Here is a 144,179-nt window from a genome sequence, read left to right as displayed (position 1 = left end):
GGGGGGGGGGGGGGGGGAAGAGGTTAAAGTTACGTTGAACTGGTTGGTTGATTTGGAAGAGGCGGCCAAACAGCGAGATCATCGGTCGCATCGGATTAGGGAAGGATGGGGAAGGAAGTCGGCCGTGCCCTTTCAAAGGAATCATCCTGGCATTTGGCTGAAGCTATTTAGGAAAATCAGGATGGCCGACCCAGGTTTGAACCGTCGCCCTCCCGAATGCGAGTTCAGTGTACTAACCACTGCGCCACCTCACTCGGTCACGTTGGGATAATGTACGGATTGGGTTTAGTTATAGAGACGGTAAGGTGTTTTGTCTGTTTGCCAGGATTGTTGACCAGAGAGGAAACAATGCGGTTGTTGGAATGTAATTCGCGGGCAGTGCAGGATTCTAAACCAATGCAACGTGTTGTTTGAAATGTGTCCCTAGCCACTGTAACCGTGAGTGCAAACGTCATGGTTGTAATAAAAGCTTGTGCGACTAACACCATTAGTACGATAGCACGTCACAAATTCAGACTTACATGTATTACCAGATAGCATCACCCTGAGCTTAAACGCTATGTCCGCCCATTAGTTAATGTGGGCTGTGGAAGCTCTTCAGATACGCCATACTAAAGAGACTTCGATGAAGTCCACATAGCTTTTTATGTGAGAGATATTAGCCTTGGCAGTGTATGTTAAAGAGAGAAAAAAAGAGTATGTGACAGCCTTCTTCATGCGCTAAGAATTAGTTGTCTGAATTTAAGAGATTCTTTTCAAGGTGAGTACAAGTGGAACCATTCCATAGATAGTCGCATCCTCTCGGATTGATTGTGTGATATCCAAATTACGACAACCGAACACAAAACAATAGTGAATCATCTTCTTCCTCCACGGCATTATGTTTGCACTTTTGGTTTTGAAATTTCCATGGGCATTCTGTACTCGTTTGTTAACATAACAGGGCTGCGCGACTTATATATCACAATAGGAAAAGCAGTATTGCCACCATCCGTTAAAACTTACTTTTCTTACTTTTTACGTAAATGCAAACTCCCATGCGTCCACACAGATGGCTTCCGTAGTACGCGCTCACGAATCAAGATGACCACTGCTGCCCTCTGTGCTTAGATATCTCGCAGCAGACTGCTTAGCTATAATGAATTGCTCAACTGATTTATTATACATGTCACGTACAAACATAAGCACAAGCATGACTCATGTCCATGTATGTAAGCTCCTCCAAGGGGCAATAATATTTCACAGATGATAGCCTTGGTCCTGTAGTGGTAAACATACGGATAATATTTACAGCGAACGATTTCAAATGTTTCCCAGTTGGCAGTGGAAGTTCACTAGTGACCGAGTTTTTCGGTTCACAGTAAACAATCCTGTCTTATGAAGATAGCACAAGGTACCGCAATAATATGTTTTGCTGTCTCCAACACTGTTTGATAGTTTTGGTGTCTAGACCTGCCGCGTCCTAAGAGAATTAATGGCACTGAACATGTGACGTCACAAAGGATCTGCCTATTAAGGCAGGAGGGGGTGAAGACTAGCCATTAGAGTTTAGAGCCTCCCCGAGATTGGGATGAGTTGGATAAGAAGTTGAATGTAGTTACTGCATTCACTACCGTTGTAATGCTCTAGCGCAGTATACTCAAATTTGTTAGTGTGGGTGTCATATAGATTTCCACAAAACATCGTGTCAAATGGCCTTGCTGCAGTTCGAGAGTCATACCCCTCTTATGGATGATGGACCGTCGAGGCTGATGAGTGTTAAGGAATGTGCTTACAAGCAGACCCCAGTCCAGGTGGGCTCCACCAATTGAAGAATGAAATTTTCGGAATTTTCTCACAGCTGAGGAAAAAAAAGCATACCTATCATATACATGAGGGAATAATCCGAACGGGACGAAAATCTGTAGATGCTATGAAAATATACGTAAGAACAAATGATTACAGTTTCAGTAAAATTATATGTTTGATTCAAGAGAAAGAGCTTTACAAATCGAGCAAGTCAATAACGCGTTGCTCCACCTCTCGTCCTTATTTGGCTTAGCATTGATTGATAGAGTTGTTGCCTGCCCTCCGGAGGGATATCGTGGCAAATTCTATCCAATTGGAGCGTTAGATCGTCAAGATCCCGAGCTAGGTAGAGGGCCCTGCCCATAATGCTCCAAACACAGCCTTCCGAAATTCCTACACCAAAGAAGACGACGTAAATCCTCTAGAATTCGAATCAAGAACAGTTGCCAACATGACTAACGCAAAAATAGATATCCTCGGAGTAGTGAAGTAACTTAAATCACTTAACAGAAACAAGTCTTCCGGTTCAGACTGCACACCACTTAGGTTCCTTTCAAAGTATGCTTATACAATAGCTTTATAATTAACAATCATATACAGCTCTCCGCTCGACGAAAGATCCGTACCTGAAGATTGAAGAGTTGCACAGGTCACACTACTAACATTCAAAAAAGGTGGTAGGAGCAGTTCAGTATATTACAGGCCCATATCACTAACGTCGATATGCAGCAGGATTTTGGAACATACGGTATATTGTATTCAAACATTGTGAATTACCTCGAAGAGAACGGTCTACTGACACACAGTCAATACGGATTTAAAAGCATCGTTCTTGTGAAACACAATTAGGTCTTTACTCACCTGAAGTGAGGAGTGCTATTGACGAGGGATTTTAAATTGATTCCGTTTTTCTAGATTTCCAGAAGGCTTTTGACACAGCGGCTTGTAGTGAAATTGCGTGCTTCTGGAATACCGTCTCAGTTATGTGACTGGATTCGTGATTTCCTATCAGAAAGATAGTAGTTAACGGAAAGTCATCGAGTAAAACAGATGTGATTTCTGGCGTTCCTCAAAATAGTCTTATAGGCTCTTTGATGATATAGGAGATAATATGAGCAACCGTCTTAGGTTGTTTGCAGATGACACTGTCGTTTATCGACTAATAAAGTCATCAGAAGATCAAAATCAAATTTCAAAACGATTTAGAAAAGATATCTCTATGGTGCACAAATTGTCAATTGACCTTCAATAACGAAAAGTGTGAGGTCATCCATATGAGTGCTAAAAGGAATCCGTTAAATTTCGGTTACACGATAAATCAGTCAGATCTAAAGGCCGTAAATTCAACTAAATACCTAGGTATTACAATTAAGAACAACTTAAATTGGAAGGAACACACAGAATATGTTGTGGGGACGGCTAATCAAAGGCTGCGTTTTATTGACAGGACTCTTAGAAAATGTAACAGATCTACTAAAGAGACTGCCTACACTTCGGTTGCCCTTCCTCTGTTAGAATATTGCTGCGCGGCATGGGATCCTTATCAGGTAGGATTGACGGAGAACATCGAGAAAGTTCAAAGAAGGGCAGCACGTTTTCTGTTATCGCTAAATGGGGGAGAGAGTGTCAGTGAAATGATACAGGATTTGGGGTGGACATTAATAAAACAAAGGTGTTTTCCGTTGCAGGAGAATCTTCTCACGAAATTTCAATCACCAGTTTTTTCCTCCGAATCCGAAAATATTTTACCGACGCCGACCTATAAAGAACAAACTATCAACATAATAAAACAAGGTAAATAAGAGCTCGCACGGATTCTGCGCGCTTTAAGAGATTGGAATAATAGAGAATTATTGTGAAAATTCTCTGCCAGGCACTTGAATGTGATTTGCAGAGTATCCATGCAAAATTGGGGAGAGATACGGCGACCTTGCTGGCCAAGATAGGATTTGGCAAGCACGAAGACAAGCAATAGAAACTCCCGCCGTATGCGGGTGGAATTATGTCCCAGGATTGCTTGCCATGGGGGGTAACAAAACAGTGCGTTGAATAGCGTCGACATCCCGCTGTGTTGTAAGGATGCCGTGGATGGAAACCAGAGGTGTCCTGCTGTAAAGTGAAATTGCACCCCAGACCATCACTCCTGGGTGTCGTGTTGTATGGTGGGCGGATGTCAAATTGGTATCCCATCGCTGTTCGGAGCGTTTCCGAGCCGAATAACTTCTTGTATAAGGGCCAGAGGTGGACCAACGCGTTAATGATTTGTTCAGTTTGTGCAGCTCCTTCACTTGAAAAAAGCGTTTTATCTGAAATTGTAATCTACACATGCACGACACATGTAACACTTCCCTTTCCATTATATAATTCCTTCGTGGAGAGTCCTTTCGTTTTATAGTTATTCAGGTGTATGATTACTCTAACTTTCTTTCCTGTGAACTCGTACTTCTGGGGGAACACTGCAAAACACGTGATGCTTTGCAGAGTCAGTCTCCTGCTCGACGGTGGTATGTGGCTGCAGTGTTCCCCACATTCTTAAGCTATCGCGGTTTACTTTTCCACTTTAATGAACCGTATCCTCATCACTGCACACTAAATGTGAAAGGAGATTGTTATCTACCACCAGCTACACTCGCTGCTATCACTAGACCGGAGGGCTTATTGAGTACCATATGATTTGAAACAAAAACGAAGCCGTGCAATACTGCAGACAGGTACCTGAGGACTGGCTAACTCCTAGCTTGCACGTCAAGTGGACTTAAGTGGACAGAATTTGGAAATTGGTGGTAAGGACTATGGGACCAAGAACGCCCGGTTGGCCGTGCTGCCTAACCCACGGCTTTCCGGGCGGGAAGGAGCGCCTGGTCCCCGGCGCGAATCCGCCCGGCGGACTTGTGTCGAGGTCCGGTGAGCCGGCCAGTCTGTGGATGGTTTTTAGGCGGTTGTCCATCTGCCACAGCGAATGCGCGCTCGTTCCGCTTATTGCGCCTCAGCTACATTATGTCGGCGATTGCTGCGCAAACAAGTTCTCCACGTACGCGTACACCACCATTACACCGCGCAAACATAGGTGCTACACTCGTCTGGTGTGAGACGTTCCCTGGGGAGTCCACCGGAGGCAGAACCGCACAATAACCCTGAGTTCGGTGTGGGGCGGCGGAGGGGTGAAGTGGAGTGCGGTAGTCGTCGTGGGGCTGTGGACCACTGCGGCTGCGGCGGAGACGGAGCCTCTCCGTCGTTTCTATGCCACCGGTTAACATCCAACTGCTGAGGTCATCGGTCCCTAGGCTTATGCACTACTTAATCTAACTTAAACTAACTTACACTAAGGACAACACGCACATCCATGCCCGAGGGAAGACTCGAACCATGACAGCCGCGCGAACCGTGTAGATAGTGTCGGACGTTCCATGCGGCTTTTCGCGGATGATGCTGTAGTATACAGAGAAGTTGCAGCATTAGAAAATTGTAGCGAAATGCAGGAAGATCTGCAGCGGATAGGCACTTGGTGCAGGGAGTGGCAACTGACCCTTAACATAGACAAATGTAATGTATTGCGAATACATAGAAAGAAGGATCCTTTATTGTATGATTATATGATGGCGGAACAAACACTGGTAGCAGTTACTTCTGTAAAATATCTGGGAGTATGCGTGCGGAACGATTTGAAGTGGAATGATCATATAAAATTAATTGTTGGTAAGTCGGGTACCAGGTTGAGATTCATTGGGAGAGTGCTTAGAAAATGTAGTCCATCAACAAAGGAGGTGGCTTACAAAACACTCGTTCGACCTATACTTGAGTATTTCTCATCAGTGTGGGATCCGTACCAGATCGGTCTGACGGAGGAGATAGAGAAGATCCAAAGAAGAGCGGCGCGTTTCGTCACAGGGTTATTTGGTAACCGTGATAGCGTTACGGAGATGTTTAATAAACTCAAGTGGCAGACTCTGCAAGAGAGGCGCTCTGCATCGCGGTGTAGATTGCTCGCCAGGTTTCGAGAGGGTGCGTTTCTGGATGAGGTATCGAATATGTTGCTTCTCCCTACTTATACCTCCCGAGGAGATCACGAATGTAAAATTAGAGAGATTAGAGCGCGCACGGAGGCTTTCAGACAGTCGTTCTTCCCGCGAACCATACGCGACTGGAACAGGAAAGGGAGGTAATGACAGTGGCACGTAAAGTGCCCTCCGACACACACCGTTGGGTGGCTTGCGGAGTATAAATGTAGATGTAGATGTAGAAGACGCCCGAGACCGCACGGCTACCTCGCGGGGCTTAAGTGGATACGAGCAAACTCTGTCGAATGCACTCCACGTCTAACAAGCACACGGGAGAAACCTTTGCATTTCCCTTACGTAAACAACCAATAGCTTAAAACTGCTGCTGCCATTCTCGAATGCTTGTACAGTAGCTTTATTAAGTGCACTACTGTACTCTCGATGAAAATCATGCAGCACAGCCATAATCAGTTGAAGAAGAGAACTCACAATACATTATGTTTATGTGTTATCTCTACCTCGACTCGATGTACATTGGCTAATGAACAAGAAAGACAGTTATCTGCAACAGGGGACAGTACTGGCTACTGCACGAACTGCCGCCAAAGTAAATATTTTGTTACTATACTACGATGTTAAATTTTACTGCAAGCTTCTATATTCATTCGTGAGGAACATATTGTCTTGTGAAATCGTATGAATCATTTTGAAACTTTTGTAAACCCTCGTCACCACTTTTGAAAAGGTCTCGTCGCTACTGCTGTGGAAGCCGAGTTGCCACTGATGTTACGGTAGGCCAAGTTTGTGAGTTCATGAAACGGCAGTGCAGTACATCGCTAAGACAATTTCTTCCTGCCACTGTTACACAGCTATGCCCCAGGGTCAGGTAACAGAACAGAAGAATGAAGGTTGTGCAACACTCCAACAAATAAGTAAGAAAGTCACACAAATGAGTTAAAAAAAGGCTTACTTGTCCGTGTGACTTGTTGAATAATGAAGTCTGCAACACCGCTTGTAATATAACACAAAAAAGGCCCTCAACGGCTATGTGCAAATAATCGTAGGTCAACTTTTCAGTACACATCAAACACAATTACCAACAACTGTCTGTTCACTTTGAAACGTCCCCTTAGAAAAATTATACATGACTGTGCTTAAACTGACACACAATATTTTTTAGCGCAACGCAATCTGACTTTCAATAATCCCTACAAAAGAATGGCCCTGACTAACATTAACCTATACCTTTCACAAATCACTTACATCACAAAAATCTTCGTTACTCGAACTACTGCAATACAGTGAGCGCCACTACTGCCAGCTAAATAAAAGATTCAAACCACGGAAGACTTTTAAGAGTTCACTAAACGACGTTCCCTGTCTAAGATAGCCCTGGACGATGATCTACTACCAAGTGGACGAGAGCTGCTCCTCTATCTTTCAGGTAGGCTTCTGTCCGTTGTAGTCCGGTCATTGGCGGATTGTACTCTGCGGCAATCGGCCGAAGCGAAGTCGATATCAGCGCCACCCATGGCGTAGGTGGAACTCGCACAAGTGGCGAGCCCCTATGGCACTGCCATCAGCTTGCGTCTTTGCGGCTATGGTGCTTCATCTCTGGCTGCGTCTTGTTCAGACGACACAACAGAAACTCCTTACATTCTTTAATCCTACGGTTATACAAATAATATTTTTCGTCTTTAGTTAGCCTGAAATCGATGTTACTGTGCATAAACAGTTCTTCACTTTTCTACAGAACCATCTTTAGATCTTCTTATAAATGTCTGAAACACATAAATTGTAAGCACTTAAACTCTAATTTTTGTCCTCCTACGTAATAACTCTGTATTATGAGAGTGTTGAATCATGTAGGTAATATCTGAATGAAAAATATTGTGAACAGCATATACACTCCTGGAAATGGAAAAAAGAACACATTGACACCGGTGTGTCAGACCCACCATACTTGCTCCGGACACTGCGAGAGGGCTGTACAAGCAATGATCACACGCACGGCACAGCGGACACACCAGGAACCGCGGTGTTGGCCGTCGAATGGCGCTAGCTGCGCAGCATTTGTGCGCCGCCGCCGTCAGTGTCAGCCAGTTTGCCGTGGCATACGGAGCTCCATCGCAGTCTTTAACACTGGTAGCATGCCGCGACAGCGTGGACGTGAACCGTATGTGCAGTTGACGGACTTTGAGCGAGGGCGTATAGTGGGCATGCGGGAGGCCGGGTGGACGTACCGCCGAATTGCTCAACACGTGGGGCGTGAGGTCTCCACAGTACATCGATGTTGTCGCCAGTGGTCGGCGGAAGGTGCACGTGCCCGTCGACCTGGGACCGGACCGCAACGACGCACGGATGCACGCCAAGACCGTAGGATCCTACGCAGTGCCGTAGGGGACCGCACCGCCACTTCCCAGCAAATTAGGGACACTGTTGCTCCTGGGGTATCGGCGAGGACCATTCGCAACCATCTCCATGAAGCTGGGCTACGGTCCCGCACACCGTTAGGCCGTCTTCCGCTCACGCCCCAACATCGTGCAGCCCGCCTCCAGTGGTGTCGCGACAGGCGTGAATGGAGGGACGAATGGAGACGTGTCGTCTTCAGCGATGAGAGTCGCTTCTGCCTTGGTGCCAATGATGGTCGTATGCGTGTTTGGCGCCGTGCAGGTGAGCGCCACAATCAGGACTGCATACGACCGAGGCACACAGGGCCAACACCCGGCATCATGGTGTGGGGAGCGATCTCCTACACTGGCCGTACACCACTGGTGATCGTCGAGGGGACACTGAATAGTGCACGGTACATCCAAACCGTCATCGAACCCATCGTTCTACCATTCCTAGACCGGCAAGGGAACTTGCTGTTCCAACAGGACAATGCACGTCCGCATGTATCCCGTGCCACCCAACGTGCTCTAGAAGGTGTAAGTCAACTACCCTGGCCAGCAAGATCTCCGGATCTGTCCCCCATTGAGCATGTTTGGGACTGGATGAAGCGTCGTCTCACGCGGTCTGCACGTCCAGCACGAACGCTGGTCCAACTGAGGCGCCAGGTGGAAATGGCATGGCAAGCCGTTCCACAGGACTACATCCAGCATCTCTACGATCGTCTCCATGGGAGAATAGCAGCCTGCATTGCTGCGAAAGGTGGATATACACTGTACTAGTGCCGACATTGTGCATGCTCTGTTGCCTGTGTCTATGTGCCTGTGGTTCTGTCAGTGTGATCATGTGATGTATCTGACCCCAGGAATGTGTCAATAAAGTTTCCCCTTCCTGGGACAATGAATTCACGGTGTTCTTATTTCAATTTCCAGGAGTGTATATTGGTGTAAGGTGTGCAGCCACTGTTGTAGTTTGAAATTGCTAATTCTTTCCGATGGTGTCAACGATTCGTAGTCCACGGTGATAATAGTGTGACTAATCGAATATTGAAACGTCATAGCAAATATTGGTCGTAACGAATAATTGGCATAACCAACAGTGAAAGATGCCAATAGCAGCATTACGAAACATACGAGATATCTGAGCGCGCACGTATTCGCTCTTATAGGGAACTGAAAGGCGACGGCACCAGCCACAGCATGTCTGCTACGGTACAGTATTGCCACAGTACTGCAGCCTCGATTAGGGTATAGTCAAATTGTACTGTAACCACTTCGAACACTTTTACTGTTAGAATATTAGTGATTTGAATCAAACTTGTCTTTGTAGCTCAGCGCAGAATTAATTTGTGTAAAACGAGTGTGCATTAACCGTTATCGTTTCTGTTGAAAGGTGGCTACACTGAGCCACAGCGCCAGAGATTGCGCCAAAGAGTTTTACTCCGCCGCCTCCACTGGCAGTGCTTGTCGAGATGTGGCAGTAGTCAGTGCTTGTTGAGAAGTAGTAGGAGTCAAGTCGTTGTTGAGATGTCGTCGTAGTGAGTGCTTGTGCAGATCTTGCTGAGAGGATATTGATAGCTGTGCTATTTGTGGCCATGTTGTATGCAGTTGTTTGATGGGCTAGACAGCAGATGTTGTTCGAATGGAGATATTGTAATGAACAGAGTGCTTTTGTCAATATATATGAAGGTAAAAAAAATTCCTTTTTTTTCATTATGTCTTAAACAATTCCTCGTCACAGGTTCAGTCAACAAAGCATCTGGCTCGTGTTCTTGTATTAGAGTGTAATTCTGGTTTTCTTGCGCAATTATAGTATAGTATTTCTATTTTTTTAATTACTTCAGTATAAATGGTATTTAAAATTTCTTGTCTTATTGAAGAAGAACCGTGCCAGACGTGTACGTTGAATCACACTTCCACACACAGAACAGTTACACTTGTGCTTTGGTTTCGTACGTTTTATAGTTGCTGGGGACTTAATTAATTAATTGTGTTAACGGAAATTTTCTTTCATTCTTCGTTGTTATTCTATGCAGTCAGATTGCGTACTAAAACTAGTCAGGGCCAACCGTTTACGAGACTTCGTAATCGGACAGACAACTACTAAAAATTAAAAGTATTTGCATTTCATATTTATACAGGGTGTTACAAAAAGTTACGGCCAAACTTTCAGGAAACATTCCTCACACACAAAGAAAGAAAATATGTTATGTAGACATGTGTCCGGAAACGCTTACTTTCCATGTTAGAGTTCATTTTATTACTTCTCTTCAAATCACATTAATCACGGAATGGAAACACACAGCAACAGAACGTACCAGCGTGACTTCAAATACTTTGTTACAGGAAATGTTCAAAATGTTCTCCGTCGCATGGAATCCCTGATGCGCTGATGCAACCCTGGAGAATGGCGTATTGTATCACAGCCGTCCACAATACGAGCACGAAGAGTCTCTACATTTGGTACCGGGGTTGCGTAGACAAGAGCTTTCAAATGCCCCCATAAGTGAAAGTCAAGAGGGTTGAGGTCAGGAGAGCGTGGAGGCCATGGAATTGGTCCGCCTCTACCAATCCATCGGTCACCGAATCTGTTGTTGAGAAGCGTACGAACACTTCGACTGAAATGTGCAGGAGCTCCATCGTGCATGAACCACATGTTGTGTCGTATTTGTAAAGGCACATGTTCTAGGAGCACAGGTAGAGTATCGCGTATGAAATCATGATAACGTGCTCCACTGAGCATAGGTGACTGACGAAACTAAAATGAGCTCTAACATGGAAATTAAGCGTTTCCGGACACATGTCCACATAACATATTTTCTTTATTTGTGTGTGAGGAATGTTTCCTGAAAGTTTGGCCGTACCTTTTTGTAACACCCTGTATAATTAAGCCCCCACGCACTGTATTTGAAATGTTCTCTTAGAGAAACAGTTACTGAGGACTTGCACCCATTTTTCTTGTTACAGAATTAAAAAAACTATGTCAATCAAAATGACTTTGCATTTTGCCTACCAGCTTACATTTGAAATTACGGTATATAGTTCTCATTGATTGCTCCAGTTACTGCACCATGTACTTCGGTTTTTTTTAATTGTGAAATGACATTGACGTTGTCTGTGCTTGTACAAATGTGTACATTAAGCGTTTCTTCCATCATGTCATGTGGTGAAATGTTACAGCATTGTCTGGCAAAAGACTTTACGCACAGGCGTCAAAGTGCAAATACTCAGTGGAGAATATGTTTTCGTATGTTCACTACAAAAGCATGCCTCCACCACAAAAAATTTAGGAGGACTAGGGAAAGACTGGCTCATCATCTCCAGGCTAGAGGCTAGAGAAAGCCTCCTTCTCCCCCCCCCCCCCCCCCCTCCCTCTAGATACCGGCAGCCAGCTACGACACACACAATAGCCACAGGAAGAGGACACAAGCGCGACAAGGAAGTGATACGAAGGAACCCTTAACTTTATTTTGCATGTTAACAAATTTCTCTTTTTTCAGAAATTCTTGTCTCCCTATTACTGCTCTGCACTTTATACCCTTACTACGTATACCATCGTCAGATATTTGGTTGCCAGCCATCGGAACTCACCTACTACTTGTCGCATGTCATTTTATAATCTCATTCCCTCAGCAGTGTCTGATTTTATTCAACTACTCAGTTGCCTTGCCTTACTTTCATTGATGCCCATCTTACAACGTATTCTCAGGACGCTATCCATTCTCTTCAAATGATCTTCTAAGTTCTTTCCCATTTCTGACAGAATTACATTGTTATCGGCAAACCTAAGAGGTTTTATTTCATTTCTCTACACTTAAATTCTCTTTGCGAATTTCTCCTTGGTTTCCCTTAGTACTTGCTCTATGTAGAATATGAAATAACCTTGTATCGGCTACAAACCTGTCTCAGTCCCTTCTCAACTACTGCTTTCCTTTGATGTCCTTCGACTCTTTATAACTGCAGTCTATTTTCTCTATAAGACGCAGATAACTTTTCGCTCCCTATATTTTACTCCTTCTGCCTTTAAAATTTTAAAGTGTCTATTCCGGTCAACTTTGTCAAAACCTTTCGCTAAACCTAGTTTTTTCAGTGCTGATTATCCCAAGGGTATCAATAACTGTGTGGGAATCTCGTCTACTCCTGCTGCTTCATTTCGACGTAGGTCTTTCACTGGCAGGTCAAATTGTTTTCGCATTATCGTATCTTCTACCTGCTTTTCATCTGATTCCTGTTCCCTTCATGTTCTTTCGACCTTCTGTGTGTAGTACTGGCTTGTCGTACGCACTCTCAGTATTCATAGAGGTGCTTCTCTTTTCTTAAAACATTTCCCCAGTCTTTCCACAGACCTCTACCGCTCCTAAAGTCTAGCTTGGTTCTGTACCTATGCATTTCTCATCTAGCCATTCTTGCTTTGCCATTTTGCGCTATGTGTCAAACTCAAGTTTTAGTCGTCTGTTTTCCAGTTTGCCTGCACCATTTGCTGTATTTTTACAAGTTTTCAGTTAATTTCAGTATTTCATGTGTTAGCCAAGGCTTTACACTGTCTTGAATTAAATGAGACCTCTCACCCTATGGTCCAGAAAAGTGAACAACATGTAACGCTTCAAAAACCTGAACTCCATTGCCAACAGACACAAGACCACGCTGTAGATTGTTGGATTCCGAAGGACTCATTACTCTGTGGTTGTGCAGCTAAGTATCCTAGTGATCAGTTAGTGCAAGGTGTTGAATCTCCAACTATTGGACTTTAGTTGTGTAAATGCTGATTTCATCTGATCTTCCAAAAAATTGCTTTAAGCACTATGGGACTTAACATCAGAGGTCATCAGTCCCCTAGACTTAAAACTACTTAAACCTAACTCATCTAAGGGCATCACACACATTCATCCCCTTGGCAAGATTCGAACCTGCGACCGTAGCAGCCGCGTGGGTCCGGACTGAAGGGCCTAGAACCGCTCGACCACAGCGGTCGGCATTTAATCTTTCTGTAACTGTAACTGATTACTTTTTCTCTGCTTTCCTAACGAAAGTAAATGTTTGGATCAGCGCCAGTCATGGCGTGACAAACTGCACGCGTGCGCGACGTGCGTGCCGCGTGTGAGCCAAGTCTCGGTCCGTCTCGGCTTGGTTCGGTCCAAATGTGTGTGAGCTCCTAAGGGTCCAAACTGCTGAGGTCATCGGCCCCTGGACTTACACACTACTTAAACTAACCTATGCTAAGAACAACACACACATCCATGCCCGAGGGAGGACTCAAACCTCCGGCGGGAGGGGCCGCGCAATCCGTGACATGGCGCCTCAAACCACGCGACCACTCCGCGCTGCTGGTTCGGTCCTTCACGGAAGTACCCAGTACGGCGCGACATCTCATGTAGTACAGCGATGCGGTGCGATTTCTTCTGGCATATGGTGCGGTATTTTTCGAAGTGCCATCGCTGTGTGTTCCTCGTGTTTTAAAGATAATCTAAGAGAAGAGTGGTTGTTGCAATGGCACGCATACTCAAAAGGAGGCAGTCTAGCGATGTATTGTCATGACTATGTAAATGTGAGTGAGAGCTATAGCACATTTTTCGATGTGTCTATAATGCAGTCGCATAATCGTCAGGCACCGCAAATATTCTATAGAGCAGCATTACACCACAATACAGAAGGAATTTAAAGATTTTGTTGACAATGAAAGAGAAAACAAGTTAGCTGACCTAAAGAGGTGCAGTGCTGCACAGTGAGCCAATCGCAATGTGAAAATCAACATGTTTGTGCTGTTTCAATTTTCCAAGTATTTACTTGCAGAAATCTAATGTGTTTACAGTTCGTTGTACTGTTCCTTTATGTTTAGTCGGCAAGAAACTGTAGCGGCCTCGTATCAAAAGCAAGATACGAAATAAAGCTGAAAATTGACAGATGTACTAAACCTTTCAGGGATATCGAGTTCATTTAAGAGCACACTCTTGGGGCAGGGAACTCGTTACCCTATTGGAGCTACAGAAATTTTCCGAAATTAGTCCTCCGAACCAATAATAACTCGCCGCATAGCTGTCAAGGTAGCGGGTGTCTACAGGTGACAATCCCAGCAAGTTCACAGCATTATTGATTTCTTTAGATGTGTCGATCGACATTTCGGACACGGCACAACTTGGGATTTACGTTCGTGGAGTCGACAGCAGCTTGCATGTGACAGAAGAACCGTCGGACGTGGTGTCAAGAACTACACAACGCGAGGGATCGACTTGCTGAAGAGGCAACTGCAGCCGTTGGCCGAATTAGTAGAACGTGTTGGTCTCAGTTACGGCCGATGGAGCGTTAGCGATATGAAGAACACAAAATGGGCTCGTAGCATTGTTGCGCAAAAAACAACTATCAACAGACGATTTGTACGGATGTCAGTGTTTCGCACATTAAGAAGCACTTTGTACAAAATTTTCAAGTATGGAGCATGTCATGAAACTGATGGTTCGAATAGTAAATTATCTAAGCCACGTGGGTTATTACATCGTCAGTTTAAACTGATTTTGATGGAACTGCAGGAACAGAACAGTGACGTGATTTATTTCCCCGACGTACATTGGAAAGATTTTTCAAGTCAGATCTGCTATTGTTCGATTTATAACGAAAAAAGGAAATCACGAATGGACTGCAGATTTCGCCTTTTCGTTGACTTGACTGCACACTTGAGTACCCTCAATAAGACCTTACGAGATGAGAAGCAATTAGTACCTCATTCATTGGGAAGGGTGGATGCATTTAAAATGAAGGTCACGCTGTGGAAGGGGCAACTTCTGAGAAAGAACTTCGTCCATTTCCATTAGATCTCTGGTGTTAAAGGAAATGCGAATTTTGAACAATTCAATTTGATGCTGGAAGAAATGCAGGAACAGTTTTCAAATCCTTTTCAGGTCACGTCAACCTCGCAACCGTTTTTAAAAAGTTTTCAAGACCATTTGCCGTATCAATTGAAAGGGCCCCTATTCATTTTCAGATTGAACTAATCGATCTGTGATGTAATTTCCAATAAAAAGACAAAATCTATTACATTAAAACTGTCTAGGAGTTCTACGAAGATTTTTCTCAGGAAGAGTTTTCACATTTCCATAATGAGACTGCAAAAGTGATATCTATGTTTGGATCAACTTATGTGTGGGTGAACGATATTTTTCAATAATTAAAATAATCTAGTCACATGACGACAATCTGAAAAACTGCCTGCACCTGCCAGTATGCCGACGGTTTATATCAGATATCAATTTTATTACGTCTTCAGTGAACAAAAAAAAAATTAATGATAAAAATTTTTTTCTCATATATTTTGTTGAGAATTGTAGCTATAGCACTGTCACTAGAGAAGTGCTAGATAATATATTTTTTTCTTTCACATGCGGTTATGGTCATTTATTCCATCCCTAAGGACATGCTATAAAGACTATTTGTTTTTGCATCTTTATATGTATCTAAGCTGAAATGTTGTAAGAATTTTACGTGGAACTAATTTATTCACACAATGTTAGTGATGTAATACTGTTGCAAACTCAACTTCATTTTAATTTTTTCATTTTTGTAGTTGTACGCGCTTGTACCAACAGTTAATGATTGTGTAATACCGCTCTAGCCGGCCGGAGTGGCCGTGCGGTTCTATGCGCTACAGTCTGGAACCGAGCGACCGCTACGGTCGCAGGTTCGAATCCTGCCTCGGGCATGGATGTGTGTGATGTCCTTAGGTTAGTCAATTTTAAGTAGTTCTGAGTTCTATGGGACTGATGACCACAGATGTTAAGTCCCATAGTGCTCAGAGCCATTTGATCCAAGCCAATACCGCTCTTCACGATTCATAGCTTAATTTCTTCGAATTTCCTAATACGCCAAAATATGAAACCGAGACGCATGCAAGCCGGTCTGTGCTCAGTATGCGACTGTTAAGCCATCTAAGCGGTGCGTCTGCAGTTCCACCGCCGTTCCCGCTGATAGCATAGCGTGGTGGTAGGGGAAACGCGCACTGAGACGAGAGAGGATGGCCCACGCGCCAAAGGGCCACCTGCGTGCCGAGTTTCTCGCCACCGCTGGTTTGGATGACAGCAGCAAAGCTTTGACAGATCCTCGGAAAGGACTGTCTGCTACATGCCCACTATAGGTATGTTGTCACTTACGCTGCAGAAGGGAAACTTGGGTGATCCATTCACCCTGTTAAGGGGCTCCGGAACGCCCTATACTTGCAATGTTAAAATAACGCTTATAAATTACATCTTTCCTCACAAAGTATTTGAGGTAGGAAGTTGAACTTTTTACAGATTATTTATTGGAATATGGGCTACAACTTAACACAGGGAGTTTACAAAATATTAGTTCAGTTATTAAAGATGATTTTTTTTCAATTGTAATGAAAATTCACAACATTTTTTTGCAATTTTTTATTTATGTATTCAAAAATATACAGTTTTTTGGAAAAAGGCTGTGTTAAATTATGCAGAAGGTACTGTGTAACATTTACTGAAAGTTTGAAACAAATATGTTTGGAAGATCCTTAGAAAACATGTAATTAGTGTGAGAAAATAAAAGTTTTGGGAATCGAGCGACAAAGATTGGATTAACTTTTTAGTGCATTCCAGGTCCATAGGATGGATTATCTTCATCCTCTGCAAACTCCTCCTCCAGCTTTCTCTTGTTCCTCCTCCTGTTTACTCTTGCTTGCATTTCTAGACTCTTTACAGCCCTGTCTGCAGCCCGAAGGCGTTCCTTGTCTAAAGCAAGCATCACTCGTTGTTGTGTTCGTAGATTTTGCTACCATTTTCTTCAGTTGCAGTTACTGCAACACTGTTCCAAAAGGTGGTCATATATGAACACTTATCACATTTCAGTTGTATTTCACTAGCAAGTCTTACGTGCTTTATTATGGAGAGTTCCAGACCAACTTCACTACAATGAATACATCTTACACAGTTTGAAAAAATTCCTTTGAGAACCGACATATCAAATATTTCATTCACATCCGATTCGCCCATAAAACATTCATAGTTTTCACTCATTGAACCAAGCTTCTTCTGTGAAGTATTTTCTTTCCCACTTTGACTGCTATGGGCAGGTGTACTTGAGAGGTTAGGTTCACTCACTTGGTTATCGTCTTTATTGTTTACAGTAATAACACATACCTTTGACTTTCCAACATTTCTCCTTTTCTTAAAAGCCTTCAGAGGATTTCTAATAACTTTACTTTTACTTATTATTATACTTCAACGAAACAGAGACTTAAGAAACAGAATTAATTACGAATATTTTCGAGGTAACGACAGTAAATAAACATGAAACAATCGACAATCACACCAGCGATATATATTGAACCATCACAGGTTAGCCACAACACATACTTTATCTCACATCACTAAAATGTACCTGATGAACACGGACGTTAATAATAACACCATTTGACAGCAGTTTAACAGCGCCACAGTGGGTCACGCCCATGTAGAACACATTTCAAAAAAAATTTAAAAATAGTTGTAGTCTTCGGAATTGAATAAATTATATATCTATTAAAAGGTAATAGTCTGTAGATTCAGAAAACGCAAAAAAGTAAAAATTGAACTTTTCATGATTTTGAGCCTTTCCGGAGCCCCTTAAGGGTGGGCCAACACCATATTGAATTCTAGCGTTACCGATGGAGAGCGCCACGAACTAGTAAGTCATTTTCAGCTAGGTGTCCGGGTACTTTTGATCACATAGTGTATTTACGTACTTTATTTTAATGAATGCTCTTTTTTATCTTGAATTTTTTATATTCAGGAAAACTGGTGAACGAAGAAAGTTAACTGCAGTTTCTTTTAAGCAATAAAGATATTTTCTGAGCTTCGATGTTTAGAAGACAAGTCTGTTGTGATAGATTAAAAAAACTATCACTGATGACCTACTGTCGCTATTAAGTTATGGGAATACTTTTTCATTTTACCGTAACTGACTTACATTTTAACTGGGCTTTACTCCAGCATCACATAGTTATCTAGGCGTTTCCTTTTTATGTTTAAATATCTTGAAAGGTATCTGCATAAGCCACAGCCTTTCATCATCACAAAATATTTACGCTCGTCTGCCGTGCAGTAAATGGTCAGGGTGATTGAGCTCTCATTCTGTTTGTGTCGAACACGAGTGTCGAATGTTATATAGTCTGAAAAGAAACGCGCCATTCACAAACCAAGAGAAACTATTATAGCAACTTCTTAGCGGAGAATCCTGAAGGAGCGTGAAGACAACATTTGAGTAGAACGCATAAACGTATTCGAACAGTGTCCAATGAGAATAACAAGTCAGTGAATGTGCATAGAATTGTCAGTGGTAGCCCATTGAGATACTACGCGGAGGGTAAGCAACAAGTTTGCTGCGTGTGGAGTAAACGAAACAGATGTACTGGTAACGGTTGCTCATAATCCATATGTTAGCTACAGAGAAACTGTGAGTGCCTCTGGAATAGGTCAGCCCAGCAGTGTTCAGATTTTGAACACAAACAGCTTCCATCCCTCTAATGTGGTACTTCACCGGCGGGTTAACCAGCTGAATTGCAGAAGACTCACGGAATTCTGTCGTTCGGATCTGAAGCAACATCAAGGCAATAGGTTCTGTCTTCAAAGAATTATCTTTGCTAGTGAAGCTACCTTTAGAAATCACAGAAAGCTGCATGCGTTATTGGTTCGTTGCGAATCTGAAATGGCTGAGGCAGACTGAACGTCAGAGGCAGTGCAATTGGAACGTCTGGTCGTCCTCTCATTATTGAAGAAACCTTAACGGGTAAAAGTTAAGGGCAGTACCGTAGCGAAGTGCTACCGGCTCTCCTAGGAGAACTACAACTTGAAATATGCAGATGAATGTGGTAACACCACCCCGATAGGAGCCCGGTTCATTACTCGCCTGTGGCTGGATAGCGCACACCAATCTCCCTCCTGGTCGCTGGAGAGAACTTGTGTCGTCAGTTGGCCTGCGCGTTCGCCTGATTTAACGCCAGTGGTTATTTTTCTCTGATTAAACTCAACGATGAAGTCTATCACAGTTTTCGACGACCCAACAAGATTTAAAACCACATTGTTGTATCATGTGTACTGATATCGGATGAATCTCTTTCGAAAGTCGTTGTACCAGCGATTGCAGACGTGTACTGCAGTAGACGGTGGGCATTTCGATAACTTTATGGAAGTTTAAGGAAGTGTTCGTGACCACATTCTTTCGTGATTCACTTTTTGTTGCTATTGGTGATGTAATTTTGCAATATATATATGTAGGCGTTGACATCACACTTATGACGCTGTTATTTAACAATCTTTATACCTCAGTTCCATGTTTTACAAACCCTTTCAGTTTCTGACGAGTAGTTTCCTTTCGGGGTTCTGGCAGAAAAAACAGTATAGTTGTTGCCGTAGTTAATTGGTGAGTCACCCTTAGATATCACTTTGTTTGCCTTCATATTGGCGTGTCGGTCCAAACAAGGTCCGTTGGCTAGTAACTGCTCTGTGCTGCTATTATATGCTCGAGGCCCACGAGAAAGACATGCCGCGGCTCGTACGTCACGAAGGTGGTCCTGAACTCGCTCACTCGTTCAGCTCAGCAGACAAAATGAGTTTCTAAACCTGTTAACCCGCAGCTGGGCGTGTACGTACTAACGAGAATTGCATCCTCCACTGGAATCTGCTATTATAAAGTCTTGGTGATTAAAAGCACTACAACAAAATTTAATTTAATGTTAACACTCGACGTAAGTTGTAGAACGGCTTATTTATAGCATTTAGTCTCTTCTGATTAACAGTTTTCATTTCATACAAGAAGTGGTGCCTAGTGCAACTGATAATCATTTCCGCATGATTTTAATTTTGTTGTAGCCCAGTAAAAACTTAAGAAATTATAAGTAGGCCTATGTACCACCGATCATTGTAGGAGTAATAAAAGTAAGACTCCATAATAGCGGATTCCAGTAGAAGATGCAATTATCGTTCGTACGTATACACCTAATTATTAGTTAACAGTGTAGAAACATAGTTTGTCTGCCTAGTTGAGCGAGGGGACGAGCTCTGGCCTATTTTCGTGCCGGCCGGGGTGGCTGAGCGGTTATAGGCGCTACAGTCAGGAACCGCGCGACCGCTACGGTGGCAGGTTCGAATCCTGCCTCAGGCATGGTTGTGTGTGATGTCCTTAGTTTGGTTAGGTTTAAGTAGTTCTAAGTTCTAGGGGACTGACGACCTCAGATGTTAAGTCCCATAGTGCTCAGAGCCATTTGAACCTATTTTCGTGACGTACGCGCAGCGTTACAAGCCGCTGTGACGTCTGCCTCGTGAACAGTGCTTAAGCATGTGGGCCAAGCATTTATGCAACGTATTTTTTGTAAATTTGTGGTAAGTTCCTATGGGGCCAAACTGCTGAGTCATCGGTCCCTAGGCTTACACACTACTTAAACTTAATTACGCTAGGGACAACACACACACACCCATGCCCGAGGGAGGGCTCGAACCTCCGACGGAAGTAGCCGCGCGAACCGTTGCAAGGCGCCCTAGACCACGCGAACCATTGCAAGGCCCCTGAGACCGTGCGGCTACACCACAGGGCGCGATGTATTTGTTTTATGTCTTAGTTACTACTGCAATAATGAAATGTAAATTGCCACTATGCTACTATTAGAATATTATTGCTACATTCTGTAAGTTGTCGAGCTTTTAAGCAGTCACCGCTAATTTGGAAAAAAAAACTAATATCTGTAGAATCGAAACATGATAAGAGCGAGAGACAGAAATCGTAATGATAGTCTTTTCTTGTAGTTTAATGTCAAAGGTAAAGGTTCCAAACGAGCATGCAATTTTCTAAGCTTACTCTGAAATAAGTTTTAAAGAGTAAACAACATCTATATGACGCTCGTTTTAATTTTGTATTCATCAGAAGTTTAAAAAAACTGCAGTTAGTAGGTGGTCAGTTTCTTTTTCACACAACAAACATGGAAGTGCATTATTTGTGGAAAGCATTTGAATTAGCTAATCCAACTAAAATGCTTCGTGAGTGACAACTAGAAGAGTGGTTTATCTGAGAATGCAAGATTGACAGGGCAGGTAGTCGATATCCAATATTTTTTCTCTCAAACGACTCGCAAAGCAACCGACCTCAAAATGTCTTCTTCAACCCATAAAACCCGTTTTGACCCTTGAAGCAAAGTTCTGATTTGATTAGATGAGGCCGACCGGAGTTGCCAAGCGGTTCTAGGCGCTACAGTCTGGAACCGCGCGACCGATAAGGTCAAAGGTTCGAATCCTGCATCGGGCATGTATGCGTGTGATGTCCTTAGGTTAGTTAGGTTTAAGTAGTTCTGAGTTCTAGGGGACTGATGACCACAGCAGTTAAGTCCCATAGTGCTCAGAGCCATTTTTTGATTAAGTGAAAATATTTTGTCTAGTATTCTTTTAATTTTACGAGACACAAGTCCATTTACATCGCTTTCTTCATCGTGCAAACGTCGTTTCGTTAATGACAACTGAATTCGAAGTTATTTATTACTTGCTCTCAGCTTCATTTATATGGTTTTCACATGAGCATTTCTCCTCTGTAATGCTGCTACCCTCCCCCCCCCCCCCCCCCCCCCCCCCATGAACCATGGACCTTGCCGTTGGTTGGGAGGCTTGCGTGCCTCAGCGATACAGATAGCCGTACCGTAGGTGCAACCACAACGGAGGGGTATCTGTTGAGAGGCCAGACAAACGTGTGGTTCCTGAAGAGGGGCAGCAGCCTTTTCAGTAGTTGCAAGGGCAACAGTCTGGATGATTGACTGATCTGGCCTTGTAACAATAACCGAAACGGCCTTGCTGTGCTGGTACTGCGAACGGCTGAAAGCAAGGGGAAACTACAGCCGTAATTTTTCCCGAGGGCATGCAGCTTTACTGTATGATTAAATGATGATGGCGTCCTCTTGGGTAAAATATTCCGGAGGTAAAATAGTCCCCCATTCGGATCTCCGGGCGGGGACAACTCAAGAGGATGTCGTTATCAGGAGAAAGAAAACTGGCGTTCTATGGATCGGAGCGTGGAATGTCAGATCCCTTAATCGGGCAGGTAGGTTAGATAATTTAAAAAGGGAAATGGATAGGTTGAAGTTAGATATAGTGGGAATTAGTGAAGTTCGGTGGCAGGAGGAACAAGACTTCTGGTCAGGTGACTACAGGGTTATAAACACAAAATCAAATAGGGGTAATGCAGGAGTAGGTTTAATAATGAATAGGAAAATAGGAATGCGGGTAAGCTACTACAAACAGCATAGTGAACGCATTATTGTGGCCAAGATAGATACGAAGCCCACACCTACTACAGTAGTACAAGTTTATATGCCAACTAGCTCTGCAGATGACGAAGAAATTGAAGACATGTATGATGAAATAAAAGAAATTATTCAGATTGTGAAGGGAGATGAAAATTTAATAGTCATGGATGACTGGAATTCGAGTGTAGGAAAAGACAGAGAAGGAAACATAGTAGGTGAAATTTGGATTGGGGCTAAGAAATGAAAGAGGAAGCCGCCTGGTAGAATTTTGCACAGAGCACAACATAATCATAGCTAACACTTGGTTTAAGAATCATGAAAGAAGGTTGTATACATGGAAGAACCCTGGAGATACTAAAAGGTATCAGATAGATTATATAATTGTAAGACAGAGATTTAAGAACCAGGTTTTAAACTGAAAGACATTTCCAGGGCCAGATGTGGACTCTGACCACAATCTATTGGTTGTGACCTGTAGATTAAAACTGAAGAAACTGCAAAAAGGTGGGAATTTAAGGAGACGGGACCTGGATAAACTGAAAGAACCAGAGGTTGTACAGAGTTTGAGGGAGAGCATAAGGGAACAATTGACAGGAATGGGGGAAAGAAATACAGTAGAAGAAGAATGGGTAGCTTTGAGGGATGAAGTAGCGAAGGCAGCAGAGGATCAAGTAGGTAAAAAGACGAGGGCTAGTAGAAGTCCTTGGGTAACAGAAGAAATATTGAATTTAATTGATGAAAGGAGAAAATATAAAAATGCAGTAAATGAAGCAGGCAAAAAGGAATACAAACGTCTCAAAAATTAGATCGACAGGAAGTGCAAAGTGGCTAAGCAGGAATGGCTAGAGGACAAATGTAAGGATGTAGAGGCCTATCTCACTAGGGGTAAGATAGATACTGCCTACAGGAAAATTAAAGAGACCTTTGGAGATAAGAGAACGACTTGTATGAATATAAAGAGCTCAGATGGAAACCCAGTTCTAAGCAAAGAAGGGAAAGCAGAAAGGTGGAAGGAGTATATAGAGGGTCTATACAAGGGCGATGTACTTGAGGACAATATTATGGAAATGGAAGAGGATGTAGATGAAGATGAAATGGGAGATATGATACTGCGTGAAGAGTTTGACAGAGCACTGAAAGACCTGAGTCGAAACAAGGCCCCCGGGGTAGACAACATTCTATTGGAACTACTGATGGCCTTGGGAGAGCCAGTCCTGACAAAACCCTACCATCTGGTGAGCAAGATGTATGAAACAGGCGAAATACCCTCAGACTTCAAGAAGAATATAATAATTCCAATCCCAAAGAAAGCAGGAGTTGACAGATGTGAAAATTACCGAACTATCAGTTTAATAAGTCACAGCTGCAAAATACTAACACGAATTCTTTACAGACGAATGGAAAAACTAGTAGAAGCCAACCTCGGGGACGATCAGTTTGGATTCCGTAGAAACACTGGAACACGTGAGGCAATACTGACCTTACGACTTATCTTAGAAGAAAGATTAAGGAAAGGCAAACCTACGTTTCTAGCATTTGTAGACTTAGAGAAAGCTTTTGACAATGTTGACTGGAATACTCTCTTTCAAATTCTAAAGGTGGCAGGGGCAAAATACAGGGAGCGAAAGGCTATTTACAATTTGTACAGAAACCAGATGGCAGTTATAAGAGTCGAGGGACATGAAAGGGAAGCAGTGGTTGGGATGGGAGTAAGACAGGGTTGTACCCTCTCCCCGATGTTGTTCAATCTGTATATTGAGCAAGCAGTAAAGGAAATAAAGGAAAAATTCGGAGTAGGTATTAAAATTCATGGATAAGAAATAAAAACTTTGAGGTTCGCCGATGACATTGTAATTCTGTCAGAGACAGCAAAGGACTTGGAAGAGCAGTTGAATGGAATGGACAGTGTCTTGAAAGGAGGATATAAGATGAACATCAACAAAAGCAAAACAAGGATAATGGAATTTAGTAGAATGAAGTCGGGTGATGCTGAGGGAATTAGATTAGGAAATGAGACACTTAAAGTAGTAAAGGAGTTTTGCTATTTGGGGAGCAAAATAACTGATTATGGTCGAAGTAGAGAGGACATAAAATGTAGACTGGCAATGGCAAGGGAAGCGTTTCTGAAGAAGAGAAATTTGTTAACATCGAGTATAGATTTAAGTGTCAGGAAGTAATTTCTGAAAGTATTTGTATGGAGTGTAGCCATGTATGGAAGTGAAACATGGACGATAAATAGTTTGGACAAGAAGAGAATAGAAGCTTTTGAAATGTGGTGCTACAGAAGAATGCTGAAGATTAGATGGGTAGATCACATAACTAATGAGGAAGTATTGAATAGGATTGGGGAGAAGAGAAGCTTGTGGCACAACTTGACCAGAAGGAGGGATCGGTTGGTAGGACATTTTCTGAGGCATCAAGGGATCACCAATTTAGTATTGGAGGGCAGCGTGGAGGGTAAAACTCGTAGAGGGAGACCAAGAGATGAATACACTAAGCAGATTCAGAAGGATGTAGGTTGCAGTAGGTACTGGGAGATTAAAAAGCTTGCACAGGATAGAGTAGCATGGAGAGCTGCATCAAACCAGTCTCAGGACTGAAGACCACAACAACAACAATGCTGCTACGAAAATTTTTAAACTGACATGATTGAATCATTACAGACAACGTCATCCGTAAATGTACATTTATGAGCACTCTTGTGAAAGCTTTTCTAAATTTCCTGTGAGTCTTCTACGAATCCCATGTTAGTTGGAACTTTCCCTCTGTTGTGCTATTAATGGCGCTATTACTATAAGGAAAATTGCATGATGGAAATGCGTCACTGTTAAGTATTGGGTTCCGAGGTAAAATTAGCATTTCTGACCGCAAGCTTCTAACATAATCAGTTTCTTTCCAGTGACGAGAAAATATTCTAGGATTTGCAACATTCTCAACGTCTGTTCTGCAGCCTTAAGACGGCCAAACCTTTTGCAAACTTGCATCGCGGGCATGAAATACTACTTCAGGTCGTTTAGCGTTGCGATTGTGAGAATTGCGGCCAACATCAGCATAACATGGCACTGCTTGCACACACTGAAAACACTTTTATATGCAGAACAATCGCTGCTTAAAAGTAACTAAGCGAAAAGAACAGCACTGGCACTGACGAAATCAAACAACCTCCAACTGTAAGTTTTCTATTACAAAAATCGTCTGTATGTGAGAGAGCTGAATATATCAATTTCAAAAATCTCTCCCAAGCAAAGATGAATGAGCAGGCGCATTTCGTGATGCAAAAGCGATGGATTGTTTTTCCATAAATCCGGATGTTTTTTGCGTATTGCTTCTCGCAAACGGCGCATAACATCAAGGTAATACTCCTTATTGACCGTACGACATTGGGGCAAAAATCCGTGATGCACTACGCCACGATAATTGAAAAAAAAAACAGTCAGCTAAACTTTGACATTTGATCGAACTTTTCGTGCTTTTTTTCGTTCTTGTCTCTCCGGGATGCTTCCATAGGGACGTTTGGACTCTGGTTTCGACGTCATAAACCCATGTTTAGTCACCAATTATAGCCCTTTTGAGCAAATCAGGATCATCATTGACGTCATTTAACAGCTTCTGAGCGACGCTTGTGCGACGGTTCTTCTGATCAAAATTGAGTAGTTTTGGAACAAACTTCGCTGACACACGCCTCATACCCAAAACATCCGAAAAAAAAAATGCATGACACGAGCCGACCGGTACGCCAACGTCCTCAGCGACTTCTCTTACGCTAATTCGACGATTTTCACAATTTTCTTCACAGCTTCGACGTTATCATCTGTTCTTGATGTGCTGGGGTATCCACAACGAGGTTCGTCATTGGCATCTTCTCAGCCACGTTGAAAGAGCTTGTACCACTTGTAAACTTTTTTTTTTACTTAGAGCAGACTCATCGTATGCCACTGTGGTGCCACTGTGGTGCTTTAGAGCACTTGATTCCATTTTTCACACAATCTTCGGTGCAAACTTTTTGCTCCATTTTTTATAATAATCGAAAATCGCCGAGCACACTAAAACAAATCTAACACTTGAAACTGTGAACATTCTTTCGGGACATGTGTACCAACATAACAAAAAAATAGATCTATAGTCGAATGTACGTTGCTCGCGCAATTTGAAAAGTCACCATACTTTTTGAACATCCCTCGTATGCGTGGATGAAAAACGGTTAATTTGCTGCTAGGTCAACAGACGGGATTAACAAAGAATCGCTGCTTTCGTTGCATGACGGACATCCGAGACAGGTACCGAAACCAGAAGGTACGGCCCATACGCGAGACTCTCCAAGCCGGTATATCAAATGTTGTCAATGATCCAGTTGTCAGTCGAGAAAAAGTAATTTCCCCCCCCCACTCCATATCAGACAGGGTTTGAATAAACAGTTTACTAAAGCATTAGATAGATACGGTGAATGTCTCCAACATATAGTCAGTGCTCTTCCTGCTTTTTCCTCGAGAAGATCAAGGCGGGTGTGTTTAATGTACCGCAGGCTTAGACACTTGTACGTGGTAAGGAAATTGTCACAAAATGAACTTCAAGGGAAGGGCTGCAGGGGTGTCATTCGTGGCCGTAACGGAAAACTTTGTTGGTAATAAAAAAGCTGCTAACTACGAAAGTGTCATAGTTGATATGTTATCAGCATTTTATGTTCTCGGATGTAATATGAGTGCTGAACTATGTTTGCTGTATAGTCATCATGATAACTTCCCTGACGACTCAGAAGGCATCAGCCGGCCGAAGTGGCCGCGCGGTTCAGGCGCTGCAGTCTGGAGCCGCGAGTCCACTACGGTCGCAGGTTCGAATCCTGCCTCGGGCATGGATGTGTGTGATGTCCTTAGGTTAGTTAGGTTTAACTAGTTCTAAGTTCTAGGGGACTAATGACCTCAGCAGTTGAGTCCCATAGTGCTCAGAGCCATTTGAACCATCAGAAGGCATCAGTGACGACTAAGGCGAGCGATTCCATCATGACATCGAGACTATGGAAGACCGCTATGAAGGGAGATGGGACAAACATATGCTGAGACTATTGCTGGAATATGAAGCGACATCTCCTTGAAGTAGACCACAGGCGGAAGGGCTTGAAACGAAAATTTCTGCCTCAATAGAATGTGTTAATTATGAGTCACTTTTATCTAACTGTAGCCTTCATAATGATGGAATATTTTCAATTTATGTCACTGAATAGATTTAGATTGTGTTTCTATTTAATTTACTTTAATTTGTATCACTCAGGTAAGTTCAAGAGACGTAACTCAAACATTTACCCTCCTACGTTATGGTTTAACGATAAGAACGAGAAGTATTGGCATTTGGCTATTGTAAAAAGAAAACTGTAGCTCTCATAGAAATACCAACCTTAGATCTGAAATCAGCACCCTTAAATTTCTGATAGCAATGGAAAAAAATATTGTTGACCAGTGTTATAGATGCTCAATGTCGGCACCGCTTGTGACACGGGAAATGTAAATACATGCATGCATACAAGTCATTGAAGTCGCTGATACGCATTGCTTTGGGGGGGGACAGTAGCCCAGTTTGAAAATCTGTTTACTGTGTTGCCTGTCTTCAGGCGCGAACTAATTGGACATGACATTACGGAGCGGATGAATGTCTGTACGTTCTGACATGCCTGCCGCCTGTGCAACTACTACTATTAGTACTTTCATTTGTAATGTGTGTTATTTCAATTTTCTCGAACTTTCAAAATGGTATTAAATCCAAAACATATATTTTCTACGACTTTTGAAATTTGATATATTAACAATTACGCTTTTCATAACCTGATGTGTTCCAGTAGTCCGTTTTTAGAGTTTTATGTCATATAAAAACTGGCTCTCTATTACAAAAATGGTTCAAATGGCTCTGAGCACTATGGGACTTAACATCTAAGGTCATCAGTCCCCTAGAACTTAGAACTACTTAAACCTAACTAACCTAAGGACATCACACACATCCATGCCCCAGGCAGGATTCGAACCTGCGACCGTAGCTGTCACGCGGTTCCAGATTGAAGTGCCTAGAACCGCACGGCCACCACGACCGGCGCTCTCTATTACATATTTTAAGTGAAGTTTAAAGAGAAGTATTTTGGAAAAATTAGAAAGCATAACATTATCACTAGCATTATTATTGATAATAGAAATAAACACAGCTGGTCACTGTTAATGGCATAATGTAATTAAAATTCTAATATTTTCGGAAAATGCTTGGAACAAAACTGATATTAGCATCACCTACGTCAAAGTTATTACTTACATGTTTAATTTTATTTACGTGATTGTAACAAAAAGTTGACTGTATGGATCAAATAACTGGAATGTTTACGAATGAAACAAAATTATGTAAAAAAAATTGAAATGATGTAAACCAATCACATCATTGGGAGCTCTCGCCATACGGAATGTTTTTCAAATCAGTTCAAGTCTGGACTCAGTGCAGACAAGATGCTTACGTCAGGAATTGTTTTGAAAAGGAGGAACTTTTGTGAAACTGTCGATGTTAGCATGTCTGAATGTTGTTGGAAAGAATAAAATTTTGGGAACATTTAAAGACAGAGCCTGAAGTATTTCATTTATGGTAGTAAGGTAACACGTTAAAATCCATTGAATATTTTGCAGCAAGCAATCATTCCTTCGACGACTAAAGTATCAGGAACAACAACTGAATGAGGACGATCCAAAAATTTTCATATGTGTTGGAAATATTTTTACTTATCTTGATATAATAAGTTTACTGCATCCACATAGCCATACAGTTTCAAAGTAGAATGATAACAGTTGACGAAATTAGAAATTTTACATGTTGTGATTTGTATGGTTGCTTATTGAGCGTCTCTTTTTGGTACAGAGTCCTATATGGTAACGTTTACATATCTGATGATACAGTTTACACTCACATATTGTGTTTGGTTCATGGTATCGCTTGTTGTTGCAAATAAGGTAATGAAAACCATAGACTGCTGTCCTGGTGATCACATGTCTCATTTCGAAGTATTCCTTTGTCCATGTTCGGTCAATCATGGCGCCTGTGCTGTAAAATTCTGGAGGTACGTCTTCCCTTTTTTGCTTCAATATTTTTAGTAGAATTTCCGAAGCGCTGGTGTTAGGTAGCATCAGGTTTGTCCGTAGGTCTTCGACGAGGGATAGTTCCCTCGCCACCAGTATACAACCTGGATCATGTTGTTTTGGTCACTCCTGTTGCTTTCTTTATATAGGTCGCCTTTACTGTTTTAGTGTCTTTAGGTTTTTCACTGTAAGATGTGGTCCGATAAATTTGTTACCGTACGTCAGTACTGGGAAGATTTTGGCTCTGAACACTGTCATTGCTGTCTCTAGGCTGAAGGATCTAATGTATTCTATTTCATGGACTGCCGGTATTGTTTACATTTCTTTCTCTGTTTCAAATTTTGTGAAATATTTTGCAGTTTTTGTATTAGGACCCCTAGGTACTTGGAGTCTGATACAATTTTCTGTGTTCCTCCCCTATGAAGATCTCGGCTGATGCAGGTGCTCTTCGTCCATTTCGGAAAGGTACCCAAGTTATATTTCAATATCAAACATTTACCATTGAATTATGTGACAATGTAAATTGGTTTGTCAATCAGCAACAAAGAATTTGTTCTGGCAGGTTAGCAGGGGTAATTGCTGCAGAGTTGAGTCGTACATGATTTCGTTGCGGAACTTTTGCGCCTAAAGTTAATGAAGCTGTTTGCATGTTTTATTATACCTGTATGTTTGTCTCACAAGGGGACCCTCCATACTGTAAATCACGGATTTTGATGCCTTTCAAATATGTTGTAGAGGCACTTACCCTGAGCACCTGACTATCCGGTTTTTTAGCGACGGGAGTTAGTTTTTGAGAAAATCGATTTTGAAGTTCATTGCGAGCTTTCTATATCCATAACTTTAGAACAACTTCGAGTATGTCAGCGTAGCGCAGCGGTGGAGGTTTATGGCAACCGTGTTGGAGGTACCGTGTTCGAATCCTACTCGTGTAACTTTTTTTCAAAAGCGACCCAGTTTTTCAGTTTTATTTTAAAAGAATATCAACAAACAGTGTAAGGTGTGCGAAGTTATAAAAATGTATTCAGTTATTAATTTTTTCAAATATTCATCCCGTTTGGTTCTCATCATATTCTCCAAATTCATCTTCTTCGTTGAAATCTATCAATTCATCATCAATAATGATCTATCTTTCGGCCAAGAGATCCTGTATTGCGATACATATCTCATCGCCAATTGCAACGGAGTAGACAGATATCACGCTAGGCGGTGTATTCGTTACGAGATTCCAATCGCCGAGTAGATTTTCGGCGTATTTAATGGAATTTGTGATTTCGCCTTTTCATTCTTCGTTCAACTCCTCTAATTATGGATCTTCTTCTAACTGCCCTACTGCATTAACACTTTGTTCTTCCATTTCACAGAATTTTTCTAACACACGGCACTAGAGACGCTTTGCGAGCTACTGACGCTGTAGTCAGATGCGAACGTAAAGGAATGCAACTCGCTTCCTCGTTGGCCTAGGAGCTGGGATTCCCGTTACAGCTAACGGTATTCACGGGAGAGGGGGCGATAATGGGCGGAGATCGATTTCAGTTAATACAAGAAGCGACCGTTGCACGTCATTTGAAACTCCATCTGCGAACCACAAATGGAATGAATATTTGAAAAATTAGTAACTGAATACAACTTTATAATTTCGCACACCTTACGCTGCTTGTTGATATTCTTTGAAATAAAATTGAAAAATTCAGTCGATTTTGAAAAAAAAAGTACACGCGCAGGATTCGAACACAGTCCCTCCCCCAGCCATAAACCTGTACCGCTGCGCTACGCTGACTTACTCAAAGTATCTCTCATGTTACCGATATACAAAGCACGCAATGGACTTCAAAATCGATTTTCTCAAAAACCAAGAGGTCCGTCGCTAAAAAAGCGGATAGCCAGGTACTCAGGGTAAGTGCCTCTACAACATATTTGAAGCGCATCAAAATCAGTGATTTACACTATGGAGGGTCCCCTTGTCAGTTTAAACCACTAGGGGCCTCACTATTAATCACGATGGTGTGCTCACTGTAACTTAAGTAATTTGATTTTACGGAAACTGTCTAGATTATTATGGGTATAGTAATTTTACAGGTAGTGTTAGTAAGGGATCTGTGAGAGGATCAAGACGGTATACTTGCAAACTGATGACTAAATCTATCCCTCTGAAACAGGTAGCGCGGTGAGTAAATATTCGCTGTACGACAGCTTGTCCTCGTTGAGACATTATCGTAATGCCTCGCCACGGAAGCGCAGGTGACACGCGAGGAGGGTGGTCGTGGTGGTGTGGGGCCGCCTGTGGAGGGGGCCCTGCCGCCGCGCCGGTGTCAACAAGTAGTTGACCCAACAGGCATGTCTGGGCGTCTCGCGCGCCGCTTGACCCCGCCCAGTGTCAACTGTCAATTGCGGGAAACTCCGGAACGCGACGTCTCGACGCTGTCAATTCCTTCGAGAAATAACTGTGCCATTGCATCAACCGAAGCGTCAGCCATCAGAAATAAAACTGATTCCACGCTCCGCTGCCACTGCCGCCGCAGGATTCCGAGAGCTGTGGCTGCTAAGTGATCATCGCGTCGCGCCGCCGGTGCCTGTTAACCCTGGGGCTGATCAGGCGGGGCAGTGAGCAGTTCCGCGTCGGCCGTCTCGCGCTGGTTAAGCATAGTGGGTGGACAAGGCCTCTATAAACAGTTCCTAGAGCATGGGGATAGGGAGATTGCAGATGACTTATTGCACAGTCTAGAAGCTGCCAGGCGCACTAAATGGATTGAGACTGTTGAGGGAATGGACTTCATAAAATCAAGCAGAAAGGCGTGGTCGCTACTTCGGAAGCTTGGTGGCAGTAGCAGGAACCAACGACCAACCAGCTCTATTTCTCCAAACACAGTTGTGGCGCACATCAGTAAAACCTCTAGAGCTCCAGGGGATCGAGACCCTACCATAAAACTTAAAAAGGAACTTAAAAAGTTGAAATCTTCAGTAGGAAACAATTCACTACACTCGCAGCCCTTTTCAATCGAAGAGATAACACTGGCTCTGAGACACATCAAGCCACGGTTTTGATGGAATTCATCCAGAGTTTCTGATTCACTGCGGTAAATTTGCAAAATTATGGCTTGCACAGTTCTTCTCCAGCATGATGGAAACTGGAAGAATACCAAATATCCTTAAGAAAGCAAAAATCATAGCGATACTGAAACCAGGTAAACCGAATGACCAACCAAACAGCTACCGCCCAATTGCCCTTTATAGCATGATTTACAAACTACTGGAGCGACTTATATGTAACAGAATAAGTCCAGATATCCTAAAGTGTATCCCTGTGGAACAAGCAGGCTTCCGACCAAACAGGAGCTGCACACATCAAGTCCTCTCACTAACTTCCTACATCGAGGCAGGCTTCCAAAGACAAGAGAAAACATCCGTGGTACTTATAGACCTGACAGTGGCTTATGATACTGTATGGAGGCAAGGCCTGATTTACAAACTACTCCGCATCGTGCCATGTTTGAAAATGGCTAACCTTACCAACGAGATGCTCTGAAACAGACCATTCCAGGTGATACTTGGAAATTATAGGAGCAAAACAATGAAGCTCAATAATGGCTTGCCCCAAGGATCAGTCCTGGCACCGCTACTTTTCAGCATGTATATAGCCGATATGCCTAATACTAAATCTGAAAAGTTTGGATATGCAGATGACTGGGCCATAGCTACACAACATCGAGATATGGAGCATACTGAGATTGTCCTGACAAGCGACTTGTCCTTGTTGGGAACGTACTTTCGTGAATGGAGACTACAACCTAGTCCAACTAAAACGTAGGCTATGTGTTTCCACCTGAATAATAAATTGGCTAACAGACGCCTTAAGATATATTTTGATAACAATATTCTGCCTTATAATAAAAATCCAAAATACCTGGGAGTGAAATTAGATAGAACCCTGAGCTGCAAACAACACCTCATCAACACTGCTGCAAAAATCCGTACTAGGAACAATATCATTCAGAAACTATGTGGTACCAGCTGGGGCTCCTCCGCCTCTACCTTGCGATGCTCTGCTTTGGGACTTGTCTACCCTGCGGCAGAGTACTGTTCCCCTGTTTGGCTAAAGAGCGCTCACACCAAGATGGTGGACACAGTACTGAACCAAACTATGAGGATTATTTCAGGTACAATAAAATCAACCCCCATTCACTGGCTACCTGTACTGAGCCACATACCGCCACCTCACTTACGAAGAGAACATGCGCTTCTCAGAGAATTTAAAAAAATACAACCCGCAAGTTCCGATTCACGCTTTGAGCAATGGCATTGACAGAGATAGATTGCGCTCTAGACATCCACCTCTTATAAGGGGCAAAGATCTGGAGGAAAATGGTTTCAGTCTTGAAGAACGCTGGAAAGTGGAATGGGAAGAATCAGCACCACCACAGGTAAACACCTTACTGAAACCGTCGAACAGACCTCCAGGCTTTGTCTTACCACGTAAAACCTGGACTATCCTCAACAGGATCAGGAGGCGCCACGGTCGATGTGCGGACTCTCTACACAAATGGGGAAGAGCACCATCCCCAAAGTGCGACTGGGGCGCTGAGAAGCAGACGATCCGGCACATCATTGCAGAGTGCCCTCTGAGAGCCTACTCAGGTCAAACAACGGTCTTCCTGGATGCGACTCGAAGTGCAGTTCAATATATTAAAAACCTAAATGTTAATTTGTAATTATATATATGCTGTTCATGACATAACTATATTTAATTCTGTATGTCTTGTTTTTAGTGCCAAAGTTATAAAGTTATTGTAGCAGCTTATTTCTCTATAAACGTCTTTTGTACTTGCCATACGCTAAATAAATAAATAAGGGCTCGCTCTAGGACGAATTCTTGTTACATATTGCAAGGAGCATACTCCTGTTTTAATGAGGAGTCAGTTACGAGTAGAATTTTAAAACTACCGTAGGCTACCGTAGACCATTGTAAGTAAGAGTAGACGACTGTAATTTTCCTGATATATTTGGTCATTTTCGATTGCAGTCGCGTTACATGTATGTAAGGTGTGTTGCATACCTACTAGGCGTTACCTCATTCGATCTCTTTGTCTACGTATGGAGTCAGTCTCCTACTAGATTCCCCTAGAAACCGGAAACGGTGAACCATCTAGAAACTAAGCGAGGATATATGAAGGGTCACTTAAACCTACAGAAGTCTGTTACTTAAAAATAAACAGTATTTATAGCAAACTTGTTGATTTGAAATGTGAAACAGAGGAATGTTATAGTAACAATAAAAAAAAAACATATGTCATATGGCGCTAGAAAACGCAGTTTCCTGAATAAAAAAAATAAAAAAACGCGAAAAACAAGAACATAACATTGCTTCAATATTTTGTGAGCTTATGTAAAATATGTTTCTGTTATTGTGACACAACTTTTCCAGTTATGAATGATAACAGGAAACTCTTGCCTTTGATTATGATGAAGAACGTTCTACTGAGTACGATATAACAACAATAAATACAGACGTGTTTCTGTTTGTGCATGTAAACAGTACTTGCATCACAAGTAATTACTTTAGTTACATACAAGTGAAGAATTTACGTGAGCAGCTAATTTTTGTAACTTGTAAAATACAATTTACACTTTGTAACGATAGAAAATACACAATGGACTAACACTGAATGATGTGCGGTTCTAATTGCACGCAAAACAAACAAACAAAAAAACAAATTTTCTTAGCAGTGCTACCAATACTACCAGTAATCCTACCATTTACCACGTCGTTTATGTACGACACCGAAATTATTAAGCTGTAGTTTTGGTAGAGTGCGAATCTAGTTGCGAGAAGTCTGTGCAGAAGAGTGGTCCCTTAATGGCAGAAATTAGTTCATTAGATCTGAATGTAGATCAGAGGGCTCAGTTAACTTGCTTCATTAACACACGAGGGAAATTATAAAAAAAATGATGTTAGACCTTGTTTATAATGTAATTTATCATTCAGAACATCGTTTACGATTGAAAGTAACAATGAGAGCTCCTTAGAGGGACACTGATGGTACATTTCTACTTGTGTAATTTTTTATATTGAAGGCGTAGCCACTTATGCAAAGTGAAATGTGTTCCTCAAGAGTGTTAATACATTACATGAATCCAATGTAGTAAACAAATTATTCGGAGATATTTGTCTACTTCCAATGCCGAAATTTAAAGACAGTAAGTAGTTATGATTCAACTGAGAAATCTTAATATTTTTCCGCAAACTTTCATCACTGTTCTTCAGTGCAACATTAATAAGCAGCATGTTCGAATAAATTGCATGAAACAATTAGATAGAAGGGACTGAGAGCTGAATCGTAACATAAAGGACATTACAGTCTAACTGGACACCTTACCGGCGTACATTACTGCAAATGCTGAAAAAGTCTCCATTCAAGCTAAACCATTCATAAATCAAAAGGAATTGGGAAGTTTTCACAATAAAATGTTCGCCGTCTGTGATAGTAAAACAATCCTGCATCCTAGATATCATATTACTTTTAAAAAAATTGCCTTGTCAGTTTGCGTTCATCCTGTAAAATGCTGATACAGTTTCAAGATTCTAATTTTGCCTTTCCTACGTGTATATGTTCTCAAGGCTTGTTGGTTAACAACATAGATCTCCCACTTTATTTCGTTGTACAGTATTCTTTCTTCTCTTAACAGACCTTTTTATTTTTTTCTGAGAGTTCCCAGCACTCACTCCCATAGCCTGTTTTTAGTTCAACGACGAATTTGTACACATAAATTTTACCTTTAAACTCATTTTTGAGGACCATAGTACAGGTTTTAATTTTTGGATAATCACCCTTTCCTACCTGATTCGTTGTTACATATCTCTGTCACATCTTCCATCACATGATAGGACACTACCAAGGTATTTAAACATTTCACATACTTTAATAAAATGTCTGTCAATGTCCACGTTATTTCCCTCTTCTCCGCAACATACATAGTCTTTCTTCTCAAAATTAATTTTCAGACACCACTTTTCGTACTCCTCCAACAACTTCCTTAGCACGTACGTTCTCAAGCCCCACTGTTTATACTCCACCAACAACCTCCTGAGCATGTAAGATTTATCTTCTCCATCAATGAACTTATTAGAGAAGTATGGAAACAGCATCAAAGCTGTCTTAATTACCAAAAGAAGAAGAATTTACTCTTGGTTTTTTAGGAAATCAGTTTCATCATTCTCTGTGGTCAAGCGGTTCTAGGCGTTTCAGTTCGGAACCGCGCTGCTGCTACGGTGGCAGGTTCGAATCCTACCTCGAGCATGGATGTGTGTGATGTCTTTAGGTTAGTTAGGTTTAAGTAGCTCTGAGTCTAGGGGACTGATGACCTCAGATATTAAGTCTCATAGTGCTTAGAGCCATTTGAACCATTTAGTTTCATCATTTGAAGCAATACAACATACTACATTACACAGATAGAGAGATAAAAGGTTACCGTCGACAGACTGATTTGAGGCAGCTCTGTACACCACACCATTCTTCTGTGCAAGCCTCTTCATTTGCAAATAACTGCTTCAGACTACATCACCGGAACCTTCCTTTTTCACCCTCACAGTTTTTACCCACCGCTCCGCCGTCACCCACACTTCCCTACTTTACCAAGTGACAATTCCACCATGCTTCAGTATGTGTCCTATTGACTGACCCCTTCTTTTAATCAAATTGTGTTATAAATTTGTTTTTTTTTTGTCGATTGAGATCAGTATCTCCTCATTAGTTGCTCGACTTGCCCATCTAATATTCTGCAGGGCCACATTTTATAAGCTTCTGTTATTCTCATCTTGTCCGAACTGCTTATGGTCGACGTCTCACTTTGGTACACGGCACTCTAGCCAAATACCTTCAGAATAGACGTCCTAACAATTAAATTTATGTTACATGTTTAATATAACAAGTCTATATTTCACATTCTCACTGCTTCCTCCATATTCAGTTATTCTGCTGCCAAAATAACAACACTCATCTACTATTTTCAGTGCCTGATTTCCTAATGCAATTCCTTGGGCATCAACTGCTTTAATTCTACATCATTCCATTAATCTTGCTTTACTTTCGTTGATGTTCATCTTATAAATTTTTGTCAAGACACTTCCCATTCCACTGACCTTGTGTTCCAGAAACTATGCAATCCCTGACACAATTGCAATGTCATCGGCAAACCTCAAAGCTTTTCTTTCTTCTTCCTGAACTTTATCTCTTTAGATTTCTCCTTGGTTTCCTTCACAGTTTACTGAATGTACAGATTTAACGTTGTCTGTCAAGAGACATCGCCTTACTGTAGAACTGTCCGTGTAGGATTGCGTGTTTCAATGAAGTGGAGGGTATACCGGCGGCGGCGTAGCTGCTAGTACGGTCACCCAAGCCGGCCAGGCTTCTGCGAAGGAACCAGACGAAGAGTGTCTCATAAGGTGATCTTTCCTACATCCAGTTCTGGTTTTTCCTTTGTTTTATTTGTTGGACGACCAGAGCTCGAAGTCCTGGGAAGGCGGTCGCAGTAGGGAAACGCAACCTTAAATACTGTGCGGTCCTCCGTGGTGGGGATAGAAAAGTTGGAACAACTCCCCAGTAGCTGTAAAAAAATATTCCCCGGCTATAGATATTAATCAAAGCCTCGGAAAGATAACGGGTCTGAATCACCAAGGAGACGAAAAACGCTACGGAATAGGACTCTTTGTAACTACATGTGAAAGAGAAATATTCCAAGTACTAACGAGGCTAATGGTAGATGAGTGCGTCCTCAGTCAGACAAAGGTCAAGGGGAAGGGAAATGAAAATATAGCAGATCACATTTATTTTTACAGTGGCGTTAATATGGAGAAAATGGCCAAGAGAGGAATTTCAACAGCTGTCCATAAGAAGCAGATAAGAGATGTTAAATGCTGGGAGGAAAGTGACGGGAGGATAATGACCGCAGAAATCTCAACATATCGCCGCAAACTGATAACTGTCGAGGCTTATGCACTTAAAAATGATGCTGACAGCAAAGTCAAGTTTTATGAAAAATTAAAAAGAGTGCTAGAGAGCATAAGTGCCCACAAAGAAATTACTTTAATGGGAGATTGTAATGGAAAAATAATGTTGGTTACTGATAGTGGAGCAGTGGAAATATATGGAGATGACACTGTAAATGACAATGAAGAAAGATTGGTGGCTACATGTGAGATATTGTCCTTGAAGAATTTAAATGGTTTCTTTCCTCACAGATCCACAAGTATGCATGCGAGAGTCCTTTAAGAAATATCAGGTCAGTAATAGACAACATTATTCAAAATAAAAATTTGAACACGGGAACAAATCATTCTAGAGTCTATACAGGTGCAGAATGTGGTGCAGATCACTTCCTGTTAGGTGCAAAGAATGATAGTAACGTCCAAGAGACAAAGACGAATTAAAGAGACAAATATTCCCACGAGGACAGTGGATACTATGAAATGCAACTTAGATGGATTGAAACCACAGTCTGTACAATTTCTTTATAGTTACGGTTGTCAAACAAACTGAGGCACTTGGAAGCAGAAAGGGCGAAGCATATGTACCAAGAAAATAAAAAATGCATACATGAAGCAGCATTTGAAACGTTGGGGCAGCAAAAGGAAGTAAGAAAGCAGCACCCATATTGGTGGACTCAAAGGTTTGAAGAAAAAGTGAACCTAAAAAAATGTTCTATAATAATTGGTTGAGAACACGGGACAAATATGATGAGTCTTGCATGTTAGAATGAATAAAGAAGTAAAAAAGGACATCTGATAAGAAAAATATGAAACTTGAGAGGATAAATGCGAAGAAGTCGATAGATACACGGGGGGAGGGGGGAGGGGCACAAAAGCACAAAAGTGGCAGCAGCATGGAAAATGATTGCAGGAAAGAGGTAAAAGAAAGTGCAAACTTGTCGATCTCCAGTTAAATAGTATGGACGAACAGTATTAACAATAGGAAACTTCTGTATGACCGATGTAAGGACGTCAGGTAGAATATGATGAAAAATACACTAATAATTATATTCACTACAGTATACCTTTGTATGATCCATGTAAGGTTTTCAGGTAGGACAATTTTTAACGTACAATAACGTAATTATTTATAGCTTAGGAAATCTTATTCAATTGTAAAATTTTTGAAATTCATGTATAGCTTAACTAAAATTGATTAATCGACCGGGCAGCTCCCTCCCTTTTCTGTAATACCCTTCCTTAGGGCATCTCTCTCTGTATTAAGTTTGCGACACACTGATAACAAGTAACCTACTGTTTGATTACCATCTGTCCACGCACAAGCAGCTTTTGTGTCTAGCCTGAACAGATGGTAGTAGGACATGCTCGGTTAACATTGTTGTAAGATTAGATGACTGCGGTAGCTTTATGCAAAGACTTATGTTGAACAGTCGGAAAAAATCGTTTGTAATTTCAGTCTAAATCGGTGGACAGCCTTCCAGTTTATTATATTAGTAAAAAATCCACCTACACTCACATAAACTGTTTCGATATTTCGATTCAGTAAATTACTGGCGTACTCAGTGATTACCGGCGGCGTATTAGTGAGTCCTGGAGATGGGCGCGGAGAAAGAAGCAGCAGATCCACTGAGTTTTTGTATTTCATGAGCTTGTGAGAGGAACAGGAACTTCAGGAGATGGAACGATTAGGTATCTGTGTAACAGTTGCTTTTTACAAGGTTTTATGTATAGTATTCACTTTCAGGTTTTTGTGAAGGGGCAACCTATCTCCTGATTAGTTGAATGCGTTCCCAGTAGTCGTCCTGGTTGTTGTAATGGTAAACTTTGAGTAGTCTAGAAGAATATTGGAGATAGTGAGGGGTCAGATTTGTTGGTGTGGAATTGGTTGCTTTATGAGCATTTCTGATTAGTTCAAGAACCTATGTCTTTGTGATATTATTACACCAACGGTGGAGTAGCAGAATGGATGTGATAGGGAATAGAGGCTGAGTCTCCTAAGAGGAAGATGATACGATGATGCCACATGATGACGTTGTTGTGGGAGTGATTACAGGTATGACGTCAGTGACGATATTGTCGCAGAAGAAGCTAGGTAACTCCGTGGTGTAGTGGTTATGATATTAAACTTTTGCATGGATGGTCGAGAATAATGTCACGTAGAAGAAGGTGTAATTAGATGAATGACGAACACTTAACTTCGCTTAACGAAGGTTTATTCAGCACTTGCACATACAAGAGCGCGGAGCGAATTGCCTCCGGCCATAACACATACAGTTTATATACAGCTACAGAACATTCCAGTACAATGATTCCTGACATTTGTGGCGAATCGAATACAGAAATTAAAATTGTACGGTCCAGATGATTTCTGAACTCACGACCTTCCAGTTTAGTATCATAACCACTACACCACGGTGCTACTCAGCCTCTTCTGCGATATTGCTCACTCTGTGAGAGAACAGCGTCTCGGTGTTACGTCGTCCTAGTCCGGGAACGAGTCATCGGTCCTGCAAGTCTTCTGGCGCGGGCGTCATCAAATATCAGCCTTAGTTTCTCGACAATAGCGCACCACATGTCCCTGTCGTCCGCAGTGGAAACATACTGGTTGGTTATCCTGGGTCCTCCAGACGTCAATCTTCCTTGGTGCCCAAACAGGTTCCTCATGAGGCGTTGTAGGAACGTAACTCCGCCTGGGTCTCAACTTTTTCACCATTTTAAAGGTAAGTGAAGGACGAGAGATTGGTTTCAATGTGTGTTCCACTTCATCCCTTATGACCTCTTGAAGAGGTACTGGGATCGATACCCAGCGTCTAATGCCGCAATAGAAGCTGCGTAGCACCGTGGTGTAATGGTTATAATACTAAAATTGCCGGCACTGTAACTCAGCGCGTTCGGTCAGAGGGTTAGCTGCCCTCTGTAACAAAAAACTGAGGTAATGGATCAACGACGAACTGAAATGGGTGTCTTGCGGCGTCCGCTACGAGCAGATGCAACGAACGAAAACGAACAAAATGAGATTTTTTTTAAAAAAAAGAAAGAAAAAATACCTGTTGCATGGAGGGCCGTGAGTTCAAAACTCACCTGGACTGTACAATTTTAATTTCTATATTCGGTTTGAGTACATTCTAGAAGTATCCACAAATGTTAAGTATCAGCCCGGTTGTGAAAGGAGGAGGGGGAGGAGTAACACCTCGTTAAAAAACCTTGGTTCACCTGGCCCGGGTGATAGTACCTCGTGAGGGCCCCTTGCCAGGGATACGGTGAAGATCTCAACAGCAGCGAAGGCGGAGAAGATGGACTTCGGTACGGCGGAGCTGGCGGAAGAGGCACCTTTTCTCTTTGGGTACAAGAAGAGTACAAGTAGCGACTGAACCCCAGAGGGGCGGCTACAGACAGCGTCTGACTCATGGTGAGCGACTGACTTTAGGCTGGGCATCCTACTGCCCATGTGGAAAGTAACGGGAAACTACCACACTACATTCCCAAGCAGTACATGGTATGTCTCTCCATGTGAAAGATTCCGGAGTTAAAACTTCCCCTCATTCCGATCTCCGGGAGGGGAACACATTGAGAGTACACGTATTTGAAAGGAAGAAAGGGACAGTGAAGGGAGGAAAGATAAGGATTGGAACATGGAATGTGAGGACACTACCGCAAGCAGGAAAGCTAGAGAATGCAAAACAGTAGATCAAAAGGAACAGATTAGATGACCTCAGTTTGTGTGAAATGAGATGGGGAGAGAATGAGGAGATAGAATGTGGAGATTATAAGCTCTTTTACTCAGGGGAAATCAAGACTGGTGAAAACGGATTAGGAATATTGATAGGGCAAAAGTTGAAAAATAAGGTAATGAAGGTACAATATATTGATGGAAGACTGATGATGATACGACTGAAGGGTAGTTCAAAAGATTTGGTATTAATACAGGTATATATGCCAACCAGCCAGCTTAGAGATGAGGAAGTGGAAGAATATTATGAGAAAATACAAGAACTCATCGAGAAAGAAAATAGAAATGCCTGCGTTATCATCATGGGGGACTAGAATGCAGTGGTGGGTAAAGGAAGAGATGAAGATGCAATAGGAAAATTTGGAATAGGAATAAGAAATGAGAGAGGTGAATGACTAATTAATTTCTGTAAAGAAAATTCATTAGCAGTGGGTAACACATTATTTGAACACCACAAAAGGAGACGTTACACATAGATATCAAATTTGAATAGGAAAATATATTAGTCGGACTACATCCTGATACAAAAAAGGTGTAGGAACTGTTTGAAGAATGCTAAAGCTTATCCAGGAGCGGATATAAATTCAGACCACAACCTAGTAATGGGAAATAGTGAAGTGAAGTTGAAAAAAGTCTGGAGAGGTAAAGCAAAGGAAAGACTAAACATAGAAAGATTCAAAGAGGTAGGAAAGGCATCAGGTTTGGAGAACAGATTTATGGAAAAATGGCAAAGAGGTAGTGTTGATGAAGGTGTTAATGAGAAATGGATAAAAATGAGGGAAGGACTCATGGACTCTGCCAAAGAAGTACTAGGAATTAGAATATCCCAAGGCACCAGGAAATAACAGAGAACATGTTGAAAGAGATGGGAGAGCGGAGAAAGTGGAAAAGTGTAGAAACTGAAGAAGCCAAAAAGAGGACAGGAAACTGAATAATGAATTAAGAAGAGAAACTGAAGAAGCAAGAGAAAAATGAATGAAACAGAAATGCGACAAAATAGAGAAAATGGAGAAAGTGGGAAAGTATGAAATGATGTATAGACTGGCTAGTGAGATAGTTTTTGAACGTAAAAGAAAGAGGAATAACATGGAAATAGAAAGGGCGGATTGTTATCTAGTAGAAGACCCACAGAAGGTTTTGAACAGATGGCAAGAATATACTGAATGTCTGTATAAGGGGGATGAAATGCAAAGTGAAATTAAGGTTGAAGAGGAGCAATATGTGCCGGAAGATGGAAGGGATTTACCATCTTGGAAGCAGAAGTAGAAAAGGCGCTGAAGGAGATGAAGGATAGGAAGGCATGTGGAACTGATGATTTGCCAGCAGAACTGTTGAAGAGTCTCGGAAACAAGGCAAGAAAAGAAGTAGTCTACCTCTATAACGAGATATATGACAAAGCGGAATGGCCTGAGGACTTCCTTGCAACAGTTATGATACCAATAGAGAAAAAGAGAAACACTAAAAAATGTGAAGAGCACCGGACCATCAGCTAATTTCTCATGCAGCTAAAGTCTTGCTGAGAGTGTTGAACAGAAGGTTATATGACAAGCTGGATAGAGGGATTGCAGAGGAGCAGTTCGGATTTAGAAGAGGAAACGGAACAAGAGATGCTATTGGCCTGTTAAGAACTATAAGAAAAAGATATATGGAAAAAGGTAGAGAAATCTTTGCTGTTTTTATAGATTTAGAAAAGGCTTTTGACAGAGTTCAGTGGAACAAGCTGATGGATATTTTGAAGAGGAAAGGAGTAGATTGGAAAGAGAGACGACTGATACAGAATCTATATTTACATCAGAAAGTAATGATAAGGGTTGGAAATGAAATGTCGGAAGGAAGCCGCGTTGGACGAGGTGTTAGACAAGGTTGTTGCCTTTCCCCGCTGTTGTTTAACATATACCTTGAAGAGATTATTGCGAAAAGCTTAGATGGGAAAAGAGGAATATGTATTAGTGGAAAGAGAACACAATGTATATGATTTGCTGATGACATGATATTAGTGGCAGAAAGTGAGCGGACAGTGAATAACATGCTGAAAGATCTGAATGAAGCTTGTGTGGAATATGGGATGCAAATAAACACAGCAAAAACAAACAGTATGGTCATCAGTACAAGACGCAGACTGTCCAATATTAAAATAGGACAATCTACCATTAGCCAAGTAAGTGCATTTAAATATCTTGGAAGCACAATAATTGAAGACTTTGAGATGTCACCAGGTGGTGAAAGCTCGAACTGTCATAGCGAAGGAAGCATTCAACAGAAAGAGGAGACTCTTATGTGGCAAATCAGGTAAAGGACAAAGGAAAAGGCTTGGCAAATGTTTTGTCTGGAGTGTGGCACTATATGGGGCAGAAACATGGACGCTGAGACGAGAGGATGAAAAAAGGTTAGAAGCATTTGAGATGTGGATGTGGAGGAGAATGGAGAGAATAAGCTGGATAGAAAGAGTCAGCAATGAAAGAGTATTGGAAAGGGTTGGTGAGAGAAGATGTCTGCTGAAGGTTGTAAGAGGAAAGAAAAAGAACTGTTTGGGACCCTCATTGAGAAGGGAGTGCTTGCTAGCAGATGCTTTGGAAGGATTGGTTTGTGGGAAAAGACTGAGAGGAAGAAGGAGATATAAGATGATAGACGACATAAAGGGAAGAGGAAATTATGCAGACCTGAAGAGGATGGCAGAAGACCGGACAGCCTGGAGAACTACCATGTGAAAACCTGCCTTTTTGCAGAACACTGATGATGATGGTGATTGTACTGGAATGTTCTGTAGCTGCATATATACTGTATGTGATCTGGCCGAAGGCATTTCGCTCTGTGCTCTTTATGTGCAAGTGCTGAATAAACCTTCTTTAAGTTAAGTTAGTGTTCGTCATTCATCTAATTACACCTTCTTCTACGTGACATTATTCTGGGGGAGGCGCTGGGTATTGGAGTTGTGATAGCTCACATTATCGACGACACAGTGGCTCCCATCAGGCCACGACAGAGCCGCCGTTTACGTGGCAGGAAACCCGAGTTCGAACCATATTCAAAAGATCGCAATCTAATGGAGACAGAAAAAGAAGAGGACGTTACGATGACAGCAACTGTATGCCACCACATGAGACATCCTTCCGGGTTCTCTGGTGACGATGGCCAAGATCCAAACAAGTGGCTGAAGGTATATGAGCGCATAGCCAAATTTAACAAATGGGATTACACCGTGTGTTCGACTAACGTATTTTTCAACTTGGAGGGCACTGCCAAGCAATGGTATAAGAACAAAGAGTAGAAGTTCACAAGCTCGGAAGTATTCCAGGCGGAACTGCGCAAGTATTTCGGCGACACACAACGACAGAAGTGCAAGGTTGAAGTTAAACTAAAGTGCAGGCCACAGCGTCCAGAAGAAACTACAGCATCCTACATTCAAGACGTCTTGGAGTTGTTTAAAATAGTGGATCCTAGAATGAAGTAGGAAGATAAGGTTGCACATCTCATAAAGGTTGTTGCTGAGGACTTGTATCAAGCCCTACTCCTGAAGGAGGTTTCGACAGTAGACGACTTCATAAAATGGTGCCAGAATATCGAGACAATGCATCAAAAAAGAATCACACGCAAGAAGTTTGAACGGCTTCCAAACGTCGTATCGATGTCTGTGATGGAGAAAGTGACTGATTTCATAAGTGTCCTTCGTCAGATAGTGAGAGAGGAAGTTCAGACGGCGCTTGGATAGCACGGCGAGCAAAAAACCGAGACGCTTCAAGAGGTCATAAGGGAGGAAGTGGAACAGACATTGAACCCAATCTCTCGTCCTTCATTTCCCTTTAAAACGGTGAAAAAGTCGAGACTCAGGCGCAGTTACGTTCCTACAATGCCACGTGAGGAACCTGTCTGGGCAAGAAGGAAGACTGACGTCTGGAGGACCCAGGATAACCAACCAGTATGTTTCCACTGTGGACGACTGGGACATGTGATGCACTATTGTAGAGAAAGGCGGAGGATTTTTGATGATGCCCGCTCCAGAAGACAGCAGACCGATCTTAGCCGACGCCAACTCCGGGACGACGAAGCTGAACAAGAAGATGTGGGTGCAGGACGACGTAGGTCACCATCGCCGCAAGCTAGCCGCTGGAGAGGACGCTCACCAACAAGCCGATCAAGGTCTCCATCGCAGTTTAGAAGCTCCAGCAGATCATCTAGCCGCCGCAACCTGGAAAACTAAAGGGTGCGACCTTCCTTGGAGGTGTGGCCGCCGAAGAGAAAAATCCTCCGCCGTCGATCACAATAGAAAGAAAACTACGCTGATATCCTCATGGATGGCCAACCAACCCAAGCTCTTGTGGAATCTGGAGCATCATATTCAGTCATTTCGCCAGTTGCAGAAAATCGTATTCGTCGACAACAAAATGGGAAATATGTGATACCTACAGGAAGATGTATGATTCGTGTGGGTATATGTGGACATACAAAGCCCTTAGAATTCATCGTCTTACAAGCGTGTAGTCATGACGTCATTCAAGGATGGGACTTTTTGAAAGTTTTTTAGGCAATTACAGATTGTGGTCGCTCGAAGATTATGCTAGACGAGATGAGGTAATGTGGACAGGAAGATGTGCATCCGAGTGTGTGGAAACCATGTGTGCTGGATGATGTGGTCATTCCTGCAGTCAGCGCTAGAAAGGTAACTGTATCAACCCATGGATTTTGTAGTGGAATGTAAGAGAAGCATACCCCTGAAGATTAACTTGGTCATTCCAGTCTCTGTCGTCTCGTTTAAGAACGGATTCGGTTAATTGTGGATAGTTAATTGTCGCCGAGAACCGCAATTCCTTCCAAGACGCTTGTGTGTAGCAAACGCTGAGCCGTTAATTGCCATACAGCTGAGCGTCATGGAAACCTCCCATGCCGAGTCTGTGGGCGAAATTAGCGTTACCACTACGAGACAAGATCTTTTTCTACGACAATATTGTAAGTTGAGAATTATGGCGCATAGAGGTGAGGCAGTACATAGTGTTACAAATGACGGTTAAAGGGATGACAGAAGGTAATGAGAAGTTATATATTAGGATGGTTTTCAGGTATTCTTTGGCGACTTTGCTTATGACCACAGCGTGATGGATGACTCTTTGAGGAATAGGGACACATACGGACAGTGCGATAGGGCTCAAGGAAGAATTTCTTTTCATATAAGCTATTTCTGGAGATGCACGTAGTTTTGAGACTACACATAGAAATAGTAGTGATATATTGGGACGTCTGTCAGGAAGACGGCGCTAAAATGCCCGTCTATTTGAGGCTTGCACAAACAGCAGGCGAAAGTTGGAAGGTTAGAGTTTAACGTTCCTTCCACGTCGTAAAGTCATTTGATTTCGTACACAGTATGAGATAGCAAATCAGTCGGGATCTTTGCGAAAGACTAATCCTTTTTTCCTGAATCGTTTTAACGATGGTCTGACAGGGCTCTTGGTCTCCACCTTCTCGTTGGCGTATGAAGACTACAATAACCCAAGACTGCAGTGAACAACTCTCATGCCTACATCCTCTCTGACAAATAAAGGGTGTCACTAATAGACGATTAACTAACAATGATCACTTCACCAACTGTGTGCTAACGTTACCGTCATCAGCTCAACAATTTAGGATGACATACAGAGCTGTTCCGTATCGTGCAATCATAATGCAGAGTCACTGTGTAGTATATATATAGTATAAGACATCATGGCAGCTTTTGTTTGTACTCGCCTCATAAAAGATACGTTCCACAGATGATTCTACTTAAAATGAAGGAAGGAATATAGCTCAACGTCCCGTCGATATCGAGGTCTTTAGAGACGGAGCACAAAGTCTGATTCAGTAAGGATTGGAAAGCAAATCGGCCTGACCCTATCCAAACGAAACCACTCGGCATTTTTTAAAAACTAACTTAGGGAAATCACCGAAAACCTAAACGTGACTGGTCGGGCGGGTATTTGAGCCGTCGTCCTCTCGAATGTTCTGTTTAAAAGGTATTTCATATTAATCTTTTGGTCAATAACATGTGTCTGTAATACTAACATTACTATAATAATACTATAAATTACTAACATAGCTAGAGTTTGTTGATTTTTATTGTATATCACTTATTCCTAAATTCACCATCGAAGTGCAAAAATGTAATTCAAGATGTCACAATTGACATTCACATTTTCTGAATACAGTTTCAGTCAAAAAATAGAAACGCGTCTGTGAACATTTTCAGGCAAAAATACTAATTTTATACAAAGAAGTGCTAAGAACAAGGTGTTGATAATGTAACTAGTGAAGCTACTCCGACCCTCTGGGCGTACAGGGCCGAACGGGTCAAGCACAATGAAAGAAACAACTAGAAAGCCAAATAAACAGAAAGACGATAACGCCAGAGTATTTTGTGACCAGCTATTATACTTTTTTTCGTTGTTATTAATTTACTCCCTCATACGACGAGGATGGGGCAGCAGCGATACTGCTTACAAATTAAGTTAGCTATTGAAAAACATGGAATGGACACAGCAGTTACTGGTTTGGCTCAAAGTGATGGTCATTAAGCAAAAAGCATTGAAGTACAGGGCAGAAACTGAAGGTACGTAAAAACTTGTAGTAAATCGCGTCTAGAGGAGATGATAGGTAGTTGTCTGAATGTTAACTGACGTAGACGCACGTTTCGCGTATGTAATACCGCCAGCGCGCTCCTGCGGCTGTCTTCATTACCAACTACAGGCGACATGTAGCCGTAGTTGATACAATCGGCTCTCAGATGGCACTGCCGACCACAGCGTTTACACACAGCTGAGTGCCACAAACGCTGCTACGCGCAACACTTGAGACGCTGGAATCGAGATTAGATCATCGGTTCAGATGTTTCTTAAGATTACGAGAACAGCTGACTAAAGCAAAAATACGTAATCACAGCTTTATGGGACTCTGTGTGGGGTATTACACTTGGCATTCTACATATTTTTATTTTGGTTTCCTTGCTTGCGGAGTTTAGTACTTGAATATTTGTTTGTGACGAACATCTATTCACTTTCATGGTAAGCTGGAAAGTAACTTTCTCAAAGAATGAAATAGTATTCGTTATTTGCGGCGTAATTTCATTTTGTCGTTTTCTCAGCAGACATTATTCAATAGTTAAAGTAGCCGATGTGTTATTATACGATGTACGCAACGTTTAGTTAGTTTCGCGGTTCCTTCGTTTATTTTCTAGGTTGTATTTTCATGCGAGTACTTTTCTCATAGCATTAACCAGCTATTTACATCTTTGCATAACTGGTGGGGTTTTCTGATATTATTTTTGCCTCTTTCATTGTTCCAATTCAACTGACTGAAACATACAGCAAATGCCAACATTGAGAAATGAGATTTTCATTTTTATTCACTATTGCAAGCCTTTTCCAGATAAACTACCTTTCTGCAATTTTTCTGTAACGTAGGTTTGATGCAAATGACCGTTACTGAAAAATATTACATAAATGAGCTATGTAGACTAAAAATATTACACATAGCAAATTAAATATTTCATTCTTTGAAGTAAATAAATTACAAATAGTACAAGCTTTCTAAAACAATTTAAATTACAACAAAATCTATGTCTTATTGTTTTGTGGCAGCTACGGTCAATTGATTTTATCATGATGTATAATAAAGAACAGATCTTATTTGCCCCTATTAAATTATTAATAGTGCATGAATCATTAATAGGAAATGAAAGCGAAAGACCTACAATTAAATGTTGGGAACACATTTCTTTCCAAGAATTGTGTTATTATTATTTGACTTTCTAGCTGCTTGTTTTGAGCGCATCAAAATCGTTGATAATGTCACTGAAGTCAAATTTAGGAGCTGTGTCGTACTGTTTCGACGAGATTCAATTTGACAGTCTGCTTCACCTATACTCGATATTTAAGTTGCTGAAACTGCACTGAAATTGTTATAAATATCCTCAAAGCTATTTCAATGTTTCGATAAGCATCGCATATCCCATATTTCAAAGAAAAAATCAAAATATTCAAATGGGAATCTGTGTCAGTGCTCTTGATCAGCTATATCATAACTAGCTCAGCTGTATCGATGTCTCTGTTATATTTGGTACTAATATCTGTTGCACATAATTCAGACTAAGATACTGAGCTCCCATTTAACTCTTTCCAGGAAATTAAAGTGAGGTGAAATGTTGTGTTATACGTAAAACCTCTTTCCCCTTCACTTATTATTACATTAAATATTTTGAAGCAGTCTGGCTTAAACAGTTTCACTGCATTCCTAGTAGGCGGAAATGGGCAAAAATAGGAATCTTTCTGTTAAACAGCGTATTATTTGCTTCTAGACCCGGTGACTAACCTTGGAGATCCCATTATGTTGGTGCATAAGTTCGTAGAGTTTTTGTCTTGCATGTTGGTATTCCAGTTGCTATGGGTCTGTTTATCGATTGTCGTTTTTTATTTGTAGTTCACTGTTTCTATCTGACGTTTCATGTTGTCATTTTGTCAATTGGGATAGTGGGTGGAGCTGCGGACGCTAGAAAATCGAGTGCTAAGTGCAGAAAATGGAACATTTCCATCATATTCTTCTGTTTAAGTTCCGTAGAGGGGTAATAGCAGCAAAGACAGAAACATTTGTGCCGTGTATGGAGATAATGCCATTGGACATTGCGCTACAAGAAAATGGTTTTCTCGTTTTAAGAAGAATCGTTTTGGTATTGGTGGGTCTCTACGTTCAGGAAGGATTGTTTTGAATGCATTAGTACACAATGATCCACATCAGTGCACTCTAGAGCTGGCAAATGTGATGAATTTTTGTCGTTGTTACGTCATACGACATTTACATGCAATGGGGAAGTTTCAAAAATCGAGTGTACGGGTACTTAAAGCTAAGCCGAAATCAAAAAATCATTGGGTGGCCATATGTGCATCTCTGCTTGCTCGTCATAAGTTGAGTCGTAAACAAAACCGATTTTGTACTATTTTGAAATAACTGTGGTGTCACCGCCAGACACCACACTAGCTAGGTGGTAGCTTAAATCGGCCGCGGTCCATTTAGTACATGTCGGACCCGCGTGTCGCCACTGTGTGATCGCAGACCGAGCGCCACCACAAGGCAGGTCTCGAGATACGGGATAGCACTCGCCCCAGTTGTACGACGACTTTGCTAGCGACTACACTGACGAAGCCTTTCTCTCATTTGCCGAGAGACTGTTAGAATAGCCTTCAGCTAAGTCCATGGCTACGACCTAGCAAGGCGCCATTAACCGTATCTGAAGAGAGTCTTATTTGTATTATCAACAGCGATGTACCACAACATGGAATAAAGTTAAGTATTTGAGGAGCTGCATACTTTTCTTATTAGAATTCACTACTTATCCTGTTCCAGACTTGACGCCAGTCGGCGTGTGTGTACGCGTGCCTTTCGGCTCCCTTCTCAGTGTGGCGTAGCTAGCTTGTTACGCCACAACACCCGGTATCGTTATTGGTGACGAGAAATGGTGTCTTTATGCGAACATAAGGAAAGGAAAGCCCAAACAAGCAGCGACTCCTCTTACAAAGACCTGTGCGCATCCACTAAAATTAATGTTTTGCATCTGGCGGAACAGCGACGTTTTGGTGTATTACGAATTGCTTACCAGAGGTGTAACCATCATTCGTGACATTAATTGTCAACAACTGAGACGTCTTGCAGGCGCAGTCCAAGAAAGACGCCCAGGAAGACTGCGTGAAGTGATGCTACTTCACACTAATACTCGCCAGCATTCTGCTTGAGTGACAAAAAAAAAAAAAATACTGTACAGGAGTTGGGTTAGGAAATCATCCAGCATACACCTAATTAACGTAACGCTGCGCTCTCAGATTTTCACCTTTTCCGCTCTCTGTCGAACAATATTCAAGGAATTTCCTTTCCGAATGAAAGTACTCTCCGAACATGGCTCGACGAGTTCAACTCTTCAAAACCACGTGATTTCTACAGTCACCGAAAAGTTACCCCAGCGTGGCAGACATTTGTATAGCGATGGAGAATATACAGGGTGTTACAAAAAGATACGGCCAAAGTTTCAGGAAACATTCCTCACACACAAAGAAAAAAAAATATGTTATGTGGACACGTGTCCACAAACGCTTAGTTTCCATGTTAGAGCTCATTTTATTACTTCTCCTCAAACCACATTAATCATGGAATGGAAACACACAGCAACGGAACGTACCAGCGTGACTTCAAACACTTTGTTACAGGAAATGTTCAATTGTCCTCCGTTAGCGAGGATATATGCATCCACCCTCCGTCGCATGGAATCCCTGATGCGCTGATGCAGCATGGAGAATGGCGTATTGTATCACAGCCGTCCACAATACGAGCACGAAGAGTCTCTACATTTGGTACCGGGGTTGGGTAGACAAGAGCTTCCAAACGCCCCCATAAATGAAAGTCAAGAGCGTTGAGGTCAGGAGAGCGTGGAGGCCATGGAATTGGTCCGCCTCTACCAATCCATCGGGCACCGAATCTGTTGTTGAGAAGCGTACGAACACTTCGACTGAAATGTGCAGGAGCTCCATCGTACATGAACCACATGTTGTGTCGTACTAGTAAAGGCACATGTTCTAGGAGCACAGGTAGAGTATCCCGTATGAAATCATGATAACGTGCTCCATTGAGCATAGGTGGAAGAACATGGGGCCCAATCAAGACATCACCAACAATGCCTGCCCAAACGTTCACAGAAAATCTGTGTTGATGACGTGATTGCACAATTTCGTGCGGATTCTCGTCTGCCCACGCATGGCCGGCCGGTGTGGCCGAGCGGTTCTAGGCGCTTCAGTCTGGAACCGCGCGACCGCTACGGTCGCAGGTTCGAATCCTGCCGCGGGCATGGATGTGTGTGATGTCCTTAGGTTAGTTAGGTTTAAGTAGTTCTAAGTTCTAGGGGACTGATGACCTCGGATGTGAAGTCACATAGTGCTCAGAGCCATTTTTTGCCCACACATGTTGATTGTGAAGATTTACAATTTGATCACGTTGGAATGAAGCCTCATCCGTAAAGAGAACATTTGCACTGAAATGAGGATTGACACATTGTTGGCTGAACCATTCGCAGAAGTGTACCTGTGGAGGCCAATCAGCTGCTGATATGTGCTTGCACACGCTGTACATGGTACGGAAACAACTGGTTCTCCCGTAGCACTCTCCATACAGTGATGTGGTCAACGTTACCTTGTACAGCAACAACTTCTCTGACGCTGACATTACGGTTATCGTCAACTGCACGAAGAATTCCCTCGTCCATTGCAGGTGTCCTCGTCGTTCTAGGTCTTCCCCAGTCGCGAGTCATAGGCTGGAATGTTCCGTGCTCCGTAAGACGTCGAACAATTGCTTCGAACGTCTTCCTGTCGGGACACCTTCGTTCTGGAAAATTGTCTCGATACAAACGTACCGCGCCACGGCCATTGCCCTGTGCTAATCCATACATAAATGGGCATCTGCCAACTCCGCATTTATAAACATTGCACTGACTGCAAAACCACGTTCGTGATTGATGCTACGTACTGATGTGCTTGATGCTAGTACTGTAGAGCAATGAGTCGCATGTCAACACAAGCACCGAAGTCAACATTACCTTCCTTCAATTGGGCCAACTGGCGGTGAATCGAGGAAGTACAGTACATACTGACGAAACTCAAATGAGCTCTAACATGGAAATTTAGCGTTTCCGGACACATGTCCACATAACATCTTTTCTTTATTTGTGTATGAGGAATGTTTCCTGAAAGTTTGGCCGTACCTTTTTGTAACACCCTGTATTATTGATCACTGAAGTCTTCGTCATGTGTCTCTGTTGTGTTTATTAAATTTATGGAAAAACTCTACGAATTTATGCACCAATCTAATACAATACTGTAGCGGAAGGAGCAGCAAAAACAGCTTTGTTGACACACAACCCAAGTGACGCATGTTCGGTAGTAGCTATTCCTTTCTGTGCTACTTGGACAACAGCGTGCGTTTATAATCTCGGGCCGACGCTTCTTCTCGTCGGTGGAGCAGGAGAATTTGCGTGCCTCTGCCAGTTAATTCGTAAGTCGTTTTCCTCATTTTTTTTTTTAAACTGGTCAATGTTTAAGCCCGTGTGCCTGCACCCTTGGCAGGGGCACATCTCGCCATGGTCTCGGTACAGTCCTGATTGCAAGTCAAAAAAAGTGTGGCTGTACGATTACTGCAAGTAAATTAATTTATCTGCATTTAATTTAAGCACAAGTGCTACTCCTGTTTGCTAGACAGTATTTATAATTAATATAGATTAAATGCAGTATTGTCCATTAAATTCTATTACGTCTGCCCCATCGACAGTGTTTATTGAATTAGCTACAGCAGATATAGATTCAAGCATAATTCTCTTTTAGAGCCATGAAAAACTGGTATTGTCAGAATTTGGACGTCATCTCCAAATCATCACAGAGAGCACCAAAAAGATGTTGATCTTCAAATCTCTCCACTGTTTCCCACACACTGCGAGAGTCCATCTTGAGTAAAGTGGGAATCGAAGCTGTGACTAATTTTGGTAATTTCCAAGAATGATTGTCTCTCGAAGTCGCGGCGTCCAAACGATACATATCGAACGTGCGATCCTAAACGATCACGCGACTCTGTTGGCAGGCGTTATGAGTATGTTTATGGTAGTCACTACAGCAACGACAAAAGCAGAGCGTAAAGAAAATACTTGTAATTACAAAGGAGACGACTTACCTTACACGTTGTCGGTGTTGTCGTCATGTGAAAGTCCATGTGATGTGTACGATACGGGAACAATTCCCTTTTTGCCTTTAATTCGCGGAGGTGTGTAACTTGTAGCAACCAAGGGAACGACGGAAAACAGATAAAAATGACGATCACAAATAAGTAATGATAACTCCCGCCACCAGAGTCGCGTGATCGATTTAGGATTGTACGTTCGATAAGTATCGTTTGGACCCCGCGACTTCGAGAGGCAATCATTATTGGAAATTACCCTGATTTTATACCGCTCATTGCTCGGAATGCAACAATGCTCTGTAATTGTTATACATCATTAAAGCTTACAACGAAATGAAAAGTAGCCGAATGATAATATAACAAATATAATTGTAAAACATAGGCACACTCATAGTTGCCGCATAATAATAATACTCGTAAATCTTAAAAGTTAGAAAATAGTATTAGCTTAGGTAACTACACACACCTTTCAGCACTCAGTTGTTCATGCCCCTATACTTCTGTGATGAATCAGTTTGATTCCGTAGATGTTTGCTTTCCTTAAAAAGTCATAAAATTCGAAACAGCTGTATTACAGATTAGCTTTCACCATCAATTATGTTTTCTCCACTTCCGTTTGAGTTTTCTCAGACGTCCATCTTTTAATCATCAAAGAAAAGACACGTTCAACTGCTGCATTTGTACCGGGAAGATATTATGGAAATTCCACAATCTTAGAAATACTTTTAGAAGATATGTGTTTAAATGTGAAGTGCTGGAACATTTGTAACTAACACTTATGAATGACAGTTTTTTATTCTAGGCTGCCATTTCTCTGTTTGCTGAAGTGTGACAAATTGCTGCACATTAACACTTCCTTAGTACAAGTAATTATCATTAAATTTGAAGTTCTAAAAATAAATAAATAATAATGTGTGAGAGTCTGTTTGTTTAAATTTAATTAAATTAAAAACAGATTTATATTAGATTGTTTATCACATTCAATTATGAGACGTAAGTTACCACCCTGAAGTTCCGATTTGAGAATGCAGTGTCGTTTGGGCATTACGGAGTTGGTTACAGTCTAAATAAAGTGAAATAAGAACCTATTAGTTGTACTGTACATCTTACAATAGTCACGCCAGCGAAATACATACGAAAGCATCGGGGTTACCGCTAAGCAAATCCAGCACAGTAATACCAAATTCAGCGCAAGTATTACTGAAGTCTCTATCTCGAACATATCATCAAGCAGGCTGTGTAAAGGCATTTCATAATGCGGCGCGACATGGCGTCTTAGATTAGGGATGCGATATTGAAATAAACCACAGATACTTTTAACAACGCCAGAAATATAAAAATATATTTGTTGATACCCCACATGACCGATAATTTTATTTGATTTCTGAAAGTCGGAACATTTAGGACTCACCGGCGGAATCCAGTGGGGACAGAGGGGACCGGACTCCAAAAAATGGGAACTGCACCGGGCCAATAGGGACGTGTGGTCGCTTGAGGGTGTGGTAAAATCGACGTCTGAAATTTGAGAGGAAGAGGCAATATTCTGGCTCCAGTTTTCATAATTCTGAGCCCTCCTGTATTCTCCAACGTCTTCTTAAGACATTATACAACTTTATGTTCAGTGCTCACTTATAACGATAATGAAATGACAGTAATCTAAAATACGCTAAACATCTGTACTTACATTTATGCACTCGGAAAGCGAGTTTACAATTTCTGGAGAAAAATTCTTCGGATATCAGTACAATTGCCTGCCTTTCCATTCCCATTCGTGAGTAGTGATCGGGTCGAAATACTATCGCTGAGCCAACATATGATCTCGAATTTTTCCGATTTTTCCATCAGACATTTCATAGGATATATGGCAGAAGAAATGACATATTGATGTACTCTTCTTAAAAGTCTCGTTCTCTGAATTTTAATTTCAAACTTCCAAATTTCTTCTTACGACTTCCTGTCCTATCGTGGTTCGAGCGAAAAAAGCCCATCTTCGAAAACTACGCAAATTACTCAGACAAACAGCTGAGATCCCCTCGCCGATCTAGTAGCGAACAAGATCGTACAATTAGTTAGATGTTGTTGTTCTTGTAGTTTTCACTCCGAAAATTAGTTCGATGCAGCTCTCAACGCTTGGTTTTCATGTACAAGCCTCTCCATCCCTGCACAACTGCTACAACTAGTTAGATTTCAACCTGCTTAAGCTAGACAAGTTTTGGCCACATCTTCAACAGTTACCCTCCACACTTCCCTCTACCAAATTAATGACTCTTCGACGCCTAAGGACGTGTTCTGTCAACCGATCCTTTAATTTAGGCAATATGTAACATAAATTTCTTTCTCAATTTCGTTCCAGTACCTCCACATTAGTTATTCGATCTACCCATCTGATCTTCATCATTAATGTACCGCACAACATTTCAAAAACTTCTATTCTTGTCTTGTGTGAACTCTTTACCATCCATGTTTCACTTCCATATAAGGCTACAATCCAGAGAAATATCTTTCTGCAGTGTATTTTTATTTGCTCCAGACGGGTTTCGCCTTTTACACAAAGGTATCTCCAGCGAATTTAATCTGGATTGACAAAATCTTGTTTTTATGTGTGAATATGTAGATTAGAAAAAATTACATGTCAATTTACATGTTCTGAGAAGTGGCACACCACGCTCTACTTGTCAGTCAGATTAAAGTTCACATTTTCGGTCATGATTTCCGTGTTCCCCCGTAATACATTTGGTATGTCTGATTTATGACTTTTTTACATGGGGAAATTGTGGGCAGAATGTTCTTATAGCTGCATGTGTAATATGCAGACCTGATAGCCAATCCAGACACAGCACAGGGTTTCCCACACAGGGGGAGCAAGCCTCCACATTGAATATCCTAAGAGGAGCCAAACAGTGACTTGTAATCTCTCTCGTGTGAAACTTGTATGTGAGGGGCTGTAGTGAAGACGATGGAGAAGAGGGAGAGAGATGAATGGGGGCCATAAATGCTTAGTGGAGTGACCTGGCTGTGTGGGTGATTCTGCGAAGCAGCACTCAGTGGCCGAAGCATTCACCTCCTTCCACGTAAGGTCAGCCAGAAGGTCTCGCAAAATATTTTACCTGGGCCAAGTGGTTGTCTGTCGCAAAGGTGGCCAGTTGGCGGAAAGTGGGTGGAGGAAACCATTTAAGAGAGAGTGCTGTAAAATGAGCCTTTGTGCACACGGTGGGAAGGTCACAAAGCTCCGTGCATTCTCATGTTAGAAGCTGGCACGATACCGACAGAGCGGCTGGTGCACGCCAGGAAGTGGCCAGGTTCTTTTAGTGAGCGGCAAAGTATTTATTTCATGGGCGCGAATGTCTATGAAGCTTAAAATTCTTCTTTCAGAAATTGGAAATGGTCAGCCTGGAGAGATTAGATCTCTCCATAAATGACGTACTGTGGTCCTGTCTAGTTGGATGTCTTTTTTTGTCAAAGCTTGGCTATGCTTACCGTGAGAACGACGCATACCTAGTCTAAAATCTTGTTTTTTCAGACAAGATAAATTTGGAACAGCTGATTGGCTTCTCTCAGGATATGCAAAGTGGAGGCTCGCTCCCCCAGCGTGAGAAACCCCTTGCTGTGTCTACATTGGCTACCAGGCCAACAAAATAGTCAAGAGGGGAGATTCAATGACTAGAGGATAGTTTGAGTGGCTTGTGCAATGTGGGAGCGGTTTAGTTTTTGCTACACTCATGCTCATAAATTAATGATAATGCTGATACATGGTGAAACAACGCTCTGGTGGGCGGTTTGCAGGTTTAAATCACCTCGGCGTATGGCCGTGCGGTGCATTTGACCTGCGATCGTCGCACGGTGGCGCTGGCAGCAGTCCACATACGCAGAGGTGTGTTAGTGCATTTCAGAGTACGGTGCAGTGAGTAAGTGTGCAGACGTTTTCAGACGTGCTGAAAGTATCTGTGTGTTGAAAATGGCTCAAAGCATACATACTGATGATATTATGAGGGGTAGAATACTAGGGGGACTGGAGGCAGGTCAAACACAGCAGGTCGTAGAACGGGCCCTCCGTGTGCCACAAAGTGTGATCTCAAGATTATGGCAACGATTCCAGCAGACAGGAAACGTGTCCATGCGCTACAGTACGGGACGTCCACAGTGTACAACACCACAAGAAGACCGATATCTCACCATCAGTACCGCAGCCACTGGAACAGTTGTCTTCAGACACACAGTCTACAGACGACTGAACAGACATGGTTTATTCACCTGGAGACCTGCAAGGTGCATTCCACTGACCCCTGGTCACAGGAGACCCCGTGAAGCCTGGTGTCAAGAACACATTACATGGTCATTGGAACAGTGGTCCAAGGTTGTGTTCACGGACGAGTCCAGGTATAGTCTGAACAGTTATTCTCACCGGGTTTTCATCTGGTGTGAACCAGGAACCAGATACCAACCCCTTAATGTCCTTGAAAGGGACCTGTATGGAAGTCGTGGTTTGACGGTGTGGGGTGAGATTATGACTGGTGCACGTACACCCTTGCATGCCTTTGACAGAGTAACTGTAACAACTCAGGTGTATCGGGGCGTCATTTTGCACCAGTATGTACGCCTTTTCAGGGGTGCATTGGGTCCTACCTTCCTCCTGATGGATGATAACACAGGGCCCCACCCTGCTGCCATCGTGGAGTAGTACCTCGAAACAGAAGATATCAGGTGAATGGAGTGGCCTGCCTGTTCTCCAGACCTAAATCCCATCGAGCACGTCTGGGATGCTCTCGGTCGACGTATCGCTACACGTCTCCAAACCCCTAAGACACTTCAGAAGCTCCGACAGGCACTGGTACAAGAATAGGAGGCTATACCCCGGCAGCTGCTCAGCCACCTGACCCAGAATATTCCAACCCGTTGTGCGGCATGTGTACGTGTGCATGATGATCATATCCAATATTGGCGTTGGGGTACATGCGCAGGAAACAGTGGCGTTTTGTAGCACATGTGTTTCGGGACGGTTTTCTCAACTTATCACCAATACCGTGGACTTACAGATCTGTGTCATGCGTGTTCCATACGTGCCTATGACATTAGCGCCAGTTTTGAGAAGTGCCACGTTGTGTGGCACCACATTCTGCAGTTATCCTTAATTTATGAGCATGAATGTAATTCGGCTCCTGTACCGAGGCCTGGTGGAAAATGGTTGTGATTCTTTGTTTCTTCGTCTTCTGGTCCTCCTCTGGTGGCGGACTTCAGATCTTGCCCAGGTGCGTGAGACTTGTGGTCTGTGTCCTGCGGTGGACTAAGAGCCAGTTTACTGAGAGTCAGCTGTACTGAGAATGGAAGGACGTATCATCTCGGACAAATCGCGTGTCACAAGGGTGATCTTATTCTTCCCCAGTCGGCCGTCTGACGTTTGACAGTTCCAACACGCACCGTCGTGCCTGTGATCAAATTACCTTGGCCAGACCAGCGAACGGGTGCACCTCACACTAAATATTCCGGGATTTCAGAGCTCTGATAGGGAAGATTCCAGCGTTCTAATAATCAGAACGCCAGACTGCGCAATTTGCAAATTTTCGTGAATGCGTCAGAACATTACAGCTGCCGCAGCGCACCGCTCCTCACCCACTGTGCGCCGTTTTTTGCTGCTGCTTGGATCAAGGTGAAAGGGTAAAGTATTGCTGCACCGTCATAGGGTTGTTAAATGATATTCAAAGCTTCCTGTTCTCAAGTGAACCATAGTTTGTGGTATACGCGGTCGTAGTTGACTCCATTTGAACAGGGTTGAGCCTCACAGTGGATTCATGTAAACAAAGTCAGATTGGGTTTAGAAGAGATTAATTCAGGGTAGAATTTCTATAGCAATGTTTACATTGTCACTCAAAGACTATTCCTTTTATGATTTGTGTCTATCATTTTTATGTAAGATTTATCAGCTAGTGTCACGAATAAATTCCGTAATTCGTACGTAAAAATTAAGGGTATAGCTCCGATTTTCTTCATGTAAAGATAATAACATTTAGCATCACTCAGACATATATTTATGATTAAAGTAAGCGATGGCTTGCAATATCACACAAAAGTTGTATAATTTCGGATTAAATCTTTTGAAGATGGCTTACTGTAACGCGTGTGGAGGAAAAAAAAAGGTTGAAAAAATCAGCCTACCAGTTGCAAACCAAAGGTCTATTCAGCCCTTGACCTAGATTTCGATATTTCTAAAAACATCTTCTTCAGAAGGAGCGGGCCTTGTTACAGTACGTTGTGATAAAATACGTTAGCTGCAGCTGAGCCTCATGGACTGTGCGGCTGGTACCGGCGGAGGTTCAAGTCCTCCCTCGGGCATGGGTGTGTGTGTTTGTCCTTAGGATAATTTAGCTTAGGGACTGATGACCTTAGCAGTTAAATCCCATAAGATTTCACACTCATATGAAAATTTTTTTGCAGCCGAGCGGCTCTTGCCATATATCAAACTGACATAAAAACAAAACATATATGACAAGAGTCATTCGAGTTCAGCTAATGTATTTTTCCACCACGTGATATACCCACTCCTTATGACGAAGATATTTTTAGAAGTATCTAAACCTAGGTCAAGTGCTAAATAAACCTTTGGTTTGCAACTGTTTGGCTGATTTTTTTCAACCTCTTCAGGTTTATACAGTTGCCGAACCGCAGCGATGTTTAAGATATGGACGATGTTAAGAAAATTTTCTTTTTCAGAAATGCATTTCTTGTTACAGCGAGTCTGCATTTTATATTCTCTCTTCTTCAACCATCATCAGTTATTTTGTTTCCCAAACAGAAGAAATGTACGGCTTTCAGTGTATCATTTCCTAGTCCAGCTCCCTCAGTATCGCCTGACTTAATTCGACTGCTCTCCATTACCTTGCTTTGCTTTTGTCGGTATTAATCTTATGAATTCTTCTCAAGACACTGACCATTGCGTTCAACTGTTCTACCGAGTCGTTTACCGTCTCTGACAGAATTACAATATCGTCTGCAAGCCTCAAAGCTCCATTTCTTATGTCTGAAAGTTTTTAGGTCCTCTCAGAATTTTTCCTTGGTTTCTTTTGCTACTGCACAATGCATAGATTGAATAACATAGTGGACTTCTGATCATCTATAGTCAGGTTTCCATACAAATTGTAGACAACATTCTGCTCTCTATATTGTATCCTTGCTACCTTCAGAATTTCAAAGAGTGTATACACGTTAACATAGTCAAAAGCTTAGTCTCTACGAATACTACACTGGCGGAAAAAGTCGCAGTATCTACAGTAATTAAATTTCTGGAATTCGTTTCTCTAGGTAAGATATTTAAGTGATAAACATTGCAGGCTCACAGGTTAATATAAGCGCGAGATAAGCCATTGCAAATGTGAAATGGTGGTACATTTATAACCGGTGTAACCGCCAGAATATTGAATACAAGCGTGAAACCATGCACGCATTGTGTTGTACAGGTGCCGGATTTCACTTTGTGGGATGGCTATTCATGCCTGTTGCACTTGGTCGGTCAATACAAGGACGATTAATGATGTTTGAGGATAACGCTAGAGCTCTTGTCCGATGATGTCCCATATGCTCTCGACTGGAGGCAAATCTGATAAACTAGTAGGAAAAGTCAACATGTCGACGTTATCTTGGGTTGTAACATCGGTATGTGGGTGAGCGTTATTCCGATGGAAGACGCCCCCTGAAATGCTGATTATGGACAGCAGCACAACAGGTCGAGTAAACTGACTGGCGTACAATTTTGCCGTCATGGGGCGTAGAATAACCACGAGAGTGTTCCTGCAGTCATATGAAATCGTACCCCTCCCCTTAACTCCAGACACAGGCAAGCCAAGACAATATGTCGACGCTCTGTAGAGCACGTTGAGTTACAACAGTGGTATGTGGGCGAGAGTTATCCTGTTGGAAAACACCTCACGAGTGCTTTCATGAAAGGCAGCACAACAGGTCGTAAAACCAGACTGACGTACAGATTTGCAGTCAGAAAGCGTGGGATAACCACGAGAGTACTCCTGATGTCACGTGAAATCGCATCCCAGACCATAGCTACAGGTGTATTTCAGTGTGTCTAGCACGCAGACTGGTTGGTTCCAGGCCCTCAACTGGCCTACTTCTAACCAACACACGATTATCACTTGCACCGAGAGAGAACTAGCTTGCATACCGGCCCTCCGATTAGCTCTCGCTTGCCACCGCTGAAGTGGCAAATGGCGGTGGTTTGGAGTCAGTGGAATACAGGTTACAGGGCGTCTGACTCGGTGCTGTTGTAATAGCTAGTTGGTCTTCCCTCTCGATGGTGCATCGTGGCCGTCCAAAGCTCGATCTTCTTGCGACCGTACATTCCCGTGACCAACGCTGCCAGCGGTCATACACAGTGGCAACATTCCTGCCAAGTCTTTCTACAGTATCGCGGAAGGAACATCCAGCTTCTCGTAGCCCTATTACACGACTTTGTTCAAACTCAGTGAGGTGTTGATAATGGAGTCTTTATGGCTTAACGTCATTCTTGACTAACACCAACTCACCACGTCCAATCTCAAATGTAACTAACGTTCATGATCGTTACCGAGTGTATTTAGAGCAAACCTGATTTGCATCCTCATAGTGTTGCGACTAGCGCTTTTCTTTCGCGACTGGCGCGAAAACTGAATCGATATCATCTTTCATATGTAGAAACACGCCTACAAAATTTAGTTTATGTCGCACAACTCGTTTGGCGTCGCGATCTTTTTTCCGTTAGTGTATAATCACATATTGGTCTTTCTTTGACTGAAACGTCTCTGTGGAGTCGTTTCATAGACGCTCGTCTCACTGGATTCTGTGCATCCTATTCTGTCCACCGCCTGATTGCGTTTTAATTTATTAACTCTTCCAGAAAGACTGAGCAATCAAAGTAATGCTTATTAAATGATGTTATGTCTGATTTCTTTGTGTTCCATAGGAAATCAAGTCCTGTATTTATTACGTATTTCCCTTCACCTACCCTGTGTGTGCGTCAATGTGACTGAATGAGTGTTTTTACGAGTGGTTTCGGGTTTATTTTGTGGGAAACGCTGAGTTGGTTGTCGTCTGCTAGGAGCCGGTGATGTTTGCTTCTCGTTTGGAGGGTAGCACAGGATGACCAACTTAGGATCCCAGTACCTGGACAGAGAGGTTTACCCCTTTTACTCTGAGGTTGGTTTGTCTGTAAGGTTGGTGGCGGAAGCCTACTCCTCTGGTAGCTTCCGTTGCACCGGTAGTTAGGCGAAGTTCGGTGATGAAACGACACTCTACAGCTAGCGGTTGGTGAGTACAGTTCGTAGCTCCTAGAGAGGGTTTCTGCTGATAGGAAGTAGGTCGAATTAGAACTTCCCTATGTTAAATTCATGGCATATTTAAGTACTTCAGCTTAACTGAAGCGTGTGTAGTTATGTATTTTCGGAATGTGGCATAATTATTTTGTTAAAATCGGCGATGATCGGCGTGGGTATGTAAATGGAATGATTGAATTATTCTGTTACACTTCCTTTTTGCGTGTTTTTCCTTTTTAATTGTGCGATTTTACAAATTTTTTGCGAATTATTTAGCTAAACTTTTTTATTCAGGCGCCATTCACGTGTATTCATAGGATGCGGATCAAATTCAGTAATGAAATAAATGTGCTACATAAAAGATAAACTCAGCGTCCTTTATCTTTCTCATTGATGCCAATTTTCAAATTAATTCTCCATTCCCTGATTTTTGAAGTTAATCTGCTTCCTTGTGATGAACAAAAATGGGAAAAAAGTAAAAATGAACGGTGTACTGTCTCAAAATTAAGAATTATCACATTAATTAAGCTCGTTGATATACGACATACAACGCTGTTCATCTTATTAGTTTCTTTAAAATAAAAACTGCATTCTTATTATTAAATTCTTAATTTAATTAAAGTGATAATTTCCACTTCGGTCTTTTCTTAATTGTTAGGACGGGCTTGGGCTGGTGGCGACCATGTTATTTTTAAATTTATAACTGTCCTTGTGAGGTGGCTTAACCAGAAATTGCGCACAAGGGTTACATCTCCATTATTCTTGGTACGTAACGTATGTCGAGTCTTGGCTAGGATCCGTTTCCAGTTCTTCATACATACTTTACAACTTACCTACTAAGTTGTTGCAGTTATTTGTTTTATGGGCACTAGGGCGTAGTGCAAGGCATAATTCTCTGTTTGCAGAGCTTGTTTGAGTCTGCAACCGCTATCTGAGCCATTAAAACCCTTGATCATATATCTAGCCAAGGAAGACGAAACGTTAGACAGAGAACTATGCTTTGGACTACGGCCTAATGTCCATGAAAAATATCAGCAATAATGCAAAAACCGACCTGCAAGCCTGCATTGACTTCTGGGGTTAGTCATAGGGTCAGTATTGGCTCGCGAGTTCCTATGTTCTCCAGAATCTGAACTGCTCTTACATGAGATCGGCTCCTACCAGCTTTTTCCATTCTTCTGCAAATAATTCATATCAATATTCTTCATCTATGACTTATTAAACTGACGGTTCGGTAATAATCGCACCTGTCAGCACCTGTATTCTTTGAAGAAGAATTACTGCATTCATCTTGAAGTCTGGCTGCATTTCGCCGATCTCATATACCTTGCATATCAGATGCAACAGTTTTGTTATTGCGTATTCTCCCAAGGATCTTCGTAATTCTGATGGAATGTCGTCTACTGCAAGAGTCTTATTCCGACTTGGGTCTTTCACTGGCCTGTCAAAGACATGTATAAGTGTCATATCACCCATTTCAACTTCATTCACTTCCCCTTTCCTTTCTGTAATATTGCCTTTAAGTTCGTTTCGCTTACATAACCCTCGTAGATTCCTTGCACCTTTCAACATTCCATTGTTTGCTAAGATTAGTTATAAATCATGTTTAAAGAAATTTAAATACAAATGAAAAGGAAGATTTTTTTTTGTAGAGTGCAAGTAAGAAGCACACAGTGAATTATTACATTGTATTTTCTATTATAAATACAGAGCAGGCAAATTTTTGCTGCGACCAGGTCTTGCAGCCTCTGGTGTGGGTCGCGCTGCGCGACTTGGCGCCTCCGCAGCGCCTACGACGCATGGTACGTACGGCTACCCGCCGGCGCCTCTCGGCTGTGCTGTGGACGTCGTCACGCAGTTACCCATGTGGTAGATCTCCACACCTGAAAACAAACAAAACCTTTCAGTCATCTCTGTAATCTCCTACTTACAAATAATTTGCATCGGCAACAGCCATCACGTAATGCGAGTAATTGTGACACTACGTGGGAATGCAGGTTTTCTCGACAGATTTAAGCGATCAAATCTTCTCTGGTTATCAGCCCGTTCGTGGCGACACCTCTTCGCAACGTTTCAATTAATTTTCTACACGTCATATTCAGATTCGCCTGAAGTCGTGGCATCGTCCCGCCGCAACATTTCGACAAGTTTCCTACTCCTTACCTTCCGCTACGCCTGAAGCAGTGGCGTCATTTTGTCGCAACGTTTCGATGAGTTTCCTCCGCCTCATCTTCAGGTTCGCCTCAAATTTAGGCATCTTCTTGTCGCAGTGTTTCTACGAGTTTCCTTGTCGTCATCTTCAGGTTCCCCTTAAGTAGTAGCACTGAACTGTCACAACATTTAGATGGGTTTTCTGCTCGTCATGATCAGTTTCGCCTGAAGTTTTGACGTCGTCTTGTTTCAACGTTTCGAAGATTTTCCTATTTATTGTCTTCAGTTTCGCCTGAAATCGTGGTGTCGTCTTTTCGCAGTTTTTCGACCATTTTCCCACTCAGTTGTAGTGCCGTATTGTCGCAACGTTCCTACGAGTTTCCCAGGGATCGTCTTCAGGTTCACCTGAAGTCGTTGTGTCATCTTGTCACAACGTTTCGACGAGTTTCCAACTCAGTCGTGGTGTCGCCGTTTCGCAACGTTTCTAAGAGTTTCCTACCCATCATCTCCAGGTGAACCTTCATATGGTTTTTGGTGACACAAATACTGGGAGGGTAGAGCGTTGTGCCTAGAGGGTAATGTACGTAAGAATGTAAGATTTTCCCGCTGGGTGTTTCAGTCTAGTGATTGATTTTAGCATCATATGAAGGAATGTGCACTTGAAACCACTATAAGCAATTTCCGCCATTCTCTACTGTTTTTGTAGCTGTGAGACGTGAGGTTATGTTTTGCGCAGCGTTTGTAAATATTATGAGTAATAAGTATTTAAGTGCTGTACAATATAATAAAGATATTTAAAATATATTGTTAATTCTTCAGTTACAGAGTTTTATGGTGAGTAAAATTCATTATAATGTATTTTTAAATGTAACTTCATAAAATCTGGATGCTTATGCTCTTCATCGGCCATGAACTATGAAGTACATCGAAGCGTAAGAAGGTAATTTGTTTTGTCTGTTATCATATTCTATAATTTCAATAAATTATATTGACAGCTTTATTGGAATTGTAGTAAACGATAACGAGTAAAACAAATTTACAGGCAAAGACAACACCAGCGAACATCAGACAGAATTTACTAATACCGCACACAGCTCCATAGACGAATAAGCCAACTACGTAACCACATAACATCGTTGACTATGCTGTCAATTGAAGCTGTCAAATTTACGGAATATGTCAAATAGGTATTAGCGAATATTGCTTATCAACAAACTCCACTGCTGCGACATTATTATCTAGAGAATAAAAATTTCGTCTGCGCTACTTCTACGATATGCAGCAGTATATCACACACCGACGGCGTTAACAATGTGTTATATAGGTAACTACTACAACAGATATATGCAAAATTGCTATTGGTTATAAACAGACATACATGTATGCACTAACAGCTCCATGTGCTTGCAGACAGCTTGACAATGGCCATGGTGCCGAAATAAGCTTATAGCGCCAGATAATAATATGTTAATAAAAAGCCTTTGAATACAGCAGCGTTTTGGCTTATTGCACATCCAATGTCCTCACAGGATATTTAAACGCTGCAGTCCCAGAGAATTTAAGTTTTTGTAAATTCACCACCGACGTAAGTGGAGCTCTCTTGTGTTTTTTAATGACTGTCCGTTGGAGTCATCATGCATTATGGTAATAAAATTTTAAGGAAAACTACGGTTTCCTTCCTTGAATGTGTTTTGTTCTAAATATGTACATTTCTGTATTTAATAGGAAACTGCTTTCCTTGGAATGTAGTTGTTGCGCACGCCTCTCAACCTCGCACTGGTGATCCCACTTACCGTCACAATAATATGTAGAACAGTACAGTGGTTTGACGGTTAAATAAGTGTGATCGTACTCGTAATAGTATTCTGTCAAGCAAAAACACCTATCTGAAAATGATCTCTTGTTTTCCGGGCGTACAGCAGTAGAAATTCTTTCTCCTCCGGCCAGTACCAGATGAGATATCTATAAGATTCTACAAAGATTAGGCAAAAGAACTTGCACCTGTTCCAGCAGTAATCTATCGTATATCGCTTGAGCAACGAAGGGTGCCTTGCGACTGGAAGAAAGCGCATGTTATTCCCGTTTTTAAGAACGGTTCTGAACCAGATGCACACAGTTATAGACCAGTATCGTTGACGTCAATCTGTTGTAGAATTACGACGTTCTTGGAGAAGAAAAATCTCCTCTATAAAAATCAACACTGATTTCGCAAGCAGAAATCCTGCGAAATTCAGCTCGCTCTGTTCCTACAAGAGATCCATAGCGCCGTAGACAATAGCACCCAGGTTGATGTCGTGTTCCTTGACTTCAGCAAGGCATTTGACACCGTCCCGCACTCTCATTTAGTGGGAAAAATACGAGCTCATCGAATATCTGAACACATTTGCGACTGTTCATGCAGACAGAACTCAACACGTCACTCTCAAACAGCCGTAAAGGTAGTTTCCGGAGTACCCCAAGGAAGTCTGATAGGGCCGTTACTGTTTGCAATATGTGTAAATGATCTAATAGAAAGCGTCGGATGCTCTCTAAAGCTGTTCGCAGATTATGCAGCTGTCAGTAACAAAGTAGCAACACCAAGAAGATAGTAACGATTTGCATAATGGCCTCCACAGAACTGATGAATGTTGCAGTCTTTGGCAGCTGACCTTGAACGTAAATCAATGTGACATACTGCGCATCCACTACTGTATAGCTACGCTATTGATGACAAACCGCTGAAAACAGTATCTCAAAAAATATCTAGGAATAACTATTAAGGGAGACCACATAAAACAAATAGTGGGAAAATGAGATGCCAGACTCAGATCCATAGGAAGAATCTTAAGGAAATGTTACTCATGCACTGAGGAAGTGGTTTATAAGGCATTTGTTCGACCACTTCTTGAGTATTGTTCATCTGTCTGGAATCCCTACAAGACAGGAGTGATAGAGGAGATAAGATCCAACAAAGAACGGCACGTTTCGTCACGGGATGGTTTAGTCGGCACGAGGGCGTTACGGAGATGCTCAACAAACTCTATTGGCAGACGTTGCAAGAGAGGCGTTGTGCATCACGGAGAGATTTATTATTGAAATTTAGAGAGAGCACTTTCCGGGAAGAGTCGGACAACATATTACTCTCCCCCCCCCCCCCCCCCCCCCCCTCCCCCCACATACCTCTCGCGTAATGACCATCAGGAGAAAATTCAAGAAATTAGAGCCAGTACAAAGGATTACCGACAATCATTATTCCTATGCGCTATTCGCGAATGGAACAGGGTTGGAGGGCTCAGATAGTGGTACAAAAAGTACCTTCCGCCAAACATCATTAGGTAGCTTGCGTAGTTCGGTCCTCTCCGAATCAGTTAACAAACTGAGACAGTCTCACTGACCATTGCCTTTAAACCAGTGGATCCGTTCACGATGCATGGAGCATCAGGTGCAAATACACTCCTGGAAATTGAAATAAGAACACCGTGAATTCATTGTCCCAGGAAGGGGAAACTTTATTGACTCATTCCTGGGGTCAGATACATCACATGATCACACTGACAGAACCACAGGCACATAGACACAGGCAACAGAGCATGCACAATGTCGGCACTAGTACAGTGTATATCCACCTTTCGCAGCAATGCAGGCTGCTATTCTCCCATGGAGACGATCGTAGAGATGCTGGATGTGGTCCTGTGGAACGGCTTGCCATGCCATTTCCACCTGGCGCCTCAGTTGGACCAGCGTTCATGCTGGACGTGCAGACCGCGTGAGATGACGCTTCATCCAATCCCAAACATGCTCAATGGTGGACAGTTCCGGAGATCTTGCTGGCCAGGGTAGTTGACTTACACCTTCTAGAGCACGTTGGGTGGCACGGGATACATGCAGACGTGCATTGTCCTGTTGGAACAGCAAGTTCCCTTGCCGGTCTAGGAATGGTAGAACGATGGGTTCGATGACGGTTTGGATGTACCGTGCACTATTCAGTGTCCCCTCGACGATCACCAGTGGTGTACGGCCAGTGTAGGAGATCGCTCCCCACACCATGATGCCGGGTGTTGGCCCTGTGTGCCTCGGTCGTATGCAGTCCTGATTGTGGCGCTCACCTGCACGGCGCCAAACACGCATACGACCATCATTGGCACCAAGGCAGAAGCGACTCTCATCGCTGAAGACGACACGTCTCCATTCGTCCCTCCATTCACGCCTGTCGCGACACCACTGGAGGCGGGCTGCACGATGTTGGGGCGTGAGCGGAAGACGGCCTAACGGTGTGCGGGACCGTAGCCCAGCTTCATGGAGACGGTTGCGAATGGTCCTCGCCGATACCCCAGGAGCAACAGTGTCCCTAATTTGCTGGGAAGTGGCGGTGCGGTCCCCTACGGCACTGCGTAGGATTCTACGGTCTTGGCGTGCATCCGTGCGTCGCTGCGGTCCGGTCCCAGGTCGACGGGCACGTGCACCTTCCGCCGACCACTGGCGACAACATCGATGTACTGTGGAGACCTCACGCCCCACGTGTTGAGCAATTCGGCGGTACGTCCACCCGGCCTCCCGCATGCCCACTATACGCCCTCGCTCAAAGTCCGTCAACTGCACATACGGTTCACGTCCACGCTGTCGCGGCATGCTACCAGTGTTAAAGACTGCGATGGAGCTCCGTATGCCACGGCAAACTGGCTGACACTGACGGCGGCGGTGCACAAATGCTGCGCAGCTAGCGCCATTCGACGGCCAACACCGCGGCTCCTGGTGTGTCCGCTGTGCCGTGCGTGTGATCATTGCTTGTACAGCCCTCTCGCAGTGTCCGGAGCAAGTATGGTGGGTCTGACACACCGGTGTCAATGTGTTCTTTTTTCCATTTCCAGGAGTGTAGCTCAAGACTTTAACTGGGTCCAAAGAGGTTAATACCTCTAACTGATCAAACACACAGCCCCCTCAGAGATCCAGAATCGTCGAAGAAAGACGTCTTCGCGTTCTCTTCAGAGCTGAACAAAAGAGATTCTGGATTCACAGAACTATACGGTTGAAGTCACTATTCCGCTTCATTTAGTCCTTTTCTGGACTAATTTCCGCCACTTCTTAACAACGGATCCCGTAAAAGATGAAATAGATGAAAAACTCTTGACGCCGTCGACTTTTATGTAATAACTAGTTTCGACATAATGTTCTGCTACTTTCTATCTACAGAGAATAAAACGCGGGTGTAGCGCTGATATTCAGCTTACCTACCGTTAAAAGACCTTGTCTTCTCGCAGTACCTAAATAATATGGCATCACTCTGTTAGCACAATTGTAACATTACCATAAGCCTAGGGCATAAGGTCAGAATGCATCGACAGAGGATGGAGTGGTAAGGGCTGCCTAAATGAAGTCTCACGTATTATTAATTCATTTTGTGGAGAGAATGTGGGTCTAGAAGTGGTGGTGGCAGACTTACGCTTTCCGCAGTCTCTGGCGCAGTGCAGGCGACCTGGGTTTGGGTAGGAAACCAAGTCGGTGCCACAGACTGGGTTGAACTCGCTGGTGACTGGGCAGTCACACCCTCGGCGCGTCGTCCCACCAGCGGTCGTCGTCGTGGTGGTGGAAGGGCTGCTGGAGGGCTCAGCATCGTCGAAAGGTACGAAGGGGCTATCCGCGTCTAGTGGCGGGGGCGGCGTCAGCGGCGGAGGCGGACGCGGCGGCCAACGTGAGGGGTGGAAGAACGGTGGACGCCCCCACTCCCTAGGGTGCCACCTGTCGCGCCACAGCTCGTTTCCTCGCCAGCCGCCTCCGAACATGTGTCTGGAGGCAAATTGCTAATTAGTTAGTCATGTCTACGTTCTATAGATCATATTCCCGACAAACATTGTGGTGTGGAACATTTCAGATGTTTTTTATTCCAGTCTCTGATCGCAATATCAATTCTTTAGACGATGACCGGTTTCAGTCTTTAACGACCATCCTCAGATCTAAAATGTATAAATATAGACATCTAGTGAGCAGTGTGTCTTTCAACATAAAACAGCAATATGTATCACAATATACTGTCGTACAACCAGGGAAATGTACAGATAAAATATGGTATAACGTACCTTTTTTACACAATGCCCTAAAGTGATAAGGCCATAATGGCATCGTCAAAACATATAAATATAATCAGCACGGCATCGTCACATAGATCTAAAATAAGGTGTAGAATAGGGCACATCGTCCACAGAGTGATTATTGCAACTGGCTACTGAAGTACTGTAGCAACCAGAAACCTTTATTTAATTTTATGTGGGTAACTGCATTCATCTCTTAATGTATCACAATTGTTTCCTATGATAGTTATCAATTTTAATAAGTCTGCTACGTGCATCAGATTATGTTTTTTGCGTAAATGATGACTACGTCTAAGTAAGCCCACAGAAGCGACATCTAGGGAGGATGTAGGCAAACAGGTTTCTGGTTGCTACTGTACTTCAATAGCCAGTTGCAATACTCACAATGTGGACGATGTGGCCTATTCTACACCTTATTTTAGATCTATGTGACGATGCTGTGCTGATTGTATTTATATGTTTTGACGATCCCATTATGGCCCTATCACTTTAGGACATGGTGTAAGAAAGGTACGTTATACCATATTTTACCTGTACATTTCCCTGGTTGTATGACAGTATATTGTGATACATATCGCTGTTTTATGTTGAAAGACACACTGCTCACTAGATGTATATATTTATATATTTTAGATCTGAGGATGGTCATTACGGACTGAAACCGATCATCCTCTAAAGAATTGATATTGTGATCAGAGACTGGAAAAAGACATTCGACAGTATTGGATCACTGTTTGTGTACGCGATTATGTCGCAGTTGGTGGAACGTTTCAGTTTAACAAAATATTGCCATCTCACTCTCTCTCTCTCTCTCTCTCTCTCTCTCTCTCTCTCTATCTATATATATATATATATATATATATATATATATATATATATATATATATAGTCAGTCACGTAAGATTTAAAAGCTCATTTATTTCATTAAAGGTTCCAGATATCGAAACGAGGTGTTCGGCAAATGGTAGTACGGTTTAGACTACAGACTTTGGTATGTAACAATTTTTGTATCGACGGAGATATTGAAGCAAAAATGATTCTTTCAAATAGGATGATACACCTTTCCAACGGCACCCGAAAGCACTTGAAAAGACAAGTACAATGACATAATGCTTGTTAATTTTTAGGAAGAACCCCTCCGGCAAAGAATTCGAGAAACACGAGGATCGTTGCACAAGTCATGGCAAATATTTTTTGCTTCAAAAATGGTGATGAACCGAAAAAATTTGAAATATGCAAATGGAAGGTAAAAAAATGGAAATGTCGCGTGGCTAGGGCCTCCAGTCGGGTAGACCGTTCGCCTGGTGCAGGTCTTTCGATTTGACGCCACTTCGGCGACCTGCGCGTCGATGGGGATGAAATGACGATGATTAGGACAACACAACACCCAGTCCCTGAGCGGAGAAAATCTCCGATCCAGCCGGGAATCGAACCCGGGCCCTTAGTATTGACAGTCTGTCACGCTGACCACTTTTTTTTTTTTTTTTTTTTTTTTTTTTTTTTTTTTTTTTTTTTTAAATTAAACTTCTCACTCGAAGAAAGACTAGAACCAAGGACATTTTTTTTTTTTTAAAGTAAGAAAATTACCTCTTTCACTTCAGGCGTTGGCCCCTATCACCCATACTACCCCCAAAAACCTATCTAGCCTAAAAACAAAAACAAAGCTAGTGCCACCGCCACTTTCATCCTGAAGCTAATTAGGACGGCCGTTCGCCGCCACTTCAGGTTCCGCCAACGAACAAAAATTAAATATGCCTCTGAACTTTGTATAAAAAAAAATAAAATAAAAGAAGAAAGGAAAGGGTATAATACTTTATTAAATTTTATTTGTTGTTAATTTGGTTCTTATTTTGTTCTTGTGTATTTATTTGGATTTGAAAGCAGGTCTCCCACCCACGTTTTTTTTTTTTTTTTTTTTTTTTTTTTTTTTTTTTTAATTTTATTTTACAATGTGCGAACAGTCACAGTTAACCAAGCCTGGAAAACTAAAACAGAATGAAGACGCCATCGAAGATATGAGACATAAATAGCATGAAAAGAAAGCTACCACGTCGTAGTGAGGCTTCCCAGCGACTGCGCCCACTGATAAGATTGTTCAATATATGGTCGTTTGCAGTTCGTTCTGACCTCATCTGCCACTGCCTGGAACATTCCAGCTACACGGCGGGCTGTGAAAGGCACTCCATAGGTAGTTTGCGAAGCACTGTCGATATCTGGTATGCCCGGAAATAGCATGATGTCTTTCTTGCAAATAGAGCCAGAAGTCAAGGAAATCCTTGTGTCCGTCACGACAGAGGTAATGGACGGCATGTCCACGTATCCAGGTGACGGAGTTGGTTCGAGTCTTGGGGTAAAATGTCTCATCCGGAAACAATAACGTGCGTGCAGATATATGCTCCGGCCTAACTCGCAAGAGATAAGCCAGCATCTGCCGCACTAGGTGCCAAACCGGTTCCGCCTCTCCACAGCTGAGGCGGTGCTCGTCAGAATCTACTGTATTACAACCCACACAATTGGGAGATTCTGTCATGTGGATATTGTAGAGACGTTCTTGCGTCACGAGCTTCCCATTAACGACGACGTACCATTGAGAAACAACATCGGAATCAAGCATGGCATCGTGTACAGTCTTCCACACCACGCGCCACCGTACGTCAGGATATTTTAGTTCGACCACATTTAGGGGGCGGCGTTGCAGCATGTCATGATATAGGCGTCGAGTTGTGGCCATTTGTGGTGTCGTGAGCGCTACACTGCAATAACTTTGTTCTAAATAGAAACGTCCTATATAAAAGAGGGGCGCCGGGATGTCCTGTAGTGGCACCGGCGCTCTTAGTGAAGCAGGACGTAGCGCCGTCAGAAGCAGACTCGTGAGGCTCGTAGGACAACGGCGCAGCAGACATAAATGTGAGCTGACATAGAGGGCAATGGCCCTATCATGGACGTTAACTAGGCCGAGACCACCTTTGTCCTTGGGGAGGGTAAGAGATACGTATCTGATCTTCAGTAACATACCAGTGGTGACGAAGTATCCCAGCGCTGCCATAATGCTACGAGCCAAGGGCTTCGGAATGGGTAGCGTTTGGGCGACATGCGGTATGCGGGACGCAAGGTATACATTGGCATAATACGCCCGCTGAACGATGTTGAGGGATCGCAACCGCTGATTTGCAATTCCGGCCCTAATTTGGTTAAGAAGGCGTCGATAATTGAGCGTCGTCGCGCGTCGCATGTCGTTCATGAAATCTAAGCCCAAGCAGCGTACAGTATCACTGAAGCGTAAGGGGGCAATGTGTTCCTGCGGTAGCCCAATCCCGATGCTCAAGGCGACGGACTTGTCAACGTTGATTTGGCTACCAGAAGCTGTACCGTAGGTTCCAATCCAGTCCAAAGCTGCGGCCATATCGTCAGCTCCTCGTATGACGATCATCAAATCATCCGCATATGCGGTGCAGCGATAGATGGAGCCGCCGAACTGTATCCCAGTGAGCCTGTCTCGGAGACCACACAACAAGGGTTCTAAGGCCAATGCAAATAACAATGTTGATAATGGACATCCCTGTCGTACTGATCGGCGGATCGGCATGGGTGCCGTCAGTCTTCCATTGACAAGAACTCGAGAAGTTGCACCATGTAGTAGGCGTGTCAACACTGTGATAAAGGGGTCGGGGTATTCCATGCGCCGTAGAACGGCCTTGAGGAAAGTGTGGCCCACACGGTCAAAAGCCTGGCTAAAGTCGATAGACACGAGGGCTGCCGGCAAACGTCTCACCCGTGCAAGGGAGATGAGATCTCTGTAACGACATAACGCAGTTCTGATGTTGTTGGGTCCCCCCAAGGACGTCTGATCGCCGGACAAGACGTGCAATAGTGTGCCGCGAATACGTTCTGATAGCAGCCTCGAAAAGATCTTGAAGTCGCTGTTCAATAACGTTAAGGGACGATAGTCGCGGACAGGATTCCGTCCCTTCGGCTTATGGATGGGGACAATCAGACCTTCCAAGAATGGTGCAGGCAATGTTATACCCGGGGACATCAATTCCTGGCAAATTTCAATCAAACACGGTAGCAACAGTTGTTTAAAGGCTCGATAGAACTCTAATGGTAACCCATCGATTCCTGGTGATTTATGGGGAGCACCTTTACCAATGGCGTGGAGCACTTCCTCTTCTGTCACTTCTCCCAGTAAAGTCGGTACCATGTCTGGTGGAACTGTACCGTGGACATGTGCTGAAACGGTGTCTACCGTCGCCATATCAGGGAGCACTGCTGAATAAAGTTGAGCGTAATGCCCATAGAAGGCTTCTGCTATATCTGCTTGTTCTACCACATGTCGACCGTCGTCGGTTATCATGTCGATTACCAGTGCCCTACGGCGCCTCCTGCGTTCTATGAGCACGTGGTGCATAGATGGCCTTTCTGATTGTATCATGTCTGGAGCACGCGACCGTATAACAGCGCCTTGTAAATGATGGCGTGCTAAGGAGACGAGCTGCGCTTTCGCGCGATTGACTGTGATCTGCCTGTCAGGTGAGGGCTCCATAGCAAGACATTCCCGTAGGACGGTGTAATAAAAGTTTTCCGTGCTCCTCCTCCATGCCGCTGCTTCCCGGCCGTAAGCCATGAAGGTGCGTCTAAGAGCAGGCTTCGCACACTCAATCCACCAACTGAGGGTCGATCGGTACCGACCACGACGCCGTAAGGACGCGTTCCACGACTCTTCGACAGCACCTTTACATGCCGGCTCGTCCAGATGGGCGACGTTCAGTTTCCAGGGAGGCCTACTGCGCCACACACGTGCAGGTTTGAGGGCAATGGTGCAAATATAGGCTGTGTGGTCGGTGAATGCAGCGGGCCAGAGCTCTGCTCCTCTCGTCGCCGTCGAAAGGGTGCTTGTGACGTAAATCCTGTCCAACCGACTTGATGAATGGCTTGTATAATGGGTGTAACCAGGAGCTGGGCCATGGATGTGGCGCCACGTGTCAATCAGGTGGAGGTCACGCACTAGCATTTCCAATTCCGCACACGGGACGTGATGTGGCTGCTGATCAGATGGAGATAATGTACAGTTAAAATCTCCTCCGATCACCATATCGTCTATGTGGCCCATAAATAGACGCGTAATATCTTCCGAAAAAAAGCGGGCCCGATCTCTCCGTCTCCCTGATCCTGAAGGGGCATATACATTGATGAGTCGTACACCGTTGACAGTTACTGCCATGGCTCTTGCACTCGGTAGGTACAGTACGTCCGTAGCCGCCAAACCGTCCCGTAGCAGAACAGCCACACCACAATCGGTAGAAGAGGCGTGGGAGATGTGGGCGGTATATCCGTAGAAGTCAGGGAAACTAGCGACACATACTTCCTGTAAGAGGGCCACGTCGATGTCCGCCGCATCAAGCATGCGATGTAGCATTGTCAGTTTGTGTGGTGCCCTTATCGCGTTGATATTGATTGTGGCAAGGCGAAAGGTGTGCTGCCTAGCCTCTTCACCTAGGGTAGACGCCATGGCAATAAAAGCTAACCGCAAGAGATGCCGGACCCACCAAACCCGTTACAAATTATGAGTCTTTCACGCTAGTAGTGGCATCCCCAATGCCGCCCCCTCCCCTGTCACCCGTGCCCTCGTCAGGAAGTTCCTCAACATCGTCCGACCACAGTGGGTGCAACACGATGCTGTGTGGCTGATCGGCACCTAAATCTCTCTCACGTACGTCGTCTTTGGTAGAGGTAGATGGATCGCCATCCATCGACGCGACCTGCCGCGTTTGTGGTGCAAGAAGTAACTGGGCACTCGTAGTATGGGCAAGTGAACCGTCTACACCACTTAGATCCTCAGCAGGCGCAGCATCCATGCTGTCTGATGAGATGTCACCTTCTTGACCGGCCGTGTGTAGGAGGCAATCGTCAGACGGGGTCCGCCGACGTCGCTTGCGTCGTCGGGGCGAACGTTGCTTTCGAACGTGGACATCCGTATCCGAATGTGGGAGGCAATCCAGCGTCGTATCACCTTCCGCTAGGAAAGCCGCGGTCGGGACAATGTTCGCGTCCACGTCCATCGCGTTCTGAATGTTATGTTGCGTCTGGAGTCCGTGGGACTGTTGCTGCTGTTGTTGCTGTGGAGGGGGCGACATATGGGTTGGCACCGAGGGTCCTTCCTCTTCCTCCCGTGGTACTTCCGGCGTCGATGGATGTGTCTGATCGCCCGTTTCGTCCTCAACTATGGTGCGCATCGTCGTCTGAGCGTACGTGAGGGGCAGGATTGTCGTCCCCGTCGGGGAAGCGGAGTCTCCCACTGGTATCTGCGTAATTCTACGTTGTAAGCAGCTCGATCGAACATGGCCTTCCTGCCCACATCCGGAACAGGTACGCGGTTGACCGTCGTACATGATGATTGCACGGCAGCCACCGATGTTCAAATAGGACGGCACATGTTTCTTGAGCTCAAGTTTAATTTGGCGCACACCATTGTAGACCTTATACGTCGAGAAAGTTTGCCACTTTTCTGCAACGTGGCTGATAACATTGCCATATGGTCGGAAGGCGTCCTTGACAACTTCCTCTGGGACCTCGAAGGGGAGCTCAAAAACTCTTACAGTCCTTAGGCCCATGCCTGCATGATCCACCGTCACTGCACCGATATGCCCGTCAGCATGTTTGAATCGGAGAGAGTTCGAGTATTTAGAAACCACTGTCGCGCAGACCTCTGCACTGGTCATTTTAACATAAACCACGCTCGCCGTTATAGAAAAATGTATTCCGACGACAGTCGCCGGATCTAAACGTAGATCGTCGCGTATGAACTGTTCTATTTCATAGGCTCGAGGACGCGCGTGATCTGGTTGGAAAGTAATTTTGATCGTATCGTGGCGCCATGTGTGTGCCATAATCGCACTGAACTTGGAACAAATACAACTCGCGCCGCGAGAAGGTAAACACAAGCAAGCGCTCACGGTCGCGCACGGCGAGGCGCAGCGGACGTCCTCGCCCCACCGCAGCCGAAAGCAGACTGAACCACTCAGCTACCAGGGCGGACAATGGAAGGTTATTTCATATGCAAACAATACATGTACGGAGAGGGATGAACGCACATACAGCCATAAAGATATAGCACAAGAAAAAAGACGAAAAAGGTAGGCATTGCAAACGTATTTTACTGTCCACTGCAATATTTCACAATAGTACATTACAAACTACACACGTTCCATGGCATCAGGTTCATAATAGAGCACATGTTCATAATTTACGGCCTTTGGCGAAGTGGTTACATGACAATAACATCCTTGTAATTGCCTGGCCTGCACACACTCCTGACATGAATCCTATAGAACATATATGGGATGTTTTGAACGCTGACTTCGTGCAAGGCCTCACTGGCCGACATCGATACCTCTCCCTAGAGTAGCACTCCGTGATGAATGGGCTGCTATTCCCCAAGAAACCTTCCAGCACCTGATTGAACGTATGCCTGCGACAGTGGAAGCCTTCATCAAGACTAAGGGTGAGCCAACACTATATTGAATTCCAGCATTGCTGGTGGAGGGCGCCTTGAACTTGTAAGTAATTTTCTGCCAGGTGTCCAGATCCTTTTGATCACATAGTGTACGTCTGGAGCTACCTTCCTTAACCCTAGCTGTTGCAAACGGGCTTTACACCACGACACAGACACAAATTTGAATGGAGTGAACACGTAGTCAGTGACCGGAAGGACAGCTCACAATTTTGCGAGAAAAAAGAGAGATACGATGGAGATTCGCTCACAGATCTTCCCCTTCGCAGTCCAACACTGCTCTTCCAGCTCGCTCGATGTTGCGAATCTTGAGCTTGGATGGTTCACAGTTTCTCTTTTGCTTCTTTTTTTCACAGTTCATTACATCTTCTTTCTGTTTTCATGCTTGACTTGTGTTCAATTTTTGACGGGCTATCGACTGGCCCATCTTACCATTAAAACTGAGGAGGGTTCGATGGGGCATTCCTTTGTTACTAGAGTAAGTCTGTCTTGCTGCATATAACTACGGAGCCTGGGATGAGGAATCTGCTTGGTGCAATAGCCGACTTTGGCCGCACTGGTTTTCAATGTTAATGCATTTCCCGGAATCTCTTACGAAAGGTTTCAACGCCAATACTAACAAGCGCTATATCACTGCAACCGACTTTTCAAGAGCTGTTGAACGCAGTTATGAAAAGGATATACGGTTCATAAAAGAAAGGAAGCATAGTTGTTTCAATATTTCAGTTGATACCACAGGTCACAGCATTATCCATACAAAACATTACGTGCCCCCTCAGCGTAATAGCAATTGTTGAAAACCTCATTTCAATATCTCCAACCGTTCAGAAAATAAAACGGGTGTTACATCTTATGTGACTCCCCTAATATATATATATATATATATATATATATATATATATATATATATATATATAGAGAGAGAGAGAGAGAGAGAGAGAGAGAGAGAGAGAGAGAGAGAGAAAGAGAGAGAGAGAGAGAGAGAGAGAGGGAGAGAGAGACAAAGAGTAGAGTCACCAATCTTTCTTTAAAGTGTTCCACATCAGGGTACAGCGGTCGGACGGTTGGACAAAACTATGGAAATAACACAGGAAATCAATGCATGAATATAAATGTAGATGCAACCGATGCCTACAGGTACCTATTTGACCACGAACGGCAGTTCTGCAATGTACTCAATACGTTGCATCAGTTGCGGTCATAACAGTGTTCTGCGTACTTGGAAGCGGATTATGTCGGAGATAAGTGAAGATGAACGTGGGCAAGTTGCCGGTGCTCGTTTGGTGGGTGATTCCGTATCCAAGGGAGCCGAAGTGTTTGGTGTTTCAAGAGGCACCCTATCGATGATTTATACCACATGCGGGGAAAGCATAATCACCACGCAGCCGAAAATGGCTGAATAGCAATCGTGAAGGATTTTGACGAAAAATAGGACGAAAGCTGGAAAACTCGCTGCACAACTGAACGTCGCACTCAAGAACCCTGTCAGTACCAGAACAACCTGGAGAGAGCTGGGAATTGCTGAAGAGCTGGAATTCCAAAACTACACATCAGTCATGCAAGTGCCCGTAACAGGAAAACGTGGTACCAAGCTATAAAACCTGGAATGTAGAGCAGCGGAAGAATCTAATTTGGTCGGATAAGTCTTGCTTCACACTGTTTCAAGTAATGAATAAATTAAAGTCCCAAGAGTGAAACAGGCGGGGATTAGGCCTCACGGTTACTCTGCAAGGCCGCATGTCCACCAAGGATTAGGTGACCATTTTGTCTCATCAAGTCCATCCCGTGACATAATTTTAGTTTCCTAATGGTGATGTAGTGATCAAGACGACTGGGCTGATGTTCACACGGCTCGCATCGTCCAAAACTGACTTTGTGGAGACGAGGACGAATTATCGCATCTCCCTTGGGCACGACAGTCACCATATTTCAATAGTGTTGATCCTTGTGGTCTAGTTTGAAGAAAAGGGTGTGTCATCGCTATCCACTTCCATCATCGTTACCTGCACTTGCCGCTATTTTGCAGGAAGAATGGTATGAGATTACCTGGAAACCATAGAGGAGACGTCTGGAAGATGCTTTGAACACTACGGTTTTCGTACACTTATTAGGCGTGGTAATGTACTGTGTTTGTGATGGTTCCATATTTTCGTTCATCCCCTGTATATATATTGTCTTGCTTATCTTTTGTCAAACTGAAGTTTTTCACATCAAATAGAATGAGTTGGTAAGGAGAAACAGCTTTAATCTTAATGTCGAACACTACTGTTGCTTCAGACACTGCATTTCAGTGGCAAATTATCAAAGAGTTTTATAGCTGAGTATTGTGTTTCTTTTTATGCCAAAGTTAATTGTGCGGTAGAGGGAAGTACAGACAATTTTTTTCCTTCTAATATTGTATCCGTGAATATCTCTATTAGTCTCGGAAAGCAGATAGGGCTTCGTTTAGGCGGGTTCTACCTAGGAAACAGCAGGAAGAAAAAGAAGAGCACAAATCAGTAGTGTGCATCCCTTTGCCGGCATTACTTCCAGAAATGTCAGCAAAATCTTGGAGTGTCACAACCTCAAATGTGTATTTCGCCCATTCCCTAAGAGCTTAACACTGTTAGGTTCAGTAAACAATGTACACGGCGTTCACAATTCACAGATACCAAGTACAAGCCCAGTGTGACATGGTATATGTTGCGAACTCTGTAAACACGTTAGAAGAGGCGTGCGATGTACTGTACATAGACGCCACACTGAATCACACCAGACCACCAAATCACCAGTGGCCCACCATAGTATAAAAACTGGCCATAGCATAGTTTACAACAAAACCAAAATACGAAGAGCATTCAATAAATAATGCAACATATTGTTTTTCTGGACCAGTTTCGGTTGAAAAAAAATGCGAAATTTGTTGTGGGACATCCTGGAGTATTCCCGCTTCAGCCCATATAGTTTCATGACGTACCGACAGGTGGCGGCGCTATACATGGCCTTCAAAATGGCGTCGGTGATCGAGATGCGTTCCAAGCAGAGAGCAGTCATTAAATTTCCTTTGGCGGAAAACCAGAGCATCACAGATATTTGTAGGCGCTTGCAGAATGTCTATGGAGACCTGGCAATGAACCAGATCACGATGAGTCTTCAGGCGAAGCGTCTGTCATCTTCGCAACAAGGTCGCGCAAACAAGTCCGATCTGAGTGTAATGTGCTATCCTCACGAAATTGAAGAAACGACTTCAGCGTGTTCGTCGCTAAAACAATACAAACGAACTTCTCCTCCTCCATGCCAACGCAATGCCTCACATAAGTCGGCGCATCCAGAGAGAAACTAACAAAGCGTCATTTTACTACTCTTCCTCATCCGCCCTACAGCCCGAATCTCGCACCTTCCGACCTTCATCTGTTTGGCCCAATGAAGGATGTACTGCGCGGGCAGCAGTACGTGGGCAATGGGAGGTTACTGATGCAGCGTGACTTCGGCTTTGACGTCGATCAGCAGTGTGGTACCATGCGGGTCCTTTCAGTGAGGTGGTGTAAGGCCGTTCCATTAACGAAGATTATCTCGAAAAATAGGTTTATGTAGCCAAAAGAGTGGGTAATAATATGGTGTATTAGAATCATGAATAAAACCAACCTGTTCTCAGAAAAAAATGAGTTGCATTAGTTACTGAACACCCTAGTAAATAGCCAATCATTCTCCTTCTGCGTTTGTGTGATTAGAGAAGGCACTGAAATTGGGGTTCAAATGGTCTGATTAACATATATAGCAGCCTACAACCAATCAGGGATGGAACCTACACTGACCAGATAGCAAAGCGTTCCTATACAATGAGGTCCACACTCGATGACAATAAGAGAGAAACTGGAGACGGCAGTTCACAGCTGGGCGTCGCCACCCACACCATTGCTACCAATCACAGCGGCCACGATTCGAATATTGACAGCAATAAAGTAGTGGAGGAGCTAACAGCCAACGTATGTAGAACTCCGAACAGAGCAGAACAGCAGTCATAAATAAAAAGGCTGAAGATGGCATCGAGTCTTTCTACCGAAATATCATGAAGAACTTATGACGCGACCCAGGCTAACACCAGAGAATTTTGCAAGTTAGAAATACGACGGGAAAACATTGAGTCGCATGTGCAGTAGACTGTTTACCACAAATTTCATGAGTGAATAAAAGTACTTAGAGCCTGCGTCTAACGCTCCCAGTTGTTTTAAGAGTGTGAACTTTACATACAATTTTAATTGCTTTCTTTTCTGTAATGAATACTTTTTGACTAAGTGAGGAGTTACACCAAAATATTATCACATAGGACATTAATGAATGAAACATATGTTAAACTAGGCTTATTGATTTCTATGTACCCAAGGTTGCCATTTATTCTTATAATAAAGGTAGCTGAACCTCAAGTTTGCAAGTTAAATAAATGTCGTGTGACTAGGGCCTCCCGTCGGCTAGACTGTTCGCCGGGTGCAAGTCTTTCGATATGACGCCACTTCGGCGACTTGCGCGTCGATGGGGATGAAATGATGATGATGAGGACAATACAACAACCAGTCCCTGAGCGAAGAAAATCTCCGACCAAGGCGGAAATCTAACCCGGGCCCTAAGCATTGAGATTTCGTCGGGCTGTCAACTCAGCTACCGGAGGCGGACTTTGCAAGCTTATTGTATGGCTTTTCTAATTTAAGTTTTCATCAATATAGATACCCAAGAACTTAGAACATTCAATCCTGTTTATTACTTTTTGTTAGTGAACTATATTTATTGCTGTATTAATTGTTAAATGAAACAGAGTATGGAAGAATAATCTAATTACGTCATATAGGTACATACCATCAAAACCATAATTAGTGAATGGGTATCAGTTGTGAATTTATCTCTGTCATAAGAGTGCCGGCGAAATCCTTGGAACTAAACTGACTTTGATGTGGTGCTGTACCTACTGTTGAAATATCGTTGGTGAGGAAAGAGTCACCGGAGAAAGCTAGAATCTGGCAAAGAGTGGCGGAATTTTACTTTCGACGGAGTGAAGTTCACGTTTGATATGGGGAAGCTAGATAGACAAAAGTGTGAATGAAATTTTAGCACCAAAGAAGTTCGCTGATTGGTTAAGGTGTTGTTCTTTTTGGGCTTTGAAATTGGATACAGCTGTCACTTAAATCTCTGTGACGTCAATAGAAATATGGCGACAGTTTTTTTCTATGTTATTTTTTTCCAAGGACCAGCCTTTTCTAGTAAAGGTAGCTGGAGAAATTACCAACACGACAGACAGATGATACCAAGTTTGCAATCTCCTTCCAGACCTGAGACGATGTAATGGTAAGCTCGCCCTCTTTGGGTACTACAGTGTATACGATCTGGGAAGGATACTGTGTCATTGTATCATCCTCTCTCACCTTTCTTGTAACAGATTCTTGTACATAACGTACTTGGCATCCAACATCTGCCTGCTTTCATCATTTCAGTCAATTTACGTAATTTTAACTGGCCGGTAGACTCTACGTTAAACTGATGTTTTCACTCATTTCAGGCTGCCAATCCATTCATATGTATACCAGTTCTGTGTATCTCCATTTTAGCCGGACAAATACATAATAAAATTACAGAAATGCAGACTCGTGTTTTCACTTCCAGATAGAAGGAAGCTATAGAAAGTTGATTCTGGTCTCATTCTGCAATAAGATTAGGAGCACCATGTCAGCACTCAATCTGAAGACTAGCATGAACTTACCTGGGGCCGATATCGTCATCGTCTGTGTCCGATGTGGTATCTGATTCTCTGCCCAGCTGCGGGTATGGTGACACCAGAGGCAGTAACAGCGCCACTGAAACAGGTATCGCATTAATTTCACACTTGAACACACAAGGCGAAGGACGGGCTGTAGTACACATGTTTCCTCGCTCGTAACCAATGTGTGACACGGCCGCGGAGTCGGATGTCATTGACGTTTACAGAATAGACAATTTCAATTATGGTATGTTTGTAATAATACCCGGTGTTTCCGTAATAACATAAACTGCCAGGAAAGATTGAGTAGCGTAAGTGTATCAATTTGGGGCAGGGAAACTCGATGCGCGAACGAATGAGTCGCAGCAGAAAATTTCAGATTTGTCTTTGGTGTACTGATGGTGTGGCGTCAGATTCTACGCAGGCATGATGTCATTTTACAAAGTAGTTAAGAATTTATTGAAAAAACTGAGGTGTATTGTAACGATGTCACAGGCTTAGAGTAAGCTTGGCAGGAGATCCTTTACAGTCTCAATAAGAGTCTTATATGCAACGCTTTTCAGATCCCTATAAGTAGATACCAGGTGTGGTCAGATGATGTTAGCTGTCGGCACTAATGGTGATCTGTGATTCCATCGTGTTGGAATCAAGTACGTGCGCGAAGTGGAATATCACCAACAACGTGGCAATTAGTCGTATATCTCTCAGAAACACAGTATGCACAAAGGCACGAAGCAAGAATTGGATACGAAAGTATTAACCAATCTCTAACTATGATTGTTCACAAGTTCACTTCAATTCTGTGTCGATGACCCTTCCCACCTACAACGTGAGGAGTCTCATCGACCCAAAAATTACTAATGCGATTATTGAGCATTCCGCCTCTTTTGAAACCGGCTTCATCTGAGGAAAGTTCATAGATAGGAAAGGGAAGATCAACCTAATGAGCTCCGGCAAATATCGGGTCAACGTGATTCGCTTTTTTAGGTCAGCAGGAGTTAAACCTTGCACGTCCTGTGAATCTTTAGGACGTAACTCCTGTTACTGTATTACTTTCCGCAAGCACAGCCGCTGCACGTTCAATTGCTCTAGTGCAGATTGAATTGTTTCTATCCACTGGGACCGGCACTAAGTTTTGCAAATCATAGGTCCGTACAGGTTATTCAAATTGGTTCTTAAGGACCTTGGCATCTTGGATACAACTGCCATCGCCAGTTAACGGAAGTTAGCAACGTTGGGCCTAGTTAGAACTTGGATGGGTGACCGCCTTAGAACACTGAGTGCCGCTGGGTAACACACACAGAAGTCGCAGAAATAGTGTCCGAGTGAAAGATCTGCGCCAGGCCATTGGGCCATGCAACATTATTAAGTCGAGTCTGATGATCTATTCGTGAAGCCTGGAACCCGAAAGGTGGTCTGGATCGAATTCCGGTCGAGCCATGAAAATATTCAGTCTCCCTTTATTCTGACCTTCACCTCTCCACAATCTGAGGAATCGCCAGGAATGTCACGTGGTTCGGATTCCATATTAAACTGTCGATCCCCTTTCCCACGTTGGATAATTGGGTTAGATTAGGGTCACAAAAGTCATCAAATTGGCATCCAATCGAAAGACCAGCACACGGCCAATGATCTGATCAAAAATATTATTAACTTGGTTGTTTTGTTGTGATATCACTTGCACCAAATCCTTTAATCTTTGGAACAGTCGTGGAAATAAACTGTACGTCGGAATTTTCCAGCTTTTTATGTAATCTTTCACTCATGAAACACGAAGGAATGTTCGAACCATTGCCTCGAAAAAGAAGAATTGTAGGGTAAATGAGTTCACGAAATTATACAGCAAACTTTTTTCGGCCGAATGCGTTGACACTGAGACCTGGTGTTCGAAGAAAACTGAAGCCAGATGGCCTGTTACCAATTCCTGATTTCACCTACACTAGCTGGCACTTAAAGGAAGAGGAGTACGCCATCAGTTCAGAAGAATACGTAAAAATTGTTGTCTGAATGGGAAAACGGAGTGCAAGACGCATTTCATTTGTTTTCTGTAGACATTACTGTAAAGAAAATTGTTTTGGATAAGATTCAATCACTTACATGTGTAGTACAGTATACGACCTTGAAATCCCATCCTCTCGCCTTCCCCCCTCCCCCCCTCCTTCCCTTCTCCATCCTTCCCCACCTCCCCACATTTCTAAGAAGTGCCTGTTTCCACTCTCCCCTCCCCTTCCCCTATTCCTATGCCATAAGAGCCCCCCCCCCCCCACTCCCCTGACTGAGAGTCGTCTAAAGCCAGTACTTTTAGTCAGTTCCCCCAATAAACAGCTTAGTGTTTTACAGCTCAATCACATTTCTCAACTCCTTTTTAAGCCACGCCCCTATATTGGAATTAGGCCAATCAAAGAACTTCCAAACCAATACACGCAGTTACCTTTCTCAATCGCAGTATTTTAATGTCCAATCACATTTTTCATCTCCTTCCTAAGCCACACACCTTTATTTGGAACAGGCCAATCAGAGGGCTTCATCATTCTCATCCAGTGGTGTTGACAATTGCGTGATTGCATTTCATGGAGGGCGGAACAGACATACACTTCGCTTGTTTGCACATAGCTAAGTCGTTACACATGCAGTGTCTTACAAACTGAGCGTGAGCCATTGTTGAGAAGCTGTCATGTGATATAATCTACGCAGTCTTACACATGTATGAAGGAGATGGAATATTCAGTCTGCCCTGCAGGTTCAGATATGATAGACACAGTAAAAGCACTGAGACATGTAGTCCCTAATAAACACTGACAGAAAAAAATTGCAACACGAAGAAGGAGCTGTGCGACTTAAAACGAAAGTTAGTAGGCGTGTTTATACATCTGAAAGATGATGTCTATTCACATTTCGCGCCACTCGCATTAGAGTGGCTCTAGTAGTGCCGCTATGAGGGAAGCAAATCAGGTTTGCTTTAAATTCACGCTGTAACGATGGTGATCGTTAGTTGCCTTTGAGATTGGACGTGGTGAGCTGATGTTATTCAAGAACGCCTTTAAGGTGACAAAGACGCAATGATTAACACCCCACTGAGTTTCAGCGAGCTCGGTACTAGGCCTATGAGAAGCTGAATGTTTCTTCTGTGATATTGCAGAAAGACTTGGCAGGAATGTAACCACTGTAAATGACTGTTGGTAGCGGTGGTCACGAGAATGTACAGTCGCAAGAAGACCGAGCTCTAGAGGGCTACATAGCACTACCGAGATGGAAGACGATCGTGTTCGGAGTATGGCTATGGCGCATCATACTGTATTTGGAACATTCTGAGAAGTTGTTGGCACTACAGTGACACAACGAACTGTTACAAATCTGTTGCTTCAAGGACAGCTCCGAGCCAGACGTCCTGTAGCGTGTATTCCACTGACTCCAAACGATCGCCATTTGCGACGTCAGTGGTGTCAAACGAGAGCTCACTGGAGCGCAAGATGAGGTCTGTTGTGTTATCTGATGGAAGCTGGTTCTGCAGCGGATTCACTGATGGGCGTGTGTTGGTTAGGAGGCCAGGCGAGGGCCTGTACCCAGCCTGTCTGCCGCCTAGACGGACTAGACCCATGCCTGGAGTTATGGTCTGGGATGCGACTTCGTATGACTGCAGGAGTGGTCTCGTGGTTATCCTACGCACACCCACTGCAAATTTGTGGGTCAGTCTGTTGACCCAAACTGTTGTGCTGCTGTTCATGAGCAACATTCCAGGGGGTGTTTTTCATCAGGATACCGCTCAGCCACATACCGCTGTTGTAGCCCAATACGCTATAGAGAACGTCGACATGTTTACTTTTCTTACTAGATTATAAGATCTGTCTCCAGTTGAGCATATATGGGGCATCATACGACGACAACTCCAGTGTCATCCACAAACACATTAACCGTCGATTTTTGACTGACCAACTACAACAGGCATCCCATAAACTGACATCCGGCACCTATACAACACAATGCATGCATGGTTTCACGTTTGCATTCAACACTCTGGCGGTTACACCGGTTGTTAATGTACTAGCATTTCACATTTGTAGTGGCTTACCTCGCACTTAATATTAACCTGTGATTTTGCAGTGTTAATCTGTTAAATATGTTACCCAGACAAATGTATCCCCAAAATTTCATTACTCTAAATTAATTATTTATTGGTGTTCTTAGTGCCGCGCGGGATTAGCCGAGCGGTCTAGGCGCTGCCGTCATGGACTGTGAGGCTGGTCCCGGCGGAGGTTCGAGTCCTCCCTCGGGCATGGGTGTGTGTGTTTGTCCTTAGGATAATTTAGGTTAAGTAGTGTGTAAGCTTAGGGACTGATGACCTTAGCAGTTAGGTCACATAAGATTTCACACACATTTGAACATTGGTGTTCCTATATTTTCCGTCAGTATATTATGGAACATTAAATTGCTATATTAAATCAAAAACCGGACGTCTACAACACAGAGGTTACATTTTCAATTCACATCTTTTTAGGCCTATAACATGCAGGCTGCAATTCACACTCAGTAAGTTTTACTACTAAATCAATTTTAAGTCATCTTCTGTTGTGCACTCAACTGTTGATCTGCCTTCCCGAAAATGACCACTGCAACAGTATGGAATCGTTTACCATATTTTCATTGCTAACGCCAATTTACATTGCTTTACATCGGAAACTGTACGGAGGTTGAATCGAATTTCATACTGAACGGTCGAGTTATCACTGTCATTCGGGAATACACATTCTCTGTAATCACCAATACTTAGTTCCATATCCGATGAGCGCTTCACAAAATTCGTTGTAAGTATTACGCATTGTGTTTCAGTTTCAAGAGTAAATTTTTGTTCTCATTCTTTTGAATGTTATACTAGTGCCCCTTATAATTCATATTTCATGAAACACACATTCTCTTTACTAGCACATGGGATTTTATAAATATTATTGGGATAACATGAAGTGTCAGAACACCTATGCTCTCCCCTTGTAATATCATCATGAATATTTGAGGTAGTTGCGTGATATATGCAGCAATCTGTGGCAGTATAACAGATTTAACATCTGCTGCCTCAAATTTCTTTAACGTATAGCATAAGGGTAATATACAAGAACCGTCTTAGAAGTATCTTCATTAGCCCTTCCCACAGATATTAGTTTATCAGAACCAGTCTTAAATTTACTCGATTCAATATCAGCAATTTCTCCTTAAAAACTACACTGTGCTTGTTACTAGCTTCACATCAGTCATTTTTCGTACACTCAGCACAATTTTGCCAAAAATACTGTTTTTCGTAATTTCAAAGAAAATTATTTTCTAATTCTTTTTTTTACACTCATACGTTACTGAGTATTGATATCGACATACGGCCTCATCGAGGGAGCTTGACGAAATGGTGCTATCTAGTGAACTTTACTTCGAACAAGATTATTATTCAGGCACTACTTTCAGTTTTTGTGGTGACTTAATTTTTCTATCGTATCATGTGGAAATCAGCTTGTTTGGAATTCCTGGCTTGTTGATGGCGGTGGTACCGATTTCTCTCAGCATAACGGTATATCGGAATGAAGTTCGTGGCTATATCATGGATACTCAAGATGTAATTCTAAAATATGACCTATGTCTGAATCATCTTGTATGCTCATTACAATGAAACTGTCTACAGATTCTCATAGCCATGCAAAATCAGAGAGTGGTAGGTATTACACCATTGCCCATCTGTAGAGACTATTATTGACATCGCGATTATAATATTAGATTTATTATTATTGTCATTATCGTCACCAATGTAACTATTGTTTGCAACAGTACGTCTGTGCTCTGAAGCTATGCCCAACTAATTGTAATTGTTCTGTGTCCATGACAAGTTTCAATCTTACGTTAGTAGTTTTCAGCAAAGCACACTAAACCAGGTGAAGTCTCTCAATTGGCTGGGTACAGCTCGTACATTTTGAGACACATTACACAGAATTCTGGAAAGACATCGGTCAATAGCGCTACTTCAGTTTTCAAATATAAGCTGGAGTAATTTTCTAATGCCGTGCATTTAAATAAATACCACACGTTGCATGCTATTTATATTCATATTCTTTGATGGTTGTTTTACTAATCGGAAAGCTTTTGAACGCTTCAATTGATGTCATTTGTTCACCCAAGAAAATGGATTCACCAAATACACACTTGTATGGAAACATGACTTTATCATTAATGAGATAAGTTTGTTCTCCATCGGCGAAGTACTTTCTTGTTATTTTCAGTTCCTCAAGCACTTAATATGAGACAAACTTTCAAGTGAGCTTGGCACAAAGTTCAAATAATGTACAAAAATATATTTTATATCGCATTTATTTTCACTGTGATAGTTCTAGTAAATGTTTCATAATTTTCAATGTTTGTTGCAATCACAGAAAGATGGCCACGATATGTTTTCAGTTTCTTGCAACTGTTTGCAAGGTTTCATAATTATGAAATGAGCATCATAATTCATCTGTGAAATCCTACTGCCACTGTAATATTAGGTATATAATTTAAACTATAGCTTGCATGGGCAGCTTCTAGGAGTCTGCCAGTAAAATGGCAATGATCCCTGTATTTAATAAATGAATTTTCTTGAATCGTTCCTTGCGTATGTAATAAATTCCTGCAGTTCAAAACGCATTTTCCTCCTCAAAACTAATATTCAAAAGCTTGGTTCAGAATAAGTAATTTTTTAAGTACTCAACTATCAGATACAGCTATTTGCTAAACCATTCCGTACAGTTAGCAATTTGGTACAGCTGAAATTCTGAAAACTCTTCACTGTACCAACAATACATGCAGAAAGCAATACTGTATGGTTTACGCGTATCGATTTCGTCACTAACACTTGGTTCCAGTAAGCATTCAATATGTGCATATGTACAGGGTTACCATACATCCACATTTATGTGGACACGTCCCCATTTTGGACTTTAATTTAGCGTCCACATACATTTTTACAATTTCTACTAATGTCTGCATTGTTTAGTTGTGGAAATTAAGATCTTTTGAGTTTTGTTTTGATCTATTATCGTCAACAATTTATAATGTTATTACTTCGGTAACTGAGTTACATCAATTGTTATTTGCTTGCAATTGATCTGTTATTCTAGTAAAACTATGGATGTACAATATTCCTCCACGAATAAAACCTAAAGCATCGATCTTCATTTCTTACAATCGATGTTTCGATATTTTAGCTTATGTTAGAGATAGCTGTGATGTCTTCGTTGTGTGGCTGTGGTAGGGTCGTAACAGTTTACTTTTGTGCAACACACGTCTTTTTAGTGAACTAATATATTCACCCAGCTGTATCTCCTTTAAATTACGTATCTGGTAAGTTGAAACAACACTTTTCTGATTTTCAAAATACAGCCCATGCACGGAAACATTATATTAAGATTTTGTTGTAGCTGAACAATGCGTTTCGATCACTTTTTATTTCTTTCATATGTATTATAGCCATCTGACTACATAAAATTGATGTAATAAGGTTTCATTCGGTGGTCATAAAGGGATTAAACTGGATTTCTGTAGGAAAATGCCAGTCACACTCTTGCGAGAATCGTACTGCCTTATGTAAAATAAAAAATCATGCCTACCTAGCACCTATTACGTTGGGGTTTTCTGCATATAACAGGTGCGGCAAATACACACACTTTATTAAAAGAAAAGTTTACCTTTACCTAACCTCTTATCGAGGTCTGTCCTAAAAGCATGTTGTCAATCACACTAAGGGTGTTCTCATTTAGGGGCTTCAGAATATGGTCTTAAGTATAGTATCTCACATTTTGTTCTTATCTTTAACATTAATAGATCTCAATTAAGATACGAGCAACGTGATTTAACTTCATAGTACATCTTTTCTATTAAAATTTAAGTAGTCACGGTTTTGTTTTTATTATCAATCAAACTAATATGGTCTTTTTAAATACGTTATCTCAGTTTTTTTCTTTTCTTTAACAGTACTAAGCCTCACTAAAGACGGAGGTGGTGATGAGAGTTTGATTATCTTGAATAGATTTTGAGACAGAGCGCTGACCACTGGTGCAACCAATAATGTGTGCAATATTATAAATAATAAATGATATACAGTAGTATTTTTAGTTACTGAAAATCTGTGTTTGGTGAATAGATTATTATCGTACTTCTAATTTTTCATGAGGACGCTGTAGACAATATATTGATGTACTTGTTATGAAGCCATCAGGTTTTGTCACATACATGCTACACACTCTGTGTTTGTGAAAGTGGGATAAACTTCTATATGAAGCAGAACTCAGTGGCATCTACAGTTGTTAGTTTGGAAAATGAAGCATTGTTGGAAAACTTCCAAAAAATATCAGGCGATTAAAGTTCCATTTTTACACCCATTGTTCCTTGAACATTATTTGCGATAACACGTGGACTCTCGCCACAACGCAGACAACACTATCATCAAAATTCATCACGATTTATCTGGAATAGTACAATACTGTAGTCTGTACTAAGTACTGGTAAATAAACTGTTTAACATCAAAATTCATCACGATTTATCTGGAATAGTGCAATATTGTAGTCTGTACTAAGTACCGGTAAATGAACTGTTTAACATTTTGCTCACAGACACTTTCAAATATATCATAACAATAATATGTTATTGGATTAGCTGTGGAAGTGGTTATACCTTCAAATCTTTTTTCTTGCAAAATGCTAATTTTAAAACGTGAAGTACAGCCAACTACATTGTTATTTTAGCACCTGTTTGCGACGCCTATACACATATATTTAGACCCCTACTGCCCTGTGAAATATCCATATGAAGCTATTAACGCAAAAAGAAAAAGATGTTGAGGGCTACCAATGCTTATAGACAAAACTATCTCTCCTGCAGACCAGCAAATTCCAACAGAGGCTGCATGTATGCCACTACTTTTCAGCCTGAAATAGGTGTAGGATCATCACTGAGAGATGAAGAAATACATATTGGTATTGGAATTTACAGACATGGTGAGAACAAAATTTAAATTGACGTTAAAGATTGGAAGACCAACGCCGGCCGTTGTGGCCGAACGATTCTAGGCGCTTCAGTCCGGAACCGCGTTGCTACTACGGTCGCAGGTTCGAATCCTGTCTCGGGCATGGATGTGTGTCATGTCTTTAGGCTAGTTAGGCTTAAGTAGTTCTAAATCTAGGGACCTGATGACCTCAGATGTTAAGCCCCATAGTGCTCAGAGCCATCTGAGCCAAGCTTCCAAAGAACCTTTAGCACATATCGGCTGTTGCCACTGCAATAACCCAAATTAATTGGTAGAGAGATTACTTCTCTTGCTAGCATCTAAATGAACATGATAATGACATAATATTTGTTAGAGATGGAATTCGTAAAGCTTCGCTTATTGCTTGAAGTTTAAAATGGCTGCTGAAACTGAAGTAAAAGATTGAATTGCAGAATATGAAAAACTTCCTATTAGTAGGAAAACAACCAGAGAAAGTGCTATTCACACATTGAAAAGGTGAAATCATTCTGTTTGATTTTGCATATACAAGCTCCTGGGCTTGTGAAGATGTACGCAGAGATCTAGAGCCGGTAATACAAACTAATCACAGAAGATGAATGCAGGAATGTCTTCATGTGTGTGTCTGACCAATACCTGTCAGCTGAGCTGCATGTCGGCGTGCCTGCTTCGACCTGCGTAGCGCTGGACAGCTATACTATGTCGGAAGGAATATTGCCTCGAGCTATACAGACACTGTAAAATACAGACACTGCCCTCCTGTATTTCATGCCAGAGCAACGCAGTCTGACGAGCAAAACAAACTTTCTCCCTGTGCAGGAATCATACATTTGCATGTGAGCACTATCGGACGTAGACACCAGAACATATGGAAGTTTGGCTCGATCCTGCAGGCGTGCCTGGATGGCCGAGGTTGCTAAAGCGACCACTCGCATAAAGTGGGAAATCCGGGTTCGAGTACCGGTCTGGCTCAAATTTTCATATGTTACTAGTAAATCGTGTGACAGATGTACAATCGTATTCGCCATAAGCGGATGCATTTCATAATTTAATACGGCTGTCAGTGTTTAGCAGTGTCGGTTCTTTAGGCATGCATGCATGTCCAAAGAAACATTGCATCGAACTATAGGCTACAGACACTGTAAAATACAGACATTGCCTTCTTGAATTGTGCAGTTGTCATCACTACTGGACGAGATATTTGTCACGGCTCCCACCCTGAAAACGTAACATCCAGGATGTGGATCTATTGTGAAAATTGTAAGGTTTCTCGATTATTTTTGGTATTCAGTGACCGTGATGTGAGCTCTCTTTTTATTCTATGTGACATACTTCATATCTGTACAATGAATATTTTTCAAACAGAAATTTTCAACAGTTGGTACGTTACGTCACGGAGGTTCTGTGCACAAGCAGTGTGATCTTTGGTAGTCATTAGCACTGCTGTTGCGTGTGTAGCAATCAGTGAGAAGTATTTGAAAGAGCAGTCTGAAAATAAGCAACAGAACACAGAGACGCAAAAGCAGAGGATGTTGTATTTGGAGATGTGATTTTGTAAAGATTGATTTTAAAAGTGTGAAGATATCCAGGTAATGTTGTTACTGCTCGCACGTAATTTATGAATAAGTTGAGAAAGAACTTTTTTTAGCATGGTTTTTCATTATTGATGTGAGTCAGTTAGTCCAGACGCGTTTAGGCAAGGTTATCTGCCCACATAGCTTCCACTCAGAGTCATGGTTTCTCCACTACTTTACTATGTCAGCAACGTTCAGACGCGATTAGGCAACGTTACCTCCTCAAATAGTTCCCACTCAGAGTCATGATTTCTCCAATGCTTTACCGTGTCAGCAAAGTCTATTTTTTTAAGAAGTGAATTTTCTGAAGACAGTGGTAATTGTTAAAGAATGAGCATCATAATTCACATTTCAGTTTTTTAATGCTAGTCTTTTTTCAGTTACTCATAAAGTTTAATTTCATCCACCGTCTCCTCACGTGTAGCCACACTGCACTTAGCCGGACACAATTTCTCAAAACATAAATCATGATGTGCTTAGCATAGCTGCTTTTCCTTGTACTGCAACTGACAAGGTTTTATTATCTTTAGCTGATTTGCTGCTACATTGTACACTCCTGGAAATTGAAATAAGAACACCGTGAATTCATTGTCCCAGGAAGGGGAAACTTTATTGACACATTCCTGGGGTCAGATACATCACATGATCACACTGACAGAACCACAGGCACATAGACACAGGCAACAGAGCATGCACAATGTCGGCACTAGTACAGTGTATATCCACCTTTCGCAGCAATGCAGGCTGCTATTCTCCCATGGAGACGATCGTAGAGATGCTGGATGTAGTCCTGTGGAACGGCTTGCCATGCCATTTCCACCTGGCGCCTCAGTTGGACCAGCGTTCGTGCTGGACGTGCAGACCGCGTGAGACGACGCTTCATCCAGTCCCAAACATGCTCAATGGGGGACAGATCCGGAGATCTTGCTGGCCAGGGTAGTTGACTTACACCTTCTAGAGCACGTTGGGTGGCACGGGATACATGCGGACGTGCATTGTCCTGTTGGAACAGCAAGTTCCCTTGCCGGTCTAGGAATGGTAGAACGATGGGTTCGATGACGGTTTGGATGTACCGTGCACTATTCAGTGTCCCCTCGACGATCACCAGTGGTGTACGGCCAGTGTAGGAGATCGCTCCCCACACCATGATGCCGGGTGTTGGCCCTGTGTGCCTCGGTCGTATGCAGTCCTGATTGTGGCGCTCACCTGCGCGGCGCCAAACACGCATACGACCATCATTGGCACCAAGGCAGAAGCGACTCTCATCGCTGAAGACGACACGTCTCCATTCGTCCCTCCATTCACGCCTGTCGCGACACCACTGGAGGCGGGCTGCACGATGTTGGGGCGTGAGCGGAAGACGGCCTAACGGTGTGCGGGACCGTAGCCCAGCTTCATGAAGACGGTTGCGAATGGTCCTCGCCGATACCCCAGGAGCAACAGTGTCCCTAATTTGCTGGGAAGTGGCGGTGCGGTCCCCTACGGCACTGCGTAGGATCCTACGGTCTTGGCGTGCACCCGTGCGTCGCTGCGGTCCGGTCCCAGGTCGACGGGCACGTGCACCTTCCGCCGACCACTGGCGACAACATCGATGTACTGTGGAGACCTCACGCCCCACGTGTTGAGCAATTCGGCGGTACGTCCACCTGGCCTCCCGCATGCCCACTATACGCCCTCGCTCAAAGTCCGTCAACTGCACATACGGTTCACGTCCACGCTGTCGCGGCATGCTACCAGTGTTAAAGACTGCGATGGAGCTCCGTATGCCACGGCAAACTGGCTGACACTGACGGCGGCTGTGCACAAATGCTGCGCAGCTAGCGCCATTCGACGGCCAACACCGCGGTTCCTGGTGTGTCCGCTGTGCCGTGCGTGTGATCATTGCTTGTACAGCCCTCTCGCAGTGTCCGGAGCAAGTATGGTGGGTCTGACACACCGGTGTCAACGTGTTCTTTTTTCCATTTCCAGGAGTGTATTTTAACGTCCACGACATTCGAGTAGTACCGAGTTTTCATTGCCAGAAGGTAAGTCAGCAAACTTCTTGGGGCCACTTTAAAACGACAATGAGGTGAGAAAAGTCACAGCATACCTCATAACAAAGCGTCGGACATTCTTTGGCCTGACATAGTGTAGCATCTCGTCGGCATGGACTAAAAAAGTCGTTGGAAGTCCGCTGCAGACATATTGAGCCATACTACCTCATGGACGTCCATAATTGTGAAACATTCACAGATGCAAGATTTTGTGCATGAACTGAATATGTCCCATGAATGTCGTACTTTTAGCCAAAGCACTAGCTTCGGCCATAGCCCATAAAGGCAAATTTGCCCGCTCTGTCCTAACGGATAAATTCGTCGTACATACCACATTGGTTTCTGCGGTTGTTTCACGCACTGTTACCTGTTTGCTGTACTGACATCTCTACGCAAGCGCTGCTGCCCTGAGTCGTTAAGTGAAGGTCGTCGGGGATTGCGTTGTCCGCGGTGGGAGGTAATGCCTGAAATTTGACATTCTCGGCACACTCTTGACGCTGTGGGTCTCGGAAAACTGAGTCTCCTAACGATTTCCGAAATTGAAAGTTCCCTTGAGTCTAGCTCCAACTAACATTCCGCGTTAAAAGTCTGTTAATTCCCGTCATGCGGCCTTAATCACGTCGCAAACCTTTTCATATGAATCTCCTGAGTAAAAATGACATCTCCGCCAACGCACTGTCCTTTTATGCCTAGTGCTGGCAATACCGCCGCCATCTATATTTTTATATCGCTAGTCCATCACTTTTGTCACTCCATTTTAAAATTATCATCAGTGTCAGTTCAAGTGAAGTTCAGTTCAGAGATCTTACAGTGCAGATTTACGTTCATTTGTTCATCATTTACAGTAGTTTACCCACTTTGCGTACACAGATTTGCAAGATATTTTCAAAGAAGCATTTTACGTAGTTATTCATTCTAAGTTCAGTCTGTAATTTCAAGTAGAATTTTTATTCATTTAGTTCCGTGTGTTGGAATTGCAAGTCACATACTGTGACTTCACACATTGTAGCCGTGTTCATTGACGTTTTTAATTATTTTTGGTAAAAGTTAATTGCAATACAGTTTCAGATGGATTTGGTAGCTGTTTTTAACAGATAGATTTACTTAAGTACACCATTTTCATTTTCAGATTCACGGTACAACACAGATACAAATGAAACTTTTAAGACCTGTTCACATTCACACCCCAGAGGTGTAAACAGAACAGTTACAAAAAGTAATTGTAGCCTAGATGTTATAGATGTATTATGATGATGAAAATCTATCACAGTGGTTGTAAATGGATTATTCAAATGTAGCAGATGCAATTGATGTGTTTTGAAAATTTTACTAAAAACTTCCATACTTTGTTACGAGCTACAAGTCTCATCGTTTTCTAGGGATGTATGGTTATCAGGCATGTTTGAACCTGCGTAGCAGACAGACAAGCAATGTATGTATGGGTCAGTTTCAGTTTGCAAAGTGGACAATTACGCAATTGTCATCACCACTGTATGAGAACGAAGGCATGTTCCCTCTTCTATCCTTACTGCAGGAAGCTTTCTGACTGTCTGTTTCATTTTAAGGGCAATAAAATACTGACGTGTTACTGGGAGACCTAAATATATGTGACATAATTGGCTTAGAAGCTCTCTAAGTGGGCTGTTTCAAAGAAAGTGGTGTGGCTAAGAAGGATTGAAAATTGAGAGTGCTATATCATTCTTTTGGCAGTAAAATACTGAAATGTTATTGGGAGGGCTAAATATGCTTAACACAACTAGTTGAAAAGCTCTGTAATAGAATGTTTCCATGAAAGAGGTGTGGTTTAAGAAGAAGCTGTAAAATATGACTTGGTGAACTGATGTGGCAGTAAAATACTGAATTTTTTTGTGAGAGCTAAATATGTGCATTGGCTTAGAATCTGTCTTACGTTTCCAGAAAAGTAGTGTGGCTTAAGAAGGGACTAAGAAAAGTGATTTGACAATACTGAGCTGCTATTGGGGAAGCTAAATATGTGTTCCGAGTTAGACGCTCACTCATTAGCCTATTTCCAAGAAAAGGGTGTGGCTCTGGAGAGAGGAAGGGTGGGAAGAAGAGGGGAGGGTGATTCGATTGGGAGGAATGTGAGAGGGGAGGGGGAGTAGAGAGGGATGGTGGGGTGGAGGAGGAGGTTGCTGGGAGAGGGGAGAGAGCTGAAGAGCAAGAGGAGCAGGTAGGAGAGGTGAAGGAGAGTTCATAGTCGTATTTTATACAATGAGTACTGTGCTCGCCTACTTTCATCCTGTCTTAAACTGTAGTTAAGTGAAATTTAGTTTGTATAAACATCTTCAGAAAGCGCCAAGGTAAGTGTTGTATAAGAACTGCCATTAGCAAATCAATCATTAATAGTTTAAGTACCAAGTTCAAAACTTACATAACAGAAAGTGTTTTATAAACTTACACATATTAGTAGTAAAATGTTAATTTGTGTTCAGAAGGCCTGTAAGAAATTAGATCAACACAGCATAACATACCTGCTGGTTTCTTTGAGTCACAGACATTGATAAAGGAGGCTTTTATTTGTCACAATCAAAATCTTTTTATCGATTTTTTTTGTAATTTCCATTAACCTAATGAATACGATAAATGTCTTGACTTCAATTCTTTAAGTCATATTTCTCAGGCGCCAGAAATGCACCTCTCATTAGTAATTTACCTGAAAAGATCACTGTCTGTTTCCTCAAACACATATTGCATAGCTTATTGCAGATACTAATCAAGTTAAAGCAGTTATGTAGAACTGAACACGATCCTATTCAACAGAGATTGTTTAACTAACTATTCCACAAGAATGTGATGTGTGTACTCCTGCGACCAACTCATTCGTTTAGAAGAAACATACAGTGATATGAAGACAAGTCGTCACTGCAGTGATATCAGGTTATACAGACAGTGTTCAGGATAAACAGGAATGCGCTGCTCTACGTGTCAGTAGTGGTTTATCTTGTAGTGAAGTCGAAATAGATACTCCATGCGAGTTGGTATGGGTGAAGGTTACACTTAACAGCCGAACTATGTTAATAATTGGCTCCTTCTACCAACCCCCAGACTCCGATGATATAGTTGCTGAACAGTTCAGAGAAAATTTGAGTCTCGTAACAAATAAATACCCCACTCATACGGTTATAGTTGGTGGGGACTTCAACCTTCCCTCAATATGTTGGCAAAAATACTTGTTCAAAACCGGTGGTAGGCAGAAAACATCTTCCGAGATTGTCCTAAATGCTTTTTCCGAAAATTATTTCGAGCAGTTAGTCCACGAATCCACGCGAATTGTAAATGGTTGCGAAAACACACTTGACTTCTTAGCCACAAACAATCCAGAGCTAATAGAGAGCATCATGACTGATACAGGGATTAGTGATCACAAGGTCGTTGTAGCTAGGCTCAATACCGTCTCTTCCAAATCCACCAGAAACAAACGCAAAATAATTTTATTTAAAAAAGCGGATAAAGTGTCACTAGAAGCTTTCTTAAGAGAGAATCTCCATTCCTTCCGAACTGACTATGCAAATGTAGACGAGATGTGGCTCAAATTCAAAGATATAGTAGCAAGAGCAATTGAGAGATTCATACCACATAAATTGGTAAGAGATGGAACTGATCTCCCATGGTACGCAAAACAGGTCCGAACGCTGTTGCAGAGGCAACGGAAAAAGCATGCGAAGTTCAGAAGAACGCGAAATCCCGAAGATTGGCTAAAATTTACAGATGCGCGAAATTTGGCTCGGACTTCAATGCGAGATGCCTTTAATAGGTTCCACAACGAAACATTGTCTCGAAATTTGGTAGAAAATCCGAAGAAATTCTGGTCGTATGTAAAGTACACAAGCGGCAAGACGCAGTCAATACCTTCGCTGCGCAGTGCCGATGGTACTGTTACCGACGATTGTGCCGCTAAAGCGGAGTTATTGAACGCAGTTTTCCGAAATTCCTTCACCAGGGAAGACGAATGGAATATTCCAGAATTTGAAACACGAACAGCTGCTAACATGAGTTTCTTAGAAGTAGATACCTTAGGGGTTGCGAAGCAACTCAAATCGCTTGATACGGGCAAGTCTTCAGGTCCAGATTGTATACCGATTAGGTTCCTTTCAGATTACGCTGATACAATAGCTCCCTACTTAGCAATCATATACAACCGCTCGCTCACAGATACATCTGTACCTACAGATTGGAAAATTGCGCAGGTCGCACCAGTGTTTAAGAAGGGTAGTAGGAGTAATCCATCGGACTACAGACCTATATCATTGACGTCGGTTTGCAGTAGGGTTTTGGAGCATATACTGTATTCAAACATTAGGAATCACCTCGAGGGGAACGATATATTGATACGTAATCAGCATGATTTCAGGAAACATCGTTCTTGTGCAACGCAGCTAGCTTTTTATTCGCACGAAGTAATGGCCGCTATCGACAGGGGATCTCAAGTTGATTCCGTATTTCTAGATTTCCGGAAAGCTTTTGACACCGTTCCTCACAAGCGACTTCTAATCAAGCTGCGGGCCTATGGGGTATCGTCTCAGTTGTGCGACTGGTTTCGTGATTTCCTGTCAGGAAGGTCGCAGTTCGTAGTAATAGACGGCAAATCATCGAGTAAAATTGAAGTGATATCAGGTGTTCCCCAGGGAAGCGTCCTGGGACCTCTGCTGTTCCTAATCTATATAAATGACTTGGGTGACAATCTGAGCAGTTCTCTTACGTTGTTCGCAGATTATGCTGTAATTTACCATCTAGTAAGGTCATCCGAAGACCAGTATCAGTTGCAAAGCGATTTAGAAAAGATTGCTGTATGGTGTGGCAGGTGGCAGTTGACGCTAAATAACGATAAGTGTGAGGTGATCCACATGAGTTCCAAAAGAAATCCGATGGAATTCGATTACTCGATAAATAGTACAATTCTCAAGGCTGTCAGTTCAACTAAATACCTGGGTGTAAAAATAACGAACAACTTCAGTTGGAAAGACCACATAGATAATATTGCGGGGAAGGCGAGCCAAAGGTTGCGTTTGATTGGCAGGACACTTAGAAGATGCAACAAGTCCACTAAAGAGACAGCTTATACTACAGTCGTTCGTCCTCTGTTAGAATATTGCTGCGCGGTGTAGGATGCTTACCAGGGGGGATTGACCGAGGACATCGAAAGGGTGCAAAAAAGAGCAGCTCGTTTTGTATTATCACGTAATAGGGGAGAGAGTGTGGCAGATACGATACGCGAGTTGGGATGGAAGTCATTAAAGCAAAGACGTTTTTCGTCGCGGTGAGATCTATTTACGAAATTTCAGTCACCAACTTTCTCTTCCGAATGCAAAAATATTTTGTTGAGCCCAACCTACATAGGTAGGAATGATCATCAAAATAAAATAAGAGAACTCAGAGCTCGAACAGAAAGGTTTAGGTGTCCGTTTTTCCCGCGCGCTGTTCGGGAGTGGAATGGTAGGGAGATAGTATGATTGTGGTTCGATGAACCCTCTGCCAAACACTTAAATGTGAATTGCAGAGTAATCATGTAGATGTAGATGTAGATGTAGACAGTAGAGACGAAATGAGGCATAGGTGTGTGTTAGTTTTGCAGGTCAAATTTTGTGGTTTGGACTGGGTACAAAACTAATGAACCGCTCAAAAACGCGGCTGGCGACATGTGCAAGTCTGGCTCAGGATCTCAGTCGTGCTCGGTTAGCCTAATGGTAAGGTGACCGCTCGATTTAAGCAGGATATTCGAGTCCAGGTTAAAAGTCACCTGAGCCAATCCTGCATTAGGCTTCACAATGCTGGTGACCTGGTACTCACTCCCCAAAACTTCCTGCAACTGCTGGCCTACACCTCTACCATGAGAACTACCTAACAGCAGAACCTTCTTCTTTCTCTTAGACTTTGCAACTGTCCTAGCCACCGTAACTGCTGAGGTCTGCTGCATACTTCCTACATCTACAGCTACTAGAGATTCCTCTCCACTAGACTCTGACAGTTGGTCAAATCTATTACAAACACCAATAGTAAAACTATCTGAAAATCTCCTTCTCCTAGCAGATCTCTTGCCAACAGCCAGCTCCCATTCCCCAACCCCCTTCTCCCTCCTCATCCTATCTAGCTCCTCCTGTGCGTTTTTCAACTGCACCTGAAGGGCACAGATCTTACGCTCCTGCTCCTCTATCAACTTACTCTTGCTACATAACCTGCAGTTCCAGGAGAGGATCTCACCAGAATGCCCACAGGCTTCCCCACTGCATTCCCCCCAGTGAAAATACTTCGAACAAGTCTCACACCGCAATCCACTACTCACGAACCTACGGCAAAGCCCACACTTCTCACTCATGGTAAAATTTTACAATTATTGAAACAAGAAAACAACTTTATCTAAGTTCCGCAACTACAACAAGAAGATGTTAAAAACTGACTACAATTATCAGAAACTTGCTCTACAAGGGAAGTAACTGCTATTATTGACTGTATTAATCAACAACAAATGAGAATATAACAAAATACTAACACAGAAAGAAAATCAAACGTCTAATGACAGTAACGAAACTGAAAGCAGTTCGCAAAAATTTCTTCTGAAGTTATTTCACCGGAAAACACCAAGAACACCAGTTGAAGACTACTAAAGTTCCTAAATAAACTACTATACACAAACAATTAATTAGTACTTAGCTTTCGATGCGCCGCTACAGCTGCAACTGGTCAGCGCGGAATGTAAACACGGGTAAGAGGTTAAGTTGCTCGATACGAAACACTCACAAATATCAGGCCACAACACAAGAAATGCAGAGGTGAATGAAGAATAAGTCACTTATATAGTAAATATTATCACAAAAACAGTTAAAATATATATCAGAAACATAAAAATAGATGAAAACTTAGAGAGCGATCTCACACGCAGTAACGCGCTTGTCTGGTGAAACGTCGCTGTGATGCCTCGTGTAAGGAGGAGAAATGACTACCATCACGTTTCCGACTTTGATAAAGGTCGGATTGTAGCCTATCGCGATTGCGGTTTATCGTATCGCGACATTGCTCCTCGCGTTGGTCGAGATCCAATGGCTGTTAGCAGATTATTGAATCGGTGGGTTCAGGAGGGTAATACGGAACGCTGTGCTGGATCCCAACGGCCTCGTATCACTAGCAGTCGAGATGACAGGCATCTTATCCGCATGGCTGTAACGGATCGTGCAGCCACGTCTCGATCCCTGAGTCAACAGATGGGGACGTTTGCAAGACAACAACCATCTGCACGAACAGTTCGACGACGTTTGCAGCAGCAGGGACTATCAGCTCGGAGACCATGGCTACGATTACACTTGGCGCTGCGTCACAGACAGGAGCGCCTACGATGGTGTACTCAACGACGAACCTGGGTGCACGAATGGCGAAACGTCATGGCTGTTTACAGCATCATGATGGTCGCATCCGTGTTTGGCGTCAGCGTGGTGAACGCACATTGGAAGCGTGTGTTCGTCATCGCCATACTGGCGTATTACCTGGCGTGATGATATGGGGTGCCATTGCTTACACGTCTCGGTCACCTCTTGTTCGCATTGACGGCACTTTGAACAGTGGACGTTGCATTTCAGATGTGTTACGACCCTGGCTCTACCCTTCATTCGATCCCTGGGAAAACCTACATTTCAGTAGGATAATGCACGACCGCGTGTTGCAGGTCCTGTACGGGCCTTTCTGGATACCGAAAATGTTCGACTGCTGCCCTGGCCAGCACATTATCCAGATCTCTCACCAGTGGAAAACGTCTGGTCAATGGTGGCCGAGCAACTGGTTCGTCACAATACTTCGGTCACTACTCTTGGTGAACTGTGGTATCGTGTTGAAGCTGCATGGGCATCTGTACCTGTACAGGCTATCCTAGCTGTGTTTGACTCAATGCCCAGGCGTATCAAGGCTGTTATTACGGCCAGAGGTGGTTGTTCTGGGTACTGATTTCTCAGGATCTATGCACCCAAATTGCGTGAAAATGTAATAACATGTCAGTTCTAGTATAATATATTTGTCCAATGGATACCCGTTTATCATCTTCATTTCTTCTTGGTGTAGCAATTTTAATGGGCAATAGTGTAGTTTCTGACGCTTTCACTCGGTCGGATGTCAAAAGTATAACCATCGCATTAGAATTTGGATTACGATATTGCAGTGCCTGTGTTGCTCAGAAGTGCGATGCAGTGTTCCTCCACCGTCATCGAGGAAGAGGCCTTCGAAAAAAAATTTCTCTCCTGTACGGGAATATACGTAACGGATATAAGAGTACAGTTTGGTGACTCGTGGCTGGCAACATGTGCAAGTTTGGGTCAAGATCTCAGCGGTGCTCGGTTAGCCTAATGGTAAGGCGACCACTCGAATTAAACGGGATATTCGAGTCCAGGTTCGGCACAAATTCTCGTTGTCGTCGTTCCATTATATAGTTGATCGTTGTACACAATCGTAACTGCGAATGCATTTCAGTATTGGGAATGTCGCTAACAATGCATTAGTTGCAGTAATGCATATTTAATGATCCTATAAAAAGTGCCTAAATCATTGCTTGGCTTCATCTGTAAATGAGAAAAACTACAACTGTCAGCGCTACTTGGAGTAGTGTGCATGACGGAAACTCTACCTTATTTCACCCGGCGTAGTGTCTTCGGTGTTGGTTTCTGAACTGAAAACGACAAAAATAAGGACCTGTGGGGTCTATTTAACGGTGACGAGATACACTGCGTGAGTGACGTATGAGAGCAAGTGACGTGAGAAGAATCTGCTGCTGGGATTGCCCGCCTTCACTTCCCCCACGCAGCCTTGACCGTGACGAAGCGGTGCCCGTGTTCGCCACGTCACGCGAGACGTATTCCGCCCGTCACTCATTGAAACAGGATGCAGGTCTCTTAATTTGCTACTTTTAGTGGACGTCTCCTTTTAGGGCACTAGTCTTTCGACTAGTTTTACGCAGTACCGCTCTCTCGTATCCTATGCAGACTCTCCATCTTTGAAAACATACCTACCTAACATCCTCAATAGTCTGTAGGTTCTTATTCTTTTTTTAGGAATACCGTTTGTCCTCTGTTACAGTTTTTCATATTTTCGCATGCATCGGGTACATTTTTGAAATCAGTTAATTACTCAGTGTCACATGCAGGTCTCATTATGAAGGAGAATCTCCACCGATGTGGGTCAATAGAAAGTATATATTAAAAAAGTGAAGGAAGTAAGTGAATTACGAAAGAGTCCAAATCGAAAATATCGTAAATTTTACACCGTAACTGTACGTTAGTCTTGTTACCGTTAATACTATAAACAGCGTCATTAGGGGTACAAAAATTTAGAACACCGAAAGGTTTGTAACACCATACCTCCCATGACTAAGTCGGCAGACGATGGTTGAAGTGATAGCTATAGCAAGCAAACATCTGCTAATACCAGTATTGCTGGCTCCTGTTTTCACCAGAACCGAGGCAGAATCTTCCGACACGTCGGTTAGGGGCCTGAAGATGGCGTAGTAAATCGCCGAAACTGGTAGCCAAATAAAATAAATTTGGAAACCAGACGGCTGAAAGGTGCTTGATTTGACATCCTGTATCGAACAGCCGAGTCACGCAACCGTCTCGGAAAAGAAATGGATATGAAGAGTAATCCAAATTCTTGAACAAATGCATTGGCTACATTGTTTTGAGATTTTTTGAGATTATTCTTTAACGTTGTCTGTGTTCGAATAAATTTCGCTACGTTCAACTCAGCAGCTCAAAAGCACACACGACGAATTAGAATGGAAAGAAGTTTTATGCATATTACACTGCAAATTGTGATATCTATGCAATTGTTATTATATTGTGTGTAGACTGTCGCATGATGGTTAATGAACTCATTGGTGTTTATATTACGCTGATTCTACTGCGTAAACACAGTGGTGTGTAAAATGAAAAATCTATTAAAATATGTAACAATGAGATTATCAACAAGATACACTGGTTCTAAATTATGCGTGACATAAATGGATGGAACAATGACAGCTTTTTAACAACATAGTGACACTGCGAAATTGATATTGACCGCCACAGACGAATATACTTATCATTATGAAATAATTTTGTGATTAAATGAAGAACAGAGAGGGTGCACAAAGCAAATATGTAATACCGTGCCGTACGTTTCAATTTAATTTGTTTTATTATTCTACATGATACGATAATATATTCTGTTTAGCTTCGTTTCGTTATTTTCCAGAGTAGTGTGGACGTCCATCAGTAGGTCAATAGCTTTCCAGTAGTGAGGCGTATAGACCAGGATATCATCCAACATACGTCCCGACTTTATTCATTCGAGAGCATCTACTAAGAAAAAGAAAACGAAAATTTTATCACAAGAAAGAACCAAAACTACGTCACAGATCTCTCTGCAACTGCTCTAAATTACAACTTTTGTATTAATATGAATATGTATGATTGTAGCAACGGTGCACAATACCTGAAGACAAATACGACAATTTTGTCGAAGAAGTAATAAAGGTCAATTCTAACTTCAGTAGCATGATACTTAGCAGTTTGCAGCCTAATGTACAGTATATCAGTAATGTTGCAAGCTTGTCATATTCCTCTTACTTGAAGGCAATGGAGACTTGAGGAAGACACTATTCTGGAAACATTAACTGTGACACTCTTAGGGTGCTGCTACAATAATAACAGAGGAGAAGTGCATCTATTCCGTTGTAAACAGGTCTTCGTCGTAAACAACTGAAGTGCTACAAAGTATTCCTGTTTACAGACGCAAAACTAAACACCGAAAATCTAACAGAAAATCCACTTATTTCACAGTTATATTAAATGTAGTCCATTTAGGTGAGTACAATAACATTTAGAACGGGAGACTAGTTACGTGCACAGTGTAAGAAAACCAGGTTTATGAAGAGAACTGCCACTTGCGACGCATCCAATGGGAAAAGTCTGTTGTTGAACGCAGATAACGCGGTAGATTGAAGAAGAAGTGACTACTAAAGAACGTATTACTTTCTTTTGAATTAACAGGTTGAATTAACAGGTTTTTCTTAGTCCTTTGATTTGGGGCAGATGATGACCTTCACACCAGAGTATAGAACCCAGTTCCGAAAGTAGCCAAGGTATCTTGTATTACAGTTTTCTAAATCACAATTCAACTGAAACAGTGTTCTTTTATTATTAGCAGCAAATACAGTTAACTATTAAATGGAATGCTTAATACGATTGAAGAAGCCTCTGGTGAGTGTGTGGATATTTACATTGCACTTTCTTTTTATGTCTTGCTTTCACAGACGAAACAGTCCGCCCCGATAGCTGACTGGCCAGCGTGACGGATTGCCGACCTACGAGCCCGGGTTGTATTCCCGGCTGGGTAGGGGATTTTCTCCGCCCGGGACTAGGTGTTGTGCTGCACCAAGACGGCCAGACTTGCCCCGCAAGGAGCCTCCCGGCCAATGACGCCAAACGCTCATTTCCATTACCGACGAAACAGTTGCTTTGCTTTATCTTCACTACTCTACAAAAATATTCCAGAAGCTAATATGAAGTTGTACTGTTTGCCTACTTTGTTTCTTCGTTTATTGTCCTCTGTGTCGACATACTGGCTGAAAAAAATAAGGGGTGGACGTGCAGTACTGTCTACTGTAAATTATGTAGCCGACAGATGCACAGCTGCGATTCACAGTCATTTACTTTCACTTTTCACAAACTCCCAATGTTACACAGTTGTATATGGCCAGTGTACTATTGTTCTAACTTCCCATAAGCCTCATTAATAGTTATCAGACGAAAATCCACATACTGCTACAATAGTTTACTGTTGAACATCTACGAGCAGTAAAAGCCTAGTCAAAAAGTTCACAGTTCTTGAAAATAGAAAGGTAGGTGTGGAGCAGACACTGTCACTGTTTTTACACACGGCTTAATTGTGTAACACTTATTAAATTGTTAAGTTGATCCATTGTTGTCGTTCTAACCAACACAGATTACTCGTCTGAAACTCAGCAATGGACTGACTGCCTCGTGACCAAAAACTGGGCCCATATATATGCTCACAATAATAAGTACTGAACTTAAACATTGTTTGCAGTTAAATTTACAGAAATTAAAATTAAAACTTAACTCTTTCAATTAACTGAATACATCGAAAAATTTCGTCTTTTTTACAGTTTCTTCTGCTACAAGAGTTTGGGCGAATAATTTTTTTAAATCGTGAAATTAACGTATGTAGTTACTGTTAACAAAACTATTAATTACTTTGGAATTAATTAAGGGCTGGATTTCCGAATGGAGCCAAATATATACTTTAAGATTCGTCTTCCAAATGTTTATATGTCAACAATAGAATTTAAGTTACGAAACAATTACAGATTTCGCCCTATAACAAAAGATACTAACTAGGCATAGTCAAAATAAATTAGAAAATCAATTACATTCATAAAACTAATCACAAACTAGGTCCGGTGTTATATTCTTTAAAACCGAGGGCCAACCTATCTTTTTTTTCTTTTTTTTTTAGAAAATGCAGATTATATTCACATATGTTAATGGTAATTGGCTAAAAGTAAAAAATAAATTAATTCTAAGGAGGCAGATGGCAAAACAAGAGGAGAAGTAAAATTATCCCGGCTTGCTTCGCTACCAAGTGACAGTGTGTTATATAACTCAGCTCCCTGATCTTCAAGCAACACGATGATAGATTATTTTAAATTTATGACATTTATGTTTGTTGACTTCTTTTTAACTAGTTAATCTAGGTAGTTTTCACAGAGTTTCATTTAGTATGGTATCATTAACATTCATTTCCTGAACCAGAAGGTTTATATTATGTGTTATAAATTGAATAATTTGAGCTCTGTGAGATTAATACCTAATTCTTTTATTGCGGTCTACCTGCAGTCCTGATCACCAGTCATCAAGACTGAACCTGATATGAACTGAGTTTGTGCTCTTGATTATTATTATTCTGTCATCAGCAAACGCTAATGCTTTTGAACATTCCGTTAAAGTCATTAGAAGGTCATTGTTGTGTGCTAGAACCAGGAATGGGCCCAGTGCGGTTCGACATTTTATGTTTTCTTCTGTGAACTTAGCTTTATTTTTGTGGTTCGGCTTGTAATTATCATGATATGTTTTCAGTTATAAAAGTAGGACCCCATTGGTATAATAGGCATTTCATTAATGCCATAACATCTTAGCTTCGCAAATACGTGTCATTGATCCATAGCATAGTTTTTATTGTAAATGTCGAATGTAACGGGATGAAAAGGAAATATTCTATTGCGTGTGTGTGTTGTACCCCTTTTTCCTCTTCTATCGACCAATAATAGAACACTTGTATCTTGAGATATCAGGGCATTGACGAGTGTCGCAACTCAGGATGAAATAAGGAGAACAGGAGTTTATTTGTCAAGATGGATACCTAACCATACTGGCTGCAATACCTTATTCACTAGCTATAACATCGACTTGGTCGCCGTTGCCCGTGGGCAATACTTCCCATATTGCAACCTCTCTCCCGACAGCACTCCGAGGACGTTTTCTTTGCGTTTTGTTAACATTTACATTACTCCAATGACACCGACGTAAATAAATTATGACAGTCACTGAGAACTACACATTAAACGTAAAGGAGAGAATTTGTCGAGAATGGAAGTATGTCCTGGATGTACATTGTATTATAAGTGGGACGCATGTCAAGGTTCGTGTGACAACTTTAGATTTTTCTATTTCATATAGACTGTGTGTTTATGTCCGGTGTAGATGAAAATATAGCCTTTTGAAACAGTCCAATAATTTAAAATAATCCTTTACTTCAGCCGAAAGAGATTCAGAAGTCTGCGGCAGTGCTATATTTCTCAGAAAATTATTATTCCAGAAGTTCTGAGAGTTGTTTTTAAAAGAATCGCCTGATATCAAATTTCGTACATAAAATAAATTCAGGTAAGGGTAATGTAGAATTACTCTCTTTTACTAAACGTCTGCCGTTTGCGTACGGTGCCTACAATACATGTTACGTGTCACCAACACATACAATCCCATTTATACTCTTTTTAATAAACAGGTTTCTCGGTTTTGTTGCCTATGAACATATGGGAAATTAAGAATACACGCATTTCCATACATTTCTACTGACTGATATCTCATGAGAGTATCATTTTATCGTGCCGAATTTGGTACTTACGAGATATAACTACTAACGCTGGTTTCACGGACTGCTGAAGTCAGGTGGGCGAAAGGGGCTGGAGCTGTTTATACGCAAATCATCGAGTAACTGGCAACTAGTCTCTCTGATCTAAGAGGTGATCTCATCCATTCCTCGGAAATCGAGGTGCACGTGAACTCTTCTGCATGTTGGTAGGAATTATATTTTCAGATGACGTCATATGCAAGTAAAAGCGGATAGTAAGCGAATACCCGTGTAACGGTAATGAAATGGCCAATATTAGCGTGATCTTTTTAAATATTGCTTGTATCAGTTGTTGAAAATTTGATTATGAAATCTTCAGCTGTCATTATATCATATCAAGTAGCAAGTCAATGCCATCAGTAGCTTCCTTGGAAAATTAGATACCAAAACGCATCCCACAAACGATAAACTTGTCTGTCATACAAACTTACAATTTAAATAACTTTCTTTGAAATACGACATATTTGTTAACGGATATCATATTCTCCTTACACGTTGAAACATTGAATGCTAAGACTCTATTTTCGTGTCTTGATTTAACAAAGAAATGTTGCTCTGCTCGTTTTATGAGTTCAGTATAAATAACTGCCACTATCTCATCTGAGTTGATAGAACGGTAGTGAAAGTATCTCGTAAAAGGTCCTTTGCAAAGATTTACATCTGAAAATTAATATCCAAAGAGATTCGTTCTGCGAAATTACGGAATTTTCATATCACAGAGGATAGCCAATAGTTGGGAGACCCGAAGTTTCCACGGACACGTACGTTCACAGTTCTCGAAGGACGTAGAAGATAGCGCTTTGACAAATCATATTTGCAGTCTTCTTACAAAATCAAGGCATTGTTTTTAGGGGAGTTTTCAGGTATTGTGTTAGTTTCTTGTGTTGAGTATGAACGACTGGATGCAACTCGCGTAAGATGTCGAATGATATGCGAGGTTCTGAAGATATCTTCATATCCGGCTATAGTGATTTAAGTTTTATTGCTGCCATAATGTGACTCCGTATGTTGCAAGAGCATCTCTAGAAAAATGCAACGAACAGAGCTAAGTTAACTTGGCACCGTAGTTATGAACAGTTGAGGTAATACGATAAAAACCGTCCAACGTCTATTGGCTCCTTGTACTTATTTAGTACTACGTCCGACGTTAATGGCCTCAGATGCGTAACGTTTTTCGCTACATGTGTCAGTTGATGGATTTATACAACGCAAATTTGATTAAGACGATTTTGCATTTTCAAGTGTGGTACCGTTAGCAATACGTACGGATTGTGAAGAGCAGTTCAATGTGTTTTACGTTTCTCTACTTTCTACGTGAAAAGTTATTTGAAGTACGAAGAATAGATATTTTCAGTACGTTAACTGGGATCTGTAGAACATCGAAGATTATGTAAGATGTGTAGCTATTAGTCACATATGTCACTTTTTTCCATCTGACCAAATACTGAACTGAGAAATACTGTGTTGCTACTATCTGTATTTATTACGTGTGGAGAACTGTCGCCTTCTGTGAAGCATTGTAGCGTCTAAATGGTTCAAATGGCTCTGAGCACTATGGGACTTAACATCTGTGGTCATCAGTCCCCTAGAATTCAGAACTACTTAAACCTAACTAACCTAAGGACATCACAAACATCCATGCCCGAGGCAGGATTCGAACCTGCGACCGTAGTGGTCACGCGGTTCCAGACTGAAGCGCCTAGAACCGCACGGCCACAACGGTCGGCTGTAGCGTCTAATTTTATGCATATGAGCTATACGTAGTACACACTATTGTTATACGCATCTGTTTGCTAGATAAGTCACTTAAGCAGCTTATATAGTTACTTGAATTGAAATCTTTTGGGCCTTAGAGCACTTTACTCTGTAAAGCGTAAAACAGAAAACGATCATTCGATCAATTTGGCCGGCCTAGGTGGACGAGCGGTTCTAGGCGCTTCAGTCTGGAACCGCGCGACCGCTACTGTCGCAGGTTCGGATCCTGCCTCGGGCACGGATGTGTGTGATGTCCTTAGGTTAGCTAGGTTTAAGTAGTTCTAAGTTCTAGGGGGCTGATGACCTAAGAAGTTAAGTCCCATAGTGCTCAGAGCCATTTCAACCATTTTTTGATCAATTTGCTGGAGTCCTCTCCCGGACGAAGAAACTACCGCTAAAAGTCAAATATGATTCTTTTGTTTTCTTTTATGATTCATATTGAGCTTTGCAGAAAGATGTACCCTAATGCCAAAGAAATTTCCTTCAAACTCACATTCGCTGGAGAAGCCTAAGCACTTACACGTTTTTTATATATTTTGTACTACCTGAACATATACAGAATCCGAAATGCATTACGTGAACTAAAAAAAAATGTACTTTTAAAAACGAAGTGTGTTATCGTTTTCTCTTTTTGTGGAAATGATGATCACTTGAAGAATTGAGCTATGCAGGGTGTTTCAAAAATACATGTGCAAACTCTGGAGACACGCAGCATCCGCCGAACCAAGCAAAAAAATATATTGAACATGGACTCTAAAATGGATTGCCTAAGAGCTATGAGCACTTGTTCTCTTTGACACTGTGAAACACATCTCTTCTGCTGCAAGCTCTTTCCTTTCCATATTTTGGGAGGAGTTAGCTAGTATGCATCAAAACGAGAAAATAAACCCAGGAAATTTGGACTATAAAGGACTAAGAGCTATGAGAACTTTTTCACTGGAAGAGATGTGTTTCACTGCAGCGAAGATAAAAAGTACTCATAGCTCTTAAGATATGCATTTTAGAGGCAATGTTTACTGGACTTTTTTTCTTGTTTTGGTCCACACCGCCTAAGTACACACTCAGTATCAACAGGCTGACCAAATAGATGACTGGCAACGGGTGTAGACCTCTGGGCCTGTCTCCACTCGACTACAAAATTTTTACTTCGGCTCCAGAAGATCTTATTGACTGTCAAGAAGTGTCGTAACTAGCTCACAGTTATTAGCATTTTTTCTTCCTTTCCAGACCAGCGGCAAACCGATATTAGTTTAGGAAAGTTCAATAAGTCGTAGACTACTACCATTGACAGGATTATTTGCGAATATGTACCTCAAGAATCATATACGTCATTTTTCCAGTTACTAAGGTGCCGAAACAATCCACAACAGATGCGATCACATTCTCATAGCAAAGTTTGATAGATTGTCAGTAGAAACATTTCATTTGTGCAGAACTGTGCATCTAATCACACTGTATATGCCCCTTAAACCTGGACTTGACAAGTGGCAGTATATATTTGTGAACTGACCTGCGAGAAGGCCGGCGGCTGCTGCCTGTTGCATCGCGATGTCCTGGAGACGTGTGGCGCGGCTGCATCAGCGGCTCTTATAGGCAACACTACTGCCAAGGTCGCCACCAGCGTTCGCCGCCAGGTGACCCGTCCAGAGGCGCTCCCGCGTGTAGGCGACACCGCAGATTTCCTGCGCTTTTTGCTGTCGGTGAGCGCAGAATGACTCTGCTACCATTACTGTTAATCCTTTACAAGTGAAAATGGCAGTGGGAAAGTTCTGCGGTACAGTTCCATTTATTTTAGTTTCACGAAACGACTCTCACTACTACACTCAACGTGTCTCTTCATCCTTACGAACTACTCACGTCTACATCTGTAATCCTTGACAACCATCAGCTTCTGTCGCATTTCTATCAGCACATCCCACCATCTCTGCATCTCCAAACACGCTACGTCATTTCTCTTCACTGACCGTGATTCCATCCCTGAAATCTACATTTCCTTCCAAGCCAAATATATAACATTTTCAGCGTATTCCAAATGATAGCTCTGAGCCACTCTTTCCTTACCTGGTACCGACTCATATCCTAACACACACACATCCAACCTGTCACAGACACTACCTGACCAGAAGTATCCTGACATCTACTAGTAGACAGTATTATTTGGCGTGTCGAGTCTATGTCTTTATAATGAGGTGACAAAAGTCATGGGATACCTCCTAATATCATGTCGGACTTCCTTTTGCCCGGCGTAGCGCAAGCAACTCGATGTAGTATAGACTCAATGAGTCGTTGGCAGAAATATTGAGCCATGCTGCCTCCACAGCCGTCCATAATGGCGAAAATGTTGGGGTGTAGCATTTTGTGCACGAACTGGCCTCTCGATTATGTCCCATAAATGTTCAGTGGGATTCTTGTTGGATGATCTTGGTGCCCAGATCATTCGCTGGAACAATTTTGCCCCGATGACATGGCGCATTGTCATCTATAAAAATTCAATCGTTGTATGGGAACATGAAGTCAATGAAATGCTGAAATTGGTCTGCAAGTAGACGAACACTAACAGTTCCAGTCTATGATGGTGTCAGATGGATCAGAGGACTCAGTCTAGTCCATGTAAACACAGCCCACACCAGCCACCACCAGCTTCCATAATGCCTTGTTGACAGCTTGGATCAATGGCTCGGGGTGTCTGCGCCACACTCGAACCCTACCACCAACTCGTACCAACTGAAATCGGGACTCATCTGACCTAGCAACGGTTTTCTATTGCCTTGGGTCCAACTGGTATGGCCACGAGCCCAGAAGAGGCGCTGCTGGCGATGTTGTGCTGTTAGCAAAGGCATTCGCGTCGGCCGTCTGCTGCCATAGCCCATTAACGCCAAATCTAGCCTCACTGTCCTAACAAATACGTTCGTTGTTGTTGTTGTTGTCTTCAGTCCTGAGACTGGTTTGATGCAACTCTCCATGCTACTCTATCCTATGCAAGCATCTTCATCTCCCAGTACCTACTGCAACCTACATCCCTCTGAATCTGCTTAGTGTATTCATCACCTGGTCTCCCTCTACGATTTTTCCCCTCCACGCTGCCCTCCAATACTAAATTGGTGATCCCTTGATGCCTCAGAACATGTCCTACCAACCGATCCCTTCTTCTCGTCAAGTTGTGCCACAAACTCCACTTCTCCCCAATTCTATTCGATACCTCCTCATTAGTTATGTGATATACCCATCTAATCTTCAGCATTCTTCTGTAGCACCACATTTCGAAAGCTTCTATTCTCTTCTTGTCTAAACTATTTATCGTCCATGTTTCACTTCCATACATGGCTACACTCCATACAAATACTTTCAGAAACGACTTCCTGACACTTAAATCTATACTCGATGTTAACAAATTTCTCCTCTTTGTAAACGCTTTCCTTGCCATTGCTAGTCTACATTTTATATCCTTTCTACTTCGACCATCATCAGTTACTTTGCTCACCAAATAGCAAAACTCCTTTAGTACTTTAAGTGTCTCATTTCCTAATCTAATTCCCTCAGCATCATCCGACTTAATTCGACTACATTCCATTGTCCTCGTTTCGCTTTTGTTGATGTTCATCTTATATCCTCCTTTCAAGACACTGTCCATTCCGTTCAACTGCTCTTCGAAGTCCTTTGCTGTCTCTGACAGAATTACAATGTCATCGGCGAACCTCAAAGTTTTTATTTCTTCTCCATGCATTTTAATACCTACTCCGAAGTTGTCTTTAGTTTCCTTCACTGCTTGCTCAATATACAGACTGAGTAACATCGGGGAGAGGCTACAACCCTGTGTCACTCCCTTCCCAACCACTGCTTCCCTTTCATGTCCCTCGACTGCCATCTGGTTTCTGTACAAATTGTAAATAGCCTTTCGCTCCCTGCATTTTACCCCTGCCACCTTCAGAATTTGAAAGAATCCCAGTCAACATTGTCAAAAGCTTTCTCTAAGTCTATAAATGCTAGAAACGTAGGTTTGCCTTTCCTTAATGTAGCTTCTAAGATAAGTCGTAAGGTCAGTACGTTCGTTGTATGCCCCACATTTTTTTCTGGCCATGTATGATCACATGTTTTACATTCTAAGTAGTTTAGTATCGCAATTGTATAACATGTAATGGCTGTAGACTGCCGACAAAATGTAGAGCATGTTGAAATAGAACAGCGTTATACGAGCAAGCGTTATCCTGTTGAAAAACACCCCCCGGAAAGCTGTTCATGAATGGCAGCATAACAGGCCGAATCAACAGACTGCTGCACAAATTTGCAGTCAGGGTGAATGGCAGTCAGACGTATAGCACGCAGATAGGTTGATCGCAGGCATTCCACTGGCCTCCTACCCAACACACGGCCATCACTAGCACCGAGGAGGCAGAACCAGCTTTTATCACAAAACACATCAGACCTCGATCCTGCCCTCCAATGAGCTCTCGCTTGACGCCACTGAAGTTGCAAGTGGCGTTGGTTTGGGGTCGTTGGAATGCACGCTACAGGGCGTCTTACTCGGAGCTGTCCTTGAAGTAACCGATTTGTAACAGTTATTTGTGTCACTGCGGTGCCAACTGCTGCTCATGTTGATGCTGCAGATGCAGTGTGATACGCCAGAGCCATATGTCGAACACAATGCTCTTCCCCCTTGGAAGTGCCACATGGACTTCCGGAGTCCGGTCTTTTTGCGACCGTACATTGTCGTGTACAGTACTTACAGGACTCATGTACAGTGGTTACATTCCTTCCAAGTGTTTCTACAATATTGCAAAAAAAAAAAAATAAAAAGAAAAATCCAACTTCTCGTAGCCCTTTTGCACGACCTCGTTCAAACAAAGTGAGGTGCTGGCAAATGCAGACTTCGTTGCCGTCTTAAAAGCGTTCTTGACTAACTGCAACCCACCTCGTTTGACCCCAAAGATAACTAAATCTCACGACCGTTACAAAATGTATTTAAAGCAAACTTGTTTTGTATCCTCTAGTGGTGCTACTGGCACCTCTCTTATGCGACTAGCACGAAATCTTAATAGACTTCATCGTTCACATATAGAAATACTTGTACTTTTCGTTTATGTCGCACTATTCCTTGATGTGATTTTTTTCCCATGAGTGTATGTTGCTTATTCCTAAGTATATCTTGGTAAAAAGCCATTAAATTAAAATTAGAGAGATTCCCGCCCAACGGAGGCTTACCCACAATCGTTCTTCACGTGAACTATTTGCGACTGGAACAGGTAAGGGACAAGTCACAGTGGCACACGAAGTACCTTCCGGCGCACACCACAAGGTGGTTGATAGAGTATAGATGTAGATCTTCTAAGTCGCAAACCGCTGTCTGGTGTGTGGTCGACGATGCATAGTGAAATAGTACTATTTTGCATTTGCTGTCCCATTCGTGGATAGTACGCGGGATGAAGGATTGTGGGTACACTACTGCATGAGCAACAATTCCTTAATTTTAGTTTCGTGGTAATCACGCTAGCCTGCCCAGGAATACGACTGTGCGGTACATTTCGCCAGATCCTCGGATACTGGAAAACTGCGGTGGTTCAGTAAAATAATGAAGAAATAATTTCTTAGCGACCTTTAGTTACTGGATCGATAGTGATGGTACAGCTTGAACACCATACCTAATGATGTCATCCTCGACTTCTTTCCTTTTCAGATAGTTGGATATACTTTAGGTACATACGGCAGAAATCGGTAGTGGGTTCTAAGGATGTTTTGTGCCTAGATTTTTGTTTCTTATGGTGGAATATCGTTTTACAGCCTCATACACACACGATTACTCCATGTCACTAGTTTTCATCACAGAACACTCTAGTGACCCTACCGGTAGGTTCTTCATTAAACCATGGTGAAACAATTATAACATGTTATTTACCACATTCAACTTGACGTCCAAGTTTATGTATTTACAGTCAACTTCACAACGTTTACTACGATTACAAACTCGATCCTGGAAACAGAAGTACCGAAATAAGACGTCCACCAAGTTTTTAAAGCTGTTTGAGCTAGTTTGTTCATTTCAGTGGAAACAGAATTTCGCATAATTTTCTGCCTTTACCCAATACCGTATAACTGTCTATTTTCACCGCTATTTCTGCTTTTATTTTTTGTAAATTATACACCTTAACGCGTTTCGGTCAGTGCCACCATCGGACCTGTCAGTTAACAGAAGAAATGAGATGTAATATTTCTACAAACATTATTGTAATACGTCTATAGAATAAAACGAAAACGTACCACATTTAAAATCTCGTGACGCTGTATGTTGACACTTCACATGTACACTTGTGCTATATACTAGCGCTGGTTAATGTTGCAGCCTACCCTAGTCATCAATACGTGGCCATTAGGTGGCTTTAAATGCAGTTTCATTTGCCACGTTAAAATTCAAATTATCGTCTAAAAATTAAGCGTACAGTCATTCCATAAAATAATAATCAATAAGAATGAAAAGTGGACAATGGAATTAGAAGAAATACAGATTGAAGAAACCTTACTCAAGTCAAGAAATTCAAATGTTTTCAGAAAGCTAAAACTAACAGGAAAACAACTGCTGTGAAATGGTCAAATGGGAGGAAAAGTGCTCATTCTGAGAAAATTGAAGGGGATAATCACTGTGAAGTACATACAGTTCCATTACAATCCCTATTTTCTTTTCGTAAAATGATAATATGAAACAAAGTTATTTGATTATTAAAATACTTATTAATCGCATAAAATTCTTGACATAAAAAACGGCGCTTTAGAATTTGGTATGGTCCCCATCTCGCGGGTGTTCTGTTTACTTTTAATTTTAAGCAGCAGGCGTGGCCACATGTGGCGCTGCGCGTGACCCGAGAAGGGGGGGGGGGGGGGAGAGATCACGTAATGCACCCAGGAACATTGCGAACATGGTCGTTTTGATTCTGCGGCGTGGGGAGTATAATCGATCATTCCATTTAGTAAATTAATAGTGTTGTTTGCAGCGGATACAGAAATCAGAAGAGAAAAGGGCGAGCATAATGATGAGATGAATGATGAAAATCGGGAAGCTTGTGTTGTAGACCTATAATTAATACGATGACGGGTGACCGTGGAAAGACGATTAATCAGTTTTGTGCATCAGAATTAACTTCTCAATAAAATGAGTCTTATAAATCGGATCGGACTTCGTTATCATGTAATTAAATGAAATTTGCTGAAAAACATTAAAAATTATGGTATGTGGACAATGAGTAAATTAAATAATATAAATATATACAGTAAATCTTCATGTTATTGTAATTCTGCCAGTCGTAATTTACATATTTAATACCCAACATTTTATTATATCCGTTTACTAAGACGCCTACGACAGAAGACAGTCTTGAGGCATTAGCATTTTTCATGAAAACAAAAATTATATGGTAAACAAGTCATAAGACATATCTTTGAGATGGGGAAGTTGTGGTAATACTAATTTTGGGTTGATAGGAGGAAATGTTCATGGGCGTACTGATTTCCAAATCTTTGAACACGTTAACTGGCCGGTCAACCGTAGTGTAACGCTGTGCTCCTTCCCATGTGCTTCTTTTCTGAGGTGCATACCGCCCCGATTACATTTCTATGGCTGACAGTGCACGACCACATCGAACAACGCAGGTGGAATAGCTCTTGAAACGAGAGGATATTCTGCGAATCGACTAGCCCGCCTGCTCCCCCAACTGGAATGCTATCGAGCTTGCGTGGTGCACATTGTGGCACATTGCAGTACGTTCACATGCGCCAACAACCCTCCAGCAGCTGTTAACCACGGTGGTGGAAGAATAGAACGCCCTACCATAGGAACTTACCAAACTTGTGGCCAGCATAGGAGCAAGTTGTAGAACATAGATTACTATTCATGGTGATCACACACGCTGTTAAGCACTACGTCCCGCCGTTTGTAATGTCCAGGGGACCATCATGAGACGCGGTGACGTCAGTGTATTTATTGATTTTTGAATAAAACTTTCATGTTTTGTTCGTCGACTTCTTTGTTGCCTTGCTTACTAAACTGTAGCAGTCACATCGATGTATGGTCTAAGTTTCATCGAACTATATTACTTGCCAGTGACCCATTATGCAAAAGTTACTTTCGTTTTTACATTTTGCAGTGCAGTCTACACTAAAATATCTTGCACTAATGCTCGAGCGACAATTAACACGGAAACATCACCAATTAAACATCTGACAGTAATCTCTACAATTGATTGAAACTACTAACTGACAGAACAATGGATGGCAGCACTCCACTGTACAACACACCTGTTGTTTGTTGTTGTGGTCTTCAGTCCAGAGACTGGTTTGATGGAGCTCTCCATGCTACTCTGCCCTGTGCAAGCTTCTTCACCTCCCGGTACCCACTGCAACCTACATCCTTCTGAATCTGTTTAGTGTATTCATCTCTTGGTCTCCCTCTACAATTTTTACCCTCCACGCTGCCCTCCAATACTAAATTGGTGATCCCTTGATGCTTCAGAACATGTCCTACCAACCGATACCTTCCTCTAGTCAAGGTGTGCCACAAATTTCTCTTCCCCTAATTCTATTCAATACCTCCTCATTAGTTATGTGATACACCCATCTAATCTTCAGCATTCTTCTGTAGCACCACATTTCGAAAGCTTCTATTCTCTTCTTGTCCAAACTATTTATCGTCCACGTTTCACTTCCATACATGGCTACAGTCCATTCAAATACCTTCAGAAACGACTTCCTGACACTTAAATCTATACTTTATGTTAACAAATTCCTCTTCTTCAGAAACGCTTTCGTTGACAATGCCAGTCTACATTTTATGTCCTCTCTACTTCGACCATCATCAGTTATTTTGCTCCCGAAATAGCAAAACTCATTTACTACTTTAAGTGTCTCATTTCCTAATCTAATTCCCTCAGCATCACCCGATTTAATTCGACTACATTCCATTATCTTCGTTTTGCTTTTGTTGATGTTCATCTTATATCTTCAACAAAACGTAAATCCGCCCCATCATCTTCAATGCCAGTGTTGATCGGATATCCACTCGAGTTCTTTTGTTCCCTCCAAATACACCGATGTGACAAAAGTCAAGGGATACCTCCTGATGTCGTGTCGGACTTCCTTTAGCCAGGTGTAGCGCAGCAAGTCGACGTGACAAGGACTCAACAAGTCGTTGGAAGTCCCCTGCGGAAACAGTGAGCCATACTGCCTCTGCGCGACTGCTACGGTCGCAGGTTCGAATCCTGCCTCGGGCATGGATGTGTGTGATGTCTTTAGGTTAGTTAGGTTTAAGTAGTTCTAAGTTCTAGGGGCCTGATGACCACAGATGTTAAGTCCCATAGTGCTCAGAGCCATTTGAACCACACTGCCTCTACAGCCGTCCATAAGCACGAAAGTGTTTCCGGTATGGTGTTTTGTACACAAATTGACCTTTTGATGATATCCAATAGGTGTTTGACTGGATTCCTTTCGGGTGATCTGGGTGGCGAAATCATTCACTAGAACGGTCCAGAATTATTTTGAAAATGGTTCAAATGGCTCTGAGCACTATGAGGCTCAACATCTTGATCATCAGTCCCCTAGAACTTAGAACTACTTAAACCTAACTAACCTAAGGATATCACAAGATCCATGCCCGAGGCAGGATTCGAACCTGCGACCGTAGTGGTCGCGCGGTTCCAAACTGAAGCTCCTAGAACCGTACGGCCACACCGGCCAGCAATGATTTTCAAACCAATCGCGAACGATTGTGGCCCGACGAGCAATGTCATCCATCAAAGTTACATCTTTTGGGAGTATGAAGTCCATGAATGGCTGCAGATAGTCTCCGAATAGCCAAATATAAGAAGGATCTAGTCCATTCCATGTAAACACAACCCCCACTATTACGGAGCCACCACCAGCTTGCACAGTACCTTTTTGACAACGTGCGTCCATGGCTTCGTGGGATTTGCGACACACTCAAACCCTACTATCAGCTCTTACCAACTGAAATCGGAACTTTGTCGATGTACTAATAGCAAAGGCACTAGCGTCTGTCGCTTGCTTCCATAGCCCATTAACACCATATTTTCCTGCACTGTGCTAATGGATACTTTCGTCATACCTCCCACATTGATTTCTGCGGTTATTTCACGCAGTTTTGCCTATCTGTTAGCGCTGACAACTTGTGGGGCGGCTGGTGGACATGTAGGTTGCTGTTATTTAATGTTTGGTTTGTAATGTAATGTAGAAAAGAATGCATTGCCCTGCCGTTTTACCATATGTGGGGCGGCGGGTGGAATTAATTGTTATATAAATGTTCCTATTATTTATGCTGTCTTTTGCCGTTCTCAACACTGGCTCTCTAACTACAATATTGGCAACCAGAAAGTGATTAGCAAAACGTGAAGCCTGTAATTAGAATTTCTAGTGGCCACTTCATCTGAGAAATACACTTATAGCTACAGCTTATAGCTCTGAGGAACCAGGAGATTGTCTGGGATTCATAATCAAAAACGATCGTGAAAAAACGTTCGCTATATTCTGAAAGTCACAGATGAGAAAAAAAGAATCCACACAATCCAACTACCAGAGCAGTTTAGAGTCTAATGCGCTGATGCAACTATAACTGTTCAAATTAAAGGTTTAAGTGAATGCTCGCCATAATTTGATGATAATGTTCATCAAACGCCACGCTAAATAATGGCAGAATGTTTGTCCCGCGACGGCACGTGAAAATACGACATACGCGAACTGAAGATATATCATTAAAGTCATCCCAGAATTAAAACTTCACTCGAAAATGATTTCATGGTTACGTGTATCCTGATTAACTTAATACGGCATCCGAGGCTGTTTATAGCAATGATACTGACGCGACGCGACTCCCGACACAGGTGGTGTGCTATTCAGCGTCTGGAGAGAACTGGGGCCTTGCTTCCTCGCGCAGCGTTCTTATATACAGGATTATTACAAATGATTGAAGCGATTTCACAGCTCTACAGTAGATTTATTATTTGAGATATTTTCACAATGCTTTGCACACACATACAAAAACTCAAAAAGTTTTTTTAGGCATTCACAAATGTTCGATATGTGCCCCTTTAGTGATTCGGCAGACATCAAGCCGATAATCAAGTTCCTCCCACACTCGGCGCAGCATGTCCCCATCAATGAGTTCGAAAGCATTGTTGATGCGAGCTCGCAGTTCTGACACGTTTCTTGGTAGAGGAGGTTTAAACACTGAATCTTTCACATCACTATGTGTGAAACTTGCCCGCACGCGTTCAACCGTTTCTTCGCTCACTGCAGGCCGACCCGTTGATTTCCCCTTACAGAGGCATCCAGAAGCTTTAAACTGCGCATACCATCGCCGAATGGAGTTAGCAGTTGGTGGATCTTTGTTGAACTTCGTCCTGAAGTGTCGTTGCACTGTTATGACTGACTGATGTGAGTGCATTTCAAGCACGACATACGCTTTCTCGGCTCCTGTCGCCATTTAGTCTCACTGCGCTCTCGAGCGCTCTGGCGGCAGAAACCTGAAGTGCGGCTTCAGCCGAACAAAACTTTATGAGTTTTTCTACGTATCTGTAGTGTGTCGTGACCATATGTCAATGAATGGAGCTACAGTGAATTTATGAAATCGCTTCAATCATTTGTAATAGCCCTGCATAAAGCCGCGGTGCGGACGGCTAAGGGAACGCCTGATCAAATCGGCACTCCCGACTAGCCGTTGGGCTAGTAATGCACCACATTAAGTTATTGAATAAATCATTGTTTCCTTTGCTGATGGCCAATGAAGCTCTCAATTTAAATGTGCATTCAGAACACAGGTAAGTAATCATAATAAAAGTCTGACGTGGCTAAGTCAATTATTTTGGGCGAGAGAATTAATTTAATTACACTACACGCAGTAGACGAGCTCTGAACATGCCCTTTGGAGATACGCTATCGCTATAGTTATATAGTTATTCAGTTGCAACTTCTCACATCTTTATGATTATAGTGGATCACCATTCTACTTAAATTTAAACATCCTAGCCTTATTTATTCGCCTACTTAATCTATCTTGCTTCCTTAATTTTTAGCCGGCCGAAGTGGCCGTGCGGTTAAAGGCGCTGCAGTCTGGAACCACAAGACCGCTACGGTCGCAGGTTCGAATCCTGCCTCGGGCATGGATGTTTGTGATGTCCTTTAGTTAGGTTTAACTAGTTCTAAGTTCTAGGGGACTAATGACCTCAGCAGTTGAGTCCCATAGTGCTCAGAGCCATTTGAACCATTTGAACCTTAATTTTTAAGACAAAAACCAGAAAATCATGAATTTCAACAACATTTTTAATTTGTGAGATCCAAAGTACTGTTTCTATTAAATTATTATGAAAAAGGAATCTAAATAAAAATTTTTAAGTCTCTAGCTCTTTTCTGTTGCACCAATGATTTTTACAGAAAAATGTCCAAATTTCGAAAATGGTTAAAGTTAATGAACTGATATTCAACACATATTGATTTAGTATTACTCCTGACATTCTAGAACCGTTTCAGGTTATTTACTTGATTTTTAAAGTACTGCGCAACATTTATGACGTCAGAGCTAGTTACAGCGGACTAGGCTGGCACACAAGGGAAAGACTGATGTGAATTTTATACAGCGTGAGTAGGCTGCTTCCCTATAAACTCTATGCAAAAGCCGCTGCTCTCGGTCGTTAAGTGAAGGCCATCGGCCACTGCGCTGTCCATGGTGAGAGGTAATATCTGAAATTTGGTATTCTCGGCACACTCTTGACACTGTGGATCTCGGAGTAATAGATTCCCTAACGATTTCCGAAATGGAATGTCCCGTACGTCTGGCGTACTATTCCCCATTCAAAGTCTGTTAGTTTCCGCCATGCGGCCATAATCACATCGGAAACACTTTCACATGAATCGCCTGAGTACAAATGACAGCTCCGCCAATGCACTGCCTTTTCTATATTGTGCACGCGATGCTACTTCCGTCAGTATCTGTGCATATTGTGAGGTAACGGGCGAATTGTGGCACCCTGAAAATATTCTGTGGCCGAGCGTTTCTAGGCGCTTCAGTCTGGAACCGCGCGACCGCTACGGTCGCAGGTTCGAATCCTGCCTCGAGCATGGATGTGTGTGATGTCCTTAGATTAGTTAGGTTTAAGTAGTTCTAAGTTCTAGGGAACTGATGACCTCAGAAGTTAAGTCCCATAGTGCTCAGAGCCATTTGAACCATTTTTTGAAAATATTCTAAGGTGGCGTGACCGCTCGGCCAGTCGGGGCCCGGCAGCTAACTCGTGGTGGTGATCATTAGCCGGACGAACGGGGTAGCTCCAACGCATGGTCCAGCCGCGTGGCTGGGAATTCCGCTGTGACGAGGACGGTGCTTTGTGCCGATGAAGGAGATTTCTATACCGGGAGTGCCAAAGATGGCAGACTTTGTGAAACCAATAACAGCAGACATTTCACAGTTCGTATAGAAATTAATAGTGGCCAGATGAATCATGATATCTCAAAAAGAAACATGTACATTACCATTATTTGCACGACGATTCTGGTGGTGTAATCAGATTTTCAATACATTTGGTTAAATATTTACTGTGTTTTAGAAAGCACAGAGACATTAGGCTACTGGCCTACCTTTTGTTGCTATTCCTTTGATATATGTTTATTTAATTTGTTTATGTATTTAATAATGTGTGTTAGAGCGTGTTTATGGTCCAGTCATAGGAATATTTGTTTAATTTCAAGTATTTAATCGTAAATTCAATATTTCGTATGTGCTTAAATATATTTGTGGGTGTACATTCGCTTGGAGACATGGAGGGAGCGCTCTAGCCAATCACAGCGGTCGTTAATGGTGAGACTGTAGGGAAATGGGGGTGGAGGATCGCTTCGAGAGAGGACACGGGGGTAGTTGAGGAGAGTACGGCGCGAGGAGCAGTCGCACAGGACACGGGGAGTTGTGGATGGTACAGCACAGGACACGAAGGCGGGACGCGACGGCGCGGCGGAGGCACGGTCGAGAGAGAGGCTTGGAGAGTGGAGCGGTTTGCGAGATATAGAAATACTGCGGAATGCCGACTTGTGAACTTGTGAGATTTCCGTGGTCTCTACAGTGAAGGCGTATTACACGTTTGGAAGTGAATATCCCGCGAGCAATGTTGTTGTTCATAAGTAGTTACGTGAAGTAGGAATCTATTGTTTCCCTGTTATTCAACTTATATTTTATTTAATTGCTGGACCATCGACACCGATAAGTGCTTGGCAGGAATATACCACATTCTCAAAAGTACTTCTACTATCGTGCTCATCATTTAAAGTCGTTAAGATAGTACCTGCAGATTTTATGTAATTGCAATCTTTCATTTATAAATTTATATGTTACATACATTATTCCCAATTGCCGAGTGATAGAAACCTTCGAGCATTCGATTCACGTGTGTACTCTTATGTGTAGGCTCAGCAGTATTTGGCCTGTAATGCGGCAATTACGTATCCCACCCCTTACACAACGAAACCAGCCAAAACTTTTAATATTGCAACTCTGAGTCGGAGGGTGCGTAGTTGAGGCCCCCATCACCATCATATCATATTATATTTTTGAAAGCCCGCAATATCGCTATCCCATGACTTGCGCTACTTCAGTGTAAATCTTTAGTTTTGTTTTTGTGAGTATTCACAAAACTAGGTAAATGTAGCTGGCCTTAATGGCCTTAGTAATCGGTTTATGTGTGTTAATAGTGATGTACTAGACGTAGATTTGATTATATCCAGCTTTGGGTTATTTCACACATTTAAGTTCCACTTTAAGAATTGGAGTTCACAGTGTAAAATCGACAAACAATTTCTTATTAAGCACGAACACCTACTGTCAGTGAGATGCGAATGCAACACTAAATGGTTTATCTGACCACGATAGGTAAGTACTGACGTGAAAGAATGCCAAGCGGTTAGGCTACTCCAATAACATAAATTCGAGTGTACCTCGAACGTCATCCAACCAGCCTTGCTTTCTTCATTTGTTTACCGTCCCCCACATGGATGTTCTGTCTCCTCATCACGTTCCCATCACTCCCCTCCTACTTTAATCACCACCATATACACTACACATTCCAACAGTTCCTACTAATTACTAATCCCGGTATGCTACCGCGCCTTTATCAACACATCCCACTGCCCCTATAACCACACACACTCCATACACTATCCGAACCCAACTTCAACCGACTCCCAACCCCCATTTTGTTTGGTTAAGAAGAGGAGGAAGGCACCCTGAAACCATTACGAACTGACATCGGGGACAGGCAGAGCACAAGTGGACATGTCTCCAGCACATGTCTCTGGTCGCGAACCGAGGACGTAGCAGGGAGTCAAAGGAGGGGAGAAGTGACCATCAGGGACTCCATTTGAGGCGGTCACTTCATCAGAGCTCCCGATAATCGTGTGCCAGCTGAGAATCGAGATGAAGCTTTACACCTGTGATTTTTTTCTTTTTTTGTCATTCATGAACGTTATTGAATACCATGTAAATCTGAAGGATTTATGAATTTTTCGAGACCTTATAAAGTAACTATTGTAAAGTTGTTTCCTTTTAATTAAAATGGCTTCTTTAGAGTCTGCTAACTATATAAGAAATGTAAGATGCTTTCGTACTGGTGACCTAGTCCAATCAGACTTGCGCTCTACCCAAATTACAGTGCAGTAGTTTTGAGGAGAGAGGAGGAGATTAGTGTTTAACATTCCGTCGACAACAAGGTTATTAGGGACGGAGCAGAAATTCGAATTAGGGAAAGGTGGGGAAGGAAATCGGCCGTGCCCTGTCAAAGGATTCATCCAGGAATTTCCCTGAACCGATTTAGGGAAATCACGAAAAATCTAAGTCAGAATTGCCGAACGGGGGTTTGAACTGTCGTCCTCCCGAATGCGAGACTATAGTTTTGCTACAATACATAAATGACCTGCTAAGTGATAGAATTTCCAGTAGTGTTGGTAGAATTTCCAGTAGTATTGGTAGAATTAGTAGGGAAAGAAATATAAATGATTGTGTAAGAGAGAAAATGGGAGTCGACGACTTCCCTATCTTTGTTTCTTTGTTTGTTTTGCCCGGTTTAGTACACTGCATATTTTTTATCCTTACAGAATATAAATTGCATTTTAAGTAATGAACATTCGTTTATCGCGTAACTTCTGCCTTTTTATGTATCTGAAGCAATTATTTTTCAAGCAAATACAGTTTACATGGGCAGGCAAGAAGCAAGTACAGTTTACAAGGGCAGGCAAAAAAATATAATTATTATTGTTATTTTCTACTCAATAAAACGTTCTTCAATATGATAAAAGGCAATTATTACTGACAAATACGAAAGTTCTTCACGAATAACAGAAACTCGTGTTACGTACGTTCGACGAAGTGTCTAAACGATGTCTGATAAATTTTTGTCTTGCAGTTCTCTTTATTTTCCGTTTTTGTTGAGGAAATTGCGATTTCTAGCCTATTGTTTTCTTTACTTTTATTACAACAGCCCTCTGTTTCACATAACAAGTCAACAAGCTTCGAATAAAACCTGAATTAAATACTGAAAGTTTCAATTTAGCTACGGTATAACAACTTTTTGTTTCTTATGTAACAGACAGAAGGATGACTATGAAGAACAAAAATGTTTTTCGCGGGTTACCCAACTCCTTATATATTCTCATTCAGTTTCTAGACAAACGCTGCTCCCAGTTTTTAGGGGAATCTAGTAAGTCACTGATCGCTTACGAAAAGAAAGCGATTGTTATGAGGTAACGCCCTACACGTATGCAACACACCCGACATGTAAGTAATGCACGTACGACCATGACTGACTAAAGCTACTAGAAAAACCACCGAGCTCTATGCTTACTTATGGTAATCTACGGAAGCCTACAGTAGTATTCCAACTCTGAGTCCAACGCTTATCAGGTACATTACTGGGAGAATAGTAAGCCAGTAGCTACAATTTGAAGTTGCTACCAGAACATCAGTATTATTTGAGTAGTAAATTTGAAACCACAGACTTGATGTTGTGAAGACTTGAACGAAACTAAATGAAAAACTGCGATTTTAGGCTTTGATTAAAGCCTTTTCAAGGCTTGCTCCTTATTAGGTGGTCCAAAACAATATGGTTTGACTTCCCTTCATAGTAAATGTATTGGCTGGTTACCGTGAACAATGACGAGCACAGCGGTACAGTCAAATGTGATATACAAGTTCGTATAGAAAAGAAGTCAAACTGCATCGATTTTGCTTTCATATATCAAGTAATAATGAGAGTAAGCTTGTTTAGGTACTTAAAGGTAGTTCCCTGCGATATATGAGGGTACTAGTGGAGCGTTTGCAGCAAGTTTTCTGATACTTTTCCCTCTCAATTACTAAGACTTAACTCCTTCCATGTCTAACCGCAGGGGACGCAAAGTTACATGGGGATTCCTACTCAGCTGACGCAGTGCGGTTTATTTGATGATTAAGAGGTACGTTTGCCACACTGGGCTGCCAGTGACAAACAAAGTGTCGGTTCAATCTTATTGACCACAAAGCCCAGGAAAGAACATTTCCCTGACTTCAGAGATTCAGTGATCTGCGTCATGGAATAATAAAGATTTAAGGATTCAAATAATTTGGTAGTGATGTTCAGTGAGATTAACTACTTGAGATGATAACACAGTATCCAGGGAAACAGTTGTCATAATTTCAGCTACAGTAATATTTAATACCTACACTTCCAAATTTAAGATGTAGCAATTTTGTACTTCTGAGACAGAAATTCGTGTATGTAGTGGTAAATGTAGAAGTAACGTGATTTGATATACATGCCTGTGATGTTATTCCATACCCCGTCTATCCGAGAAGTTTCGAGATTAAATTACTAAAAAAAGGAGAAAAGTTAATGTTTCAGGTATTCTGTGTAGACTCTCCCCCCCTCCTCCCCTCCCGAATACAACGCACAGAACGTTCATACAACCAGGTGAAACTGTCAGGTACGTCCTTATTTGAGATGTTGTTCAAATCGCGCGCCTTATTGGCTTCAATTTTGGTTATGTCATCAAAGCGTTAAGCTTCATGTGAATTTCTGCACTCTGTCGGTTTGCAGCAGTTTCCTATTGATAACACCAATTCTTATCATCGGTACTGATTTTTCCCAGAAAATAACTGTCCACGCATACCACGCAGCGCATATCAGTGAAGTTGTAGCAGGCGTCCACGCGTCAGCTTTATTGGGAAGTCAGGGCGTGTTCGACAACTTTGAACACACTTTCCTGTTCTTCAAAACTTCGTGAAGAATGTCATGAACACCTATTTTAGACTTCTTCCATTGCTATACATGACACAACAACAATGACGCTATGGTTACACGCCCACTACTTAACACTGCCTGTTCACAACTGGCTGTTGGAATTGTTTTCAGTTGTTATTAGACTGGTGCAAAATTCGTAGCGTTTGTCCATAAGTTTAACAAACGCAACAGATACACATAAAAGAGACTTTGATTGTAATAATATATTCGCCTTCATTATTTACAGTCCGCAGCTCGTGGTCTCGCGGTAGCATTCTCGCTTCCCGAGCACGGGGTCCCGGGTTCGGTTCCCGGCGGGGTCAGGGATTTTCACCTGAAACGCGATGACTGGGTGTTGTGTCGTCTTCATTATCATCATTCATCCCCATTACGGTCAGAGGAAGGCAATGGCAAATCTCTTCCGCTAGGACCTTGCCTAGTAAGGCGATGCAGGTCTCCCGCATCGTCCCCTACGCTCTATCAGGGAGTAAGGGAGTTCATCATCACTATTTACAACAGTCTGTCAACGCTTGGTTAACTTTTTGGTTCCGCGACGGTAGAAATCACGTGGTTTTGAGCTGAAGAACTCGTCAAAGCATGTTCTAAGCGCATTTTCATCCGGGAAGGAAGTTCCTTGAAGGTTGTTCGACAGAGAACGGAAAAGGTGCAATATGAAGTGAATAAGATGAGCGCGGAATGACTTTCCAACTCCCGTATAGTGATTTTTGTCAGTCTAGCAGAATGCGGGCGAGCGTTATCGTGGATTAGCATCACTTCATCCAGTTTCACTGGGCGTTGTTCTTGGATTGCAGCCGGCAGGTGTGGCCGTGCGGTTCTAGGCGCTTCAGCCTGGAACCGCGTGACCGCTACGGTCGCAGGTTCAAATCCTGCCTCGGGCATGGATGTGTGTGATGTTCTTAGGTTAGTTAGGTTTAATTAGCTCTAAGTTATAGGCGACTGATGACCTCAGAAGTTAAGTCGCATAGTTCTAAGAACCATTTGAACCGAGCCATCTTTGGTTGCGTCAGCAAGACATCTCGGTTGTTGATAATAAATGTCAGCAGCAATGGTTACACCTCGTGGAAGCACTTCGTAGCACACCACACCGTCGCTTTTCCACCAGATGTAGAACATTATCTTTTGTGGATGCACGTAGGTTTTTGTACGGGGAGTTTCTGCCTTATTTTGGCTCAACATTTCCTTTATTTTCCTTATGTTAGAATAAAGACATCATTTCTCGTCAGCAGCAACGATACAGAATAGGAATGATCGGTGTTTGCCACGAGACAAAGAGACGACCAAACAGGGAAGCATATATGGCCACACGCTGATGTTTGTGATTTTAGCTTAGAGCATGCGGTACCAATACAGCCGATTTTTGAACATCCCCCGTGGCTTGCAAATGTAGCACGATAGTGGAATGATCATATTTCATCACATTTGCCAGTTCTCGAGTACACCGTTGATTATTGTGGATCAATATGTTTAAACGGTCTTCATCGATGCCCAAATGTCTCCGTGAACGTGGACAAACGTCGAAACGATCCTGCTCAGAACGAGTAAACCATTTTCTAGAGGTGCTCTGTCCAATGGTATTATCTCCATACACGGCGCAAATGTTTCTGGCTGCCTCTGCTCCTCTACTGAATTCAAACAGAAGAATACGTCTGAAAAGTTCTGTTTATTCCATTTTGCACTCTCGTTTCTAGCGTCCACAGTTCCACTCGCTATCTCCAAATGACAAAATGACAATAAGTAGACTCAAATAGCGACAGTGAACCACAAAGTCTACGAAATTTTGCACCAAACTAATAGCTACCACAGTAGTTACTGCACTGACATCGCTTAACGCCAGGAACAAAATCAGTCTCGGAGATTTTTGGGTGGAAGGTGTACACTTTTTTTAGATAATGCGTAGGGTTCAGCCCACTACAGAAATTCAAACTTCCGTCCATCAGTCTGTCTGCAGATGGCACGGCATAATCTCGTTAGTCCTAGGCTAGTCGCTTGGACTTAGAAAATGTCCGACCTTGAAGAACGACAATACCAACTATATCAAAGACGCCGCTGGAAAACGAAGTCCTATGGAAAAGTGGTAGTCTTAGAAGGAACGCACATATGACGAGAAGCACATTGCTGCCAAACATGGAAATTCGATTCGTAACGCGTTTATGGGATAATTTGTTTTGCATATGAACGAAGTGGCACAAAGAGGACTTCATTCTAGCTACGAGTTTCTAAAGCCATGCACCACTTTAAGGAAATAGTACAAGGGTCAAGCCATTTAGAGTGACAGATTAAAATAGAAGAGCAACCGAAGTGAAACACTTTGGGAGAATGTTCTATTTAGATCGAGTATTGGAGAACACTCGGAGACAGAAACCTTGGGTGAATCGTTGCGAGTAACTGCCACTGCCACTCGGTCGACATTGAGCTGCTGGCAGCGGCGCGGCTCTTCCCGGCCTGATCATCACGAGATCCGCCGCACCTGCTGCTCGCCAGTGCCTGTAAGGCGCCATCGGCCAGTCCCGGAAGGCGGTAGTCCTTGACCTTCTCTTAAGCCTTGTCTCGCAGCATACAAGAACTTGTTATCCCATATAACGTGTGACTAGTGTATCCCAGGCAAAGCGTCCTCTGATATTCCTGTAATACACTCACGCTCATAAATTAAGGATAATGCTGATACATCGTGAAGCAACATTCTGGTGGGCGGTTTGCGGGTTTAAATCACCTCGGGGTATGACAATGCGGAGCATTTGACCTGCGGTCGTCGCACGGTGGCGCTGACAGCAGTCCACATACGCAGAGGTGTGTTGGTGCATGCCAGAGTACGGTACAGCGAGTAACTGTGCAGACGTTCTCAGGCGTGCTAATGGTCACTATGTGTTGAAAATGGCTCAAACAACACGTATTGATGACGTTATGAGGGGTAAATACTAGGGCGACTGAAGGCTGGTCAAACACAGCAGGTCGTAGCACGGGCCCTCCGTGAGCCTCAAAGTGTGATCTCAAGATATGGCTACGATTCCAGCAGACAGGAAACGTGTCCAGGCGCTACAGTACGGGACGTCCATAAGGTACAATACCACAAGAAGACCGATATCTCACCATCAGTGCCCGCAGACGGCCACGGAGTACTGCAGGTAGCCTTGCTCGGGACCTTACCGCAGCCACTGGAACAGTTGTCTCCACATACACAGTCTACAGATGACTGATCAGACATGCTTTATTCGCCCGGAGACCTGCAAGGTGCATTCCACTGACTCCTGGTCACAGGATAGCCCCTAAAGCCTGGTGTCAAGAACACAGTACATAGACATTGGAACAGTGGTTCCAGGTTATATTCACGGACGAGTGGCATGAACCAGGAACCAGATACCAACCCCTTAATGTCCTTGAAAGGGACCTGTTTGGAGGTCTTGGTTTGATGGTGTGTGGTGGGATTATGATTGGTGTAAGTACACCCCTGCATGTCTTTGACAGAGGAACTGTAACTGGTCAGGTGTATCAGGACGTCATTTTGCACCAGTATGTCCGCCTTTTCAGGGGTGCTGTGGGTCTCACCTTCCTCCTGATGGATGATAACGCACGGCCTCACCGAGCTGCCATCGTGGAGGAGTACCTTGAAACACAAAATATCAGGCGAATGGAGTGACCTGCCTGTTCTCCAGACCTAAACCCAAAAGGGCACGTCTGGGATGCTCTCGGTCGATGTATCACTGCACTTCTTCAAACCCCCTAGGACACTTCAGGAGTTCCGACTGGCACTGGTGCAACATTGGGAGGCTGTACAACAACAGCTGCTCGATCACCTAATCCAGAGTATGCCGACCCGTTGTGCGGCCTGTGTACGTGTGCATGGTGATCATATCCCATTTTTTTGTCGAGGTACATGCGCAGAAAACAGTTGCGTTTTGTGGCACATGTGTTTCTGGACGGTTTTCGTATCTTATCACCAATGCCTTGGTCTTACAGATGTGTGTCGTGTGTGTTCCCTATGTGCCTGTGCCATCAGCGCCAGTTTTGTGTAGTGCCACGTTGTGTGGCACCACATTCTGCAATTATCCTTAATTTATGAACATGAGTGTAGTAGCCGGTAAACAGTTGTTATCCTCAGTCCGTCAATCGAAGTTAAATATTTTTTCATGTTGTGTACTCTCATTTGCAACGTCTCCATACATGTAATTACTAACGTTAATGTTTCATTGCCCGATATCCTACAGTTTTGTATAACACACATTCCTAGCATCTCTCTTTGATGACTGTATGCTCATTATGCGGAGGTGCAGTTTCTTGTTTTATGGCTTCCTCTGTCGGCAGACTGAGAGAACTTGCTTGAGCCTCCTTGATTTTATGCATCAGAGAAAGGGAGGTTGTGGGATTGATCGTGTCCTTTAACCCCGAAGTCGATACAATGGAAAGTACAGAAACATATGGAAAGAGAGGTTAGGTTTTAACGACCCATTGGTAAATATAGACTTCGCATATGAATCAGCAGGTACTTGTGTTGTTTGCGAACAATAATTTAATCGCTTCTGTCGTTACGTATGGGTACAATAAACCAAAGGGGAAAACCATAATTATTGCAATTGACGTTCTGGATCAAATTTGACCTTTGACCTTCAAGTTGCTTACATGCTTAACTGACGGATTGTGCACGGTGCCAAGAACAGCAAAAATCGTCACAGGTTCGTTTGAGCCTTGTGAGAGCGTAGCGGAGGTACTGGAGGACCTGAACTGCAAATGCTTGAAGAGATACGCAAAATATCCCGAGAAGGACTACTGTGAAAGTTTCAAGAAACGGCTTTATATGATAACTCAGGGAAATATCACACCCTCCTACATATCGCTTCTGTAGGGATTACAAGGACAAGATTAGGTTAATTACAATGCGCACAAAAGTGCTGAACAGTTATCCTACCCAGACTCCATAAGGGAATGGAAACGGAGGCACAAAACTGATACAATGGGACGTACCACCGGCCACGCTCTTTACAGTGGTTTCCAGAGTATGGATGTAGAGATAGGTAGATGACGACAAGTGTTTGCCCTTATCCCTGCAGCTGGGCGACCTGACGATCAAAAATCAAATTTTATGGAGACTGCCATTACATTTCTATAAGTACAAACCTTCAAGAATTTACGAGTTTCTGTCTGCAGTGATTTAAGGCCAGACAACTACGAAAATCTATTCGTGGGTGAGGCAGATGTCACATTCAGATCTCCTGGAAGATTGAATAAAGCGGAAGAGATCTCTCTATGAAAACCTCATTCAACCAATTAATGAGAATACATCGTCAAACGAGAATCCTAATCCAGAAGGACGAACGAAAAATATGAAAAAATGTTCAAAGAAAAACTGCCTGATTCTTTACAGCTATGTTCAGGCAGCGTGAGAGTGTCGCAGAAGTGTCTAATAAACTACAGTCGGAGACATCACAAGAAAGTTGTCTTGCCGCTCAGAAAGACCATGTTACAAAACGAGTCAAAAGACTTTAACACTCCTATGCTGGCGTCCCTAAACTCACACGGATGCTGTGATCTCCATTCACTCAAATTAACAATACTTTAAAAATATCTCGTATAGATGAGCTCCAGGATCGTGTCAAGTACTATATACACTCCTGGAAATTGAAATAAGAACACCGTGAATTCATTGTCCCAGGAAGGGGAATCTTTATTGACACATTCCTGGGGTCAGATACATGATCACACTGACAGAACCACAGGCACATAGCCACAGGCAACAGAGCATGCACAATGTCGGCACTAGTACAGTGTATATCCACCTTTCGCAGCAATGCAGGCTGCTATTCTCCCATGGAGACGATCGTAGAGATGCTGGATGTAGTCCTGTGGAACGGCTTGCCATGCCATTTCCACCTGGCGCCTCAGTTGGACCAGCGTTCGTGCTGGACGTGCAGACCGAGTGAGACGACGCTTCATCCAGTCCCAAACATGCTCAATGGGGGACAGATCCGGAGATCTTGCTGGCCAGGGTAGTTGACTTACACCTTCTAGAGCACGTTGGGTGGCACGGGATACATGCGGACGTGCATTGTCCTGTTGGAACAGCAAGTTCCCTTGCCGGTCTAGGAATGGTAGAACGATGGGTTCGATGACGGTTTGGATGTACCGTGCACTATTCAGTGTCCCCTCGACGATCACCAGTGGTGTACGGCCAGTGTAGGAGATCGCTCCCCACACCATGATGCCGGGTGTTGGCCCTGTGTGCCTCGGTCGTATGCAGTCCTGATTGTGGCGCTCACCTGCACGGCGCCAAACACGCATACGACCATCATTGGCACCAAGGCAGAAGCGACTCTCATCGCTGAAGACGACACGTCTCCATTCGTCCCTCCATTCACGCCTGTCGCGACACCACTGGAGGCGGGCTGCACGATGTTGGGGCGTGAGAGGAAGATGGCCTAACGGTGTGCGGGACCGTAGCCCAGCTTCATGGAGACGGTTGCGAATGGTCCTCGCCGATACCCCAGGAGCAACAGTGTCCCTAATTTGCTGGGAAGTGGCGGTGCGGTCCCCTACGGCACTGCGTAGGATCCTACGGTCTTGGCGTGCATCCGTGCGTCGCTGCGGTCCGGTCCCAGGTCGACGGGCACGTGCACCTTCCGCCGACCACTGGCGACAACAGCGATGTACTGTGGAGACCTCACGCCCCACGTGTTGAGCAATTCGGCGGTACGTCCACCCGGCCTCCCGCATGCCCACTATACGCCCTCGCTCAAAGTCCGTCAACTGCACATACGGTTCACGTCCACACTGTCGCGGCATACTACCAGTGTTAAAGACTGCGATGGAGCTCCGTATGCCACGGCAAACTGGCTGACACTGACGGCGGCGGTGCACAAATGCTGCGCAGCTAGCGCCATTCGACGGCCAACACCGCGGTTCCTGGTGTGTCCGCTGTGCCGTGCGTGTGATCATTGCTTGTGCAGCCCTCTCGCAGTGTCCGGAGCAAGTATGGTGGGTCTGACACACCGGTGTCAATGTGTTCTTTTTTCCATTTCCAGGAGTGTATATTTTTCATCATTTTTGTTAGAGAATTATTTCATAAACATACGACATAGAAATAAGGAACTATGCTTGGAAAAATATAATGTTCAGGAAATGTTTTACATGGTATGTACGACGTACAAAGTCCAGAAAAGCAACTTACAACTAAAAATGTAAGAAATGAGAGACGTTTTCATATTTCTTCTGGAGGAGCACCCAATTCACATCCTTCGTGGCAAACAAAATCACAGTGTTGAAGACACAGATATTGTCCGCAGGATTTACACGAGTATTTCGTGAGTTGACTTGTACTAGCTGTGAGGCGGGGTTTGCAACGCTTCCTTCTTCCTTGATTGGTGTCGGCCTTGTCGGCTCTCTCACCAACAAGTCCTAAAGGTCGGCGATTTTGCAGCAGAATTTCAATAATGCGCATAGTAAGAGTCCGAGGTAGATTCGAAAGCAAGCATCGTTTTACCAACTGACCTTCCAAGAGTTCCCATTCTAGCTCACGAAGAAACACCCGTCGGCGGAGACTTTAATTGCCATTTCCCATATAAATTATCTGGGAATTTATACCAGCAACATTCAGCATCGAATAAAACACGACCATGGGTCATCGTCGTGTACTCCTCTGATCGTTGTAGGCAGAGCACAATTTGTCAACCATGTCAGGTGCAATTTTGTGTGTCTTGTAATAAGTTATCATAATAGGTTTTCTTTTATCTCCTGTGTTTTCGTCAATTTCAGCGTCATAATGCATACTTGAGATAAATAAAACACTATTTTGATATTTTTATTTTGTGGGACGTAAGAAACGATCGTACCTTCTTTTCTGTAAGCAAATATGCTAGAATTTGCAGTCCTGATTTTCACATCCTTCATTTCTTTCGTTATCTACCATTTATTTATTTATTTATTTTCATTGTTCCAACATATGACAGCCAGTGCTTCACTGACAAATCACGGAGCAGATTTACATCACTGAACCAGTTGTCAACACAGACATTGCGTTCTGAATTAGCCACAGGGTCCACCAAACGTTCAACCACGTCACTGCTTTCATTATTAAACTGAAAAGGGCCAGCCGGCCTGTGTGGCCGAGCGGTTCTGGGCGCTTTAGTCTGGAACCGCGCGACCGCTACGGTCGCAGGTTCGAATCCTGCCTCGGGCATGGATGTGTGTGATGTCCTTAAGTTAGTTTGGTTTAAGTAGTTCTAAGTTCTAGGGGACTGATGACCTCCAATGTTAAGTCCAATAGTACTCAGAGCCATTTGAACCATTTGAAAAAGGGCATCTGGCTGTTTGCCAGCATAGACCTCCATGTTGGATGTGTAAAACAGTTTGGAATCGACTGTAGCAAATATTTTTATACCAGATTTCGCCGGCTTCAACGGTTTGTATTGGATAAAAGAGCAACGTCCTCTGAAGGCCTCAGGTTCCTCGTCAGTGGTGACGTTTGGGCGTACAATGTAACAAGATTGGCAGTTCTTCACAAATATTTGAAATAATTCTCGAATTGGCGCCAGGTGGTCCACTACTCTACGTTCACTACGTGATTGCCTATCATCAAATCGCAGAGCTTGTAACAGAAAACCAAACCTGTACTCACTCATGGTCAACTGAAATATCTCGATTACGAACCCCTTGTGTTATCTCACAAATTTTGAAGACTTTTCCTTCCCGCCTTGTGCATTCCAGCTATGTATAGAAGTCCTATGAAGGCTTTTATTATCTCGACTATGTCCGTTGGGCGAGCGTTTCGTTCTCGCTGGCAATTGCTTCGGATAATTTCAATGTACTGGTTCGTGTACTTTACAATCATTTCCATCATTTCCTGGTCAAATAAACATTCCATTTTTTTTGAAATTCCTTCAATATTTTTTGCTTAGCTAATGACACCAGGAAGCCTCATGCGGAGAATGTTGTGTTTTTGGGTTTACCTGCGATTTGTGTATGGTGTCTTTTTTCCAATAGAATGATTCGATTATTTATTTTCCTCCCTTCCTGTAACAACGATACACATCGCCATCCTCTTCAACTGAACTTCTATGCTTTCTGAGGCTTCAGTATCTATCTCTTCGTCTCCCAGATCGAGAATAGGAGCCCTGTGTGCAGTATGTTCGCCCTCGTCATCTCTGTCATCAAACAAGGTTTGTTGAAAATCTGTAACTTCTGGATTGTGTGTACCCCGAATTTCATTTGAACCCACGTTCAGACAAACAACAGTCCTGTAAACAATGTTAACATTCTATAGCTGCAAAACAAAATAAAAAGAAAAAGAGTAGTTGAGACCACTGTAAAGGAACAAGGAAGACGAGAACGTAAATGCTGGTGCTGGATCGAAGAGATCCAGTACCAGTTTCTATTATGTAAGTGCACAATAATAAATTCCACTTCACATACAGAACGCTTGAATGTAAAGCACGAAGAGACATTACATTGAGGAAAATTCAATGGATCAAGAATACTTACGGGGATGCTGGCGTGGCATCTGTGCGATCCGTCGATCCTCTGTAGCAAAGGTGTTGTTCTTGTGGAAGTAAACACACTATTGCCTGTTGTGAATGCCCGAGTCAGGGGGATAGACGAGAGGGGGTAAATAACACCGCAGGCGTTGAGACATAGGCACAGAAACACTACCTAGTGGATCTGTACCATACAGCGCCAGCATCGGAACGTTAAGAAAACCTTCTTGGGCTTCCAGCCACATTAGATGGTTGAAATCCCACGAGCTTTCTTCTGAGCTCTCCTATGCCGTTATCAAGTGTTAAGTGACTGCCCTGTCGCCGTGGCCTCGCCGCTATATGGCCGTGCTGCTGGCTACTACGCCGCTGGTGCGCTCTTCCTTGCCAATTGCGGTAATATTTCAGCCTCGCCATGGGCGAATCCCAGGTTATGCTGAGCTGCAGACCGCTGTCTTTGTTGATGGCGTTATGGGTTCATAAATATTTTATCTGTTATTACTTTTATGATGTAATTTCATCTACTGATACGTTCCCTTACCTTGGGGATTTGCTCCTGAGTTTGGTCCTATGGAATATTTTTATTTCCACCGCTTCTTTTATAATGCTATCCCGAAATTCCTTCGTCTTCTTAATGGTAGATGTTACGTCGAACAGAATTTTACGTCGATTTTCTAAGGCTTGTTCTGTCAAGGTTAATTTCTCAGGATAGCGTAGACATAAGCACCTCTCGTATTCCGTCCAGCGTTGCCCCACAATGCGTACTGTTTGGTCGATGTGGCATATTTCTAGTGGCAGATTTTTAGCGTATGAGATGACTTTAGCACGGTGGAAGAGGATGTTCAGAACGCCACGTTTTTCTGCTGGAAGGTGGTTGCTAAGTGCTTGCAAATGACGATCCATGTGTGTAGGTTTCATGTACACATTGTGGCTGAAGTGTCTATTGGTTTTCCAGTGAAAGAGGACGTCAAGGAATGTCAATGCAACATATATCTCTACTTCCATAGTAAACCTAATGTCGTTGTCAATACTGTTCAGGTATCCCAAGAAACCTGCCAGTTTTTCAAGTCTGTGGGGCCAGATGATAAAGGTGTTCAAATGGTTCAAATGGCTCTGAGCACTATGGGACTCAACTGCTGTGGTCATAAGTCCCCTAGAACTTAGAACTACTTAAACCTAACTAACCTAAGGACATCACACACATCCATGCCCGAGGCAGGATTCGAACCTGCGACCGTAGCGGTCGTGCGGTTCCAGACTGTGGCGCCTTTAACCGCTCGGTAACTCCGGCCGGCGATAAAAGTGTCTTCAACGTACTGATAAAAGCAGCTTAACTTATCTAGAGCTGTGTCCAAAGCGATGTTTTAAAATTTCTCCATAAAATGGTTGGCTATGGATGAAGCTAACGGACTTATTGTTCCTCCAACATTGTCTCGGATAATGACCACGATGCCAAAATTACGGAAATTCTGCCTCATTCAGAGTGGTAGCGACAGTTTTCCGTCACATTCATTATCTACCCTTGTCCGAGCACACCCATCGTACAGTAACTGAACAAGAAAAAATACAGATGTAGACGTAGGTTGAAGCCGAAGAAAATGGACAGACTTTTGCAACACAAGCTGAAAGGGCCACAAGAAAATAAGATGGCTCTGAGCACTATGGGACTTAACTTCTGAGGTCATCAGTCCACTAGAACTTAGAACTACTTAAACCTAACGAACCTAAGGACATCACACACATCCATGCCCTAGGCAGGATTCGAACCTGCGACCGTAGCGGTCATGCGGTTCCAGACTGACGCGCCTAGAACCGCTCGGCCACTCCGGCCGGCAGAAAAGAAGATGTGAAGGAGTTTTATCAGACCACAAGACAACAAGCGGGAACCCAACTCGCAAATGAGATTGAAAAATTGGAAAAATGGCGTTGAATAGAGAGGTAGAGTAAGAACACCAGGTGGTAGAAGAGCTGGAAAATGTAGTCGAAGATGAGAATGTGGATGAATATGAGATACCTGCAAGACTCAAAAGTGCAGTACCTGGCAGAGAGACCAGCCGGATTGGCCGAGCGGTTCTAGGCGCTTCAGTCTGGAACAGCGCGACTGCTGCGGTCGCAGGTTCGAATCCTTCCTTGGGCATGGATGTGTGTGATGTCCTTTGGTTAG

General features: G+C 42.7%; 1 protein-coding gene across 1 annotated transcript; it reads right to left on the bottom strand.

The window, feature by feature from the left end:
• Positions 1-65,930: 65,930 nt before the first annotated feature.
• Positions 65,931-115,845, bottom strand: LOC124548900. The gene is made up of 4 exons (XM_047125202.1): positions 115,772-115,845; positions 85,711-85,804; positions 71,827-72,170; positions 65,931-66,139 (listed from the first exon to the last, which is right to left on the bottom strand). Exons 1-4 carry the CDS (start codon positions 115,803-115,805, stop codon positions 66,069-66,071), a joined length of 543 nt encoding a protein of 180 aa, XP_046981158.1. The 5' UTR covers positions 115,806-115,845; the 3' UTR covers positions 65,931-66,068.
• Positions 115,846-144,179: the final 28,334 nt, after the last annotated feature.

This window comes from Schistocerca americana, chromosome 1, assembly GCF_021461395.2.
Source record: "Schistocerca americana isolate TAMUIC-IGC-003095 chromosome 1, iqSchAmer2.1, whole genome shotgun sequence".
Lineage (NCBI taxonomy): Eukaryota > Metazoa > Arthropoda > Insecta > Orthoptera > Acrididae > Schistocerca > Schistocerca americana.
The sequence above is the reverse complement of the archived record's forward strand: the minus strand, read 5'-3'. Positions and strand labels throughout refer to the sequence as shown.

Bases quoted from the DNA above. Each gene is read 5' to 3' on its own strand.
- LOC124548900 (XM_047125202.1), bottom strand. From the start codon at position 115,805: ATGCAACAGGCAGCAGCCGCCGGCCTTCTCGCAG. The intron at 85,805-115,771 runs GTCAGTTCACAA...TACCTGTTTCAG, and splicing joins AGCCGCCGGCCTTCTCGCAG to TGGCGCTGTTACTGCCTCTG. The intron at 72,171-85,710 runs GTAAGTTCATGC...ATTTGCCTCCAG, and splicing joins GATGACGATATCGGCCCCAG to ACACATGTTCGGAGGCGGCT.